Source organism: Dipodomys spectabilis, unplaced genomic scaffold, assembly GCF_019054845.1.
Source record: "Dipodomys spectabilis isolate Male_0828 unplaced genomic scaffold, ASM1905484v1 ptg000095l, whole genome shotgun sequence".
Lineage (NCBI taxonomy): Eukaryota > Metazoa > Chordata > Mammalia > Rodentia > Heteromyidae > Dipodomys > Dipodomys spectabilis.
The window spans coordinates 24178911-24323089 of NW_024870772.1; the positions used below are offsets into that span (position 1 = coordinate 24178911).

General features: G+C 39.9%; 1 protein-coding gene and 1 pseudogene across 1 annotated transcript; both read right to left on the reverse strand.

Annotated features, from left to right (window-relative positions):
* Positions 1 to 1098: 1098 nt before the first annotated feature.
* Tpte2 (transmembrane phosphoinositide 3-phosphatase and tensin homolog 2) lies at positions 1099 to 84756 on the reverse strand. The gene is made up of 29 exons (XM_042685490.1): positions 84583 to 84756; positions 79269 to 79333; positions 76285 to 76341; positions 75172 to 75207; positions 73847 to 73897; positions 71125 to 71181; positions 70085 to 70135; positions 67552 to 67608; positions 61063 to 61113; positions 58571 to 58627; positions 54961 to 55017; positions 51125 to 51181; positions 50001 to 50051; positions 42905 to 42958; positions 35099 to 35239; positions 33565 to 33684; positions 32747 to 32846; positions 32563 to 32626; positions 31391 to 31455; positions 31089 to 31149; positions 30059 to 30140; positions 29851 to 29939; positions 23078 to 23139; positions 20112 to 20192; positions 15352 to 15457; positions 8899 to 8975; positions 5570 to 5662; positions 1458 to 1528; positions 1099 to 1204 (listed from the first exon to the last, which is right to left on the reverse strand). The coding sequence occupies exons 1-29, from the start codon at positions 84754 to 84756 to the stop codon at positions 1099 to 1101; spliced, it is 2193 nt and encodes a 730-aa protein (XP_042541424.1).
* An 18396-nt stretch (positions 84757 to 103152) lies between these two features.
* LOC122112628 lies at positions 103153 to 103727 on the reverse strand (annotated as a pseudogene).
* Between the last annotated feature and the right edge of the window lie 40452 nt (positions 103728 to 144179).

Genomic DNA, 144179 nt, shown 5'->3' on the forward strand with positions numbered 1-144179 from the left:
AGTTGAAGACATTTTCTGCAATATGATGTGCAGAGAAATTGTATGTGTCCTGTGATATTTCTGCCAGATTTGATTGAACATGCTCAAGCAACTTCAATATTATCAAAGTGAAAGGCACACTTACAAGTAGACTTGGTGATTTGTAGAAGAGAGAGTTTCACTGTCTAATCTATTCATCATTCACTTGTCTGTGAAAAAAGTTTCAGCTCTCTCTCTTAAAACAAAACGACTGACAACACTTTGTGAGAATAACGCAGATTAGGTTCTAGGCCTTGGCTGACTGCTACTTTCACTGTGTCAGTGTACATTTTCCCATTTCTTAGTTGTAAGGTGGCAGGTATATTTTGGTCTTGCTCTATGGAATGAAGCTGGTGATTCAGCTTATGTAACATGCTTGAATGTAGGAACTCTCAAATTACCATTGAGCAGATTTTTCTATTTTAAGGTCTAGAGAATGATTTCCATTAAACCAATGGAGAAAAACCTAAATAAAGAGGTGAACAGAGGTAAGCCGTGCAAGCCTGTGCATTGAACAGAGTGGTGGTACGTCATATCTCATTTCCCTAACTGTAAAGGAGGCAGCCACTGCAGGACATGGAGATTACGGAACCAGAACCAGTTATTTAAAACAATCTGAAGGCAATTTTGTAGAATCTTCTACCTCAAAAACCTGCTCTACCTATATGTCCAGAGGGCAGAGTAACAAGAAGAAAAGATTCTCCCACTACCATTTCGATTTTCACCACAATTACAAAAACACAAAATTTTAATGCCACCAAACTATACTCTTCAAAAAGTGGTTAAAATGAAAACTAACATATTCTATACTAAAATTAAGAGGAGGAGTGTGTTGGGAGGGGTGGATAGGAATGTTGAAATGGGTGGCACTGATCAGGATGCACCATATTAATTGCTTCAGTGAATGGCAACTCCTTTGTACAATTATGTAAAGATAATGAAAATATTCCCCCCCAAAAGAAGTCACAATTGAGTACATATATATATGTATATATATTTATATAGTTTATAAAAATAAGTATTAAATATAAATCTGGATGAAGGGTTTAGCCACTCAGAGTGCTCTGCACTGTATGTCCCTCAAGATACTTCTTTGAAGTACAGTTCTGTGCCAAAATCAGGGCGATAAATATCCCAAGTCTTTTCTTTGTGCGGATTATCCAAACGGTCTCGTGAGAGATACAGTCTAAGGGTAGGGAGGAAAAAAATAAATTATATTTAATTTTAGGGCTAACAGACAAGTCATGCAATACAACACCCTTGTTTTAGAAAGAGACTTGTTAGCTGCAACCAGAACCTACGTCCCATTTGTTTTCCTTACTTGGCTCATTCCATCACTTTGTGTTTGTGTAAACAGTGGGCAAAAAAACTTCCCACTGTAGTTTATACACAGACATGGAAGATGAAGCTCTTTCTGTTGGATTACATTATATCCTTACCGATTCTTCTTTATTAAAGCAGTATTGAACCAGAAGAAGAAGGCGCAGTCATCATAGTAGTTGGGTATGATCTAAAAACATATGGTTAAAGGTTATTTTCATAGTAAAATAGATACCAAAAACTAGTGATTCCAAAGAGATTAAAATTCCTCCCTTATTCCTTTGTGTATGCCATCAGTTGCAGCCTTCTATAGCAAAGTACTCAGAGGCTTAGGAGAGCACTGTTTCAATTAAAATGTAAAGGGCCAAAATTAGTTCAGGGAAATAGAAGAAAGAGGATTTCATAAAATGTCACTAGGAACAGAGTAACAAAAATAAGATACACAATGGAGGGACATATATACAAATCATGTGTCTGATGAGGGTGTTGTATTCAGAAGAACTCTTCAATTCAAAGACAAAAGGCAGATAAAAACAGATCAACTCCAAGGCCTTAAACACACATTTCTCCAGAGTCTGTATCCAAAAGGCCTACAAGCACACACAAAGACTGAGACCACATGCCACACTACTAGGATCACCAAAAAAAAAAAAAAATCGAAGGCCCTCAGGCTTTGCTGACACAAATGTAAAACGGTGAAGCCACATGGTGACTACTCAGTAAATTAAACATAGAATTACCAAAGCCACTTGAGGAATAGTTTTTTCCATAATAGATATATACTGATTTTTTAAATCTTAATTCTATTAAAATTTTTTTGTCAGTTGTGGGCCTTGAACTCAGGACCTGGGTGCTATCCCTGAGCCCTTCAAGTCAAGGCCAGTGCTCTATCACTTGAGCCACAGCACCATTTCTGGTTTTCTGGTGGTTAACTGGAGATAAGTGTCTCACAGACTTTGCTGCCTGGGCTGTCTTTGAACTGCAATCCTCAGAGATCAGCCTCCTGGATAGTTAGGATTCCTGGCATGGCCCAGCTTGATCTTATTTCTATAATGCTAAATAATCAACTAAAGACCTATGACTTTTGCACCCAATCACACTGTGGTGAATTCTAACTCATTGCTGTTGCCTGTGCTTCCATTTTGAGTGTACATTAGACTGGAAACTGTCAAGGGTGGCTGTGCCCTGCTCCAACTTGTAGCCCAGGCTATCCTCAAACTCAAGATCCTCCTGCCTTCACCTCCCTCCCGAGGACTAGTATTATACATGCCACTGTTCCTGGTGCTAGTCTTACTTTATAATAAAGCCTACTCAATAGACAGACACTCTTGAAAATGAACTATACCACTTATAGGTGGAGACAGTGAAGGAAGGGCACCTATAAGTGGTATAGTTCATTTTCAAGAGTGTCTGTCTATTGAGTAGGCTTTATTATAAAGTAAGACTAGCACCAGGAACAGTGGCATGTATAATAATAGTCCTCGGGAGGGAGGTGAAGGCAGGAGGATCTTGAGTTTGAGGATAGCCTGGGCTACAAGTTGGAGCAAGGCACAGCCACCCTTGACAGTTTCCAGTCTCTGTCCCCTCCCAGTTCCTCAGTGGGCCTGATCTGGATATTTGTCCCATGCATCCCTCCTCTTATGTGACAGAAGATACAATCCCTTTGCTTCACTCAACCCATTCTCCAGGGGACCTGTGCAGGTATGTGTAGTGAATATTCTGGAATACTGACATAGTGTATTACCAAATACTGACATAGTGTATTATTGAATATAGGAAGGTATTGAGTATATATGTGCTGTGAAATAGTATGGAATATTAAGATGTAAAATTAGGAATTACAAGTTATGAGATACAACTATGGAAGATAGAGATAAGGACACACATATGGAGCCTACAGAGACATCACCAAAGCAACCAGCCCACCACAAGGAACAGACTTGGCCAGAAGTAGGGCAACCTTACCCTCAATGATAACCAGTCGTGGCCAGAAATGAAGCTGTCAGCAAGGCAACCCTGCCTGCTATAATAATCAGACATAGGCAGAAGTGACAAAGCCCACCTAAAACATATAAAAACCCAGGGCAGCGCAGACCCCGTGAGATGGCCTCTCCAAGCAAGGCGACTCCCATCAGACAGGCCCTCCAGTGCAGCACCTGGCAAAGCGGCCGCTACTCCAGAGGACACCTCGATGGACTCCCCTCAACCTAGGATCACATCAAGTAGTGTGCCATGTGAGCACCCATGGGTGTGGGACACGCTTGGTAGAATTAGGTGTAAGAGTTAGATATTGGTGTGGATTGTATTTGAAGTGTTAGAATAAATGGAGCGAAACTTCTTGATCTAAGCATGATGCTATTCACCTGCTCAGCACAGTATGTCTCTGTGACCACTTGGGTTACAGCATGACTCTTGAGACCACAATGGAACTCCCCATGGGAAACCTTCAGGTAACACTCTGGGCCCAGTTCAAAGGCTACTTGCTCCTCAGGTCTCCCTGTGTCGGTGGCTCCCTACCACTGGTTGGGCATCAGCTTCTCCTCTTTCCACTAACCCAGACTGCTGCTGCCCTTGCCTCTCCTATTGCTGACCTGCTTCTCCTATTCTCTGTGTTCGTTGTGCTGCCTGCTTGGTGCCTTATCTGAGCAGCGTGCACAAGCCTGTGTCTGTTCTCAGGGCTTTTCTGCCCTATCTACTTGGATAGGAAGAAACTAAAAACAGAGCCTCAGGGCATCTGCCAGTAAAACAGGTTTCCTCTGAGAAGGACACCTGTCACCAGTGGCACTGAGACATTAGGCTACCCACCAGGGTAAACAATCATCCTGTGAAAGACACACTGTACGGCATCCACAGCCACCTCACCTGGAGCCCCATGAGAGCAAAGCTAGAATTTATAGTTGCTCTCAAGAGATGGTCCTTGAGACCAAGCTAGAAGAAATATATATCTATTGTTACCATCAACAGCTACTTTTCAAGATTAACATCCCTATTGGTGATGATTAGAGCTACTCAGGAGGCTAAGATCTAGAGGATCTTAGAAAAGTCAGGTTCCATTTCCAAAATGACCAGCAAGAATCGGGACTGGAGGCATGGCTCAGGTGGTAGAAATCCAGCCAAGCAAGGAAACAAAGCATGAAGCCCTGAGTTCAAACCCTGGTACTACAAAAAAAGGCCCACAAATACACGCACACAAAACTGGTGAGCTAAGAAATTTCTAATTTTTTAAAATGTGCCTTCACATTTTGACCCTTGATAATCATCACTGAAATTTCTATTGCCAAGGTTCCCTGAGCCAGTGAAGAAACCACAATTTCTGTTTATAGACCACTAGTTGAGCAAGGATTCAGAGTTGTTCCATCATCTGAGGGATAACCTTCCAATACAATGACTACCCAGGTCATTTGATTCCACACATTCACCATCGCAATAGCTAATAGATACACCTTCAGCAGTGAGTAAGCAGGTGATGAAGGAAGGCACAGAGAATGAAATTTAACTTCCTTGTTGATAGTGGAGATGGATGATTTAACAGAAAAATACAGCTACTGAGCTGCTGAAATTCATTATAAACAAAACCACTCAGACATAACAGTGTACAACTAATTAACAGAAATTATACACTCATGACTCTTATAGTAATGATGCTAAGTTAATGATAAAATCTCCCTCAGTTATTGATAGTGTAAAAGCATTGATGGCAATATGTTTAAAAGATACAAAACTGTCAATACTACCTTCTTTTTAGCATCCTGGTTTTCTTATTTGAAAACTAACAGATAGCAAATTGCATCGAATTTAGATAAAAGTAGGTGGGTGCTGGTGGCTCACACGTGTAATCCTACTTAGGAGGCTGAGATCTGAGGATCTGCAGTTCACAGCCAACCAGGGTAGGAAAATCCGTGAGACTCTTATGTGCACTACAATACTCAGCAAAAGCCAGAAGTGGTGCTGTGGCTCAAGTGGTAGAGTGCTAGCCTTGAGCAAAAGCAGCTCAAGGACAGTGCTCCAGGCCCTGAGATCAAGCCCAAGAACTGGTTAAAAAAAAATTTAGAAAAAAAAACACACTTTAAATATCTTTTTAAAAATCCTGATAGTTTTGAATTGTGCTTTTCTCCTCTTCTCTGGACATGGATTGCTCTCTATCCTTTCTCTTGCTGAGAACTGCAGCAAAGGACATCCCCAAACAAAAATATTCACAAATCCAGGTTATACAGGGATTTTTCATACTCACCGGTGATGAAAACTTCACTTTTATGTCAGCAAGCAAGTTCGGACAGTCTAATATAACAATTATTGCTCTATTGGCCTCTACATCATGTTGTAACTATGAATAAACACACAGAATTAGGAACTATAAATGTAGTTGGTTGTAAGTATTCATTTTCACCAATCCAAACATGCAAAGTTCATTATATATTCTCAGTTTCATAGCCTCGTTATTTCATACAGAAATTAACAGTAATCTTTTTTTCTTTACATTAACTCTACATGTTTGAGGGTTCTAATAGGGAACTGTTGAGAAGCAATGTATTCCTGTGTTTCTGGAATTTAACCAAATAAACATTACAGTTCAATGAGAATCATCTGAATTTCATATTGTTTTAAAATAATGGACTATAAAGCTTAATTTTAAAGCTCACGTTGATATTCGAAAAGCAATGCTTACCTAATCATGTTCTTATAGAAAAAAATCTTCTTGACTCAGACATATACTAGATAGTCTGAGTCAAGCAGAAAAGGTCAGATAAGGTGATGTTAGGGAAATGAGCCCTAAGATATGTATTCAAATGATTTTTTTTCTTTCATGCGATTGTTTCTAACACATTTATAAGATTATTGCTTTGTTGCTTTGTATGTCCCTCCCCCACAGTATAACTCCTGCTTTCACTGTATTTGATGTAGGTATAATTTGTGGAGGGAAATGGGAAAAACAAATCGTTTAAATAGGGATACAGGTGGACCCATTGCAACAATGAGATGTACACGTTGTTATGTCGAAAAATGAACTTTACAACTTTCGTGGGGGGCGGGGGGGAAGGGCCCCGTGGGGAGGGGAGGGTGGGGGTGGCGGGGGGGGGGGGGCGGATGGGAAGGGATGGGTAGGGGAAACAAAGGAGGAGGCTACAATGCTTGGTAAGAAATGTACTCATTATCTTGCCCATGTAATTGTAACTCCTCTGTACAGTATTTTCACAATAAAAAAATAAAAAATAAAAACAAAACCTTACTTTGCTAGTGGGATCAATGCTAGATTCCAGTGAATGGAGTGACCAAAGATAGGTCATGTTTTGGGAATTAGCAATTTTGAAATCAGTCTAAGTATTTCTTTGGCATTGATTCACCGTCATACTATACAGGGGCTATGATAGGCCCTGTGGGACAAAAAACAAACCAACCAAAACCAAAACCCTCACATTTTTTCAAACCCTTCAGTAGTTTTTATACATAAAGAACAATAGTACAATAATATGCAGAAAAGTTGCACAAAGAAATTTGTGTGCAATTATATAGTGTGTGTGTGGAGTGGGAGTTTATAGTATATAGGTTGAATAGGAAAACTTCCCCAAGGAAGTAAAACTTGAGTTGGTCATTGGATAAATGAGGAGTAGTACAGGCACAAGTTACCTGCAGAAACATGAATTAGACTTGTATTAGACTTGTATTTCTAGAGCCAGAGGGGTGACCCGTCCTCCTTTACTGGGAGTCTATAGGTCAAGTTATTGATGGGAATAGCTCGGCTTTGCTAGCGCTGTTGTGTCTTGAGAGCTTAAGAGCCAGGAAAACAAGAGTGAAAAGTTGTTAGGAATTGCTGGGGACATGTCCTATGTAACAACATGGCTGGATAATTATCACCTGTAACATTGACTTAGTAACTTATGGTTTATAAAGTTACTTCAAATGCATTACGTAAATCTTACGACACTTAAGATGTGGCCTGTTTTATAGTAAGAATTTGAGCCAAAGGCAGTCGCTTGTCTTTGTCCATGGTACACTGTGTCTTCTGCTCACAATGAGAACGATATTTAAGGATGCATTCTGCACACATCCACATGCTAACTTTTATAGGGAGAAAGACAAAGAACGTGGACTACTGTATAAATCTAGAAATGAGCAAATGAAGCCCTGGACTAGGTTGCGGGAACATGAAAAAGTGAAAGAAATTTCAAAGCATCCTCCATAGGAGCTGGTGATCAATGTGATTAAGAGACTAAAGCAAAAAAAAAAAAAAAAAAAAAGAATTCCAAATTGTAAAGCCTCTGTTGGAGAATACTGGTTGCATTTAAGAAGCATAGGAAAAACTTGTTTGATAAATCAGGATTGCTGAAATGTGTGTAGACAGAAGGGGCTCCTTAATATCTGTTGAGTGACTGAAAGAACCCATGCTACTTTATGGAAGGGCCGTGGTGAACGTGACCAAAAATAGAGTCTTCTCATAGACAAGAACAGAAAGCCAAGGACGGGGTCTGGGTGAATGCTCTCAGCAACGTGAAGCCAAACAAAAATGAATAAACGTTTTGAAAAGTGTTTATCGGGCTGGGAGCCAGTGGCCCATGACTGTAATCCCAGTTACTCAGGAAGCTTTGATCTAAAGATCATGATTCAAAGCCAACCCAGGCAGGAAAGTCCATGAGACTCTCTGATTAAGAAGCTGTGGCTCAAGTGGTAGAGTGTGAGCCTTAGCACAAAAGCTCAGAGACTCTCAAGTTCAGAGGCTCTGAGTTCAAGCTCCAGGACCAGCATACACACAGGTGTGTGTGTGTGTGTGTGTGTGTGTGTGTGTGTGTGTGTGTGTGTGTGTGTGTGTGTGTGTAGGAGAGAGAGACAGAGACAGAGACAGAAACAGAGAGAGAGAGAGAGAGAGAGTGTGTGTGTGTGTTTGTGTAACTAAGAGTGTGTGTGTGTGTGTGTGTGTGTGTGTAACTTCTAAGAAGAACCTGAGAAGGAAATTTAACTTTACTTTTGATCACAAAGGCAAGTTGCCTATTTTTTTTTCCAGAAAAGGTCTACAGTCTTGAGCATTTCTTCAGCATTACAGTTCAATATCTTCTCCTCTTACAGCTGCGTGTAAAGAGGTTTCTCCTCAGTCGACACACTCTTCCCCACAGAACATTGGAGTTAGTGTCACTGAGGGCATTGTGGAGTGGACAGTTTCTGCACCCATTCCACATTTCCTGACTCCAACTTCACAAGTGTCAGGGTGATTGTCAAGAACACTAAATTGCAGGATCAGAGCTATACGATAAATGACCCCAAAAAATGACCAAAAGGAAGATAATATAGCTAATACTGACATGGGAATTTGAAACCTCCATTGATTCCTGGGGACATTCTTAGCATGTGTGGGTAAGTGAAGACAAAGGAACAATGAACTGTAGCCTATTTTGGGAAATGTTTTGCAAGGACTGTTTGGAACAAGGCTTTGATTTGCATCAGAACTAAGCAGCACCAAGCTGGCCACCAGAGGGCAGCATGAGTCTGTGTGGTGAGTGATGGTTGGGGAGGACAACAAGCCGGCTGGAAACAAACACCAGAATTCTCACTTCAAATGCTTTTGCTTACCACGCAGTTTTCGGGTGTGCTACTAAATATGGTCTCTCGACGCATTATGATGTCTATTTTTAGATCAGTTCCATCTCCTTGTCCGACTCCTTAATAAAAGTAAAATGACACATTCGTTAGAGCACAGAGCAAAATGTCTTGCCAGTTATCATGAGAGACTGATACTGTAATCCTAGAAACTCAGGAGGCTCAGATCTGAGGATCGCAGTTCAAATACAGTGAGGCAGAAAAGTCTGTGAGACACTGATCTTCAATAAACCACAAGAAAACCAGATGTGGAGCTGTGTCTCAAGTGGTAAAGCACTAGCCATGAGCTGAAGAACTGAGGGATAGTGTACAGGCCCAGACTTCAAGCTCCATGGCCAACAACAACAAAATAAAAGCTTTTTTTTCACTGAAGACAAAAACAGCAACATCTAGACAGAAGTATTGGCAGTGTTACAATTAAAATACTACATTTCCTTCATGCTCAATTCAAAATGAGACATAAAGCAAGCTATACTAAGCAATTCCAAGGCTCATTAGTAGGTTTATAATATACTATTAAAATATTAGGAAGAATGTTTCTACTAAATATATGCATCCCTCTGGTACAACCAGAACCATATACATTAATAGCTCTAATAAAGTATAAATCTGAGCACACATCTCTCCCTGCAGGCTTCTTCCTCCTACCCTCTGCTGCCAGCCTCTAAGTTAAGTCCTGACTTCATTGCCCAGAGGTGGCAAAATCCATCCAAGATGGATCTGCTAATTGTAACAAATATTTACAAGTTAGCTAATTCACTACTTCTACTTTTTACCATACACTGTCACCTCAGGACATCTATAAAGATTAGATGTTCTGAAATAGGGAACTTGGTGTATGATATCAGTACTTTACTAAAAATGTGCATCTTCTAGATGTGGTGATGCTAGCAGAGCCCTTCCCAACCTTCCTTTTCTCCTTCTCCATCACTCTAGACACTAACTCTGAGATAAGCACAACTTCACTCCCAGAAGACAGTTTTCCCTAAACACTACCAAAAGGACATTTATATAGGGATTATTCTCTGCTTCTTACTTTTGGCATTAAGACTTAACCCTTAATACCTAGTAATATGAACTAAAATACAAACGTGGAGCCAAGTCTAGACAACCTGAACCAACAGAAGAGGCCCAAGATAGCCTGCTCTCTGCACATGTCCTCCCCCAACCCCACCCCTGCTGCCACCCACTGAACAGCACAGTCTCTAAGACATTACAATTCACTCCCAAATTCAACTACGAAAATACTTCAAGGGAAATATGCTAGCCCTCTACTTTTACAAGATTAAACATGTTGAGATGTCGAGAAAAACTAGATGCTGCTAATAGTTTTGAGTTTCCCACCAAACAAATATACAAGTAATGACACACAAAGCACACACACTAACAAAAGCTCTCATTTGAAAATTCTAGCCTAGAACCCTTCCCATCTCCAGCATCCCAATGTCAGGGTTATTTACACAAATGTAATATTTCAAGGGGACTTTCAGTCATTCAACTTCAATGTTTAAAATCTAACTTTTGACACAAATGTACTCGATGTGTTAGTTTACTAATTCTACTTTTGTCACTGGTAACCTCTTTAATATCTAGTAATACTAGAAACTGTAAATTAGGACCCATCTGTCTTTTACAAAACTATATGCAGAACAAAATTAAAATGCACAGACACCAGAGACAATGAGCAATCTTGCTTCACCATAAACCCATGGGTAGAAAGCCCTCAGCACTTTCCTTCCTCCCTCCCTGAACCAGAACACACACCTTGCATACTGCTCAGAAACCATTTCATCATTCCATTTCCAAAAGACAAAATGTCATTTATGAATTTTAGCAAAACAATAGCTACAAAATGATTTACTGCCTCTACTTTTATCATGCTTTCTGTACTTCTAAACACCTAGAGAGAGCAGATGTCTCAAAAAGGACTTAATTGTCCATTGTATACATAGCAGTATTGAATAAACTACAGGCATGTAACCATGGTTCTATCTGAAAGTGTCTTCCAGGTGGGAGCATTCTATTCTAACCTAGAACCTTTTATTTCTTCCAATTCCTCTCCAGTATTACACTTGATACAGGTACAAAGTCACTTACAGATATTACAATTTTGCTTCTCATCTTTTTCAGAGATAGCCTTTCTATTAATTTTAGCACAATAAATAAAACACATGCTAGTTTACTCACTACACTGGCAACATCTTTAATAGCTAGGGACTAGATAGTATAAAATTAGGACTCATTTGTCCAGTCTATACACAATATATGCTAAACACAAGAGTCAAACAAAATGTATGTAACATACAGGGTAAGGGATGATGAGCTGAAATTTTTTTCACACACACTGAGAAAGTTTTTCCTTTCTACCACTTTCCTCAACCCAGTAACAAATACAGACAGTACATTGTTCACAGAGGTGGTTTAAAAACTTCAGTTCGGAACACAGTTTTTCCCAAAGTTTGCAAAGCTCCTACAGGTATTCTAATTCTTTTTTAAATACACCAAGCACTTCCAAATACCTAAGGCTGGCTATTTCAAATGCAAACTTGCTTGCTGTACCCACAGCACTGGTGAGTACAATTGTACATGCAGCAGTGGTTATAACCCCACGTATCTTCTAAATAGGGCCGTTTTGGCCCCGAGCCATTCCCTTCTTAATTCCTTCTTTCTGCCTTCAATCCAGGGGACAAATACAGGCATATGTAGTGCTTACAGATAGTTAAACAAATGCATATCTAATTGTCATTTATAGAAAAAAGTTTCCTATGACATTTCAACACAAAGCACACAAAATGTGCTGATTTTACTACTTTGTCATACACTGGTAACCTCTTTAACATGTAGAGACTAGATGTTGCAAAAGTTGGGACTTATTGTATAGACACTATATACACAGCAAAACAAGATGCACCATACAGTAAAATGGTATCTGAGGATGTCCAGGTATGAATACATTAGCACATTACTTTTTGCAATTGCTCACTTCCACTTCTCCTCCAAACCAATGAATGAGTATAGGCAGTACCTGCCATTCTGCTCACAGAGGTGATTCCCCACTTCCATTTTGTAAAGACAGTGTTTCATGTGAATGTTAGCAAAAATATCTCTTAAAGGTGGTATTTTACTGTCTCTACATTGAACATATGTTGGGCACTTCTAAACATCTAGAGAGACTAGATGTTTTCAAGTAAGGGCTCACTTCATCCCTTATGTACATAGCAGTCTTCACTGACTGAACACATGTAACTAACTGTAATCTGAAAAGTGTCTTCAAAATATGAGCATTCTAGGACATTTGTCCACCTACCCAGTGGGCTAGAATGCTGAGATTTTCAGAAGACCTTTTCTAGGGATTTTAACACAAAAACTACAAAGTCTACTAATTCTATTTTTGTCATATGCTAGGAACCTCTTGAACTTCTAGAAAGACTAGAAGTAAGTTAGGCCCAGAACTATAAATCAATGTGCTGTTTCTTTTTCTTGGTGGTGTTGTGGGTTCTTTTTAATTCCATTTCTGGGGCTTGAACATAGGGCCTGAGCACTGATCCTGAGCTGTTATTGCTCAAGGTTAGTGCTCTACCACTTTAGCCACTTTCGGCCTTTTTCTGTGTATGTAGTACTGAGGAATGGAATGTAGGACTTCATGCATGCTAGACAAGCACTCTACCACTAAGCCTCATTCCCAGAAAAAACAAATTCTTCTTGCATGACAGGAATGTTGGCTTAAGCCCTTGACTTTCCTCACATCTCAACCACTTTAAGTCACATAAATGTATTTCATCATTTACAAAGAAGGAAAAATGAGGTGAACATTTATTGTGTCACCCTTTTCCTTCTACCCATGTAGATCCTCAGCCCCCAAAGAAATAACCTCTCTCACTAGTTTTCTAGGCCAGACTGGCAAAAAATGGGACTCTATCCCAAAAACAACTAGAGCAGCTAGGTATTGGTGGCTTATGCCTCTAGTACTAGCTGGTTGGGAGGTTGAGATTGAGAGGATCACAGTTGGAGCTAGCCCAGAGGGAGAACTGTGGATATGGTCTTGGGTGCCTATCATCCCAGCAAGGATGAGAAGCCAAACACAGGCAGTCTTATTTCTTGGGAAGTAGGCAGCATCTTGGTAGTAGCTAAGGGATCTGATAAAACACCAGTTTCTCCCACATGGAGGTTCAGGTGTATATGGGGAGTATGGGGGTCTAAGCTGCCCTTTAGGAAGCTTCTCTGTAGTTCCTACTTCTGTGTTCCCAAATGGTGTTCAGCTTTTTCTTTCCTGGCACCAGAGTTTGAACTCAGAGCCTTGAGCTTGCTTAGCTGGCTTCACTGGCACTCATCACTTGAGTCATCCCTCCAACCCTATGGTCTCTGGTTATGTTGCACACGGAGACTCAGATTTTTCTGCCTGGGCTGGCTTCAAACTGATTCTCCAGAGCTCAGCCTCCTGACTAGCTAGGATTTTAGATGTGAGCCTTGCCAACACCCAGCTTGGAGTTGGCTTTTTAAAAACCTATGCACTGATTTCTCTTTTCTGCTGACCACCCATGCTGAATGCTAGCGTAAGGCCTATCCTGGTCAGGGGACTCAGTGGTGTGGCAACAAATGAAGCCTTTGCTGATCAGGTATTTCAGGCAGGTGCTGGGGTTGTGATGCTTAGAGGAGGAGGGAAGAGGGAAAAGAAAGATTGGTGGGATGAGAAAAAAGGACTAGACAGAAAGTGATAGAGGGACACTGCTGCTGAGGAGCCATGAAGGTGGGTCTGGGAAAGAAGCAGTGTCAAGGTTCATGGGTCTCCTCACCTCTAAAGCTCCAACCCTGAAAGGCCTACCCTGAGCTGAGACAGAGAGCCATGAGAACAGAAGGCAAGGGCATGGAGCCTTCCCCTCAAGTGGAAATGGGCAAAGGAAGAAGAGACACCTAAGAGTAGCTGACATGGCTATGCATTGCCTGCCCAGTGGAAAGCTCCAGAGCGGAGTTTGTGTGTAGGGAAACTTAGATGGCTAGGAGTTATGATCATCTATGTACATAACTGTGAGCAAAACCCTCTCAAAGAACACTTGTCCAAATGGGATTGCATAAAGTTGCAGAGCTTCTGCAGGGCAAATGACAGAGCTAGCAAGATCAATAGAAAGCCCACGGATTGGGAGAAGATCTTTACTAGCCATACAACGGACAAGGGTCTCATATCTAAAATATACTTGGAACTCAAAAAATTAAACCCCCCAACAACAAATCCTCAAAGAAACAACTGCCCAATAAATAAGTGGGCGAAAGACTTACAGAGAAACTTCTCTGAAGAAGAAAGAAGGATGGCCAATAGACACATGAAGAAATGTTCAACATCCCTAGCCATAAAAGAAATGCAAATCAAAACAACATTGAGATATCACCTCACCCCACTTAGAACGGCAAAAATCAAGAACTCTAACAACAACAGATGCTGGAGGGGATGTGGACAGAAAGGAACCTTACTTCATTGTTGGTGGGAATGTAAACTTGTTCAACCACTTTGGAAAGCAGTATGGAGGTTCCTCAAAAGACTTCACATAGAACTCCCCTATGACCCAGCAATCCCACTTTTGGGCATTTACCCAAATGTTTACAAACAAGACCACACTAAAGCTACCAGCACAACAATGTTTATTGCAGCATTATTTACCATAGCTAAGATATGGAACCAACCCAGATGCCCCTCAGTAGATGAATGGATCAAGAAAATGTGGTATATATACACAATGGAATTCTATGCCTCCATCAGAAAGAATGACATTGTCCCATTTGTTAGGAAAGGGAAAAACTTGGAAAAAATTATATTAAGTGAAGTAAGCCAGGCCCAAAGAAACATAGGTCCCATGGTTTCCCTTATTTGCAATATCTAGTATATGTATGAGTTAAGCGGAAAAGGTCAGATAATGTGATGTCAGGAAAATGAACCCTTAGATATGTATTTTAATGTTTTTTTCTTTCATGCATGTGTTTCTAACGCATTTATAAGATTATCTCTTTGTTGCTTTGTATGTCCCTCCCCCACAGTATAACCCCTGCTTTCACTATATTTGATGTCAGTATAACTTGTGGAGGAGATGGGGAAAAACCAGTTGTTTAAGGATACAGGTGGACCTGTTGCAACAATGAGAAGTACAAGTTGTCATGTCCAAAACGAGCTTTACAACGTCGGTGCAGGGGGGGGGGGGCGGGGAGGGGGGGGGAAGGAGAAGGATTGGGATTGGGGGGGAGGGGGGAGGCTGGGAAGGGATGTGAAGGGTAAACCAAAGGAGGAGGCTGCAATGCTTGGTAAGAAATGTACGCATTATCCTGCCCATGTAATTGTAACCCCTCTGTACAGTATGTTCACAAATAAAATAAAATAAAATTAAAAAAAAAAAAGAACATTTGTCCAAAGGTCCCATCCCTAAAGTCTAAAGCACTTACCATGAATTGAGTAGATTATAATCTTGGTAATTTTCACTGTTCTCTGAGGAGGTAAACTCCAATTAAATATTTTTTTAACGATCTCAAAGTACTCAACGTACCGACTCTGGAAAGCAACAGAAGCCTCGATTTTAGTAGGTCTAAAGTTTAAAGTCAGCATACAAATCTTTTTAAACTTGATATTAGTAGCAAAAAAATTAAGCAAACAATGTTCCATTACATAATTAACATTCTTATGCATTTGCCTCATGACTAGTTATCTACCATGGGAAAAAGCACTGACCTCAGACCTGCCGGGAGGAACATGGAAGGAGCAAGCCCTTGCCTATGGCTTGCTAAAACTGCTATGGCAGAAGCTGCTGTAATGGGTTAGAGGAAGGACTGTGGTTTGGTGGATGGTTCTTCATCAGGGCAGAAAGAGACCTACTAGCAGCAGTAGACAATTATGTCATTTTTGACATAAGAAACTCTAAGAGCTAGAGTTTCTTCATCTGCTCTTTTCCCAAATTTGTCTTTGTTAAGGAAACCCTGGAATTCTCTAAGCCTCACATTCCTCCTCTACAGAAAGTTGCTCACAAGGTCTTTCCTGGAACCTCTTTTTGAGGAACTGAAGAGTTCTGGCGCTGAGCCAAGTGGGAAGGGCTGATAACATTAGTGATCACATCTCCAATTAGCACAAGCAGTGTGATGGGTGCCTGTGGCCCATGCCTGAAATCCTAGCTACTCAGGAGGCTGAGGCTGAGCAATTCAGGACTGAAAAGTCTGGGAGAATCCATCTCCAATTAATTAACAAAAAATTGGGCTAGAGGTGTGGCTCAACTGGTAGAGTGCCAGTTATGAGCAGGGAAAGCCTACTGAGCACAAGGTCATTGAGTTCAAGCCCCAGTACTGGCACAAAAGGAAAGGGCAGTGGTGAGAAAGGCCTGAAAGTTCTTAAGTCTCAGGTGTCAAGGGGAATGGCCACAAGGAAGGGCAGAATGTGGCAGTGTGTAAGAAGGACCTCCCAGCGGAGCGGACTCGGCCCTGTAGCCTCTCTCCCCTGCCTTGCTCTCCCAGGGAATCAGCGGAGCTGTCATCACCCATGGTGAGCCACGTCTGGACTGAAGTCAGGGAAACTGCAGGCCTGCAGAAGTAGGAAGGAGAGCTGTCTGCAGACCTGCGCAGGAGACACAGGGAACATCCCCATTGGATCCTGCCACCAGATTCTCCACTTCTGCGCAGAAGGGCTCTTGAGCTGCTTCCACCCTCACACTTCCTTCCCCTGATGCAGTTTAAAGAAGGAGGGGTTTCCCTACAAATTAACTGATGCACAGCTAGCACTCATCCAAACAAGGAAGGTACTATGCCAGTGGCAAAGCACATTGGGATGCCAAGGGTGGCAAGATTGACAGGACATGGCCTTGCCTTTAAGGAGATACATACATCGCACTTGAAATAGCCACAGAATAAATGCCATAGTTCCTATCAAACCCTCAAAGGGCTGTAAGGCCTGATATGGTGGGACATTCCTTCGGGCCAGGGAGGGAAAGAAAAAGGGCCCATGTGAACAAAGACTTGGGGGGTATGAAGTGTTGGCATGCTGGGAAAAAGCAAACCTCCTAAGGCAGTGGAGTGCAGGATTTATAAATGCACAGCGTGAGAGAAAGGACTGGACACATACATTGTAGAAGACCTCGGGTTCAGCTCAGAACATTTAGTTGGTTGCAGCAGGAAGCCCTTATGAATATGAGCATGGAAATGGCATGATTAGGAATGGACTTGGCTAAGTTCATGTGTTAGGTTCAGCCTTCTGTGGGTACCTTGTGGAGAGGGTGATTTGGACAAAGGGAAAACCTATCTATAGATAAGGCTGCGATTTTGTTGCCCAAACTGGAGACCAGTAATTATACAGTCTTCTGCTACAAGTACAAGCTGCTGTTCAACTCCAGCACTTCTCTGAAAGAAAACTTGGCATTCGCAGCCACATCCACAGCTAGGAATCCCCCACTCGCTGCCACACGGCCTGAAGGGAAATACAGACAAGGCACTGCACACAGCATGGGAAATGATGGGCTGGAATGCCCACACATCTGGATTTGAGTGCATGTTTCAAAACATTAATTTCTCTACACTCACCTTCCCAATTTACATCAAAGTGACCACTCTGATTTAACAAGATTAACTGAGATAATGAATAGTAAAGCTTTAGAAAATTTAATACAGTTTGGGATGTGAAATCTATGAGATAAATACCTTGGTTTCTTCAGGAAATAAGTTATGAAAAATACAAAAAAAGTGAGAAACCAATAAACTTTAACTGAAGTGTTATATTAATCAATGAAATGTAGTCTTGTTTAGTACTTGATTGAAATGAAGTAAACTAAAAGGGGACTTTAGGCTGTTATGGAGAGTTACATATGAATTAGAAAATGGTAGTTTAGGGATATTAAAATATAATGTGTTTGGATATAATCAATATTGCCACTGGTGTGTGTGTGTGTGCTGGTCTTGGGCCTTGAATTCTGGGCCAGTGCACTGTCCCTGAGCTTTTGTGCTCAAGGCAAGTGCTCTAACACTTGATCCACAGCTTCATGTCTGGCTTTTTGAAGGTTAGTTGGAGATGAGTGTCACGGGCTTTGAACTGTGATTCTCAGGTCTCACCCACCTAAGTAGCTAGGATGACAGTATGAGACACTGGCAACCCGCAGTTGTTTTGAGTTTGCTCAAGGCTAGTGCTCTACCACTGGAGTCACAATTTCAATCCTGCATGTTTTGGTGATTAATTGGAGATAAGAGTCTCACAGACTTTCTTGCCCTGGCTGGCTTTGAACCCCATTCTCAGGTCTCAGCCTCCTGACAAGCTATGGTTACAGATGTGAGCCACCAGGGCCTGTTGTTTTTCTCTGTGTGTGTATGTGTGTACGGGGTTATTTTGTTTTTGTTTTTGTTGGTAAGAATGCCTATGTTGGGTGTCATCCCAAACTACTTGTGAGATAAAAGAATCTGATGACTGGAATTTCCTTCAAAGAAATCTTGGTTTAGGACAGAATAAGAAGGGACATCCAGTGTTTGATGAGAGATGGGAGGAAAGGAATGAAGCATGATTGGTTGTGGGTTGAGATGAAGACTCATATACTGTATGATTCCATCTTTGTGTGCTTGGGTTTGGATATGGAATGTGCTCTTAAAAGGTTCATGTAGGAAAGGCTGGATCCCAAATATACCAGTGTTCAAAGGCAAGGCTTTGGGAAGTAATTGTCTCATGAAGCTTCTGAGTTCATCCATAGAGCAATCCACTCAGAGCTTCATAAATTTATAGCATTAGTAGGAGGTGGGGCCTTGTGAAAGAAAGGAAGTCATTGGCAAGGATGTATCTTGTTCCTGCCACTTCCTGCTTCCTGACCACCTTGAGGTGAGCAGCCCTGCTCCACTACATCCTTCTTGACATGAGTTTTTAATCTCACCTCAGGCCCAAAGCAATGTAATCAAGTGTGAGCCAAAATAATTCTTTCCCCTTTAAGTTCTTTTGTTAGGTATTTGTCACAGAGACCAACAGTCTAATCCAATATATTTGCAATTTTTACGTTTCGTAATGAAACATTTCCAAGAAAAATGGGGTCATAGTATACACTTCACATGAATGTTACAAATTTATAATGGGAAATACAAAAATGTATGATTGTGCTGGCTGTAATAGGAGTTAAAATATTTATTTTCCCTTTTTATTCTCTATTATTCTGTTTTTGTTTTTGTTTTTTTGTCGGTCCTGGAGCTTGAACTCTGAGCCTGGGCACTGTCCCTCAGCTTTTCAGCTCTGGGCTAGAACTCTACCACTTGAACCACTGTGCACTTCTGGTTTTCTGGTGGTTTATTGGAGATAAGAGTCTCACTGACTTTCCTGCTCAGATAGGCTTTCAACTGCAATCCCCAGAACTCAGTCTCCTGAGTAGCCTGGATTAGAAGCCTGAGCCACTTGCAACCGGCTCTTTTATTCTTTCATATTCTCCTTCTCTCTCTTTCTCTACCTTTATTTCTTATCCTCTGTCTCCTCCCATTCTCCCCCCTCTCTGTCTTCCTCTTTTCTACAAGGGGAGGGAATTTGGGGGTGTGGGGAGGATTCTTCAGGAAACAGTTCTTTAAGCAACTCAAAAGCAGCCATGGGAGGGAGAGAATGAGCAGAGGAGAGAGAGAATAAGCAAAAGGAAAGAAATGTAAATATCACCTGATGTGGAAGAAATAGTTGTATTGTCAAAGCTCATAGAATTCACAAACTTTATAGAGCATGATAATGACAATTTGCCTTATGAAGGTTAAAATGTGCTTGTAACTTTAACAAAGTATCACTAATCCACAATACGGTGAAATATGTGAAATTCATGTAATCTCAATAAATTAAGAAAAGAAACAGTTCTTTTGATGATCTACAGAGTTGAATTGCTCCTTGTCTTAGCAGGGGTTTGTGAAAGATCAATCCCTCTTTCCAGAGAAATCAAATGCCTGTAGATTTGAGAGAATCTTCAGAAGCCAGGAAAGCCTTAGGCATTGGACCTTCCTTCTGGGGAGGGGAAATTTGGATTCTCTGGGGAGATGCCTACCCAGGCAGCCCCAGAGGCATGGCTTTGGGATTTGGAAGGGATTAGTCAATTGTTACAAGGCACAAAAGTGCTGCCACCTGATGTTAGAGAAGGGTTTCAAATGTAACCAAATTAATGGTGTCACTAAGCCACTCTCCATAAAAACCAAACCAAACAAAGAACTCCCTTTCAAAAGAGAAAACTTACTTGTGAGGGGGTTTCTACCCCTTGAAATTTGGGACCTCGACTAAAATCGGTTCTGCGACAGCCGAACCATTTCAGACTTTCCTGCAGAAAAGGAGACAATACAGTTATCAGCAAGTTATGCGCAGAGCTACTAAAAAATACAAAACAAACCTATGTCAAGAATTTGTCTAGTTAAAGACTCATAAAGACTTGGAACTAAATTTAGAGCTGGAACATTAGAAATCATCCGGTCCAGCTCTTCTTTCTACCTTCCATTTTACAAACGAGCAGGTGGAACTCAAAAGACAACCAAGCGACCTGCAGTACAGCAGGCATGGGGGCACAGCCTGCAGCAGTTTTTGGATCTATGACCCACAGTACTAAATCTAGGACACACAGACACACAGACACACACAGACATAGATACACACACACACACAAACACACACACAAAACAAGCTAAAGAATCCCAATACTTTTCATATTTTCTATCCTGCTCTCTTCCTTTCCATTAAAAATGCTGGTGACAATCAAGTAAGTTGATTTTTATAACTCACTGGTTATAATTTGAAAATCACTTTCTTAGAACACTCATTTTCTTTTTTCCTCTTTATCCCAGGCCCTTGGGCTCTAGATATTGGCCCAACCAGTCCATCCTGAGGGTAGAGAAGGTGTTGGCCATAGGGGCCATGGGAAACAAACTTGTGTGACTCAAGTTAGGATAACAGAAGGGTGGCACTACAAAGTTGGACATGGTGCAAAACTCAAGCCAAGCCTTCTCTTCTCTAGACTGTAGGCCAAGAGTTCAGTGGAGCTGTTGGGGGTACGGCCTGCAGATGGGAATTTCCCTTAAAACCATGTGAATAGGACTGGGCCCTACTTTACAGGGGGTAGCAGCCCACTGTGTCTCTGCAGAAATTTCCAAAGGCCATACATCCCTGAGATATAGGCTCTCAAGGATAATAAAGTAGAGGACAGACTTTGTTCTGAGTTGAAAAGTGGCAACTTTGATGAACTTAGCAATTCAGAGGATGGTCAAAGTCCTTTGGAAAACTGGTGTAGTTAATCTTGATCTTTTTTTCTGAGAAAGAAAGAAGTCACACTATTGGGGAGGTTACTGAAGCATCTAATTACTGAGGGTTTTGTTCTGTGTAGATCAGACTGTACTGTAATTGTGATTCTTTCCTGCCTCTGCCTCCTCACTATTGGAATGCAGCCTGCACCACTACACCCAGCCAGAGTTTATTTTGCATTTGCATAACTTGGTTTACTAGTTTACCTTCATTTTGCCCCTATGGGATCCTTAATTTAAAATGGTGACAGATGCTAGTGCCTACACCTACAATCCTCGCCACTTGGAAGATTGAAGAGTGGAGGATCATGGCGTGAGGCCAGCTTTGGAAAATGTCTTTTATACTCCTATCTCAAGAGAGCCAGGCCTGGAGGCAGGACATAATGGCACACACCTGTCATCTCAGCTAGGACAGAAAACCTAAAATTAGTATGGCCAAGAGCATGGCTGATGGTTAGAGAGACTATGTCAAAAATAGCCAGTGTAGAAAAGGGCTGGAGGAATAAGGCAGTGAGAGAGCATGAGGTCTTGAATTAAAATTCCAGTACAATTTATAAGATTATTTCTTTGTTGCTTTGTATGTCCTTCCCCCACAGTGTAACCCCCGCTTTCACTATATTTGATGTCAGTATAACATGTGGAGGAGATGGGGACAAACAAGTCGTTTAAGGATTCAGGTGGACCTGTTGCAACAATGAGAAGTACAAAATGTCATGTCAAAACCAGCTTTACAATGTCGGTGGGGGGGGGTGGGGGGGTATGATTGGGTGGGAGGGAGGGGGGAGGCTGGGAAGGGAGGTGAAGGGTAAACAAAGGAGGAGGCTGCAATGCTTGGTAAGAAATGTATGCATTATCCTGCCCATGTAATTGTAACCCCTCTGTACAGTATGTTCTCAAATAAAATAAAATAAAATTTAAAAAAAAAAATTCCAGTACAATACACACACACACACACACACACACACACAAGCTGACATTGGACTTTTGAACTGCATTTATTTAGGAAGTGCTGGGTTTTGAACTCTTGAGTCTCATGCTTGCTAGGCTTCTATGATTCTGCTAAATAATGCTCTCAACCTTTTTTTGCTAGTTAACGTTAGGATCAGCGCTTGCTTTCCATTCAGGCATGCACCTGAGCCATCATCTGCCCACTGCAGGTTTTTCCATCGTTGCTGGGATGACCGGTCCTCACCGTCATGTCAGGTTTCCCTTTGTGGAGCTGGAGTTTTGTGGCCTCCTTTTCTGCCCAGGCTGTCCTGGATATGTGATCCTCTCATTCTCAACTTCTCACAAAGCATGCGATGACAGGTGCTCACCACTCTACCCAGCCGTGACTTGAGAAGGGTGTCTCATGAGCTACTCTGTCCAGACTGTCCTTACACCACAATCCTCCTCTTCTCAAACACCCAAGTAGCTAAGATCACAGGTGTGAGTCACCAATGACCATCTTTTCCTTGATTGCTAGTTTTTAAAATATTGCATTACACAGTCATAAGAGATAATGCATGTCCTACAAAATTAAATAAAGTGTGAGAATGGGTGGGTTGGGAAGGGATGTAGGAGCAACATTGGTGAAAGGTCAGCATTGATCAAGATGTACTGTCTTCATAGAGTGCTTGGTTGAATGGAAACTCCTTTGTGCAGCTACTTCAAGATAATAAAAACGTACTTTAAAAAGGCTGTTCATATCTTAGATATTCTGAAGTTGCCATTCCCTTTGATTGTTCTTACCATAGTCTTGGCTCAGAACAAGGACACTAAGCCAGTTACTAATTGCACATTAAACAAGGCAGCACAAATCCAGTTTTTCACTTAGGCATCATGATCTAACAATTTACTTAACATTTTACCAGGAATGTTTCAGAACCAAAAAATTCAATAAATATAAGACAGAGAACAGTAACATCTTTCCTACCTTAGCAGTTGGAAATATTCCAGTTGCAATAAGACAAGCACAAATCATTGTTCCCGTTCGCCCTAGAAAAGAAACTAGTTCAAGAAACCTTTGCTCCAGTATAAAAATACACTTGGAAGTACTCAAAGTGTGCATTCATCTTGAATGTGCCTCTGACAACATTTTCAATTGAGAAATAGAAAGACCTTATTTTAATGAACACAACAAAGATAAACCAGGTCTAGGCAGGGTGGTTCACCAGTTACTCTGGTGGCAGAGATCAGGCAAACTGTGTGGTTCCAGGCCAGCTCAGGTCAAGTTGGCAAAATCTCATTCTCAACCAACAAGCTAGGCATGGGGGTTCATATCCATGAGTGCCATTATGTGGGAGACATAGAACAGGATTAAAGTTGGAGGCCAGCACAGGAAAAAGTAAGTATGAGACCTTATCTGAAAAAAATCATTGAAGCAAAACAAGAAAGGCCACATTGCTTAAGTGGCAGAGTGCTGGCTAAGCAGTTGTAAGGTACTGAATTCAAACCCAAATAGAAACTCAAAACATTAGGATTTATCATCTCTACTTAACTGTACTAGTTATTGCAATTGCATTAGAAAATCTTAAAAAAATAAAGAATGTAGAGAGAACGGCAGTATCATCAATATTTATGCACCTATTCCACAGGTTCTATAATTCTGAATCTTTTTCTGTGCTTGCTTAATTTATGTCTTGGCTTGCCTGCCTGTATTCTATCTCTGTCTGTCTCTGACATAGTGTTTTAAAGTGCACCGTTGACTTCTCACTTCAAATAACTTCACCCGCCAAGTCTCTTATATTGCATTCCAATTTATATTTTAGTTCTGACATAAAAATTTAGATTTGAAAAATATTGCCCTTTCTTCAATCCTCTGTAGATTTTGGATTAGCTGCCTATATTAATTTATGTCTTGGCTTGCCTGCCTATATTCTATCTCTGTCTGTCTCTGACATAGTGTTTTAAAGTGCACCGTTGACTTCTCACTTCAAATAACTTCACCCTCCAAGTCTCTTATATTGCATTCCAATTTATATTTTAGTTCTGACATAAAAATTTAGATTTGAAAAATATTGCCCTTTCTTCAATCCTCTGTAGATTTTGGATTAGCTGCTTTTATATAATTCTAAATGTACCCATTTTCCTAAGTATTACAACATTTTCTGATCTATCCTCTAAAAACTTTTAAATGAATCACTCATTGACCTTTGCCACTCCTGTCTGAAAGTGCTATTCTAACCAAGTACTTCCACAAAGGAAAGTGACTGGCACCATTAGCTTTGATGAACACAAGCTTCCTGCTAGATGAGGCGACTGGCTATTGCTTCTCTCAGTTTCACTGACTGCAAACGTGTCAATTCTGCAGGACATATCTGGGTTTCTGCAAGTATGATATTTTCCCATTGGAAGGAAAGTTGTGAAAAGTTCTTTTAGCAATTATAGATACACTAACATGGGACACCTTCCCATGCCAATGCTGTGAATAAGTACAGCTTCAGGATCAGTAAGTGTCCTCTCCTCTCAGCCAGGTGAAACAGGAAACCATGAAGCACACAGTAATCATTGTGTAATCATTTGGCAAGCATTCATCACTAAACCTCTTAAATTAGACGATGATGAGTTCTCCCAGCCGGAAACGTCAGGGCTGTCGTATCATCAACAATCTGTCATTTCCAATTGGTCAGAAAAATCAAGACATGGAATTCTAGATATTTTTTTAATTAGAAGCTTTCCCCTAATATTTTACTAGTGGTCTTGCTTGTATTGAATTTAACTGTAATAATAGATATCATCACTCAACTTCATAGAATCTTCCTGAAACACACAACTTAGTTTTCATGAAATTAAAACTTATTCTGTTCAGTTTGATATTTTCAGATTTATATAATATTCAATTTTTGATGTAATTCTAATATCAAATAGCAGACACTTGACGTGCTAACCTTTATCCACTGACTCACAGATCTCACATAATCTTTAAATCTGTTAGGATGATATCTTGCCATCAGGAAGAAAAACCTGAGGTCTATGAGTTTAAGAGACTCTGTGGGGCTGTGTGTGAATGTGTGTGCCTGTGTGTGTCTCTGTGTGTGCTGGTACTGGGACACTTGAACTCAGGATCTCCCTTGGCTGCTTCTCCTCAAGCAGGATGCTCTACCACTTGAGTCACACCTTCATTTCCAGGTCTCTGCTGGGTAGAGACAAGAGTCTCATGAATTTTTCTGCCTGGGTTGTCTTTGAACCATGATCCTCAATTCTCAACCTTCTGGGGAGCTTCAGTTATAAGCATTAACCACCCACGCTTGGCTGAGCCTTTCACATAGCCAAATACAAACCATCTTAATGTCAAGTGAGAAGTCTGTCATGTTGACAGTCTTGGACAGTTCTCAGAAGAAGAAATACAAATGGCTGAATATATACATGAAGAAACATTCAACTTCCTTAGCCATCAAGAAAAGACAAATAAAATAGGCACTAAGTTTGTATCACACCCAAGTCAGATTAGCAATCATAAGTAGAGTGAAAAGGATACAGGAGAGAGGTGGGAAGGAGCCCTCATATACTGTTGGTGAGGATGTAAGTAAGTAGTACATCCACTATGGAAATTAGTATGGAGGTTTTGTAATTCTTTTAGGGTCTTAAGAGTTACTTCACTGGTGATTCTCTCTTCTAGTTTAGAAAAAGAATCATACTAATTCACACAGATTCACCCAGAATATAAAGAGCAACTAATTACACTAATATGATGAAAGAGAAAAATCTTATTACCATCTCAAAAACTCAGGAAAAAGCTTATGATAGAATTCAATATCCATTCATGATTTAAAAATATCTCCTTAGCTCACTAAAGGAATTTTTTTATTCTGATAAAGCAGATCTAAAAGTCAAAAATATCACCCCACAGTCCTAAAACAGCAGGTGACATGATAAAAACGTTTCCTTTAAGATCAGAAACAAATTTTAAAAAGTAACTATTTGTATTTCTAATTCAATCCTGTGCAGAACAGTCTACCCAATGTTGGGGAGTAAGAAGGACTAAAAAGAAAAAAAACACAACTTATTATTTTCACATGATATAGTCAGGAACCACATAACCAAAAAGAATTAACAGATAAATTAGAATGAAGTAGGCTTAGTAAAGTTGCTAACTGCAAAGTTGAAAATAAAAATCCACTGTATTGAGACAATCAATCACAGAAATCTCAGCCTTCTTAATAGCTATCATTACAGATTTGAGCAAGCAACACCCATGGTCAATTTCTTAAGTAAATAAAAGATATGAACCACACACTGCACACCCACACCCACACGCACGTGTGCATACACACACATACACACACACATACACACACACCCATACACTTGTACTAAGAATGAAAAATTTCACTATAATCAAAATTACAACCTGAATATTCTATATGAAAAACGCACAATAACCTCATTATGAAAAAAATATGCCAATCAAGTTTAAAGGACTACACAGTGGGAAAAGATAGTTGCATTCCATACTATTACCAAATATTAGCATTCAAATTCCTTAAATAAGAGCAATAATAAAATACCTTGGCTATCACGCCATGAGTGGCAATATCAAGGTGGCAGGTCATAGGAAGAAAGCAAGATCAATATGAATGAATACTAAAAAAAAGAAACAGGTACAAACAAGGTAAAAACTAATCCTACGAACAATCCAAAAGACAGATCACTGAAATATATACAAACACAAGATCATGCAAATACCTTCTGATCAAAAATATAAAGATAAAATGATGTTTGGCTTCAAGAAGAGAATTAGCATTAATTCAAGGAAACTGAAACCAACTTCTGGGATCATATTATTTTAGGCTGGGCCATATAAAATATCCTAGACAAACAAAAAATTTTAAAGTATCTGGCAGTTTCCTGTGGCTCAACACCCATAGTTATGTCAGCTTTCTGCCACTGAGATAAAATACCAAAGATAATCCAAAACAGGGAAGGTTTATCTTGGCTCATGATTTCAGGGCCTGCTTGCAGGATGAGATCAGCTAGCCTGTTGCTCTGGGGCCTGTGGCACACAGGATATCAGAGTGGGAACACATGATGGAAGGAGCTGCTCACCTCCTGATGACCAGGAAGCAAAGGAAGGTCCCCATATCCCTTTCATAGCCATGCCTCCAAGAGCCTAGCATCCTTCTTTGAAGCTCCATCTTTCAAAGATTCCATCAGTGACATGAGCTGAGGTCCCAACTTTTAATGCATGGATGGGCCTTTTAGGGATATTAAGATCCAAGCCATGGCAATAGTTTCATTTTTCCATGGGCTTGTAAATTGCAAAGTTCAGACTATTTCTACCTTGTTAACCAGTGGGATATAACTTGACTCTATTGAAGTATATAACACAGTTTTGCTGTGTTAACAGCTGCTTTATAGCCCATAAAACAACTCTTTTTTGGTTAAACACTGTGAACTATGCAGAAATTATTATTTCAAACCCAAAGATAAGTGAAAGAAAACCTACAAACACTTAAATTAGCTTTATTTAAAATATTACCAATCAAACAATAATAAATATCTTTATTTACTCCCTACCAAACCAACTTCATTTCATCACACACTAAAAATTCCAGTGGAATTTTAATAAGTCCTATCTTTGTAGGCTTACATAACCTTAATAGTTTCTCACAAAGTTTAACAATCATTTTAAATTCTACTGGAACAAAATGGAATTTAGACCAGTGGAACAGAATAGAGAACCAAGAAATAGATTTACGGACTTCTGATCAACTGATCTTGGACAAAGTTGCCAAGAACACAATCATGATATGGGAACAAGTGAACATACATGAGCAAAATGATGAAATTGGACCATATCTCACTCACTCCAATACACAACATCTCCTAATGATTAGAGACAAACATTAGACCTACAATTCCAAAAGTAGTAGCAGAAAATAATGGGGAATTACTTTGTAACACTCATCTGGGATAAATAATTTTTGGATATAAATTGAAAAGCAGAGACAATAAAAGCAAAAATTAAACACATGAGAGAAAACACAAAATGCACAGGAAAGTCAATAAAAATAACTGAGCAAAACATGACCCATGGAATATCCAAAAAGATTTAAGGAACTCAACAAAACAGCAAGAAAATAAACTCCCCCCCCCAAAAAAAGATGAAGAGATATGTATGTTGGTTATCCCCATCATCACAGTACTCAAGGAGCTGAGGCAAGAGGATCACAAGTTTGACACTAGCTTGTGCTCCATAAGGAAAGCCTGTCTCCAACAAAACAAACAAAACAAAAGAGAAAGCTAGACATGGTAGGTCACACTGTAATCCTAGCTATTCAGGTAGTGGCAATGGGGAAGATTATTGTTTATGACCAGGCAAAAGGTTTGCAAGACTTCAACTCAAGTAAAAAGTTGAGCACCGGTATGTGTGCCCATTATGTCAGATATGTGAAAAATGTGAAGCAGAGGCTCACAGCCTACAACTGTGTTGAACCTCTCTCTGAGTAGTAACTAAAGCAAAAAGGGATGAGGGTAGGTGTGTGAGCTTTGGGCTCAAACAACAGTAATGCCAACAAAACAAAATCACCTCAAACTCCCGCAATAAAAATGGGATTTGGTGGGACAAAGGACTTGGAAAGACAGTTCTCAAAAAGAAACATGCAAATGGCCAAAAGAGATATAAATAATGTTCAATGTCACTATGTAAGACAAGACATTAGAAAACTAGCTTCATTTAGCCATTCCACAATGCATACAAATATAAAAATTTTATATGGCACATCACACATAAACACAATTTTGTCAGTTAAAAAGGAAAAAATACTGTTACACATTGAGTGGGAAGGAAAATAGGAGAAAAATGAGGGTGTGGGTAACATTTGACAAGAAATGTACTCACTACCTTATATGTTAAACTGTAACCCTTCTGTATATCACCTTGATAAAATAAAAATTTTAAAAACCACTCTAACATTCTGAAGTCAAGCATCCTTTATATTTTGACACATAAACTGAAGAATCAGAAATGAAGAAACCCAAATCATCACCAATTAAAAGAAAAATACCTTCTTTACCTTTTTTCTTTTGTTCTTTTCCTTCATTACACTTTACCTGTCTTCTTCCCTCCCTTTTCTATTTCCTTTCTATCCTTCTTTTTTTCTTCAACCTTAAAATCAATATTCAAAAACCAACATAAAAATATTAATACTAGGGCTAGGAAGGTGGCTCAGTGATACAGTGCTTGCCTTGCATGCTTGAAGCCCTGGGTTCGATTCCTTAGCACCACATAATCAGAAAAAGCCAGAAGTGGCGCTGTGGCTCAAGTTGTAGAACACTGGTCTTGAGCTAAAGAGCTGAGAGACAGCGCCCAGGCCCAGAGTTTAGGTCCCAGGACTGACAAAAAAAAAATAAATAACACTAGCTGGGTGCTGTGTTTAATGCCTGTAATCCTAGCTGCTCAGGAGGCTGAGATCTGAGGATCCCAGTTAAAAGCTTGCCTGGGCAGGAATGTCTGAGAGTCTCTTATTTCTGATTAACCACCAGAAAACTGGAAATGGTGCTGTGGCTCAAGTGGTAGACCACTAGCCTTGAGCTGAAGAGCTCAAGGACAGTGTTCAGGCCCAGACTTCAAGCCCCACGACTGACAAAAAATAAAAATTAAAAATATTAACACTGCTTTACAGCAGTACAAATCCTCTGCTAACCCTTCAATATTTATTTTCAGTCATCTTTAGAAAAGGGGAACAGAAAGAAAAGCATTCTTACCTTTGCCTCCTTTACAGTGAAGCGCAGCAACATTTTGAGGATCCAAGTCCAACCAACCAACAATGTCTTTGGAGAGCTGAATCATCTCCCTGATTTCACACAGAAGATTTGTATGTGATTAAAAATAGCTCCAAAATTCAAGCCTAGTGAAATTAGCACTCTCCCGACAGTCATACTCTCCTGACAGTCTGTGTGGCACAAAACTTACTCAAGGCTGGGAACATTATGGTCATCAATCATTATCCTATGCATTCGGTCGTGGAAATGTAGCGGGTTATAAGATTTCTCACCTACAAGAAACAATATACACATCACATCTTTATGGCTAATAATGCAGAAGTTAGGAATAAAGTTCAAATTTTCTTTTGGTAATTGCTATTTTGTTGCCAAAGGGGTTTTCTGGGAAGCAAGCGCCTGTTGCTCTAAAACGATTCTTAAAACCAACAGCACAAAATTCCCTAAGAGGGAGGCAGGCAGGCCCCCCGTGGACCTAAGAGGCAAAGGAGAGAGTGAAGGATTTTAGGGAAGGATACTTGGTTTGTTCACTTCTGGTAATCTAGAATCAAGCTGTTGTTTCATATACTTCACTTTTAGCCTTCTAGCAGACTACTCATTCTGTCATCACACATTGTACCATGCTCAGTCCCTGGGAAATAAATGGTCATTTAATGTGTAGACAGGAGAAAACAAAATCAAGACAGACACAATGGGAGTCTTTTCTACAGGTTTCTTTTTGTTGTTGTTTTCTATCAGGGGCCTTGTTCTTATCATCACCAGCTTCCGGGGAGTCAGAGAACACACCTGCTGAATTGTCTTCAGTACAATCTGGCATGGAAGACAGAGAGACTTCTCTAAGCCTAAGAGCACCAGTAGACCTTCCCTGAACCCTTCCTCACTATTTGCCTCTCTGGTCTCATTGGCCTATCTCCCTCAAAGGGAACTTTGTGCTACCAAGCTAACTTTTCCCACCACACAGGACCAGCACAAACTAAGGATTTCTTTCTTTCTTTTTTTTTTTGTCAATTTTGGAGCTTAAACTCAGGGCTTGGGTGCAGTCCTTGAGTTCTTTTGCTCAAGGCCAGTGCTCTGCCACTTTGAGCCACAGCTCCACTTCCCCAAGTAGGGATTTCTGATGTAAATCCCCACACTAAATATTTACGACTAAATGAAGCAGAAAAGAGTGATCATTTTCTTATAGGTTTTCTATCTACAGTAGCAAAATTAAGTTATATACATACTACAGAGGTTGTATACGAAATAATGGCCAAAGTGTTTGGTGTCGAGGAATCGGACGACCTCCTAAAAAAGAGAAGATATATTCATAAGCTGCTTAGTTGAATGGCAATTCCTTTGTACAACTAAAGATACGAGGGGGGAAAATGCTGTCTACTACTCTTGGAAAACCCTTTTTGTCACAGCTTTAACCTATTTTTCACCTGAAAGAATAAACTTGTAGAACACTGCCCTCCCTGGGTCAATCTCAAGCCTGAGTCCACAGTGTATAGTGAGAAATACCCACTGGTTATATAAATATGCTTACCTCTATCGGGTTCCTATACAATGCCAGTCGTCCAGAGGCAGGAAATGACATGGCAATCATGCGCTCTGAAAGTTAAAATGATCACTATTATGAATGTCTTTATAGATGGGAAACATAGAAAAACTATTCCACATATATAACAAAACGTTTTCTTTCAAAATCAAAAAGAACTTTAAAGATAGGAATTGAGAGGAACATGTAATACATTTCCAGGATAACTAAGATGATTAAACTATGCAACAGAATAATAGTTAAACTGCCATGGTATTCTTTAGGCACAGTTTGTACTTGGTGCTTTCCAGCCCTCTTGGCTCAGAAAGTCTGAGACCTACAGAGTAGTGACCTTATTCTCTAGATTTTAGGAAGAGAAAAAGTCTCTCTTGGATCCTTGATGTATCTACCAAAACTAAATAAATGAAAAATCCATCCCAGTCACCAAGTCTTGATTTGAAATGACATGAGATTTTTCTGTGCCCAAAGGTAACCTATCAATATGTTACCCTAACTTAGTAGCATGTCATCACAGATAGAGTACGTTGCCAGAATATGCTGAGAAAGCAAACAAGCAAGCGAGCAAGCTAGGAAGGAAGGAAGACAGGTTGAAAAAAAAGGAAGGAAAGGAGAAAAAAAAGAAAAAGGAAGAAAGAAACCAAAAAAAGAAAGAAAGGAGAAAGAAAGGGAGAAAAAAGCTGGGCATGGTAGCAGGAACTTGGAAACCTAGCTACTTGGGAGGCAAATATCAGGGGATCATGGCAAGACTTCATCTCAATTAATGGCTTGGTATGGTCGCATACCTATGTCATCCTCAGTGACACGGGTAAGAATAAGTAGAAGAATTGTAGCCCAGGACAGCTGGGGCATAAAGTAAGACCCTACCTTGAAAACAAACAATACATAAAGAGACTAGTGTTGTGGCTCAAGTGGTAGAGCACCTCTCTAGCAAGCATGAGGCTCTGAGTTCATTCCTAGTAGCACAAAGAATCAAAAGCAGCAACAAAATAAAAATAAAATGAGCACAAACCAACATGGTTTAGATACAAATATTTTGGTTTGGAGAAACAAAAAAGAATATTACGAGAAAAATGTGAAATTAAGATAAGTGAACCAAGACTTAAACTCAAAACCCAGTACTGTAATTAGAATAAATAAATCAACAGCTAAGTTTCACAAACCTGTGATATAGGTCAAATCTATATCAAATCCATCCTTGATGTATCTCCTCTTGTTTCCAGACACCTGGGTGTTAAAAAAATCATTGGCTTGAAAAATATTAATCAATCACAAAGAATTTTATATTGTTATCTACATCTCCTGCAAGTATTTCATGGTAGGAAAAAACATGTTTTGCCCACTCACCATCCTTCTGGTTGATTGTTCAAGATGTCTTATTTGATTTGCCAGGTGAAATAGTCTCAATAGAGTGATAAGCCGCATAGGTCGAAATACAACAGTCAGTCTAAATAAATTTATAGATGAATTTGAAAGGATTTCTTTTTGGTTCAGAAATAGAAGAGTTTATCAGTGTGGATATTAAGCTGTGTGTGTGTGTGTGTGCCCGGGCATGCATGTACTAATTCTTCAACCCCAGTGCCTTGTGCATGCTGCACTACTGTTCTATCTGTCAGCTATGCCCCTGGCCCCAGAGGATTTACAGTAGCATGTGTATATATTTTTAGTTGTTACAACAGACCTAGGGATGGAGGCTAGAAATGCTGCTAGACACCTACAATGAGTGGAAATTTAGGGGGAATTTTAGAATGTTTCTGCCTTCCATCCAATCCACCTGAATAAATAATCATCCAATCTAAAATGTCAATAATGCTAAGGTTGGGAAATTAGATTGTAGAGAAATAACAAGTTGATTAGAATCTGTAGATCAAATACTTTGGTTTAAGATCAGTACTTTTCATTCTCCCCACAAATGAACTGAGTTTTGTCAACTGGTATTACTCTTTTTTGGTAACAGAGGTTCACTATAATTACTTGTTAAGTGGGTACTTTATTACTCAACCCTTTATTACCCATTCCTAAATATTTTATTTTCTAAAAATTTATTTGGTACTGAACCTAAACAGAAATCAACCTTAAATATGCACAATTAAAGCATGGAAATTTTAAAAAGTAAAAGAACAAATTAAAAAGACTTTAATGAGTAAGTCATATATGTTTCATACCTTGGAATGCTTGTAAGAATATTAAATTCAAAACCTACGGAGGTGATATTAATACATAGCGTGATGCTAATGATGACTATATCAAAGATGTTAAGTAAATCAGAAAAATAATACTTTCTCCTGTAAGAGATAATAAAGAGGGTTATTTTCTCCAAGAGGATATAGGAATATCTTAGCAGCACAAGTTACTTGATTCATCTTCATTAGAAATATGTACATTAAGAGAGAACTTAAAATGCATTGTCTAGACTAGATTAAGGGATATATAATATTAAGGAAAGTTCAGAAGTAGTAAATTTATACTTATTATATTATATATTTGCATCTATGATGGCAATTTAAACTGAGTAAATAAGAGACATAACCAAACCACTTAACTAGAGGCATGCACTGCATTCTCCCAAATATGAGGGGAAGAAACATGTGATTGTACAGTTCTGTTGGACAAGAAGATCAGTACATCACATCCTTAAAGCAATGGGCTAAGAAAGAATGCAGGAGGAGCTTTTGAGAGGGGAAGGAAGTGCTATTTTGAACTCATGATCTTGTCTTGCTGGAATCCCAACAGGCTGTTGATTCCTTCCTAGGACAAAGACAGACTTCTATCCACCACAAGCTCCTTTCCAACACTGGCTCCTGCAGAGCTGAGCAGTAGGCCTCCAGGAAAAGCATCTTCTACCTCTGAGGAAGCCTTTTTCAGGCTCTTACTAACCTGGTAGTGAACTCTCCTTAGCTCAAAAGCAGGAGGATAAAAAGTCATCAGGAAAGAACACAAACTGCCTTCTGAAGTACTCTGGAGAAAGGGAGGCCGGGAGACCCAGTCCCTGACTCTCACAGCAGCCCAGCTGCAAGGCTTGTCTGATTTACCCACCTTCTTAGAAAACCAGCAATCCGAAAAGGAAAAACATCTATCACTTTCTTCCTACCACATTTCACTAATGAGATAAGCATTCCTCACATCACCTCCAGATCTCATCTAATCCAGATCACCTCCAGATCTCATCTCATCATTGTTTGAATGAAATAACCACTTTCATGAATGACTATTTATGACCTAAGTACCTAGTATTTCAAATCTTAGTTGAGATTCAAGTTGTAACCAAAGCACTAATATTTAGACATCACATACATATTCCCCTCTTCTTAACATGCATGTCAACATATTAATTGCCTAGCCCTTTTTTGAATGGTGCTTTCTAGAATACATTGTGGGAGTGTCGGGTGCAATATAAAACTAATTAAAGCCAGTCAGTGAAAACCGGGGGTTTGGACTGACCTTTATTTGTGGCCCATGACTTCAAGAATTATTATTTTGTAGAAGAAGGACACATATAGTTGGGTTGACTTGCTAATTATCTTAGGCTTCTTTTATATGTAGTGTTAAAGCAATGAGTTTTTAATAGAGAGTTTAAGAGGAGCTTAATGCACATGATTAAAGGAAAACAGTGGGCCTGAGCTGGTTGGCTCAGGAGCCTAGGGTTCTTCTTAAAACTGCACAATGTCAATTTAGACTTAAAGAAAGAACAAAACTTACCCTTCTATGTAAACTTGAAGGAGCACATTAATAAAGAAAAATATAGCAATTGCCAATGAAAAAATTTGAAGTTGCATAGGAATATGAGGTTCACTCACAACAAGCACCACATCAATAAAAAGCAGCAAGATTCCAAATAATCTGAAATAAATAAAGATAATGTGGTTTTTCTCCACAGTTAACAATTACTAAAGCCATTCATCAGAAACCAAAAGGCAACTGGCAGGAAGAATTATAGTATATTAGAATCTAAAAAACATTGCTCTGTCTTTTTTTTTTTGTTTGTAAGTCATCGGCACTATCAGCTCTTCAGCTCTAGGCGAGTGCACTACCACTTGAGCCACAGTGCCACTTCTGGTTTCCCAAGTAGCTTACTGGAGATAAGAGTCTAACGGAGTTTCCTGGGCGGGCTGGCTTTGAACCATGATCCTCAGATCTCAGCCTCCTGAGTAGCTAGGATTACAGGTGTGAGCCACCCATGCCTGGCAATTACTCCATCTTTATTCAACAGAAGCAGTCATTAGTGAATAACATTTCCACCAAACCAATGACTTGGATGTAATGTAGATACATCAGATAGAACAAAACTAAAATAAAGTGACAAATACCTGTGTAAACTCTTTAAATTTGAGAATTTCATAAGGAGCATCTCTCAGTTTCTTATAGTAAATGTCATTAATCTTAGTAATTTTTAAGAATTCAATTGTCAAATCTCAGTGAAGTCCTTCCTGATCTAAGCCCTGGAAAGACGACTTTGGCTGGGTGCAGTGGTTCACAGCTTTAATATTAGCTACTCGGAAGGCTTAGGAGGATCAGGCCAAGGCTAGCACCAGCAAAACATTCTCAAGACCCATTTCAACCAAACAAGCTGGGTGTGCCTGTTCTCCCAGTTACGTCAGGAAACCTCATTCGGAAGACTGAAGCCCAGGCCAGTCAAAGAAAAAAGTCAAAATCCCACAACAACCATGAACAAAAAAGCAGAAGAGGGACTTGGTAGAGTACTTGCCTAGCATGCATGAATTGCTGGGTGCAATGCTCAGTACCACATAAATAGAAAAAGCTGGAGGTGGTGCTGTGGCTCAAGAGGTAGACTGCTAGCCTTGAGCAAAAGAAGCTTGGTGACAGTGCCCAGGACCAGAGAGTTTCATCCATAAAAGTGACCAAAAAATACAGCAGAATAGATACAAGTCTCTAAATTTATCAATGACAACAACAACAACACACACACAATATTCACACACACACACACACACACACACACACACACACACACACACACACATACAGACAAACGTTAATCATTGTGATTTGGAAGATACTTTGCTTAATCTTACTACAGTCAATCATAACATATACCACTCATTCTCACAGGATCTCATACAAAGGCTGATAGCTTTCTATGGTTTTTCTTCTGACTTTTTTGTGACTTTTTGCTGTGTTAACTCTCTTTTCTTCTTTTTTAAAAAAATATGTTGTTTTATTGTAAACTAGAAGTGGCATTGTGGCTCAAAGTGGTAGAGCACTGGACTTGAGCTGAAGAGCTGAGGGACAGCCCCTAGGGCCAGAGTTCAAGCCCCAAGACTGACATAAAAAACAAAAACAACAAAAACCCAAAGCAAGAAGTGCTGGGAATGTGGTTCAGATAGTAGAATGCCTGCCCAGCAAGCATGAGGCCCTAATACCAAAGAACAATACCAATTACTGGGGATCGAACCCAGTATATAGGACGTTGCACTTGCTAGGCAAGTAATTTGCCACTGAGCTACATCCCAACCCTCCAGTGCCACTTGGACCAGAATGATTTTTCTTTTAGCAATGAGGTTTTTCAAAAGTACACACATATGTATTCCTGGGTACTTTTAGTACAGCAATGGGCACAAGAAAAAGAATTCATTTTTTTGTTTTCTTTTTTTAAATATTTTTTCCTGTAAAGATACTGTACAGAGGGGTTACAGTTACATAAGTAAGATAATGAGTCCATTTCCTATCAAGAATTGCTATCCTTTCCTTTTTTTTCCCCCTACCATCCCTTTCCTTCCCACCTTCCCAACTCCTCCCTCCCTCTGAAAGTTGTAAAGTTCATTTTCCACATACTGTCTTGTATATCTGGTTGTTACAATGAGTCATCCTATATCCTTATTTCAGCATTTTGCTATTTCCCCTCACCTCCCCAAATTAGAAAATTGTATGTACAAGATGCAGGGCAACAGAATCAAATACGGTGAAAACAGGTTATACTATGGGGGAAGAACATACAAAAGAAACCAAACAATCACATAGTACATTATAGGTACATTAAAAACAATAGTAAGAAAAATAAAACCAAAGAATTCAATTGAATAAGTATGTATATGATTAAACTTTAAGTGCTCCTAAGACTTTCTTTCATATATTTGAAACATACTCCCCATTAATTGATTGTATTATTTGTATGTTTATGAAGATATATTAAATAGACTGCAAAGAATTTATTTTTTTTGGGTCTGGGCACTGTCTCTGAGCTCTTCAGCTCAAGGCTAGTGCTCTATCATTGGAGCCACAACTCCACTTCCAGCTTTTTCTGCTTATGTGGTGCTGAAGAATCAAACCCAGGGCCTGATGGATACAAGGCAAGCACTCCCAATGAGCCACCTTCCCAGCCCAAAGAATTTTTTTTTGTAATTGCAACTCAAATTAAATTATTATTATTTTTACAGAACCCCAAGTCACAGTATAAAATCATTCTTTCATGTAGAGATGTAGCCTAAGTAACATGTTTCCAGAACTGAGTAATTACATGTTTAAGGTACTTAATAAAATGTAATCTACACTTATAAAACTTTAAGGTTTTCTTTGGTGTCAGTTGTGGGCTTGAATTAAGGGCCTGGGTGCCATCCTTGAGCCTGTGTGCTCAAGGCTAGTGTTCTACCACTTTGAACCACAGAGCCACTTCCTATACTTAGAAAACTTTATGATGCAGGCTTTATTACTTTTACTTTTATAAGTAGAAAATCAGTATAGCATTATGTAGATTGAGACAAATGTAATTTCTTTGCAACTTTGAAATGTCTGGCTTAGGGCAATTTTCCAAGATAGATTGTAAGTAGGTATTTTGCTAAATCTTGTCAGTGAAAATTATTTTTGTTCTGCTTTGACCTTTTCAGATCCTTTGCAAGTACAAATCTGGATACTAACTGTCGTACACATAGTTCATTGCTTTTGTTTCTAGAGTCTCACATACCTAAAAGCTATAGATGTCACAATTGATGTCACAGTTTTCTTCATGTTGCTGTAAAATGAATAAAAATCAAATCAATCACATATTGTTTCTCCAACACATCCTATAAGATTAACCAAAAAGCAAAGGCCTCTATTAGTATCGATTTAAGCATAAATATCAATTTACAAGGAAATTCTTCAATGGTTTTATAACAAAATATTTTTTTACTAATAGCTGAAATGTTTACATTTCTCTTTCATGTGTTTTTCAGTTTCACATCCTGAATATATGTGGAGAACAAACAAACACCAAATTGTGGATAATTAGTAATATTTCCTTTGGGCATACTATCCTAATCTGACTATGGTAGAATTAATCTTGAAGTCATCAACTAGTGTACATATGGTAGAAGGGAGCTGCTTTCTGATGTCAGTTCCTCCGTGAACAGATTGCAGAATCCTGGGCAAGTCATTACACTTTGATCAGACCTGTACCCACAATAATGAAATGGGAGTCATCAGGGATGAACATGGGCAGTAAATGGGTCTCTTGTCTTTTAATCCTCATCTCTTGAGTCAGACATCCAGCACATACTTAGAGTGAGTAAGGTAAGGCATTTTAGTAAAACCTATTTCAAAGAAAAAACACCCTAAAGATTGGGCTTTTCCCATTAATCAAAAGGAGAGCCTGTATAAAGTATTGTCTTCTTTTATCTTACAGCTGAATATAATGCAGCCTCTGGAGAGCAATTTCTTATGCTGCTGAGGCTTACAAGAAGGGACCAAACTTCCCCTCTAAGTGGAACGAACTCCAAGACAAGGCCCATAGCCTGTGCCCAAAACTGTGAAATGGACACTGAGAACAGAGGCAGTGCCAAAGCTGCCCATGGATGACTGCAGTTAACTTGAGATACAGGAAATTCCCAATTGTAATCTTCCCTTCATCTCCTCACCTATGCCTACTGCCTACTGCCTACTACTTTATCCTGGCTTAGCATACTTAGGTGGTGTGCATGAGGGATCAAGCTGGCCCAAGAGGTGAATTCTCTCCCCCAGGAATTCTAGTCCCTCACTACAAGGCCCTTCTAATCTCCCACACCAATTGAGTCTGTGAAGTGAAGAAGTGTTATAATAAATGTGAACTTGCCTAACTGGGTGACTATACAGAGCCATGTGTGACAGGTTCATGGAGGCACACAGGAAAGACTTGGAGGTAGCTCTGGCCCCTCCAATCTCTCTTCTAGTTATTGTTAAAGAGTGCACTATGTAGCTACAACCAGTCTGTGCAGAGTGTTTACAGGAAAAAGACTGTGAGTGGATAAGCCTGTATGCAGAAAAAGTTCTGTTTATATTTGGAAGCAAAAGATAGCTACTCCAACATGCAGCAACTCAAACTGTAATAGGCATGCACATATGCTCTTCAAAGCCATTAATCCAAAGGTGTACTCAATCCAACAGGAAGGAATCAAAATGAAGTGGCAGGCATCAGGAAAGGGTCTTAAAAGAAAGGTGTCCAATAAGAACAATTCAAAACTACAAAATACATAAGGATATTTAATGAAGCATCAAATGCACCAGGTGGAAATTCAAATAAATCACTCCAAGAGCAAAAGTAAAAAACATAAAACTCTCAATAATAAAAGGAAGAAAAAGCAGGAGCTGGGGAGATGTGGTGTAATTAGCCAAAACACCTAAATCAGTTAAACAGACCTATCATAAGCAATGAAATTGAAACTGTAATAAGGTCTGCCAAGAAAGACAGTCCAGGACCATATGAATTCATTGTGGAATTTTTTCTTAGCATTAAAGAATTAATCTTAATGTTTCTCAAAATTCCATACAGTAGAAAGGGCAGGAATGCTACCAAACTCATTCCACAGAGCCAGTACCAACAGACACCAAAAACAAGTAAGAACCAAGAAAAAAAATTCAGCCAATGTCCTTGATGAATGTAGGCGCATATGTTCTAAATATAATAGAAACTAAATTCAACAACATAAAAATATCTTACACTGCAGTATAATGTATTGGGTTTAGTTCGAAGGATGTGAAGATGGCTCAACTTATGCAAATTAATTAACATAATATAGGGCATAATAGAGCAAAGCACAAAACACATGATCATCTCAATAGATGCAGAAAATAAGTTGTTTTTTTGTTTGGTTGTTTGCCAGTCCTGGGTCTTGAACTTAGGGTTTGGGCTCTGTTCCTTAGCCTCTCTCTTAAAGCTAGTGTTCTACCACTGAGCCACTGCATCACTTTGGGCTTTTTCTGAGTAGTTTATTGGAGATAAGAATCACAACCCCTCTATATGGTATTTTCACAATAAAAAAATGTCCACATTAATCAAGTGAAAAAAAGAACCCTTAGATATTTATATCAGTATATGACATAATGAATTTCTTTGTCTTAAAAAAAAATCTCATGACTTTCTTCTGATGGAGGCTTCTTGAGTAGCTAGGATTATAGGCATGAGCCAAGAGCACCTGGCTCAGAAAATACTTTTGAAAAAAATTAAATCAATCATACTTCATGGTAGAAGCCTAAAAGAACTAGGAATAGAAAGAATGTATCTCAACACAAGAAAGGCTATCAGTGTAAAGCCTGTAGCCAACATTGTATAAAATAGGAAAAAATGAAACCATTTTCTCTACAGTCAGGAATGTGGCAGAGGTGTCTCTATTTCCACCCTCATTTTCTGTAATGTTCCTTATCTTATCCAGAGAAGTAAGGGAAGAGAAAGAAATGAAAGGGATGCCAAGAAGAAATCTAATTATTCTTATGCAGATAGTGAGAAGTTATCTAAAAGACCTCAAAGATTCTACCAAGAAAACTCTCTTAGATGTGATAAAGACTTTCAGTGAAGTGGCAGGATTCAAAAACAACACATATAATTAACAGCCTTTTCTATACTCCAATATTGTATAAACCTTCTCTACAACACTGACACAGTTGTGGGTGATTAAAACAACCTCGATACATTTAGTATCTTTCTACAGTTTTTCTCCCCACCCCCTGCCCACCCCAGTAATATATGCCTTTTCCTAGGGTACAGGATCCATCAATAGCTTCTTCTCTCCAACAGCAGACTGTTTTACTCATATTTTTTCTGGAAGCAACATATTCATCACCATCATCCACCCTGAACTATTGGTTTATATATCATTCATCAACAAAAGTCAAACTATATCATTAGAGACTTGTTACATGTAGAAATTATCTGAACAATAAAACTCTTTAAGTCTAAAGTATAAACATTTTTTTGTTGGTCATGGGGCTTGAATTTGGCCTGGGTGCTGTCCCTCAGCTCTTCAGCTCAAAGCTAGGGCTCTACCACTTGAGCCACAGTGCCATTTGCAGTTTTCTGGTGGGCTGGCTTTGAACCACAATCCTCAGATCTCAGCCTCCTGAGTAGCTAGGATTACAAGCATGAGCCACCAGCACCTGGCTAAGTATAAACATTTTAAAGAAATAATTTTAGACTCATTATATTGAACTCTAATTTACCATGACTATTTCCAAGATTTAATTGTGATAATCTCTCTCACTCTGTCTCTTCCTCTCTCTCTATGCACATATAGGTAAACTTTGTATGTTCTAAGTATCAATTTACATGCTATACATACATGTGTACATGTGTCAGTCAGTAGTCTTTGATTATACAATCTTTGTAAGATGAAAGGCATCAAAGATCTCTTAGACGAGTCAGAGATTACTGAGGTCATTTTGTTCATATCAGTGTGAAGGATTAAAAATAAGATTTAGAGATTACAAATGATTTCTCAGACTTAATTTCTTTTTGGCCAGAACATGTACAATTACTCTACATTCTCTAAGGAGATTGAGTGGTTATTTACAATAGATTGAGTAGTTATTTACGAAGTAGTATACCAATTTTACCTATAATTATTAAATCTCCTATGGTGCACAGATAATCAATATAAAGCCTCCTCTGAAGTATTACTGTAAAAGCTTCGAGAATCAAAGTTGAAGTTGAAATTTTATTACTGCAACTGGCTAATATGTGCATCAACATTTTGCATTAAATTTATTTTGAAATTCAACTTGAGTGTGTAGGTATGCATCATCCTTTCCCTCTCTAATTTCCTCGTTCACAAGTTCCTCCTCCACCCTGTACTTTTCACTTCTCATAGGTATCTTTTCCATGCCTTGGATGTGGGGAGGGAGGGGAAGACTGAGACTGGGACTGGGACCATGATACTGGCTTTGGATTTTGGGTACCAGCCTCATATGGTGGCAGAGCTCTGGAGGCTGAAGACAGGTGCCAGGTCTCTTAACCCCATTATTTCTGCTGAGGGCACTACTTTTCCTGCCCGCTGATGTCATGCACAATTCTCTCCTCTCTTGCCTACTTTAGTTGCATCATACTCTCTTATTTTTGGCTACTACAACAGAATAGGAATAAGTAGCAGTCTTATGGCATTTCTTCTTTCAGGCATCTAAGCTAGAACGGTAGCTCTGGATATTAAAACAAAAATACTTGTCTGTGACTTCACTTCCATAGATGTGTTTACATTCATATATATGTGTGTATCTATTTATCTATCTATACACAGAGGTGAAAATATTTGCATATTTAGATCTCACCTTTCTTGGACATCTTCTTGGTCAACTTGTATTGTGTAGTCAGATAAAATTTCACTAGAAGAAGAAAACAAAACATATGATCAGACATTGCTTGATTTCCTAGACTTGATATTTAGTTCTAATTAGATGTAGTTTAACTTAGAATTTTGTACACATTTTTAAAAAAATGTATTGTCAACATGATGTACAGAGGAGTTACAGTAAGTAAGGCTGTGAGTTCAACTTGCTGTACCCTTCCTCATTTTTTCCCACTTTCCCTCCCCCAATTGTACAGATCACTTCCAACAGACTGCCTTGTGAGTGTTGCTGCTGCATTAGTTCCCCCTTTGTCCTTTGTCTCACCATTTTGTTGTTCCCTTTCTTTACCTAATTCAGATAAACATATATACAATATCCAGGGTATCAAAAATCAAATATGTGAAAATAAGGGATAAACCATAGGGAGGAAAAAAAACACAAAAGAAACAAGAAATGATTAAAAACAACAACAAAGAAAACCCTCTGTGTCCATGTCTTGGGAGTTTATTTCACTTAGCACCATCTTATATGTTCACATGTAAACAGCTTTTGAGCTACTCTGCTTATCTGCTAGGATTATCCTAGACATATACTAATTATTACAAATGAGAGAAACCCTAAGACCTATGTTTTTTTGGACCTGGCTTACTTAATATGATTTTTTCCAAGACTTTCCACTTCCTTACAAATGGGGCAGTGTCATTCTTTCTGATGGAAGCATAGAATTCCATTGTATGTATGTGTGTGTTTATATATAAACACATACATATATAAATATACATATACACATATGTATATTTATCTCACATTTAATCAATCCCTTCATCTACTGAGGAGGATGTGGGTTGGTTCCAAATCTTAGCTATGGCAAATAATGCTGTGATAACATAGTTGTGCTGGTAGCTTTAGAATGGCCTTGTTTGTGGTCATCTGGGTAAATGCCCAGAAATGGGATTGCTGGGTCATAGAGGAGCTCTATGTTTAGTCTTTTTTTTATGTTTAGTCTTTTCTGGAACCTCCATACTGCTTTTTAGAGTGACTGAACAAGTTTATACTCCCACCAACAGTATAGTAGCATTCCTTTTTTTTTTTGGCTACATCCCCTCCAGCACCTGTTGTTATTGGATTTCTTGATTATAGCCATTCTAACTGGGGTGAGGTGGAATCTCGATGTTGTCTTGATTTGCATTTCATTTATGGCCAGAAATAAGCATTTCTCCATGTTGTCTATTGGTCATTCTTATTTCCTCTTCAGAGAAGCCTCTCTTTAAGTCTTTAGCACACTTATTAATAGGGCAGTTGTTTCTTTGAGCATTTGTCTTGGGGGATTTAAAATGTTGAGTTCTAACTATATTAGATATGAGGCCCTTGTCTGTAGTGTGGCTAGTGAAGATCTTCTATTGAAGATCTATTGTAGGCTTTCTATTGATCTTGCTAGCTATGTCATTTGACATTCAGAAGTGCTGCAGTTTAATGCAATCCCATTTGTCCATCCATTCTTCAATTTATTGTGTTTCTGGGGCTTTATTAAGAAAATATAAGCCTGTACCAAGGACCCCTAAAGTTTCTCCTAATCCTTCCTGTATTTTTTTCAGGGTGTCTGCTCTTACCTTGAGGTCTTCTGATCTTTAAAAATTTAATTTAAAATACAAATTCAAACATGTCAGCAAAGTGAATGACTTGAGTTCTGGTCTTTATTACTGAACCTAATTCCAATGTGTAACAGTATTTTATAACTGAATTGATTTCAAGTCAATCCATTATATATATATATGCATATATATAATATATATATATATATATGTATTCCTCTCTTATTTCTTCAATAACCCCAAATCAGTCTAAACCATTTTGTTCTATTACTATGTAGCTCAACATTTTCTGCAGTTAATTTTGATGCCTATATCTAGTTTAATTTCATGGTGGTATGATAAAATTCAGGAGTATAATATGTTCTTATATTTGTTAAGTCTACATTTGTATAATTACTATAGAGTAATGGGGAGAGAGAGAGACTGAGAGAGAGAGCAGAAACAAAAAGAAGTAAAAAGAAAATAATACTGCATTTATGCCCTAGAATATTATTTACTTTGGAAAAAGTTTCATGGGTTGCTGGGATCATGTAAATGTACATTTACATTTGCTAAATTTCCATTTCTTAGAAAATCTTTTCCATTCTTCCATTTTAACTGTGTTTGTCATTGCTAGTGAGGTATATTTACTTCCTTTGATCTTTCTTTTCTTCCTTCTTTCCTTTGTTCTGTCACTTCTTTCTTTTTGTGTTTATATGATGGGCACTCTCAGTCTTTTCACTCAAGACTGATGCTCCACCACTTGAGTAACACATTTGGCTTTTGGAAGCTAACTAGAGATGTAACAATCTCATAGACTTTCCTTTCTAGGCTGTGTTTCAATCACAATCATCAGATCTCAGCCCCTTGATTAGTTAAAATTACAGGTGTGAGACACTAGTGTCCAGCTTCTTTGTTTGCAAAAATAAGTAATAGACTCATTGAGATGCTTGGTATGTATAAGCCTATAGATTGAATAATCAGTACCCCAATATATAAGTACAAAAAGAAACAAAAAGTGTCTTGGGTGGATCTTCTGACTTCTGGAATTTATCACTTTATTGAATATGAATCTCCCCTAGGGAGACACTGGAAGTTCCTTGAAAAAGAGAAGCAAGCTAAACTATAATCTAGTAGATGGAAACAAATAATTAAAATTAAATCAGAATTAAATGAATTAGAATACAAAATGACCATAGAAAGAATCAACAAAACAAAAACATTAACAAAATTTACAAACCCTTAGCAAATCTTATCAGCAAAAGAATAGAACACACCCAAATAAACAAACTCAGACATGAGAATCGAAGCATCACCAAAGAAACAACCAAAATTCAGAACATTATAAGGGAATACTTCTCAAACCTTTATGCTAGTAAGTTTGAGACTGTGGAAGAAATGGATAATTTTCTAGCAAATATCAACATGCCGAAATGAAACCAAGATAATTTAAATAAATTTAACAGACCCATATCCAGCATTGAAATAGAAACAGCAATAAGACACCTCCCACCCAAGAAAAGCCCAGGATTTACAGTTGAATTCTACAAGGCCTTCAAAACGGAACTCACACCAATACTCCTCCAACTCTTCAATGAAATTGAAAGTGAAAGTTCACTACCAAACTCTTTCTATGAAGCCATTCTAAACCTCTGCCCACCAGGCAGAGACTCATCAAAGAAAGAGAACTATAGACTCATTTCTTTAATGAACATATGCAGGCGTAGGATATATCTAGCAAAATCATAGAAATCCCGGATCGGGAGAAGATCTTCACTAGCCATACAACAGACAAGGGTTTCATATCTAAAATATACTTAGAACCCAAAAAATTAAATCCTCCAACAACAAATCCTCAAAGAAACAACTGCCCAATAAATAAGTGGGGTAAAGACTTAAAGAGAAACTTCTCTGAAGAGGAAAAAAGAATGGCCAATAGACACATGAAGAAATGCTTAACTTCTGTAGTCATAAAAGAAGTGAAAATCAAAATAACATTGAGATTCCATCTCACCCAAGTTAGAATGGCTATAACAAAGAAATCCAATAACAACATATGCTGGAGGGGATGTTGTCAAAAGCGAACCCTACTGCATTGTTGGTGGGAGTGTAAACTTGTTCAACCACTTTTGAAAGCATACAGAGGTTCCTCAAAAGACTCCACATAGAGCTCCCCTATGACCCAGCAATCCCACTTTTGGGCATTTACCCAAATAATAACAAACAAAGCTATAGTAAGGCGACCAGCACAACTATGTTTATCACAGCATTATTTACCATAGCTAAGATATGGAACCAACCCAGATGCCCCTCAGTAGATGAGTGGATCAAGAAAATGTAATATGTATACATATATACATATAATATATATATATATATATATTTGAATTCTATGCCTCCATCAGAAAGAATGACATCACCCCATTTGTTAGGAAATGGAAAGACTTGCAAAAAGTTATATTAAGTGAAGTAAGTCAAGACCAAAGATACATAGGTCCCATGATTTCCCTTATTTGTAATAACTAGTACATGTTTAGGACAAGAACAAAAGTTCAAAAGCTATGTACATATGACCATATAAGATGATGTTAAGCGACCACAAGACACTATATTGGAAATGAACTTTACAACTTGTGTGGGGGGGTGAGAAGTGAGGGAGATGGAGGAGGGAAGGGATAATGGGAGAATCACAAGGGAGGCGGTAACAATGCTGGACAAGAAATGTACTCATTGCCTTACTCATGTAACTGTAACCCCTCTGTACAGCATCTTCACAATAAAATAAAATTTAAAGAAAAAAAAAAGATGATGTTAAGCGAAATGAATACCAAAATAATAATACAAGTGGTTTTATTCTTTCTTGATATTATTTTTTAATGTACTTTAAATATACTATGTGATTTTTAAATTTCTTTTGTATGTTCTTTCCCCAAGGTATAACCCCTGTTTTCACTGTATTTGATTCTTTTCTGGTGCCCTACATCTTGCATATACAATTTTATAATTTGGAGAGGAAAAGGGAAATAAGAAAATGCTTAAATAAGGATTCAGGTTGACCCATTCAAACAATGAGATGTACAAGACTCTATGTTGAAAATGAACTTTACAGTTTCTGAGGGGGTAGGGAGAGGGAGGAGTTGGGGTAGTGGCCAGGAAAGTGATGGTAGGGAAAAAACAAAGCAGGAGCTAAACAAGACTCCATAGGAAATATACTTATCATCTTACTCATGTAACTGTAAACCCTCTGTACAGTATATTTTATAATAAAAATATATTAAAAAAAGAAGAAAAAAGAGTTAACACAGCAACCATGAAAAAAAAAGCAGAAGAGGGACTTGGTAGAATGCTTGCCTAGCATGCATGAATCCCTGGGTACATTGCTTAGTACCGCATAAATAGAAAACATTGGAGTTGGTACTGTGGATCAAGAGGTAGACTGCTAGCCTTGAGCAAAAGAAGCTTGGGGACAGTGCCCAGGACCAGAGAGTTGCATCCATAGAAATGTCCCCCAAAATACAGCAGAATAGATACAAGTCTCCAAATTTATCCATGACCAAAACAACACACAAACACAATATTCAAACACACACAGACATACACACACAGAGAGACAAATGTTAATCATTGCCATTTGGAAGGTACTTTGCTTATAATAATCTTACTACAGTCAATCAAAACATCTACTACTCATTCCAATAGGATCTCATACAAAGGCTGATAGCTTTCTAAGGGTTTTCTTATGAGCTCACTAAATAAGCAAGGAGTTTGTCTTCTGACTGGGTTCTCATTCCTTCACCTAACTTGAAAAAGAGAGGAATATTACAGATATAAGATAGACTACCCACATTTTTTATATACTTCGCAGAAATTCTTGCTTAATACATATTTATATTTGTATTCACATATGTATTATATATATATATAAACACAAAAACATATATATGTATATATATATATGGATGCATGCATCTGATCTTTTGATGACATATTCAGTGTGAATTCTATTGGTTCATTTATATCCACATTAATCACATACATTATGCAAATCAAATATGAGGTAAATTCATACTGTTACTTCTTCACTCAAGTTGGCTATGGTTCTCCTAAAATTAACAAACTGGTAGAACTTGAAAGTTTTATATACCTAGTAATAAGAAAAGGGGTATTCCCAGTTATCTTGAGAAACAAGGTGTCTAGGGCAAAGTAAATGTACACACCTGTAAAAGAAATGCTTCATGGCAGATTAAAGACTATTTCCTTTCTAGGCCAGGTGCATGTAGCTCACACATACAATCATAGCTGGTCAGGTGGCTGAGAAATTAGGGTCTCAGTTTGCAGTCAGCCCAGAGAGGAAAGTCCTTGAGACTCTGTGTGTCTGTTTGCGTGTACGTGTATATGCGTGTCCATGCCTGTGTGTTAGTGTATATATGTGTGTGCGCACACAAAAAATATACACCAACATATACACACACACATAAATGCATACACACACTGGTCCTGGAGTTAGAATTAAGGACCTGGACATTGTCCCTGAGCTTCTTTTGCTCCAGGCTAGACCTCTACCTCTTGAGCCACAAAGCCACTTCTGGCTTGTTCGGAATAGTTTATTGGAAATAAGAGTCTCATGTACTTTTCTGACTGGGCTGGCTGAAAACCATGATCCTCAGAGCTCAGCCTCCTGAGTAGCTAGGATTACAGGCATAAGCTACTAGCAGCCAGCTCCTAAGACATTTATCTGCTATAAAGTATTCAGAAAACAACAGAAGTGGACCTGTATCTCAGGGGGTAGGGCACTAGCCTTAGCAAAATACTCTCAAAGTCTGCACCCTGGCTCTGAGTTCAAGCCCAAAGACTGAAACAAAATCATCATCATCATCATCATCATCATCATCATCAACATAACTGTAAGCTCAGGTCTGCACCCCGGCTTTGAGTTCCTGCACAAAGAGTGGAACAAATTAATAAAAACAATAATAATGATAGTAATGATGATGATGATGATGATGATGAAAGCGACAATAATGCAGAGAATTAGAGGATGAGTCCCCATGTTATAAAATTGTGGATAAACCGCAAAATAGGAAAAAGTGGTTCGAAAAGATTATTTTTTACAGGCCAGAAAAAGAGCCATAACAAAAGCATTTTGACATGAGACTTCAATCCCCTAGGACTGTGGAATGACTTGTGAGTGCATAAGCTATTTTGTTTGTGATAATTTAGTAAAGTCATAAAACATATATATTGTCCATTCAAGTAGGGTCTCATACACAGGCTATCTGATAGCTTGCTAGGAGTTTTACTCACTGCTCACTAAAATAGCACTGAGGCTGTCTTCTGACTGGTTTCTCATTTGTTCACCTAACTTGGAAAACTGGGAATATTATGGACAAAGCTGTAATGCCCAATCTTTTGATACACCTCCCAGAAATTCTGGCTTAATACCTGTATATTTTTAGGTACATATATATGCATATATATATGTGTGTGTACATATAAATGAACCTCACCTTTTACTGGCATCTTCAAATATAAAACCTTCTGATTTATTATCCTCCAGGCTAAAGGATTAAATTATACACAGTCAAATATCAGGCAAATATATTTACATTTTCATCCAAATTAGCCACAATTTACTAATAAAGTGGTAGAACTTGAAAGTTTTACATTTTTAGTTATATAAAAAGGAGTATTTGTCTTTCCCTCAAAATGAGGGTGTGAGGGGAAATCACATGTTTAGACCTGCTAAACAAAGGTTTCAGGAAAGATTTGAGAATAGTTCCTTACTAGGCCAAGTGTCTGTGCTCAGAGATAAAATCCTAGCCTCTAAAGAGATTTGGATGTGAGGATCATGGTTTGTAGCCATACTGGACAGAAAAGTCCATGAGACTCATGTCTCCAACTAGCTACCAAACACACTGGAAACGGAATTGTGGATCAGGGACTAGAGTGCTAGACTTGAGCAAAACACACTCAGGAACATGGCTCAGACCCGAATCTCAAGCCCAATGACTAGCACATTGAAATACAGAATAATTCTATTCTTATAAACATAACAAAAGTTTAATGTCCTACTGTTGTTGAAACAATTTTAAATCCAGCTTAATTTACAATAACTCAACCCTCAATCTAATTTTCCATCTAATTTTCTGCTTCCTTTTTCTTCTCTATTCCCTCCTTCATAAAGCAATCATGTCAGTCTTTCGTGCCAGATAGGAACAATGAACAGCAGGCTAGAAGCAAGACTCCCATCCAATGTGATGGTGGTTCTTTCAGGGTAATTGAGTTTTGGAGAATGAAGAATTGGTCTAAGGTAAATGATTCTCCTATCTACTGAGATCTACAGAACACTGGGACTGCCTCCGTGTTTCTGAGAGGAATTCTTACATCCCTGGGCTCTTTATGAGTCGCATATATGCATGTTGATACTCTGACTAAGGATTGTGCCTGCCAGTCTTTGAATTCACAGCAGACCATGACCAAGTCTCTTTTGACCTGCTCTAGCATTTTCTATTTAGTTGCAAAACTGACTATTATTACAGACAGTTTTTGATAGGTTATCATGTGTTCTGTTGATTGTCATCATACCCCTCAAAATGGTTTACCATGCAGAAGACAAAAGAAAACAACTCACTCAGTAGTCACATTGCTACTAGAATCGATGAAAACATCCGGTATGGCATTTGTGTCACTGTGAACAAATGAAAAACAAACATAAGATTATGTTGGACTGCGTATAAGAAACAGTACTTTTTTTTTTTTTTTTTTTTTTTTGGGTCTGGTCCTGGGGCCTGAACTCTGGGCCTGGGCGCTGTCCCTCAGCTCTTCAGCTCAAGGCTAGCGCTCTACCACTTGAGCTATAGCACCACTTCCAGCTTTTTTCTTTTTGCTTATGTGGTGCTGAGGAATGGAACCCAGGGCCTCAGGCGTGCAAGGCAAGCGCTCTACCACTGAGCCACCTTCGCAGCCCCAAGAAATGGTACTTTTTTTTTTTTTTTTTTTTTTACTACATACAGTGCTGACTAATGAAACCATGGCGTTGTGCACACTAGGCAAGTGATTAGCCACTTGAGCTAAATCTCCAGCTCTTCTGCCCTCACCATGACCTCTCTCAAACACTGAGGTTTGAACTCAGATCACCATACTTGAGCTAAGTGCTCAATTTAGAGTCATGCTTTTGTCTGTACTGGCTTACTCAGTGATCTCCCTGTTTGGGTTCAGGATAATCTGCGAATTTTGTTCCTGCTAGTTAACTGCTCAATATAGACTCACACTTTTGCCTCTACTTGCTTATTCAATGATCTCTCTGTCTGTGCTTTCATCGCAATCTGGGATGGATGGGCATGCGACTGTCTCACACCTATACTCCTGTCTACTCAGAGGCTTTGACTGAGGATATAATTTGAAACCACCTAGAGTGGGAATGCCTATGAGTCCATCTCCAGTTAACCAGGAAAATTTTGTTTGCGAAGAGTACTTCAAGAGTTCCATTAACCATAAGCAAGAAAGCAAAATAGGCACAAGGCTCTGAATTTTAGCCATAACACACACACACACACACAGGTTAATCATTGTCATTTGGAAGGCACTTTGCTTATAATAATCTTATTACAGTCCATCAATACATATACTACTCATTCTCATAGGATCTCATACAAAGGCGATAGCTTTCTAAGGGTTTTCTTATGAGCTCACTAAAATAGCAAGGAGTTTGTCTTCTGACTGGCTTCTCATTCCTTCACCTAACTTGGAAAAGAGAAGAATATTACAGATATACGACACACTGCCCACCTTTTTTATATAGTGCCCCGAAATTCGGGTTTAATATCTGTGTATCTTTGTATTCATGTATGTATGTATAGGTACATGCACACACATACACACATACATATATGAGTGCATGCATCTGATCTTTTGCTGATATCTTCCAGTGTGAGCTCTATTAGTTTGTTTATATACACATTAAACAATTATATTATGCAAAGTCAAATATAAGGTAAATTCATACCCTTACTTCTTCACTCAAGTTATCTACAATTCTCCTAAAATTAATAAACTGGTAGAACTTTTATATACCTAGTAATAAGAAAAGGGATATTTCCAGTTATCTTGAGAAACAAAGTGTCTTGGGGAATGTAAATGTACACATCTGCAAAAGAAATGCTTCACAGCAGATTTAAGACTATTTCTTTCTTAGGCCAGGTGCACATAGCTCACACATATAATCATAGCTGACCAGGAGGCTGAGAAATGAGGGTCTCAGTTTGAAGCGAGCCCAGGGAAGAAAGTTCCTGATGCTGTGTGTGTGTGTGTGTGTGTGTGTGTGTGTGTGTGTGTTTCTGTTGGTGTGTATATGTGTGCTGAGGTTATAACCCAAGGCCTGGACACTGTCCCTGAGCTTCTTTTGCTCCTGGCTAGACCTCTACCTCTTGAGCCACAAAGCCACTTCCAGCTTTTTCTGAATAGTTTATTAGAAATAAAAGTCTCATGTACTTTTCTGCCTGGGCTGGCTTAAAACCATGATCCTCAGAGCTCAGCCTTCTGAGTAGCTAGGATTACAGGCATGAGCCACTAGCAGCCAGCTCCTAAGACTTTTATCTGCTATAAACAACTCAGAAAAGAACAGAACTGGACCTATGTCTCAAGGGGTAAGGCACTAGACTTGAGCAAAATATGCTCAAGGTCTATGCCCTGGCTCTGAGTTCATGCCTGAAGACTGAAAAAAAATCATAATCATAACTGTAAGCTCAAGGTCTGTACACCAGCTCTGAGTTCAAGCCTGAAGACTGGAACAATATATAATGATGATGATGATGATCATGATGATGATCATGATGATAATAATGATAGTGATAATGATGATGATGATGAAGATGATGTCGACGACAATGATGTAGAGAATTAGAGAATGAGTTACCATGTTATACAATTGTGGATAAACCGCAAAATAGGAAAAAGTAGTTCGAAAAGATTATTTTTTACAGGCCAGAAAAAGCTACTTTGACATAAGACTTCTATCCCCAAGGACTGTGGAATAATTTGTAAGCGCATGAGCAATTTTGTTTGTGATAATTTGTTAGTAAAGTAATAAAACACATGTACTGTCAGTTCAAATAGGGGCTCATCCACAGGCTATCTGATAGCTTGCTAGGAGTTTTACTCACTGCTCACTAAAATAGCACTGAGACTGTCTTCTGACTGGTTTCTCATTCACTCACCTAACTTGGAAAACTGAGAACATTACAGACAAAGCTGTAATGCCCAATCTTTTGATACATCTCCCAGAAATTCTGGCTTAATACCTGTGTATCTTTATGTGTATATACATATAGGAACGAATCTCACCTTTTATTGGCATCTCCAAGTATAACACCTCCTGCTTTATCCTCCAGGCTGAAGGATTAAATTATATATAGTCAAATATCAGGCAAATATATTTATATTTTCATCCAAATTAGCCACAATTTACTAATAAAGTGGTAGAACTTGAAAGTTTTATATTTTTAGTTATATAAAAAGAAGTATTTGTCTTTCCCTCAAAATGAGGGTGTGAGGGGAAATCACATGTTTAGACCTGCTAAACAAAGGTTTCAGGAAAGATTTGAGAATAGTTCCTTACTAGGCCAAGTGTCTGTGCTCAGAGATAAAATCCTAGCCTCTCAAGAGATTTGGATGTGAGGATCATGGTTTGTAGCCATACTGGACAGAAAAGTCCATGAGACTCATGTCTCCAACTAGCTACCAAACACACTGGAAACGGAATTGTGGATCAGGGACTAGAGTGCTAGACTTGAGCAAAACACACTCAGGAACATGGCTCAGACCCTAATCTCAAGCCCAATGACTGGCACATTGAAATAAAGAATAATTCTATTCTAATAAACATAACAAAAGTTTAATGTCCAATGGTTTTTGAACTATTTTAAATCCAGCTTAATTTACAATAACTCAACCCTCAATCTAATTTTCCATCTAATTTTCTGCTTCCTTTGTCTTCTCTATTCCCTCCTTCATAAAGCAATCATGTCAGTCTTTCATGCCTGTCAGATAGGAACAAAGAACAGCAGGCTAGAAGCAGGACTCCCATCCAATGTGATGGTGGGCCTTTCAGGGTAATTGAGATCTAGAGAATAAAGAATTGGTCTAGGGTAGATGGTTCTCCTACCTACTGAGATCTACAGAACACTGGGACTGCCTCCGTGTTTCTGAGAGGAATTCTTACATCCCTGGGCTCTTTATGAGTTGCCTACATGCATGTTGATACTCTGACTAAGGATTGTGCCTTCAAGTCTTTGAATTCACAGCAGACCATGACCAAGTCTCTTTTGACCTGCTCTAGCATTTTCTATTTAGTTGCAAAACTGAAGATTATTATAGACACTTTTTGATAGGTCATCATGTATTCTGTTGATTGTCATCATACTCCAAAAAAATAGTTTACCATGCAGAAGACAAAAGAAAATAACTCACTCAGTAGTTACGTTGTTACCAGAATGGATGACAACATCTGGTATGGAATCTGTGTCACTGTGAACAAATGAAAAACAAACATAAGATTATGTTGGACTGTGTATAAGAAATGGTACTTTTTTTTTTTTTTTTTACTACATACAGTGCTGACTAATGAAACCATGGCGTTGTGCACACTAGGCAAGTGATTAGCCACTTGAGCTACATCTCCAGCTCTTCTGCTCTCACCAGGACCTCTCCCAAACACTGAGGTTTGAACTCAGATCACCATACTTGAGCTAAGTGCTCAATTTAGAGTCATGCTTTTGTCTGTACTGGCTTACTCAGTGATCTCCCTGTTTGGGTTCAGTATAATCTGGGAACCTGGTTCCTGCATGTTAAGTGCTCAATTTAGACTCACACTTTTGTCTCTACTTGCTTATTCAATGATCTCCCTGCTTGTGCTTTCATCATAATCTGGGATGGATGGGCATGCGACTGTCTCACATTTATAAACCTATCTACTCAGAGGCTGAGTCTGGGAATGCCTACGAGAGTCTATCTCCAATTAACCTAGAAAATGCTGGGCTCAAAGAATAGTTCAAGAGTTCCATCAACCATAAGCAAAAAAGCAAACTAGGCACAAGGCTCTGAGTTTTAGCCATAACAGACAGACAGACACACACACACACACACACACACACAAACACACACAAACATGCAGACACACATTAATCTTTGTCATTTGGAAGGTACTTTGCTTATAATAATCTTATTACAGTCCATCAAAACATATACTACTTATTCCTATCAGATCTCAAATAAAGGCTCATAGCTTTCTAAGGGTCTTCTTATGAGCTCACTAAAATAGCAAGGAGTTTGTCTTCTGACTGGCTTCTCATTCCTTCACCTAACTTGGAAAAGAGAGGAATATTACAGATATACGACACACTGCCCACCTTTTTTATATAGTGCCCCGAAATTCTGGCTTAATATCTGTGTATCTTTGTATTCATGTATGTATGTATAGGTACATGCACACACATACACACATACATATATGAGTGCATGCATCTGATCTTTTGCCGACATCTTCCAGTGTGAGCTCTATTGATTTGTTTATATACACATTAAACAATTATATTATGCAAAGTCAAATATGAGGTAAATTCATACCCTTACTTCTTCACTCAAGTTATCTACAATTCTCCTAAAATTAATAAACTGGTAGAACTTTTATATACCTAGTAATAAGAAAAGGGTTATTTCCAGTTATCTTGAGAAACAAAGTGTCTTGGGGAATGTAAATGTACACATCTGCAAAAGAAATGCTTCACAGCAGATTTAAGACTATTTCTTTCTTAGGCCAGGTGCACATAGCTCACTCATATAATCATAGCTGACCAGGAGGCTGAGAAATGAGGGTCTCAGTTTGAAGTCAGCTCAGGGGGGAAAGTCCCTGATGCTCTTGTGTGTGTGTGTGTGTGTGTGTGTGTGTGTGTGTGTGTGTGTGTGTGTGGTGTGTGGTTTGTGTGTTTGTATCCTAGGGTTACAACCCAGGGCCTGGACACTGTCCCTGAGCTCCTTGCTCCTGGCTAGACCTCTACCTCTTGAGCCACAAAGCCACTTCCAGCTTTTACTGAATAGTTTATTGGAAATAAGAGTCTCATGTACTTTTCTGCCTGGGCTGGCTTAAAACCATGATCCTCAGAGCTCAGCCTCCTGAGCAGCTAGGATTACAGGCATGAGCTACTAGCATCCAGCTCTTAAGAATTTAATCTACTATAAACAACTCAGAAAACAACAGAAGTGGACCTGTGTCTCAAGGGATAAGGTACTTGCCTTGAGCAAAATACGCTCAAGCTCTGCACCTTGATTCTTAATTCAAATCCGAAGACTGAAACAAAATACTAATAATAATCCTCATAATCATCATAACTGTAAGCTCAAGTTATGCACCTCTGCTCTGAGTTCAAGCCCATGACTGGAACAAATTAATAATAATAATAAGAGTAATAATGATGATGCTGATTATGATAATGACGACAATGATGCAGAGGATTAGAGGATGAGTTCACATGTTAGACAACTGTGGACAACCACAAAACAGGAGAAACTGTTATGAGAGTTCTACTGGGCAGGAAAAGAGCCAACATCAACGGCACTTTGACGTAAAACTTCAATCCCCAAGGACTGTGGAATAAGTTGCAAGTGCATGAGCTATTTTGTTTGTGATAATATGTTAGTAAAGTCATAAAACACATGTACTGTCCATTCAAATAGGGTCTCATACACAGGCAATCTGATAGCTTGCTAGGAGTTTTACTCACTGCTCACTAAAAATAGAACTGAGGCTGTCTTCTGACTGGTTTCTCATTTGTTCACCTAACTTGGAAAACTGGGAACATTACAGACAATGCTGTAATGCCCAATCTTTTGATACATCTCCCAGAAATTCTGGCTTAATACCTGTGTATTTTTATGTATATATACATATAGGAACGAATCTCACCTTTTATCTTCAAATATAACACCTCCTGCTTTAACCTCCAGGCTGAAGGATTAAATTATATATAGTCAAATATCAGGCAAATATATTTACATTTTCATCCAAATTAGCCACAATTTACTAATAAAGTGGTAGAACTTGAAAGTTTTATATTTTTAGTTATATAAAAAGGAGTATTTGTCTTTCCCTCAAAATGAGGGTGTGAGGGGAAATCACATGTTTAGACCTGCTAAACAAAGGTTTCAGGAAAGATTTGAGAATAGTTCCTTACTAGGCCAAGTGTCTGTGCTCAGAGATAAAATCCTAGCCTCTCAAGAGATTTGGATGTGAGGATCATGGTTTGTAGCCATACTGGACAGAAAAGTCCATGAGACTCATGTCTCCAACTAGCTACCAAACACACTGGAAACGGAATTGTGGATCAGGGACTAGAGTGCTAGACTTGAACAAAACACACTCAGGAACATGGCTCAGACCCTAATCTCAAGCCCAATGACTGGCACATTGAAATAAAGAATAATTCTATTCTAATAAACATAACAAAAGTTTAATGTCCAATGGTTTTTGAACTATTTTAAATCCAGCTTAATTTACAATAACTCAACCCTCAATCTAATTTTCCATCTAATTTTCTGCTTCCTTTGTCTTCTCTATTCCCTCCTTCATAAAGCAATCATGTCAGTCTTTCATGCCTGTCAGATAGGAACAAAGAACAGCAGGCTAGAAGCAGGACTCCCATCCAATGTGATGGTGGGCCTTTCAGGGTAATTGAGATCTAGAGAATAAAGAATTGGTCTAGGGTAGATGATTCTCCTACCTACTGAGATCTACAGAACACTGGGACTGCCTCCGTGTTTCTGAGAGGAATTCTTACATCCCTGGGCTCTTTATGAGTCGCATATATGCATGTTGATACTCTGACTAAGGATTGTGCCTGCCAGTCTTTGAATTCACAGCAGACCATGACCAAGTCTCTTTTGACCTGCTCTAGCATTTTCTATTTAGTTGCAAAACTGAAGATTATTATAGACACTTTTTGATAGGTCATCATGTATTCTGTTGATTGTCATCATACTCCAAAAAAATAGTTTACCATGCAGAAGACAAAAGAAAATAACTCACTCAGTAGTTACGTTGTTACCAGAATGGATGACAACATCTGGTATGGAATCTGTGTCACTGTGAACAAATGAAAAACAAACAGAAAATTAAGTTGCACTATGTATAAGAAAACGCACTTTTGTTAATCAAAGTGCTGACTATTGACATCAAGGTCTGTGCAGACTAAGCAAGTGCTCAGTTACTTGAGCTACATCACCAGATCTTCTGCCCATACCACAACATCTCTCAAATACTGAGGTTTGAACTCAGATCACTGTACTTGCTCAATGTAGAGTCATGCCTTTGTCTGAACTGGCTTACTCAATGATCTCCCTGTTTGGGTTCAGTATAATCTGGGAACCCTGTTCCTGCCAGTTAAGTGCTCAGTTTAGACTCACCCTTTTGTCTCTACTTGCTTATTGTGCTTTCATCATAATCTGGGATGAATGGGCAAGCTACTGTCTCACATTTATAATATTATCTACTAAGAGGCTGATTCTGAGGATAGTAATTTGAAACCACCTAGAGTGAGAATGCCTATGAGTGTTCATCTCCAGTTAACCAGCAAAATGCTGGACTCAAAGAGTAGTTCAAGAGTTCCACCAACCATAAGCAAGAAAGCAAAATAGGCACAAGGCTCTGAGTTTTAGCCATAACAGACAGACACACACACACAACCACATATACCCATGCAGACACACATTAGTCTTTGTCATTTGGAAAGTACTTTGCTCATGATAATCTTACTAGAGTCTTTCAATACATATACTACTCATTCCAACAGGATCTCATACAAAGGCTGATAGCTTTGTCAGGGTTTTCTTCTTTGCTCACTAAAATAGCAAGGAGTTTGTCTTCTGACTGGATTCTCATTCCTTCACCTAACTTGGAAAGGAGAGGAATATTACAGATATAAGATACACTGACCACCTTTTTGATATAGTTCCCAATAATTTTGGCTTTATATCTCTGTATCTTTGTATTCAAGTATGTATGTATGTATGTATGCATGTATGCATGTATATATACACACAAATATATATATGCATGCATCTGATCTTCCAGTGTGAATTCTATTGGTTCCTTTATATCCACATTAAACAATTAAACAATTATATTATGCAAAGTCAAATATGGGGTAAATTCCTACCCTTACTTCTTCACTCATTAGCTACAATTCTCCTAAAGTTAATAAACTGGTAGAAATTGCAAGTTTTATATACCTAGTAATAAAGAGTATTTCCAATTATCTTGACAAACAAGGTGTGTCAGGCAAAGTAAATGTACATACCTGCAAAAGAAATGCTTCATGGCAGATTTAAGACTATTTCTTTCCTAGGCCAAGTGCATGTAGCTCACACATATAATCATAGCTGGTCAGGAGGTTGAGAAACAAGGGTCTCAGCTTGAAGTCAGCCCAGTGAGGTACCTGAGACTCTGTGTTTGCATGTATGTGTGTGTGTGTGTATGTCTCAACAATCCCGCAAACACACATGCATACACACGCACATATACATGCCGGTCCTAGGGTTACAACTCAGGGCCTGGACACTATCCCTGAGCTTCTTTTGCTCCTAGCTAGACCTCTACCTTTTGAGCCACAAAGCCACTTCCGGCTTTTTCTGAATAGTTTATTAGAAATAAGAGTCTCATTTACTTTTCTGCCTGGGCTGGCTTAAAACCATGATCCTCAGAGCTCAGCCTCCTGAGTGGCTAGGATTACAGGCATGAGCTACTAGCAGCCAGCTCCTAAGACTTTTATCTGCTATAAACAACTCAGAAAACAACAGAAGTAGACCTGTGTCGCAAGGGGTAGGGCACTAGCCCCTTGAGCAAAATACGCTCAAGGTCTGCACCCTGGCTCTGAGTTCAAGCCTGAAGATTGAACAAAATAATAACAGTAAACTTAAGGACTGTACCCCGGCTCTGAGTACAACCAAAAGATTAGAAACAACAATAATAATGAGAGTAATAGTGATGATGATGATGATGATGATGATGATGATGATGATAATGATGATGATGATGATGAAGACGATGATGCAGTGAATTAGAGGATGAGTCCCCATGCTATACAATTGTGGACAAACAGAAAAATAGGAAAAAAGGGTATGAAGAGATTATTTTTTACAGGCAAGAAAAGAGCCAACACCAATGGCACTTTGACATAAGAATTCTATCCCCCAGGACTGTGGAATAAGTTGAAAGTGCATGAGCTATTTTGTTTGTAATAATTTGTTAGTAAAGTAATAAAACACATGTACTGTCCATTCAAATAAGGACGCAGACACAGGCTACCTGATAGCTTGCTAGGAGTTTTACTCACTGCTCACTAAAATAGCACTGAGACTGTCTTCTGACTGGCTTCTCACTCATTCACCTAACTTGGAAAACTGGGAACATTACAGACAAAGCTGTAATACCCAATCTTTTGATACATCTCCCAGAAATTCTGGCTTAATACCTGTGTATCTTTACGTACATGTATATATTCATATAGGAATGCATCTCACCTTACACTAACATCTTCAAGTATAAGATCTCCTACTTTATTCATTTTCATGCTAAAAGAATTAAATTATACACAGTCAAATATCAAGCAAATACATTTACATTTTCATCCAACTTAGCTACAATTTACTTAAAACTAATAAATTGGTAGAACTTGAAAGTTTTACATATTAGTTATATAAAAAGAAGTATTTGTCTTTCCCTCAAAATGAGGGTGTGAGGGGAAATCACATGTTTATACCTGCTAAACAAAGGTTTCAGGAAAGATTTGAGAATAGTTCCTTACTAGCTCAAGTGTTTGTATAATCCTACCCTTTCAAAAGATTGAGATCTGAGGATCATAGTTTTAACCATACTGGACAGAAAAGTCCATGATACTCAAACACACTGGAAGTGGAGTTGTGGATTGGGGACTACAGTGCTAGACTTGAGCAAAACACACTCAGGAACACGGCTCAGACCCTAATCTCAAGCCCAATGACTGGCACACTGAAAATAATTCTATTCTTTTTTTTTTTTAATTGTAAAGATACTATACAGAGGGTTACAGTTACATGAGTGAGGTTATGAGTACACTTCCTCTTGAACATTGTTACCCCCTCCATTGTTTTCCCCCTACCATCCCCTCCCTCCCTCCCTTCCCCGAGGTTCTTTTTTTTTTTTTGATTGTGATTAAGTGATTACATAATTTCAAAGTCACAAGTTCATTCTAACTTTCCTGGAGCAAATTGTCTATCACAGTCTGTAATATATAACAGTGTTCACATGTTATATACCATGTTTGTGATCAGCAGCATGGGGATATTTAGTAGTGGTTCAACCAGATGAGCGGGAGTTCTTTGTTTCTTAAGTCCTGTTAGTTTTGTCGTATCACCTAACATTTTGAATTTAGCATCCACTTATCAGGGAGACCATTTACTGTTTGTCTCTTCGTTCTTGGCTTACCTCGCTCAACATGATTCCTTCTAGCTCCATCCATTTCCCTGCAAATGCCATTATTTTGTCATTTCTAATGGCTGCATAATATTCCATTGTGTATAGATACCACAATTTTTGGATCCATTCATCTGTGGTGGGGCATCTAGGTTGTTTCCATATCCTAGCTATTGCGAACAGTGCTGCAATAAACATGGAGGTGCACGTGTCCTTGTATATTGGTTCCTGTTGTTCAGGGTAGATGCCTAGAAGTGGTATGACTGGGTCGTAAAAGAGGTCAATCTTTAGCTTTCTAAGGACCCTCCAGACTGCTTTCCAAAGTGGTTGTATAAGTGTACATTCCCACCAGCAGTGTAATAGGGTTCCTCTTTCTCCACATCCCCTCCAGCATTTGTCGTTGGCTGATTTGTGGATGTGGGACATTCTGACTGGGGTAAGGTGGTATCTCAGGGTTGTCTTTATTTGCATTTCCTTCACCACCAAGGATGATGAACATTTCCTCATGTGTTTCTTTGCCATTTTTATTTCTTCATTTGAGAAGTCCCTCTTTAGTTCCCTTGCCCATTTAGTAATTGGTTTATTAGGTTTGGGAGGGATTAGTTTCTTGAGTTCCCTGTATATACAGGATGTTAACCCCTTGTCTGATATATTGCTGGTAAATATTTTTTCCCAATTAGTTGGTTGTCTTTCTAGCTTAGTTGCGATAGATTTAGCTGTGCAGAAGCTTTTTATTTTAAGGTAGTCCCATTTGTCGAGTCTCTCTCCAACTTGTTGTGACCCTGGGACTCTGTTCAGGAAGTTCCTTCCTGTGCCTATTAGTTTTAAGTGTCTCTCCTACTCTGTCCTGCAGTAGTTTCAGAGATTCAGGTTTAATGTTAAGGTCTTTAATCCATTTTGAGTTGATGTTGGTGCATGGTGATAGGCTGGGGTCCACTTTTAGTTTTCTGCATGTGGCTGCCCAGTTTTCCCAGCACCAGCGGTTGAAGAGGCTGTGTTTCTTCCATTGTATGTCTTTGGCTCCTTTGTCGAATATCAGCTGGCTGTAGGCCTGTGGATTTATATCTGGATCTTCTATTCTGTTCCATTGGTCTTCGGGTCTGTTTTTGTGCCAGTACTATGCTGTCTTTGTGATTATAGCTCTGTAGTAGAGTTTGAAGTTTGGCATGGATAGCCCTCCCATATTGTCTTTATCCCCTAGAATTGTTTTGGCTATTCTAGGTCTTTTGTTGTTCCATATAAATTTTTGGACTGTTTTCTGTATTTCAGTGATGTACGTCATTGGGATTTTAATAGGAATTGCATTGAATTTGTATATTAGTTTTGGAAGTATTACCATCTTTACTATATTAAGTCTGCCTATCAGGAGCATGGGAGGTTTTTCCATTTCCTAGTGTCTTCTGCAATTTCTTTCTTTAACTTTTTATAGTTCTCATTAAATACTTCTTTTACACCTTTGGTTAGGTTAATTCCTAAATATTTTCTTTTTTGGGAGGTTATTGTGAATGGAGTTGCTCCCTTTATTTCCCTCTCTTCCTGTACATTATCAGTGTATAGGAAGGCAACTGATTTTTGTGGGTTTATTTTGTATCCTGCTATTTTGCCGAAGTGACTTATGATTTCTAAAAGTTTGGGGATGGAGTTTTTGGGATCGTGGAGATATAGTATCATGTCGTCTGCAAAAAGGGATTGTTTAACTTCTTCTTTCCCTATGCGGATCCCTTTAATGTCTTTTTCTTGCCTTATTGCCCTGGCTAAGGGTTCTAGGACTATGTTGAAGAGGAGTGGAGACAGTGGGCATACTTGCCTTGTTCCTGATTTTAGGAGGATTGGTTGTAGCTTTTCCCCATTAAGTATAATATTGGCTATTGGTCTGTCATAAATGGCTTTTATTGTTTTTAGAAATGTTCCTTCTATTCCTATTTTCTCCAGAGCTTTTAGCATGAATGAATGTTGAATTTTATCAAAGGCCTTTTCTGCATCTGTGGCGATAATCATGTGATTCTTGACCTTGGCTCTGTTGATATGTTGGATTACATTTATTGACTTAGGTATGTTAAACCATCCCTGTGTCTCTGGAATGAAGCCTACCTGATCATAGTGTATTTTTTTTTTATGTGTTTCTGGATTCTGTTAGCTAGAATCTTGTTAAGGATCTTTGCATCTGTGTTCATCAAGGAAATTGGCCTGTAATTCTCCTTTTTGGTTGGGTCTTTGCCTGGTTTGGGGATGAGTGTGATATTGGCTTCGTAGAATGAGTTTGGGATAGCTCCCTCCTTCTCTGTTTCTCTGAAGAGCTTGAGGAGTATGGGTATTAATTCTTGTTTAAAGGTCTTATAGAATTCTGCTGTGAATCCATCTGGTCCTAGGCTTTTTTTGTTGGAAGACTTTTGATAGCTTCCTGTATCTCATTATAGGATATTGGCTTATTTAATTGGTTAACTTCTTCTTTGCTCAGTTTGGGTAACTTGTATTTCTCTAAAAATGCATCCATTTCTGCCAGATTTTCTTCCTTTAGAGAGTATAGCTTTTGAAAGTAGTCTGTTAGAATTGTTTGGATATCTTGGGTACGTGTTGTGATGTTTCCCGTGGCATCCCTAATCCTATTAATATGGGTTTCCTCTCTTCTTTTTTTAATTAATCTTGCCAACGGGCCATCAATTTTGTTTATTTTTTCAAAGAACCAGCTTTTTGTTTGGTTTATTTTGGTTATGGTTTTCTGATTTTCTAATTGGTTAATCTCTGCTCTCAATTTGGTTATCTGGCTTCGTCTAGTAGCTTTAGGTCCCATTTTTTCTTGTTTTTCTAGCTGTTTTAGTTGCAACATGAGATTATTTACTTGGTCTGTCTCCATTCTCTTGATGTGGGCACTGAGGGCAATAAATTTGCCCCTCAGGACTGCTTTTGCTGTGTCCCACAAGTTTCTTTGTGAGGTGTTTTCATTTTCATTGAGTTGTAGGAAATGCTTTATTTCTTCTCTGATCTCTTCTGTTACTCAGGCCTTGTTAAGGAGTGTGCTGTTCAATTTCCATGTATTAGAGAAATTTCTGCGGTATGCTTTGTTATTGAGAGCTAGCTTGATTCCACTGTGGTCAGATAGGATACAGGGGATTATGTCGATCCCTTTGTATTTGCTTAAGTTCCTTGCATGAACTATGATATGGTCTATTTTGGAGAAAGTTCCATGAGCTGCTGAGAAGAACGTGTACTGTGTTGTTTTAGGGTGAAATACTCGGTAGATGTCAGTTAATTCCACTTGAAGTATGGCCTCACTTAATTCGGTAGCTTCTTTGCCAATCCTCTGGTTGGTAGACCTGTCCTTTGGTGAGAGTGGCGTGTTAAAGTCTCCTAGGATTATCGTATTGGGATCTATTTTATTCTGTAAGTTTGAGAGAATTTGTTTGACATATCTGGGTGCACCAATATTTGGGGCATATAAGTTGATGATGGTTATATCCTCCTCTTGGATTGTTCCCTTTATTAATATGTAGTGTCCGTCCTTGTCTTTCTGTACTGATTTTAATGAAAAGTTTATTTTGTCAGATATCAGGATAGCTACACCTGCTTTCTTATTGGGGGAATTTGATTGGTAGATCCTTTTCCACCCCTTCACTCTGAGTTTGTTTGTATGTTTGGCTGAGAGGTGGGTCTCCTGAAGGCAACAGATGGATGGGTCTTGTTTTCTGATCCAGTCCTCAGTTCGTTTTCTTTTAATTGGCGAATTCAGCCCATTTATATTAAGAGAAAGTATAGAGAGATGCATTGTTGTCCCTGCCATTCCGTTTTCCTAAGTTTTTCTTCTTTCCTTTCCTCCTGTGCTTGCTCAGTTAGACTTTGAGTAATGCCTGTTTGGGGCAGGTCCCAGTTCCTGGTTGCTTTCTTCAGGTTGTGTCCCCCCTCTTAGAATTCTTTGTAATGCTGGCTTAATGTTTATGTATTCATTTAGTTTTTCTTTGCTATTAAAAGTTTTCAGTTCTCCATCGAATGTGAATGCTAGCTTTGCCGGGTATATCAGTCTGGGTTAGCAGTTATTGGCTCTCAGGGCTCGTATGGTGCTTTCCCAGGCTTTTCTTGCATTCATTGTTTGTGTGGAGAGATCTGCAGTGATTCTAATTTTTTTTTCCCATTGTAGTATAGCTCCTTCTTCATTTTTGCTGCATGCAGGATTGTTTCCTTATTATTCAGATCCATCATTTTTACTATAATGTGTCTAGAAGTGTTTCTCCTGGGATCTTGCTTGTTGGGTGTTCGATAAGCTTTTGTGATGTAGTTAAGATGGTCATTTTTGAGGTGGGGAAAATTTTCATTGATTATCTTGTTAAATAGGTGTTGCATTCCCTTGCTCTGGAATTCCTCCCCTTCGTCCACTCCGATTATGCGAAGGTTAAATTTTTTAGCATTATCTGCTTGCTCTTGAATTTCCCTTTGGTTTAATTTGAGTGATTTTTCCAATTCTATTCTTATAAAAATAACAAAAGTTTAATGTCCTATTGTTGCTAACTTATTTTAAATTCAGCTTATTTCACAATAACGCAACCCTCACAATCTAATTTTCCATCTAATATTCTGCTTCCTATGCCTTCTCTATTCCCTCCTTAATAATCATGTGTGTGTGGGGGGGGGGTATGGGAAGGGATTGAAAGGGGAAACAAAAGAGGAGGCAACAATGTTTGATAAGAAATGTAGTCACTGGGGGCGGGGAGGATTGGGTGGGGGAGGGGGAGTGGGGAGGGTGGGAAGGATAGGAAGGAGAAACAAAGGAGGAGGCTACAATGCTTGATAAGTGTACCCATTATCTTGCCCATGTAATTGTAACCCCTCTGTATGGTATTTTCAAATTAAAAAAATCATTAACAGACAAAAAAAGAAATAAAGTAATCATGCCAGTCTTTCATGACTGCCAGATAGGAACAAAGAACAGCAGGCTAAAAGCAGATCTCCCATCCAATGTGATGGTGGGCCTTTCAGGGTAATTGAGTTTTGAGAATGAAGAATTGGTCTAAGGTAAATGATTCTCCTATCTACTGAGATCTACAGAACACTGGGACTGCCTCCGTGTTTCTGAGAGGAATTCTTACATCCCTGGGCTCTTTATGAGTCGCATATATGCATGTTGATACTCTAAGGATTGTGCCTGCCAGTCTTTGAATTCACAGCAGACCATGACCAAGTGACTTTTGACCTGCTCTATCATTTTTTTTTTCTTTTCTTTTTTTTTTTTTGGGTCCAGTTGTGGGGCCTGAACTCTGGGCCTGAGTGCTGTCCCTCAGCTCTTCAGCTCAAGGCTACCATTCTACCACTTGAGCCACAGTGCCACTTCCGAGTTTTTTCTTTTTGCTTATGTGGTGCTGAGGAATCGAACCCAGGGCCTCAGGCATGCAAGGCAAGCGCACTACCACTGAGCCAACTTCCCAGTCCCTGCTCTATCATTTTCTATTTAGTTGCAAAACTGAATATTATTACAGACACTTTTTGATAGGTCATGATGTATTCTGTCGATTGTCATCATACTCCAAAAAAATAGTTTAACATGCAGAAGACAAAAGAAAATAACTCACTCAGTAGTTACGTTGTTACCAGAATGGATGACAACATCTGGTATGGAATCTGTGTCACTGTGAACAAATGAAAAACAAACAGAAAATTAAGTTGCACTATATATAAGAAAACATACTTTTTTTAAATCAAAGTGCTGACTACTGACACCAAGGTCTATGCAGATTAAGCAGGTGCTCAGTTACTTGAGCTACATCACCAGATCTTCTGCCCATACCATGACATCTCTCAAACACTGAGGTGTGTACACAGATCACCATACTTGCACTAAGTGCTCAATTTAGAGTCATGCTTTTGTCTGTACTAGCTTACTCAATGATCTCACTGTTTGGGTTCAGGATAATTTGGGAACCTTGTTCCTGCTAGTTAAGTACTCAATTTAGACTCACACTTTTGCCTCTACTTGCTTATTCAATGATCTCCCTGTTTGTGCTTTCATCATAATCTGGGATGGATGGGTATGCGACTGTCTTACATCTATACTCCTGTCTACTCAGAGGCTGAGACTGAGGATAGTAATTTGAAAACACCTGAGATTCCATCTCCAATTAACCAGGAAATGCTGGACTCAAAGAGTAGTTCAAGAGTTCTATCAACCACAAGCAAGAAAGCAAAATAGGCACAAGGCTCTGAGTTTTAGCCATAAAAGAAAGACACACACACAAGCACACACAGACGCAGACACACATTACTCTTTGTCATTTGGAAGGTACTTTGCTCATAATAATCTTGCTACAGTCAATCAAAACATATACTACTCATTCCAATAGAATCTTATATAAAGGCTGATAGCTTTCTAAGGGTTTTCTTCTGAGCTCACTAAAATAGCAAAGAGTTTGTCTTCTGATTGGATTCTCATTCCTTCACCTAACTTGGAAAGGAGAGGAATATTACAGATATAAGATAAACGACCACCTTTTTGATATAGTTCCCAGAAATTCTGGCTTAATATCTCTGTATCTTTGTATTCATGTATGTATGTATGTATGTTTGTATGTGTGTATGTATGTATACAAACAAATATATATATATATATATTTATATATATGCGTGCATCTGATCTTTTGCTGACATCTTCCAGTGTGAGCTCGATTGGTTCATTTATATCCACATTAAACAATTAAACAATTCTATTATGCAAAGTCAAATATGGGATAAATTCCTACCCTTATTTCTTCACTCATTAGCTACAATTCTCTTAAAATTAATAAACTGGTAGAACTTGAAATTTTATATACCTAGTTATAAGAAAAGGGGTATTTCTAGTTATCTTGAGAAACAAAGTGTCTAGGGCAAAGTAAATGTGCACATCTGCAAAAGAAATGCTTCATGGCAGATTTAAGACTATTTATTTCCTAGGCCAGGTGCATGTAGCTCACATAAATAATCATATCTGGTCAGGAAGCTGAGAAACAAGGGTCTCAGTTTGAAGTCAGCCAGGGAGACAAGTCCCTGAGACGATGTGTGTGTTTGCATGCGTGAATGTGTGTGTGTGTGTGTGTGTGTGTGTGTGTGTGTGTGTGTGTGCATGCATCTCATCTGTGTGCATGTGTGCATGTGGTCCTGTGGACACACACACACACACACACACACACACACACACACACACACACACACACACACACACGGCGGTTCTAAGGTTACAACCCAGGGCCTAGGCAGTCCCTGAGCTTCTTTTGTTCCTGGCTAGACCTCTACCTCTTTAACCACAAAGCCACTTCCAGCTTTTTCTGAATAGTTTGTTGGAAATAAGAGTCTCATGTACTTTTCTGCCTGGGCTGGCTTAAAACCATGATTCTCAGAGCTCAGCCTCCTGAGTACCTAGAATTATAGGCATGAGCCACTAGCAGCCAGCTCCTAAAACTTTTATCGGCTATAAACAACTCAGAACAACAGAAGTAGACTTGTGTCTCAAGGGGTAGGCACTAGCTTTGAACAAAAATATGTTCAAGGTCTACACCCTGGCTCTGAGTTCAAGCCCGAAGACTGGAACAAAAGGACAATAATAATATTAATATTGATACTAATAGTGATGAGGAGCAGGAGGAGGATTACGACGATGATGCAGAGAATTAGAGGATGAGTCCCCATGTTATACAATTGCGAACAAACAGCAAAATAGGAAAAAGGGGTATGAAAAGATTATTTTTTACAGACCAGAAAAGAGCCAACACCAATGGCACTTTAACATAAGACTTCTATCCCCTAGGACTGTGGAATAATTTTTAAGTACATGAGCAATTTTGTTTGTGATAATTAGTTAGTAAAGTCATAAAACATATATACTGTCCACTCAAATAGGGTCTCATATATAGGTTATCTGATAGCTTGCTAGGAGTTTTACTCACTGCTCACTAAAATAGCACTGAGGCTGTCTTCTGACTGGTTTCTCATTCACTCACCTAACTTGGAAAACTGACAACATTACAGACAAAGCTGTAATGCCCAATCTTTTGATACCTCTCCCAAAAATTCTGGCTTAATACCTGTGTATCTTTATGTACATATATACATACATATAGGAATGCATCTCACCTTTCACTGAAATCTTCGAGTACAAGATCTCCTGTTTTAATCTCTTCCAACCTAAAGGATTAAATTATACACAGTCAAATATCAGGCAAATTCATTTACATTTTCATCCAACTTAGCTACAATTTACTTAAAACTAATAAATTGGTAGAACTTGAAAGTTTTATATATTTAGTTATATAAGAAAGGAGTATTTGTCTTTCCTGACTAGGACAAGTATCTGTGCTCACAGATATAACCCTAGCCTCTCAGGAGATTGAGATCTGAGAATCATGATTTTTTAACCACACAGGACAGAAAAGTCCATGAGACTCATCTCTCTAACTAGCTACCAAACACACTGGAAGTGGAATTGTGGGTTGGGGACTAGAGTGCTAGACTTGAGCAAAACACACTTAGGAACATGGCTCAGACCCTAATCTCAAGCCCAATGACTGGCTCATTGAAATAAAGAATAATTCTATTCTTATAAACATAACAAAAGATTAATGCCCTATGGTTGTGGAACTATTTTAAATCCAGATTAATTCACAATAACTCAACCCTCAATTAATCTAATTTTCTGCTTCCTTTTTCTTCTCTATTCCCTCCTTCATAAAGCAATCATGTCAGTCTTTCGTGCCAGATATGAACAAAGAACAGCAGGCTAGAAGCAGGACTCCCATCCAATGTGATGGTGGTTCTTTCAGGGTAATTGAGTTTTGGAGAATGAAGAATTGGTCTAAGGTAAATGATTCTCCTACCTACTGAGATCTACAGAACACTGGGACTGCCTCCGTGTTTCTGAGAGGAATTCTTACATCCCTGGGCTCTTTATGAGTTGCCTACATGCATGTTGATACTCTGACTAAGGATTGTGCCTGCCAGTCTTTGAATTTACAGCAGACCATGACCAGGTCTCTTTTGACCTGCTCTAGCATTTTCTATTAGTTACAAAACTGAAATTATTATAGAGTATTTGATAGGTCATCATGTATTCTGTCGATTGTCATCATACCCCCCAAAAATAGTTTACCCTGGGGTGATAAAAGAAAACAACTCACCTAGTATTCAAGTTGTTATTAGAAATATTGACAACATGTAGTCTGGTATCTGTGTCACTGTGAACAAATGAAAAATGAACAGAAAATTATTAAGTGAAGTAAGCCAGGCCCAAAGAAACATAGGTCCCATGGTTAGCCGGAACTAAAGCTTTATCTCACAGTCCTAGGAATAGAAGTTTCATAACAGGGTATAAAAAAATCTCTCTATGCCCCTAAATGCTATTTGTTGACAATTTTATGACATATATACTCATCCTCTAGGGCTCTGCTTTATTTACTTACTTGTTTGTTTGTTTGTTTAGCTCAGGTCCTGTGGCTTGAATTCAGGTCTTGGGCACCGACTCGTGAGTTGTTGTGCTCAAGGCCAGTATGCTACCCCTTGAGCCATAGGTCAATTTCTGAATTGACCTATGTGAGATAAGTTTTAGTTGCAATATCTAGTATATGTCTGAGTCAAGCAGAAAAGGTCAGATAAGGTGATGCTAGGGAAATGAAACCTAAGAGACGTATTCAAATGATTTATTTTTCTTTCATAAGATTGTTTCTAACACATTTATAAGATTATTTCTTTGTTGCTTTGTATGTCCCTCCACCACAGTATAACCCATGCTTTTACTGTATTTGATGTCAGCATAATTTGTGGAGGGGAAAAGGAAAAACAAATCATTTAAATGGGGATGCAGGTGGACCCATTGCAACAATGAGATGTACTTTACAACTTTGGTGGGGGGTGGGGAGGATTGGGTGGGAGGGCAGGGGGAGGATGGGAAGAGATGGGAAGGGGAAACAACGCAGGAGGCTACAATGCTTGATAAGATATGTACTCATTATCTTGCCCATGTAATTGTAACTCCTCTATACAGTATTTTTACAATAAAAAAAGAAAAAGAAACAAAATTAAGTTGCACTATGTATACTCATTACCTTGCCCATGTAATTGCAACCACTCTGTATGGTATTTTCACAATAAAAAAAAGAAAAAAAAGAATTTTAATTCTCACAATTAAAAAAAACATACTTTTTTTTATATATACCAAAGTGCTGACCTTTAAACTAAGGTCTGTGTAGACTAAGCAGGTGCTCAGTTACTTGAGCTAAATCGCCTGCTGTTTTGCCTCTTTCTCAAATACTGAGGTTTGAACTCAGAACCCTGTCCCTGATATTTAAGTGCTCAATTTACAGTCACACTTTTGTCTATGCTGGCTTTTTCAATTATCTTCTTGTTTGTTCTGTCATCATAATCTGGCATGGATAGGTATGCCACTTTCCCACAATTATAATCCTATCTACTCAAGAGGCTGAGACCAGAGGATAACAATTTGAAGCCACCAAGATTAGGAATGTCTTGGGTAGAACATTTCCAATTAACCAGTAAAATGCTGAGCTGAAAGTATAGTACTCAAGTTAACAAATCAGCCATGAATATGAAAGCAGAATAGGTATAATTTTCTAAGCTTTATAAGTAACAACACACACACACACACACACACACACCCCACACACACATGTACACACACCCTAATCTTTGTCGTGTGGCACAAGATTTTATAAGGAATTAAGTAATAACACACTAAAGTAGTCACAAACCTGTCATAGTGCCAGCAATTTCACCCTTTATCCAGTGTAAATCATGTCCTTACACTACTCATATCATAATGTCAGAAACCTTAAATTCACACTTTAAAAAATTAGAATTCAGGGCTGGGAAGGTGGCTCAGTGGCAGAGCGCTTGTCTTGCCTGCCTGAGGTCCTGGGTACGATTCTTCAGCACCACATAAGCAAAAAGAAAAAGCCCTGAAGTGGTGCTGTGGCTCAAATGGTAGAGTGCTAGCCTTGAGCTGAAGAGCTGAGGGACAGAGCCCAGGCCGAGAGTTCATGTCCCACGACCTGACCCCCCACCCAAAAAAATAAAATTAGAATTCAAAGAACTTCACATTCAAAATAAGGCAGAACTGGGCTCTGGTGACCCACACATGTAATCCTACCTACTCAGCAAATTAGATCTGAGGAGCATGGTTTGAAGCCAGCCCAAGAAGGAAAGTTCCTGAGATTCTGATCTCCAACAAACTACTCAGAAATTCAGAAATTGACCTCTGGCTCAAGGGGTAGCATACTGGCCTTGAGCACAACAAATCACGAGTCGGTGCCCAAGACCTGAATTCAAGCCACAGGACCTGAGCTAAACAAACAAACAACAAACAAGTAAGTAAATAAGGCAGAGCCCTAGAGGATGAGTATATATGTCATAAAATTGTCAACAAATAGCACTTAGGGGTGTAGAGAGATTTTTTATACCCTGTTATGAAACTTCTATTCCTAGAACTGTGAGATAAATTGTGAATGTATGGCATATTTAGTTTGTAGAAACTGATTACTACAGTCACAGAAAATGTATACTACCTTATATAGACTATCTACTAGCATTGTAAGGGTTTTCTTCAGAGCTCACTGAAAAAGCACAATGTTTCTCTTCTGGCTGGGTTCTTATTTTTTCGAATAACTGAGAAATGGGAGAAATGTAACAGACATAGCATTGTAAGGGTTTTCTTCAGAGCTCACTGAAAAAGCACAATGATTCTCTTCTGGCTGGGTTCTTATTTTTTCGAATAACTGAGAAATGGGAGAAATGTAACAGACATAACTTGAATGCCCAACCATTTCATATAGTTTCCACAATACCTAGCTTAATATCTCTGTATCTTAAGTTACATATAGATCTCACCTTTTGTTAACATGTTGTAAGATTATCTCTGGTGGTTCAGGCTTCTCCAGGCTAAAGGGTTAAGTTACACACAGTCAAACACCAAGTGAATTCATAAATTTACTTTTTCATTCAAGTTAACTACAATTAAGTCAGAATGAATAAATTGGTACAATATCAAATTTTACATATTCAGTTACATGAAAAGCAGTATTTCTATCTTTCCCTACAAATGAGGCTTCTGGGGAAAATTACAAGTGTACACCTGGCTAAAAAAGGTTGCATTCATGATTTTAAAATAATTTTGTCCTAGGCAAGTGCCTGTGCTTCAGGGCTATAATTTTAGCTGCTCAAGCAGCAGAATTCTGAAGATCACTTATAACCACTATGGACCAAAAAGTCCATGAGACTCCTATCTCCAATTATCTACCAAAAAAGCTGAATTTGGGCCTGTGGATCAAGTGGTAGTCTTGAGCACATAAAGCTCAGGGTCAGGGCTGAGGCCCTGACCCAGCTTAAATAAATATGGGAACAAAAATAGACAAGATACAAATGATGATGATGATTTTGAGGGTGGGGTCCGGTCACGGGCCCTGAACTCTGGGCCTGGGCACTGTTCCTCAGCTCTTCAGCTCAAGGCTAGCACTCTACCACTTGAGCCACAGTGCCACTTCTGGCTTTTTTTTTTTTTTTTTTTTTTTTGCTTATGTGGTGCTGAGGAATCGAACCCAGGGCCTCAGACAAGCAAGGCAAGCACTCTACCACTCAGCCACCTTCCCAGCCCCAAATGAATATTTCTATCAGAGTACACATAACAAAACTGAATTCTCTTTTATTGTGGACTAATTTAAAATATTCTGCTTCCCATGTTCTCTCTATTTCCTCTTTAATTACATGAATTGAGACTGACTTTGCTGCCTTGAATCAGATAGGGACACCAGGCTAGAAGCAGGACACCCATCCAATGTGATGGGGGGGGGGGGTGGGCCTTCAAGGTTACTGAGTCCTAGAGAATGAAGCATTGGTCCAGGGTTGATGAGCTCCATTCTCCTGGGTTCTGCAGAAAACTGGGACTACCTGCTTGATTCTGAGAGGGATTTTCACCTCCTTTGGCTCTTTATGAGCTGTATGCATGCAGCCACTGATACTCTAAAGATTGTGGCTGTCAGTCCTTGAATTTACAGCAGACCATGACCAAGTCTCTTTTGACCTGATTTATCATTTTCTATTTAATTTAGAAACTGAAAACTATTTCATACATTTTTGATAGGTCTTCATGTATTCTGTCCATTGTTATCATATTCCAAAATGGTTTACCATGCAGATCACCAAAGAAAACAACTCACCCAGAAGTTACACCTTCATTGGTATTGTTGTCATTGCTGTGAACAAATGAGAAACAAACAGGAAATTAAGTTGGACAGTATAGTTGAAATCACACTGTTTTCTACAGTGCTGACTACTGAAAACATGGCCTGGGCATGCTAGGCAGTTTTAGGCAGCAGGCTCAGTCTCTTGAGCCAAACCTCCAGCTCTTCTATTCCTAAACCACTTCTCTCAAGTACTTAGTCTGAACTCAGAGCCCTGTGCTTGCTAGCTAGGTGCTCAATTTCGAGTCACACTTTTTCTCTGCTAGCTTATTCAGTGATCTCCCTTTTTGTGCTTTCAACATAATCTGGGATGGCTGGGCATGTCTCTGTCTCACATCTATAAGCCTACCTACTCAGAGGCTGAGAACAAAGGATAACAATTTGAAGCTACCCAAATTGGGATATCTTAGAGAGTTCATCTGCAACTAACTAGCAAAATGGTGGATTGAAAAAGGGTTAAAGAATTAACACATCATCCATTAATAAAAAAGCAGAATAGGTACAAGGCTCTGAATTTTAGCCATAACAACAAAAACACACAGGCACCCTAATCTGCAACAAGATTTTACTAGGAAATCCAGTTACCACAGATTCAAGCAGATACAATCTTGTCACAGAGCAAGGGATTAAGCCCTTTATCCAAGGTAAGTTATGTCTTTACATTGTTCTTGTTGACTGGAAACCTTGGAATCAGATTTATGAGAAATTATCTTTCTAGGTCTAGGAAAAAATGTCTTCTACAAAATAAGGCAGACTTATAGGATGAATATACACATCATAGAATTGTGGACAAACTGCAAAATAGGGGGAAAGGGTCGAGAAAATTCTTTAAAGACCTGATAAAGAGCCAACCCTGCAGGCTCTTTGACCTGACACTTTGATCCTCTAGAGCTGTGAAATAGGTTGTATGCTACTTTATTTGTTTTTGTTAATGGTCCAGGCTTGAACTCTGGGTCCGGGGGCTGTTCTTGAGCTTTTTTGCTGGAGGCTAATGCTCTACCACTTACCCACAGAAACCAGTGGTTTTTAAGGAAATCTGTCATCAAGTCCCAATGCCTTTTACAACTCATATTAGTAAAGTCAACTTACGTTTGTTCATTCTCTGGATAGTTTATTCTAGTATCTGTTGTAACATGTATAACTCTGCTACAAAGTAGAAAACACAAAAAAAGCAGTCAGGCATTTTGGAAGGCAATGAGACTCTTGGTACTTTAGGATTTCAGGATAGAAAAGTAAAAAAGCAAAAGAAAAAAAAAACCAAAACAAATACAAACAAGAAATTTTGACAGAGCTAAAGAAACAACTTCAGAGCACAGAACTGAGACCTGAAATAAGCTGATAGGTGCACATATCAGGTGTGTGTGTGTGTGTGTGTGTGAAGGAAAGAGAAAGAAGGAAAGAAGGTAAGTTTAGAATTCATGAGTTTCCTCCTCTTCTTCCCTATTTTGTGTACCATTCAGGCTAGCCTGGAATCCATTGGTAAATGAAACACTGGGTAAGTCAGATATTAAAGGATGGTTTCAGGTAATAGTTTATGAAGAAAAACAGAAGTAAAAACACTAGAACAAATATTCTAATACCATGGACTAATTGCTATTGAGTCTTCTGTAAGAAAGAGACAGTAAACAGGTCAAGAGTGGTCTAAATTATGGTACAGTATGGTATAGAGCTCAATTATACAGCATTTTATGAAGTACTTATGAAGTAATCTCCTGGGCTCAAGCCCTCAAAAATTAGTTTATTAGAATGATTTTTTCTTTCCTATGAATTCATTTTTAAAGGATATTTTGTTAGACTATAAACAATTAAGATTTAGCTCAGTGGAAAAACATGAGAAGGGCCCCGAGTTTGATCCTCAGCACTGGGAAAAAGAAAAAAGTAAAAAGCGAAAAAGACAGATACACATACACATACAAAATAATAATAATAATAATAATGGTACTAGTCGTCATAGTAGTAGTGGTAGTAGTAACAGAAAAGACTGAATTTAACCAAAACAGTCATCTCTACATAGCTACTGCTTTCCACCAGGAGTCCAACACAGAACTATAACACCAAAAAGTATGCAAAGGTATGGAAAGGTAAGAATGTACACTTCAGTTGGTTTCTGTCAAGGAAGAAAACTGGAAGATACTGAACAAACCCCTTATATATAGACTACTTAGTGAACTATTTGGGGCTCCAAAGCATCAGACATTTATGAATGCTATAAGAACTCCTTTAACTGAGTATACAATGATCAACCCCTACGATAGATGAAAGTAGCAGTGAAGTAGCAGCATTATATATTATTATTATTATGTGTGTGTGTGTGTGTGTGTGTGTGTGTGTGTGTGTGTGTGTAGATATATGCTTATAGTTTAAGGCTTTGTAAACTTTTCCCACTCTCTTATTAATCTTTACCACACTCTATACTTATAAACACCTCCCATGCTCTTAAACACTTTCTACACTATTTATTTATTTATTTAGCCAGTCCTGGGCTTGAACTCAGGGGATGGGTATTGTTACTGGGCTTCTTTTGCTCAAGGCTAGCACTCTGCCACTTAAGCCACAGTGCCCCTTTTGGCTTTTTCTGTCCTGAGGATTCAAACCCAGAGCTTCATGTGTGCTAGACAAGCGCTCTACCACTAAGCCACATGCCCAGCCCCACTTTCTATATTCTTAAACCTACATAATTTTATCAGCAAAATCCCATGATATAGCAAAAACTCTGCAATACAGATTTGAATTTTTTTTGCTGGGGGTGGGGAGGTCTGTAGTGGGGCCTGAACTCTGGGCCTGGGCACTATCCCAGAGCTCTTCAGCTTAAGGCTAGCTCTCTACCACAGCACCACTTCTGGCTTTTTTCTGCTTATGTGGTGCTGAGGAATTGAACCCAGGGACTCATGCATGCAAGGCAAGCGCTCTACCACTGAGCCACATTCCCAGCCCCCTGGATTTATTTTTTAACCCGTGATACAGTGAAGCTGCAAAAAGGGAACTGTAATATAGTGAGGAAAACTGAACTTTATGAAGCCTGAAAAACTACCTTAGTAAGCTGCTTGCACAGATACTGTCTTCTCCATGGGACATGAATAAACCAGCAGCTGAAGACAGGATCTGATAGGAATCAACCTTCTTCCAATGGTATACACCACAGGCCTTATTCAGACTGTTACATCCTATTTATACAATGTGAGCTATCTTTAAAATTTTTTGCCTGAGTCACATCTTTCTTCCCTTTGGATTTTTTCTGGTGCCAGTTACTGGGGCTTCAATTCAATGTTTGGGCACTCAAGGCCAGCACTCCATCACTTGGTATATGCATAACATCTAGGTTTTTGGTGGTTAATTGGAGACAAAAATCTGATGGACTTACCTACATGGACTGGCTTAGAACCACAATCCTGAGATCTCAGCCTCCTGAGTAGTTAGGATTGCAGCCATCCATGCCCAAATATGTTTTCAGAGTCTGTCATACATAATGCTGAATTGTAAGGCACTAATATCACTAATAAAAACTAATTTTATCTTCACCATGGTAATGAAGTATGTTTCTAGTGTTAATTAAATACCTGAAGCCCTTGTGGCCATCCTTGTGGAACACAGCTAGGCTGAATACCAGTTTCCCATCCCTAACACACTATCCACTATTATTAGAACAACCAGCCACCCCCAGAGTGAAACTTAAAGGGACCAGTCCCTTTAAGTTATCACAGTGCCTAAACTTCAGTATTTTAACCAACAGTAAAGGCATAGAACATGTTAAATAGCATTTAATCTGTGAACATGTTAAATAACATTTTCCATATACTTTACATTATTAAGAAAAAAGGTATAGCTGTGTTCCTGATTTCACTAAACAAGCCTAGGATTTTTGCTCAAAATTTAGCACATTTGAATGCTATGACTTACTTGTTACGTCTGATGCGTACCAACCAGTGGTACACGGATCTGCAAATGGACCTGAACATACAAATCTCTCAAATTCAAATAATCCTAAGAAAAGGAAAGCAGATAAGAATTTTATATTCATTGTTTCTAAAACAGACTTATAGTATCACTAAAAATAAGGTGAAAGCCACACATACCAGGCTTTTAGGTAGTGTTCAGCATCTCCAAATTTTTGGCCCACAAAGTTATCAGATCTATAATTCTGTAGATTTTATCAATTCCGTGAGACATACATTCTGCAATTGCCTTTCATATTTTAGTTCCAGATATAGAAAAACTTTTTGAATCTTCAAAATATATTAAGTTTAGCTAAAGTACAAGATACTTTACAGATTAATCCAATTGCTACATAGGAGGACTTAGAAAGTTAAATAAAACCAGTTTCACTACATCATGATAACTTATAATTTTCTATCTAGAGACATTGTACAGTATAACTCAAAAGCATTAGAGAGAAAGTGATATGCTCCTCAATATTTCATAGAGTGGATATATGTTATACAAGAAAATTCGAAGTCAACAGGAAATTAAACCTAGCTACTTAGGCATTCTGAGGATCTTGGTTCAAAGCAAGCCAAGATAGGACAAATCCATGAGACTCCAATTAACCAGGAAAAAAAGCTGAAAGTGGAGATGTGGCTCAAAAGGTAAAGCATCAGCCTTGAGTGGAAAAGTTTTACAAGAGTTTGAGGACCTCAGAGAAAGCCCTAGTATTACTCCCCCCTAAACAAAAAATTGCCAAATAAATGGCCAAGTTAATATAGTAATAATATGGTGTCTACACTGAGGCTACCAGAAATGTGCTGTAACTTTGTAAACCCTTGACAAGAAAGAGAAAAATAGAAACAAACAGGAAAATATTCTTTGTAAAATATAAATGGTTTCAGGCTAAAATACTGATTCTGACTTTTGAACCTAGAGCAGACACTTGTAAATTCCATCCCATTCAGCCATACAGGTCATACACAAAGGTAGAATGCTCAAAGCTCTAAGTCTAGCATCTGGTGCCCCACCGATGTGAACCAGAAGAGGCAAGGCAAAGCAGAAGACCTGTAGCCAGCCCAGCTTCTGCTGTGGTTGATGTGGTTCAAAAGAGGGTGAGGGGCAGCAGGAAATGATTGGACAAAATGATTGGACTCAGACCATCTCACATCTTTCAATTTATATACAACTGGACATAAAGGAGGATCTAACCCTATTCCAGATCTAGATGGCAGTTGATTCTCCCGCTACCTTTCAGGGTAAGAACTTTGCTGGATTTTTGTTTTGTTTTCAGTATTTTTAATTCCTAATTCCCCCTATTCAAGCTTGCTTGTTAAGACAAATCACCCATTTCCTGGCCAGCAACACAGTATCACAACTAGATTTCACGCTCAGGGTAAGTGGGCCCTGGGAGGTCCCAGGTAAATCTTCCACTCAACTTCAGCAGAAATCCCAACAACTCAGGAGCTCATATCTGAAGAGTGAAGTTCAAAGCTAGGCCAGGCAGGCAAATCTACTAGGACTTAGAGTCCATTAGGATTCTAATCTCCTATGGTAGGGCATCAAAAAGCCAAAAGTGAAGTTGTGGCTCAAGTGGAAGAGCACTATCCTCGAGCAAAAATAGCTAAGGGAGAGTGCCCAGGTGCTGAGTCCAAACCCCAGTACTAGCAAACACATACACACAAACACTTCACTCAGCTGACCCCCAAAAACCCCAGCCAGCCTTCTCTCTCCCACATCCCCTCCCACCAGCCCTCTGTCCTCCACATACCATCCCACAAGCCCTCCCTCAAAAAACTCATTCATTTTATTTTTATTCTTTTGGTAAAGATGAGAAGTCATGCCCAACTGACATATTGGGAAGTCAGTAAGGCTACCCTTGCTCAGACCCTCACCCCATGGTCTTTACCTGTTGGGCATTCAACAACAAATATGAGAATAAGAATTTTGTTCCCATGGTAACCCCAAACAGAAGACTCTGGTCAGCTTGCTGTCACTGAAGGAGGAACAGAATGTAGTTCATTCCTAACTACAGAAAATTAAAGACACAGGCACCTTAAAGACTGGGGGCCCAAGGAGGGGAGCATGTACCAAGGCCAAAGAGCCTAGGATAATAATTTCAGAACATCAACTATCTTGCCCATTTTTTTCTCCTGTATCTAATGGAGGGAATTCTTCTGTTAACCCAAACTGATGAAACTAAGAGATCTCTGAAACAAAAGGCTTTACTAAGCTGAGACATATGTTAGCTAAAAATAAAGAGTTGGTACTGGAACAAACTCCCAGAGGGAACATGACAAGTAACAGGAAAATTGTCACCAGATCAACAGAACCAGGGTATTTAAAAGAGAAAATTCAGGAAGAATGATAACACAAAGCCTACATTAGCTACAAATAAAAGGGAAGGACAATGCAAAGTGGAGAAGTCCTGGATGGGGATCTCCTCTCCATTTTTCATCCTATGCCCAGTAACAGGTTAGGGTATCAGAATTATCATGTATTATGTATTCTGATTATCTTTTGCCTTTCCCTATAGGTTAGACAGAATGAGCAAGGGCCTGGATATTTTCTGAACAGTACCTAATTTGGTTCAAATAGGCAAAAGGGACAGAGAGGACTTGGGAATTTTTTAATGACTATTCTGTTGGTGCTGGGCTTGAACTCAGGGCCTGAGTGCCATCCCTGAGCTCTACCACATGAGCCATGGCTCCACTTCCTGTGGGAAATGTTTTAATTACTCAAGCTATCATTTCACAGAATTGGGAGGAAACAGGGCTGAGTGGTGCCTGAAGCTTCCAATCCTATCTACTTGGGATGCAGAGAGGGGAGACTGTGAATCAAGGTCATCCCAGGAATAAAAAGCTCATGAAACTACATCTCAACCAATCACTGAGTAAAATGTTACACACTTGTTATCCTAGCGTCAAGGGAAGCCTGTTGGAATGAGTAGTGCACATCTATCATACCCAGCAATGTAAGAAAGTAGAAGTAGAAGGAGTACACAAAGCAATGTTGGGCCAGATTAAAAGCAAGTCCTGCTCCCATACACATAAAGAATTGAGAAATAAATACAAATTGTAAATTAACATTGTACCCCTTATTTATGATTGAATGAGCCTGAAAGAGGAAAATAAATGCCAGACAAATAAAACTTTTTAGATGCAGTAGGAATAACTCTGTGGTGATTTTCATATACAACTTACCATAAAAAATCAGCAACACAATGAATGGGCAAATAAACCAGAAAGACAAATGTATTTTGAAAGAAGTACAAACGTGAAGAGATCCTCAAATCCCTTGCCATTAAGGAAATACAAATAAAAACACGGAAGAGTTTTCCTGTCTTCAGTCAAAATGGCCATCACCAAGAACACAAACAGCAGCAAATACTAGAAAGAATGCACTGTTGATGGGAATATAAATCAGTATAAGCTCTAAGGAAATCAGTATGGAGATCCCTCAAAAAACAAACAGGTCTACCACACAATCCAGTGAAAATACTCTTCAGCATGTATCTGAAGGAAGGTAAATCAGAATATAAGAGAGGCACCTATAAATATATTTTCTTTGTAGCATTATTTACAATAGCCAAGCTATGGAAACAGATGCCTTAGAAACTGTCAAGTGGATTGAAAAATGTGATATGCACAATGAGAAATATAAGATGCACAATAGAATAACATTCAGCCATAAAGATGAGTAAAGTTATATTGTTTTCAGTCCAGCTTCAGAAAAGCAAGTCATATGTTTTCTCTCATGTGTGGAAAAACACATATGTAAACAGATACAGGAGATCATACACCCAAGCATACAACATTTTGTCATTGCGGGGCTGTTGTACGTTAAGAGGAAGAAGAAAGGAAAATAATGTTGAAAATTATTGGAAAACAGTGCATCTGTGACTGAAAATGGCATAATGAAGCTCATTATAAAAGATAAAAGCTGTTGAATAATAAGGGGTAGAGAGAATGGGGAAGGGGGGAGTAAGCAAAGGTAGTCAATCTGATTAAAGGACACCATGTGCATGTGTGAAATACCCTGAAGCCTCTAAAAAACTAAAAATAGTATACATCAGAACCCTGCCATACTGCCCTTGGGCATATATATCTGAAGGAGTCTAATCAATATACAAGGAAGACACCCACACACCCATGTTTATTGCAGGTTTGTTTGTAATAGACAAATGGCAGAATCAGCTTAGGTGCCTGACACCTGATAGGTAATTACAGTGCATATATATATATATATATATATATATATATATATATATATATATATATACACACATATATATATATACACATATATATACATATATATGTGCATATATATCATGTAATATTACTCAAGTCATAAAGAAATACTTAACTCATGTTAATTATGAGGGGACTGGAGAGCATCATTTTGAGTGAGACAAGCCAAGCTTAAAAAGACAAATATCATGTTTTCTCTCACTTGTAGAATTGAGACTTTAAAGGCATATATATATATATGTATATATATACATATATACATATGTATATACACACATAGAACTTATGGGACAGTCTGGGGAAGTAAAAAGGAGAGGAGAATGGAAGGTAAATGACATCAAATTACAGTGAAGCTATGTATGAGGTGGAAATCTCACTAAAGGCTGCTAACAATAGAGGGGTGGGAGATGGGAAAGAGGCAGAAGAGGGGATTCTTATTAAAATGGAAAGCATGTGCATGAGAAATATGGCTATACCACTTGTTGTAGTTACTAGGCAATACCAAGTTTAAATAGGAACTGCAATTCACAATAGCCTCAAATAAAAATTACCTAGCATAACCCTAAATAAGGACTAAATAGTCTCCCTTACAACTACAACATCTCAAAAGAAACATGGATTAAGGCATTAGAAGATGGAAAGGTAGTTTAGAAGAGTTCATACTAATATTAATTAGTCATTGATACTAAGGGGATACCTATACAACAGAATATTATTTGACAATGAAAAGCAATGAAGTATAGATAGATAGATATGTACTTTAAGGTGGGTGAACTCTGAAAATATGCTACATAAACAAGCCATGCCATAGCTACATGAAATGTCTTGAATAAAAACACAGGGCAGAAAAAAATACTTCAGTGTTTGTCCTAAGATTCTGGTGGGAAGTCAGTAAGAGAATAAGACAGTGACTAGTCTTGAGTACAGAGTTTCTTTCTGGAGTGAAGAAAGATATCTAAAATTATAGAATGGTAATATTAAGTGATAGCTTCCCAACCCTGTAAATGCAAATAAAGTGTATTGAATTGTATACCTCAAAAAGAGTGAATTGTAGGATCTCAATACATAGGTTGAAAACCCCAGATGTCCCTCTACCTCTAGGAGAGGCAAATATAAACTACATTGCCATCTGAAGGTGCATGGGATGCATGATAGGCCCTCCACGAATGCAGAATTGTTCAATTCCTGAGGCTTTGAAGACACTGGCCTCAGATACTCTGTGCTGGAACACAGCCAGCCTACAGCTGGAGTTGTCACGATGGCTCCGGAAATGAGGTCCTGAAGTCTGTGGAAGGTGATCCTGGCCCCGGCCTCCTGAGTTGGCTTGTCCTTTCACCTGCGTTCTACACACCTTTCCTGCTTGCTTCATTGAGGACATTAGGAACTTCATGGTCAAGCCCAAATCTTATGGAAGCCAGTCCTGGCAGAAATGTGGGTCATCTCCACATTCTGGATACAGGTCCTGCAGTGAGAGAACTTGGTTGGTTTCTTGCTCTTCAACAGCAAAAGAGCTGGCACACCTGGAATCACTTGACCAGGCCCGATGTTTCTAGAACACTGCGGCTCTTGGGGCTGGATAAGGCTGTGCACCAAAGCTATGGAAAAACTTCAGCAGGGTGACCAGGAAAATCCTCCCTCTGGCACTAGCACCTAAAATGCCTTTTTTTTCACTGCATGGTTTGTACAGCTGGGTGAGGTGGGCACCTTCATGCAGCAAGTTGGGACCCTCAGCTCCACCACTCGGCCAAGCCCCACAGATCACAGGACTCAAGGGGTAGATAAACAGCAGTAGAGATGACCCAAGGTGTAGTGCTCCACCAAGCTCCAATGGAGAGTGATCTGGGCCTGGCAGCTGAGATTCCCAGGCAGCGGCCTCTGGTCCTGAGGCTTCCCAGGCTCATCTGTGGAGGCCAGTGGGCTCCACAGATGAGCAGAGCTGCAGAGCAACCCGGCAGGCCAGGAGGTCTCCCAGGCTTTTGGGAAGCTCTTTGCAAGGGACCCCACATCTTGTCCCAGGAAAGCGCTGAAGACAGAACTGAGTTTCCTCGAGGGAAGTTGGAGGTAATGGCTATCAAAGCTCTGTCCGAATACAAGATGACCCATTGTAACAAGATGTACAAGACACTGAGGAAAACAAACTTCAAAACTTTGTGGGGGGAGGAGGGGAGGGAGATGCATGCACACGATGGAGGGAAGCCATGAGTAGGACACAGCATAAGGGGGAAAATGAACAACATACAACAAAGGAGCCCATCAGCTGCACTGGACAGAAGCAACCCCAAGGCACTTATGGGAAGGGAGGAATGAGAGGGAAAGAGGGAACAGCCTACACTAAGCAAAAGGAAAGAAATGTAAACATCACCTGATGTCCAAGAAATAATTTGTATTGTCAAAACTCATAAAATTCACAAACTGTATAGACCATGATAATGACAATGTGCCTTGTGAAGTTTAAAATGTGTCTGTGCCTTAACTAAGTATCACTATTCCACAATACTGTGAAATATGTGAAATTTATGTAATCACCTAATCTCAATTAAAAAAAAGTGAGAGAAGGGATGGGTTAGGAGATATGGGTGACAATGTTGTCAGACACCTTGTATTCATAGACTGAATGGGAACTTCTTTGTACAACTACTTAAATATAATAATAAAAATATATATTTAAAAAAAGACTGTAGAAAAGGACTTTATAACTTTGTGGGGGGAGGAGGGAGGAGTTGGGGAGGTGGAGAGGGAAGGGATGGCAGGAGGAAAGCAGAGGAGGGGTAACAATGCTCTATATGAAATGGACTCATTACCTTGCTCATGTAACTGTAACCTCTCTGTACAGTATCTTTACAATAAAAAAAAAATTTTGTTTAAAGGTCTGTCCTTCAGGCCACTCACCAGCATAAGCTCCGCCCCGGCATAGCACCTGCCCCTTTCTTGGGCCAATCCTGGCATTGGTCCTGCCCCCAGCACAAGCCTGCCTTGAGTATAGGTTGGTTGTGGCATAGGGCCCGCCCCCTTACCACCCTCAGCATAGGCCTGCCCCCAGCATAGGCCTGCCCCCAGCATAGGCCTACTCCCAGTATAAGGCCTTCCCCAGCTTGCTCGCAGGTAGGCCCACCCTCAATGTTGCCCCAAGCCCAGCATTGGGACAGGCCCAGCATATGTGCTGCCCTCAGCATAGAGTCCACCCTCAGCCCACCCTCAACATAGGCATTGATATATACATTCACCCTTGCCTTAGTTCCACCCATGATACTGGCCCTGCCCCAGAGTGAGCTCCCAGAATTCCTCCCAGAATTCATTCACACAAATCCCAGGCAAAGCAGGGGGCACACCAGATCTGGAAGACCACAAAGACCAAGGGTACCAGTGTGAAACTGTTGGGATGAAGAAAAAGACCGTCAATCTCCAGAGAGATCATCTCTTCAAAATAAAAGAAAGGAAAAATAAACTTTAGTACAAGTCTCAGGGAAGGCCTGCTGATGGAAAGCTCTCATCTGATGGCTTTGGGTCTTCTCTCAAGTGGGCCTCCACTCTTTGGCTAGGGGATCACAATTAGTCCTATGTAGTATGAGACACTGGGTAGTTTACATAGAACATGATGTAAGCTACACAGCCACAAAACTTGCTGTGGTTTTGTACAAATTATATATCTAGTAGATGGCAATTGGGTACTTATTGCATATGGAATGAATGAAGTGGCTGAATAAATGATTTCCATATGGCCATGGAGCTAGTAGCACTGGTGTTTTCACTTGTATGATTTTTATTACTACCCATCATTTTAACATGTCCTAAAAGATAAGTCTGGAAGGAGGCAGAGTTTGTATTGTGTGGAAGGGATGATGAAAAGAATAGGGTGAATATATTTAAATTATTAATATTTTTGTGGAGAATGAATGTGTATATCTCTGTGTGTGTGTGTGTGTGTGTGTGTGTGTGTGTGTGTCTTTTGCTGGAACTGGGCCTCTTGCTCTTGCAATCAATGGTGTTCTACTACTAGTACCACTAGCTCTTTGCACTTAATTGGAAGTAAGAGTCTTACTGGAAAAGAAGGGGTGACATTCATCAAGATGAATTGCACTCATAACCTGACTTTTAGAGTTGAAACCCCTTTGTACAACTACTTAATAATAACTAAATAAATACTTTTACAAGTCAGTTCAGTGACAGGTCATTAAATCGTCCACAGGCAGAAAGAAAATGTAGAAGAGATGGCCAATGGGTAGGAGTTAGTAGGGATATCAACAGGTTGAAGATCCTGAAAAATGTTGAAGAATTGATATCCTGAAGACATAGGCTGGAAAGATGAGACAAAGATCAAAGGGATGGAATATTACTGTGAGATATTAGATTCTGTGTGTGTGCGTGGGTGCGCCTGTGCTGGTGCATGAAATCAGATCTGGGTGCTATCCTTGAGCTATTTTGCTGAAGGCTAGTCCTCTACTTCCTGTTCCCTTACAGCCTTTTTATTTGGGTGGCTACTTGGAGATATAAGAGTCTTATGGACTTTCCTGTCTGGGCTGGCTTTGAACCATGATCCTCAGATCTCAGCCACATAAGTAGCAAGTATGACAGTCATGAGCCACCCACACCAGGCTCTAGACCTTTTCTTTTTCATTTTAGAAGACAGAGCTCTTCTAGATTATAAGATCTAGAAGTAGCTATAGTTGAGTTCAAGTATAGCTAAAGATCTAAGCTTAAAAGGTCTACTAATTGAGATTCAACCTTATTGAACCAAACAATGTCATAGGTATTGGGATTTCTGAGAAATTTTATTTCTCTTCAAGATCTTTACACTGGTACTCATCCCTCCCCCTCCCTCTTTCCCAAGATCTCCACAGAATGTGCATTTCGCACTTAAATATGGGCTTAAAAGCCTGAGAGAGCCATGGAATGGCTCTGCACTCAGAAGACAAGCAGTAAAGAAAGGATGCAGTGATCTAGGCTTGGCTTTTATTTTGACACCCAGCATTCATTTTCCATTTTGAAAACAGTATCTCTAATGTCCTCTGAGAATAAGGACACTGAGGGCTGGGAAGGTGGCTCAGTGGTAGAGTGCTTGCCTTGCCTACATGAGGCCCTGGGTTCAATTCCTCAGCACCACATAAGCAGGAAAAGCTGGAAGTGGCGCTGTGGCTCAAGTGGTAGAGCGCTAGCCTTGAGCTGAAGGGCTGAGGGACAGCGCCCAGGCCCAGAGTTCAGGCTCATGACTAAAAAAAGAAAAGAATAAGGATACTGAGAATAACTCCCATTCTTCACTCTCAGTTAATGTATAAATATTATATAGTCTTTCTCACTCTACTACACGCCAGACACAGGCCTGTGTTTCAAAGCTGGGAAAAGGAGACTTCTATTCCTCCAGCCTCAGTGACCCATGAACAGATGGACTCATGTGATTAAACTGGAGCTAGCCAGACTCTATGAAACTTTTGCATGAACTCTGGTACATGAAGCTCCATATTTTCAGATGCATTTCAAGCTGAGAAGATAATATACTGACGTTGCCAGTAGCCATCATATGAAGCTTCAGAATGAAGCTGGCACAGGAGATAAAACTGACAGGAAACAGGAAGATACCACATGTTGTCTGGCATGGAGCCCTAGAAGAATGCCATTTTCCAAAGCCAGATCACATCTCAACTTCTCAGTGACACGAGTCTTCAGTAGCCTTTTGTGTTTAGTTGGATTGTACTTTATATTGCTCACGTGGAGATCTTTCCTTACAATACCAAGAGCTCCCTATTTCTGGTTCCTGGTTTGAGCTAGCCCACCAAAAATCAGTTAATTTCCCTGTATCTTAGCTTCTCTAACTGTCATAGGGAAAGAACAACGCATAGAGGTGTAAGACTAAATAGCAATACATTTTAATTGTGGGTTTTTTCTCTCATAAGACTGGAGTACAGGAAATATCACATCAGTGTTTCTAAATTAGAATTCTCTCTGTGCCTCTGTTGGTGAGAGTGGGAAGACAGCCTGTATCAGGAGTTACTGGAGAATTTCTTTCCCTTTTTAGCATATTATGTATACATGATAAGAAGGAAAGAGTCAGCTGGGCACTGGTGACTCACACTTGTAATCTAGCTACTCAGGAGGCTGAGATTACAGTTCAAAGCCAGATAGAAAAGGTCAAGAGACAGTATCTCCAACTAATAAGTAGAATGCCAGACTGGTAGTGTGGCTCATGTGGTAGAGCACCATATGTGAGTGGAAAAGCCAAGCGAGAGTGTGAAACACTGAGTTGAAGCCCCAGGGACAACACAGATACAAAAAGGAGTCTCTTGTGTTCCATTTATTATACTTCTCCAGAGTTTTCAGCAACCTTGTCTGTTGCTATAAGGGGGGGGGGGGGAGAAAGGGAGGGAGGGAGGGAAGGAAGGAAGGAAGGAAGGAAGGAAGGAAGGAAGGAAGGAAGGAAGGAAGGAAGGAAGGAAAGAAGGAAGGAAGGAAGGAAGGAAGGTTGAAAGAAAAAGAAGGAAGGGAAGGAGGGAGGGAGAAAGAATAAGAAAGTGAAAGGAAAAAATCTTGAAATTCTTATTGGCAATGTGTTGAGTTCATGAATTAATTTTGGGAGATATCCCAGAAGACTAATTGACCTCTTTATAATTCCACTTAAATTATGTTGCTATTTTATATAGTGTTTCTTGTGAAATTACATTGTCTAAATGGTTATTGCAGTCAAAATGAGATCTGGGACTACATTTGAGAATTCTTTCACATTCATACAGCTTTTATTAAAAGAGCACAGGGTGCAGAGTCAAGCTAAGAGACAACTGAATGTAAAGGCTATATTTGTTCTTACTCAAGGATGACACTCTACCACCTGAGCCACAACTCCACTTCTGGCTTTGTGCTGGTTAATTCTAAGACAGCTCCTACCTGAACTATCTTAGAACCAGCATAGCTCAGCCTCCTGAAAGGATTACAGGAATGAGCCACTGACACCTGACAAGCCAGATTTCCTGAGGCCTGGGACTAAAACAACTTAAATGGCATTACTTGTTTTGAAAAGCAAACATATTGAGTGGTATGACTAGGTTTATTACATTAATAAAAAAGTAGGTCAGGTACTGGTAAGGATGCTCTTCATAGGCACATAAGTGCTGCACTAAAATTGTAGAACATTTTAGGCTCCCATGCACCATTAAAATTCAGAGTGTTAGAAGAAGTTTCCTGGGCCAAGTGGATTTGAGGAGAAAACATGAAACATTATATATCCCAGATCCAAAGAGACTACAAGACACCCAGTTAAAGGAGCTAGGAATTTGATTACTAGCATGCACAGGGACTGCTTCCTACCACCGGGAGTATAGGAGAATGGCCTTGAGCTCAGGGTAGGATGCATTTTGTTAGGGGTACATTACATAGAGTTACCTAGACGAGCCATGCAAGACAGACTTGGCATATTTTTCATTGGTTATAGTTAGATGACCTTTAAATTCATTTGTTCTTTATGGTAAATATCATACGTAGTAATTTGCAATAGGCCACTCATAGTGGGACCACTCGGTGGTGCTCTTCAATTGGTGGGCTTAAGGCCCTGCTACTAAGGCAAGCAAGCAAGCAAGGTTACAGAAGCAAAACATTGCAAAAACATAGTCTTGAGTCACAGGAGCATAGGCAAAACATAATCTTGACTTGGTCAGCATGACTAATACTATCAATGCTATTGACACTGTTACAGTGTCAATATTATAAGCTCCTGACTAATACAGTAACTCACTGCAGCTGGTGATGAGCCTCAAGGTTGTCAGTAGCCTTCTGCAAAGCTGCCAGCTTGGTAAACTTGACTGAGGGAGAGATGTTCTTTTGCTTTTTTAGCAAGGATGGAGAAGGGACAAAGGCTGTCAGCCTTTGCTGGGGTTTGTCTATACCAAGAGATTTTTCCCTTTGTCAATAATTTTGTTCTGATTTCTGATTTCACATTTTTGTTCCCATGGATGTTCTTTTCCCAGGGAAAAGGGGGTTGAAGGAAGAGAGTAAATTTCCAACAGCAGGAGGGACTGAAGCCAGATAACAGAAGGAACTTTCTGCCATGAACAGCAACTCAGATATTACACTCTCCCTTCTGTTATGTACATTTCAAACCTTTGAAATAATTCATCTTTTTCTCTGGCCAGGGGTGTATGACAAGCCTGAGTATGTAGCACTATGAATTTAGAAACCTCAGGCAAGGATTGGTGAGATCAGGCAAAAGAGTGATAGTTAAACGGGTAGATGAGCAATGTTTGAGGTCTCATCCGCCTGGGCATTAGTCAGAGACATGGGCATCAGATGTGGCCTTGGTCTCCTCGGTCTCTCACTAGGTCTTTTACAAAGATAAGCTCTATTTTAAAACTCAACCCACACGCACACCAACTTGTACTTATACTCACCATATGCAACTTACTTGAACATTCTGGGTTTGTCTTAATTTTCTTTCTTTAGTAAACATTTAAGACACCACTTACTTTCCAAATCCTTTCTAATCTAACGGAGACCATTTTTATGTTTCCTCAGTTCTCTTTCCAAAGTCTTCCTTTATACTGTCTTATAAGCTCTGTCTTATAAAATGCAGCACATCCACCCCTTTTACTCCCTGCTTCCCTATCTCATTAACAACTTGGTTTCCCCACCGCTCCCCACAGCCCCCCTTTATACATTTTCTTGAGCTTCTTTGCAGCTTGAGTTTCCACTTTTTTCTTTGGCTCGTGGAACCAGGTTCGCCCACAGGCTAATGATGAGAATGGCCAGTCTAGTGGGATTGCTGCTCCTACTCACACACAGAAGGAAACAGATGACTGTAATACCAGAGCCAACCATAACATGACTACCTAAGGCTGGCCAGTGATGTTGTCCTTGCCCTCAGTATCCACTGTGGGAGTAGAGAGGATTGCTGGATATCATGGAAAGAATGTACCACAAAATCTTACTTTTGGCAGATCTGAAGCAGTCTTCCCCTGAGACGCAGTCATGGGTGATGGAGTTAGGCAGGAGTCCAGTCCACTTTTACCATCCTGAAGGTGGTCAGGATGACAATGTAGATTTCCCTCCAGGTGACTGTCAGACTGTTGTTGAACTTTAGCCATTAGGGTGTGCAGTAGCAGCAGCAGCAGAGTCAGTGGCCCCACAAGACTGTCACACCTTTTGCTAGGCTGCAAATTTCGACAAACATACTGGTTAAGGATACATTAATAGGCTTGGCAGGCTGTGGCCCCACTGGTTTTTAAGACAGTTTAGATAATAGCCAGGCCAATTTACCAAGATGACAACTCTATACTATCCAGATATTTTTGTAAAGACATAGGCTTAGTCTTGTAAGCATCTCCAACAGGTGCAGTTTCCACACTGCACACTTGTTATCACTATTTCTCATGCCTCTTTTTCTTTTTTTTGGGTCCAGTCATGGGGCTTGAACTCTGGGCCTGGGCGCTATCCCTCAGCTCTTCAGCTCAAGGCTAGCACTCTACCACTTGAGCCATAGCGCCACTTCTGGCTTTTTTCTTTTTGCTTATGTGATGCTAAGGAATCGAACCCAGGGCCTCATGCATGCAAGACAAGCGTTCTACCACTGAGCCACCTTCCCAGCCCATGCCTCTTTCTTTTATCTATCAGTTTTTTCCAAAACTGACTCTGGACCCTTGATCTTAAAAGGGGGTTGATGGGTGAAGGTCCATCTTCTGTAACTTCAAGCTGACTCAGGGGTGTTGATCCTACATAGCCAGGAACCTATAACCTTAGCCTATTTTACCAGGGTGGTTACCAGGGTTAGATGCATTAAGAACAATATTTTAACTTTTCACAACTGCACAGACCTTTTGGGGTGCTATAACAGTGTAACTTGCTTAGCACTTGGTTTGCAAAAGCATTTTTCTGGCTGGCTGAAGAAACTAATCTATGCAGGCCTTCAGACAGATATCAATAGGGACACATTCTCAGGTTTACAAACTTTCTTTCCTGAACAGATGAATTTTATGTAGCTGGTGTCAGCTCAAAAGTTACTGTCACTTAGGGCTTTTGGCACATACAGAGGGTTGGAATTTTAAATTATCTCTTCTTTTATTACCCACTATCACAGATGACTGCTAAGTTCTTATGCAGTTGTGAAGTAGACAGACATGGATATGCTTACAAACTATTTTCCTATGATCTCCTGGCTCTGATAAATTTTTGAAGGACCAAGCACAAACTCTAGGATCTGACATTATTTCTGGCATCCAAGCAGTGGCTTACTGCCTCTCCCTCACTGCTTTAGTTCCAGGAGTGTCTTCTCCATGCTGGGATAAATGCCTCATTGGCATTTTCCTTGGTTGGTCACTGGACTTGAACTCTGGGCCTGAATGCTGTCCCTCAGCTCTCTGGCTCAAGGCTAGCACTCTAACACTTTGAGCCTCAACTCTGCTGACTGATTACAAGTGACAGTCTCATAGGGACCTTTCTCTGCCCGGGCAGGCTTCGGACCATAATTTCCAGATCAATGAGTCTTATAAAAGGCCACTTTACTCCAATTAAAAGAAATAAAGATGGTCATTAGAAATAGTTTTTTTAAGCATGGTCTTACCTGGAATTGATTAGGGGCTGAAAGTTATAGCTAACAAATTTTTAAAAATCCTCACTCCTTTTTGTGGGCCTGCTGGGCACTGTTACATAAAACCTAAAAGCAAATTGAAATAGCAATAAAACAATCATTTTGGTAATTCTAATTTTTCCTTTTTGCACTTTGAGACAAATGTTAAGAACAATTTTACTTCCAAACTTTATATCCAGGAATCCATTCCTATGTATTTTTCCAGTCCTGGGGCTTGAACTCAGGGCAGAGGCATTGTCCTTGAGCTTCTTTTGCTCAAGGCTAGCACTCTCTTGAGCTCTAGCACCGCTTCTGGCCTTTTCTGTATACGTGGTACTGAGTAATGCAGCTCACCCCTCACCTCTAAAGATAGGTCTTCTGTTGGCTTCTAAGATTTTCCCTTTTCTTTTCTCTTGGTTCATGAAAGAAACACACAGTTTTAGACAGACAGAACAGGTGAAGCCTTTGACAGTGTTAAACAAACTTTTTCATTTAAATTTATAATATTTATCCCCAAATTTTAGTAGAGGGAACTAAATCCCCAAAAGCCAATATCTTTTTGTTAAGTCAGATAACTTGATTACAGTGTAAACAGCTTTTTCATTTTAAAAATACCAAATTTTAAAATACAGATTTTTTAATTTTCAAATTAAAGACTTCTTAGAAAGTCTTTTAACTAAAGTTCCTCTTTAAACGATAAAATAATCCTTTAACCCATTTGACATCCAAACCTGAACTCACTCATTTTTTTTTACAACATGCTGACGATTTTCATCTTCAACACGTTCACACACACACATTCAATCACATAAATCTTAAAGTGCACAAAAATGAAAATCAGTCTTACATTTTCCATAATTTTTAGGTAACAAAGATTTAAGACAAGATTTCTTTTAAACAAAGTATCTTTGTTGAGGTTCATTTTCCCAGGGCTTGCCTGGTTAGTAAGGCATTTGACCAATTTGCCTGTGAATACCTTCAGTTGGAGGAAGGCTGGGTGGGGATCACCTGAAACTGAACTGTCTTTCATTCAATTTTGTATACAAGAACACTTTACTATTTATTTATTTATACTGTTCAGACCAGCCAAATGTCCAAGCAATGCTCACAGCTGTCTATGCCCTCACCTCTGGCTGCCTCTGCAGGGAGATGCAGCCTGAGGCTTGAAGGGAACCATGTAAATCATGCAACCTTCCATGCCCCACCCCTTTACTGCTGCAACACAGGGACAAAACAGCAGGTCTACGGGTTGGGAGAAGGTCTTCACTAACTATACAATAGACAAGGGTCTCATATCTAAAATATACCTGGAACTCAAAAAATTAAATCTCCCAACAACAAATCCTCAAAGAAACAACTGCCCAATAAATAAGTGGGCGAAAGACTTACAAAGAAACTTCTCTGAAGAGGAAAGAAGGAGGGCCAATAGACACATGAAGAAATGCTCAATCTCTCTAATCATAAAAGAAATGCAAATCAAAACAACATTGAGATACCACATCACCCCAGTTAGAATGGCTAGAATCAAATCTAGTAACAACAGATGCTGGAGGGGATGTGGACAGAAGGGAACCCTACTGCATAGTTGGTGGGAATGTGAACTTGTTCATCCACTTTGGAAAGCAGTATGGAGGTTCCTCAAAAGACCTCCCCACACCCATTTTTCTCCTCTAGGCCCTGTGCCTTTGATGCTAAGTGTCAGAATTGGTGGAATTTGCTTATGGCTTGCTGTCTACCCAGTAGATTGTATCAAATATAGAATTCAAGTCCTTTCCATGTCTGGAAAGCAGGTAGGGTTTGTTGAAATCTTTCTTAGTGTTTTGAAAACTGAAGGTGAGTGTGTTGAGTACAGAAACAGATTAGGTGCACCCAAACAATTGGTTCTTTTGTTGTTGGTCCTATCAACTACCCCCTAATACCTGGGCAGGGGTTTGGCATTTTTTGTTCTAAATAGCCTAAATGGATTGTCGAAGATGTGGACTTCCTATGGTTTGAAGTTAACATCACTTGTTCTTAGAAAGTACAGATCTATGCAAACATAATGTGTAAGAGGACCAATAAGGGTTTACAGAAAGTACAACATCCTTAGTGATGACATTTCTGAAGTCAGAAATAAGCAAGCAGCTTCTGAAGTGCTTTTGGGCAACTTTTAGAGTTAGGCAGGAGAATAATGACTTTAAGTGTTAACTTGTATAGTAACCAACTCCATGGAATCTGTGAAAACCTGTTCTAGCAACCATTATATATTTTAAAACTTTGGTTAGGCTGGGCACTGGTGGCTCACAACTGTAATCCTTACTACTTGAGAGGCTGACATCTGAGGAGTATAATTCAAAGCCAGCCTGGGCAGGAAAGCTCAAGAGACTTTTTATTTCCAATTAACCAGCAAAGGGCTGAAAGTGGAACTGTAGCTCAATTGGTAGAATGCCAACTTTGAGCACAAAAGTTCAGGAATAGCAACGAGATCCTGGGTTCAAGACTTAGTATTAGCACACACACACACACACACACACACACACACACACACACACACACATGAATTGTTTAATTCATGGCCCAATAGCACACAAACTCTATTTAATACTAGTAACCTCCAACTTCCTTAAGTTTGCACGACACTATAGTTTTACAAAGTACACATGCTTCCCTTATCGAATTCATCCTCAAAGCCTTCACTGTTGGTGCTCTTGCCTTCACCTATGGCTCCAGTTACCTCTTTCTGGCCACGGTAGACCTTGGTGCTGCGCCATCCATTTCCAGGAGTTAGCCAGGCATGGAAATGAACTGTTCTGCCCCTACCATGAATCACCTTTGTGAGAAGGCCTGATCCTTGTCTTGTTTTGACTATTTTCCTTAGGGATACCTGGAAATAAATTCTTTCTTCACTTGATGGGTTTTATAGCACATGACTATCCCTAAGGGGATTCTCACAGTCTTTCATCACCATTTTGTCTCCTAGGAATAACAGTTTTATATTCTGGATTGAAACCTACTATGATTTGAGCATTCCCTGTCAATGACTCACTATTTTTGGCCTATGGATACAGCAGGAAGTTGATGATGAGCCAGCTGGAAACATACTGAAGTGTCCTAGTGGATCTGGATCCAAGCACAGGCATTTAAGAACTACTGTTCATCTCAGGGTTTCATGGAGTATGGTAGCAATGTGGAATTACTTTCATTTATGGAAGATTTTGCTCATCACCTCCCTTCTTGTACCCTACATCCTAAAACTTTATGGCAGAGCCTCTATTTTACATAATATAACTTGTGCCCATGATTGTACTACAAGAGAAAACTTGCTGCTTTTGTTGTCCTTGATGAAATAAACATCTGGCTGGTAGCTTTATGCACTTAATTTGAAAGGTCAAATATACTTCTGCCAGGGCGTGATTTCTGCATAAAGCTACATATTATACACATGCAGTTTGTATGGTTATATACTGACAGAAGCACCATTTGCTTAGTGTTTCATTGCAAATAGAAATAGCAGAAACAAAATGAACAAAACAAACAAAAAATGTTATGATACACGGAGGGATTTTAAGACTGAGACTTTAATCACATCAAAGTCTGGAACTTCACAGTTGCAGTTCTTACAGCACCAGTGACTAGGCCCCCATATGCAGCTTCAGTGTGAGCAGAACTTGATATGTGCGTGAACAGCGTGGACTAGTCACAGGTGCTAAGAGTTTGAATTTCCTGACTCTTACTTGGTTAAGCTTGGTGCTGGCATCTGCTGTGTTTAAAGCTGGTCCCCAAAGAGGGGAGCACATTCAGGTCACCTGAACAACCACAGTGGAGCACCTCATCTACATGCTAACCCCAGCTTTTCCATTATATAGTCATCCATAGGACTAAAAGATAATTCTCATTAGATTTAAATAGCTCCTTTTTCTTAAAAACCCATGAAGAGCTTTAACAGGCAGAAGAAAAAGTAAATCCCTCTTCAAAGAGCAAAAAAAAAAAAAAAGGAGTTTAAAGACAAAACACAACAACTAGCATCTAATCTAGCATTTTGGCAGTTACCTTTTCTCTACATAGTAAGTTTCCAAAGGTATTTCCCGTCAGTCCTCATTTCTGCTTTCAGTGGCCTTTCTGAAGAAATAAAAACAGAGTTCAATATGTGGACAACTATCCCAAAAGTCCCAAGGAACTAAAATGGTACTACTGGCTCTGTGCAAGTCCACATTTTACTTGAAAAGCCAAATTCTTCACTGTGTGCTTAGTCTACTATCCCCAACTCCATCCAGTGCCTGGAATTTTGAAGTTAGATAATCACCAGGATATGGTTTGATGGGAAGGCAGGGATTGGGATGCCCACTTACGCCTCATTTCAAAGCAAAATCCCACAACATCATAACCCCAAATTTAATCACTTGAAAATACTATCCAGAGAGTAGTACACAACAAGGTCCCTGGAATTATAACTGGCAAGAAAATGTAATCAGCGCCTAACTCAGTGTTGTTGTCTCTTAGAAACAGTGAAGAGCCGAGCACCTGTCTTCATGTAGGTTTTGTTTTCAGAAAATACCAAAAGTTTCTTAGTGCTGCACAGTCAGAGCCAGGCTCTGTGCCTCACAGAGAAGCACAGCTCAGCAATACCTGTCCTAGCTGGTGAGCAACCTTCAACCACCTCTTCCATTAAAGAAACCAAAGTCAAGACTGGGAGCAAGGAAAGCAGCACCAGAGAGCACAGGCCCCCTCTCAACTCCTTGTTAAGTTTGAACTATATGTGAAATAAGGCCAGTTATTTAACATACTTTTCCTGGGATGCTTGGCCTCTCCTGCCTTGAAATCCATGAGCACTCCCAGTGTGAAGGTGTCTCCTATACTCCAGAGACATGTGTAGCTGGAAAGTTAAAAAAAAAAGCTGATGTTTTAGTGACCTTCCTCCATCCTCCATCACCCCAGTCAGACCAAGAGACTCACAGTGAACACAGGTGCAGGTAAAGTACATTCAGGGAACTACAATTCCTGAGGTCCTATTCTGCCCTGAGTTAACTAAATGAACAGAAGATGTTTGTCTTTGTGAAGACAAATGGCAATCAACAAAACAAAAAAAAATGAAGCAGAGAAGAAGATAGTACAGGCATACACTGAAGAGGAGGCAGTACAGTGTATAACCAACAGTGACCAGGGAAGACGGTACTGAAGGTGACATCTGAGTAAGGGAGGCGAGGTAAAGGAAGTCAGGCAAGCCATGTTCCAAACGGAAGTAAAGGATGTTGTCAAATCCTGAGGCAGGAAGATGCTTGACCTGAAAGGAGATGAATGTGACAGGAAAGACACCTGTAGGCCAATAGAAGGGCTCTTAGTTATGTTTGTAATCCAGGTACCAGGAACAGGTCTAAAGCAGGGAATCTCTCTGGCCCTACTGAAGAAAGCCTGTAGGAAAGCCTATCAAGAGATGCACCAATCACCAAGTTAGCAATTACAGAGGCATGGAGCAAGGGCAGCTAGAGAAAAGATAAGACATGGAATCTGGACATACAGTCTGTGCCACATAATACTGCGTGGGTGAATGACACAAGGGTGGTCTCCTCTAAGGTTATATGACCCAGTGACATCACTGTAGTATTAGCTTATGTTAAGTACATTCTGATGTTCCCACAATTATGAAACTGTCTAAAGATACCATATTGCAGAACACCACTTATTGCTGTATTGAAAATGTAAGATGACTAAGAGTTTGTTGATCAATCAGATGTGGGAAAGAGAAAGAAAAACGAAATAATGAGAAATATTTCTAGTAATTTGGAATACTGACAAAATATTACTGACAAGCAAATTTCTTAAGATGAGACAAGAATACTGTACAAGCTCGTACAACAAAAAAATAAAATAAAAGCAGCCTGCAGGAGAGCTAAAAGAAGTCTAAAAGAGAAAGAAAAAACAATAGAAAAATAGAGCTAGGAGTATAGCTCAGTAGTAGAGTACAAGTACTTGCCTAGCATGCAAGCAACAAAAGGAAATAAAAAGTAAAGAACCAGGTACCTCTAGAAATTCTGTAGAGGAATATGAGTGTTAAAGATGAGATCATGAATCTACTAGAAGGGTGGAAAAGGACTTCACATGAAGAGGTGAAGCCATTGGCAAAACACACATTGGGAAGAATAAGATGTCTACCAGCGAACTTACAGAAAAGAATAACAGAGAAGGTAGGATGTGAGGGCATGACAAGCAACTGTAAATCTGAGATATGGAGTAGCCTAGCTCTCATATACTCTTCTGGGTAGCCTCCCTCCTTCACCAGTAAAACAGAAATCCACATGCAACATGCCTGCCAAAATGACAAATCTGCTGTCCTAGATATCCCTTCCACATCAGTTCAAGATTTATAAGCACTGACTGTATATATAGAATACCAATTCAGAATAAATATCCACTCACATACTTCTTTCCAGATGCCAAAGACTATGTTTCATGTTGTATTAAGTGGGATTTAAGTGTATTAAGTGGTATTTGGTCCCCAGCTTCAAGAACAAAGAACAAACCCCTACTGGCATTTATTCACCTTTTCTCTAATAAGTCTTCTTATAGTTAATAGTTTTATTTCTTTTGGTTTGTTTGGGTGTTGTTGGGTTTTTTTTGTGCTATTACTGTGGCCTGAACTCAGGGCCTGGACACTGTCTCTTCCCTTTTTGGCTTAAGGCTGATGCTTAAAGACATCCAAGGACAAGGCCCAGGCACAGAGTTCAGGCACCAGAATGACACCAAACAATAAAAATTAAATTCTTAAAAAAGAAACTACAGGGACTGGGAAGGTGGCTCAGTGGTAGAGTGCTTGCCTCACATGCATGAAGAACTGCATTGGATTCCTCAGCACCACATAAACAGAAAAGCCAGATGTGGCACTGTGTGTCAAGTGGTAGACCCAGGGCCCAGAGTTCAAGCCCTACAACTGGCAAAAACTACAAGGGCATGGCTCAGGTGGTAGAGCTCCTACATAACAAATATAAGGCCTTGAATTCATCCCCAGTGTGCCTCCCTCCAAAAACAAGTAAGCTATAAAAGGAAAGAGGAAAAATGGAAGTAAATCCTTTTTTTCCTGAAAAATATTAGCCATTAGATTGAGATGCATTTCTTCCATAAAAATAGGCAGGCATTGTGATGCACATGTATAATCACTAGTATGAGTCAGTGACAGCAGGAACTCAAGTTTGAGGCCAGCCTGAGGCTACATAATGAGACCCTCTCTCAAAAACTCAAAGGGGCAGGAGTAAACAATGACACAGACGTAACAGTTTATATATTTATTCATTGGTAGGCTATTCTATAAACAAAAAATAATTTGCTCAAATGTGATCAAGGGGGCCATGTGGGATATTAGCTATTATGGTTGCTGGCTATTATATACCATTCATTCCTGGGAACATACAGAGATACTGTGCTACAGGAACTTCATTTTTAATAAACATTACTACAACACCCCAAAATGATTTACGACATCTCAAAATTGTGCCAAAGAACAACACCTGTCGGGTTTTCAGTGGCTCACGCCTGTAATCCTAGCTACTCAGGACACTGAGAGCTGAGGATCACAGTTCCAAGCCAGACCCAGGCAGAAAAGTCACCATGAAACTCATCTCCAATTAACCACCAGAAAACCAGAACTAGAGTTGTGGTGCAAAATGGTAGAGAGCCAGCTTTGAGTGAAAAAGCTCATGAACCAGTGTGCAGGTCCTGAGTTCAAGCTCCACCACCCACCAAACAAAACAAAACAACACAAAACACCAAATATCAATTGCTAGGTATTTCAAGTCTATCACTTGTAATAGTTCTGATTCATATCATACTATGAGAATGGGACTAATGGGGACAAGAGAAAATCCTACAGCCCAGGTACCCATCTTATCATAAATTAAATGATAATTAGCAACTCTGTAATGGAATTAATACACAGGAGTTTTGCTGTTTTTTTAAAACTTAAAAACTTTTTTCAATATAAACCTATAGGAAGTTCCAAAAACATTACAGAACTTTATATACCCTTAACCAAAATAGTAACAATATAGTACTAAGTAGATTACAGACTTATAAAGACCTATACAGTCATAGCACTATAATCAATATACCAGACAATCCCATCTGCACAAATGAACTCCTTGGGTCAACTCACCTTCTTACAAATGCTGCACTCTACCCAGTCACTGTCCCCAGCAACCACTAATTTTATTCATTTAACTTTGACATTTTAGTTATACAAATGTGATCACACAGTATGTAACCTTTTGAGACTTTTATTAAACGCACCAAAATACCCCCCAAGGTTCCTCTAAGCTGTATTTATTGAGTCTGTTCCTTTTTGACACAGAGGAGTCATCCATGAGAATGCTGATTTGTTTAGCCATTTACCCATTACAAGACATCTGGTTTGTTTCCAGTTTAGGACTTTTACAAATAAAGATGCAATGAAGCTGTACAGGTTTTAGTGCCAAAACAGGTTTTCATTTGTCTGGTATAATGTCTAGAAGTGCAAGTGTTGGGTTGCAGAGTAAATTAACTTCATAGAGAAATTTCCAAACTCTTCTCCAGTGTAGATATACTATTTTACATTCCTATCATCAATCGATGAGAAACCATTTTGAATCCTCAACATTCTATATGTTCATTATTTTCCCATTAGCCATTCTGATAAATGTGTGAAGTCATATTTCCTTGTGGTTTTAATTTGAATTCCCTATCACTTACAAAGTGCAGCATCTTTTCAGTCCTCACTTGCTATTCGTATTTTCTTTTCAGTGACACGTCTATTAAATTCTTGCACATTTTCTAATTAAAATGTAATCAGAAAGTTTTCAGTATGCTGTTTTCCACGCTGATGAAGACACTACAGTTTGCAACTAATTTCTAAATATGTAGCTTGTCTTTAAAATTGAAGTCAAATACCAAGTTTTTCTTCTTATACACTGTGCTTTTGAAATCCAAAAAACATTGAAAATGATTTCCCCATGACTTTTTTCTAATTTTTTTTATTACAGTTTTACATCTTGCATTTAAATCCATGATAAATTCGGAGAAATTTTGTAGAGATGTAAAATTTAGGTTGAAGATTTGGGGCTCTTGTTTTTGTTTGACCTGTGGATACCAATTGCTTCAGCCTCCTTGGGTGCATCTTTCTCCTTCCAGTTCCACGTTACTGCTAATACAATACAATTCCCATGACTTCTGGCTTTTGTAGGAAGTCTTTGAAAATGCATCCTCCAAATGTTTTAAGTAATTGCATACTGGGTACCAACTTTTTTATTTTAGAGAAGAAAGTTTTTCCATAAGCTCTTTCTTCTCTTGGGTCAACTCCTGCAAAAACTCTTGGTTTTGCTCCACTCTGATCGCTGACAACCGACACCTGACCGCACACATGATCCACATAGACAGAGATTGCAGATGCGGGTTACTGAGACCTGATCGGGACGACGGCACTTCCTCCTAGACGAGGCCGGTTCTTCCTCCCGCAGGATCCTGGGCAGCTCCACCAGCGATTCGAGGCACGAGGTTCCATATGAGTCAGAACATGGACTCTCTCATACTCTGCGCTCCTCGGGGCGCGGGCGGATTGGAAGCAGGTGTAAGCTATGGCCAGTAGTCGTGTGTTTATCCTCCACGAAACAGGAGACAATAATCCCAACGAAGCCTGGAGCCGGCACCTGGTGGGCGGCCTGGGCGCGCACGTCCACGTGGGACGGTGGGAAGGTGGGACGGCGGGACGGCAAGGGGAGGGTGGGAGGGCACCAGCCCACCACTCGCGTGGGGCACCGCAGAGCACCGCCAAGGCCGCGGACAGCGGTTCGGGGAGGTCTCCACCCGGGCCTTCCTCCCATCCCACCCCACAAGATGACGATGGGGAGAGTGCAGACGGCTCGGCCGACTGGGCCTTCACAGCCACTGCGCCCATCTCCTCTCCAGTACTTGCAACACTGGAGTTACTCCCCTCCTCCTCCTCCGACACCCCAAAACACAGGCCCACCACCTCCTCCTTATCGGTGCTCAGCGCACGGCTGAGACAAGCCAGGAAAACGCCGGAACCTCCATCTTGCCCTCACCGCTCCGCCTGACCAGCCCCGAGCCGACCAGTCCCATGTCCCGACCTTCCCGTGCGCATGCGCACTTACGCAGGTACGCGTGCGTGCAGGCGCGCGCTCAGCTTCTGGGGCGCGGCTCCAGGCCCCCACCCCCACGCATAACTCTTTCCTGGTTGAACAGGAAAGATTTATACTTTACAGCTCTTGTCCAATCAATTACAAAAGTTTCAAATACTGCCTGAAAATAAAGTCCAGGTGAAGAGCGACATGGGGTACATGCCCATAATCCCAGGAGGCCTATCACTGGCTTCCAGGCTAGCCTGAGCACATATAAGACTATTTCAAAAAACAGGACAGATAGGGCCTGCGGTGGTGATTCCCACCTGCAATTCTAGCTACCCAGAAAGCTGAGATCCATAGAGCATGGTGCAAAGCCAGACCAGCTCGACAAGTCCCCGTGAGATTCTTATCCCCAATAAATTACTCAAAAACTGGAGTTGATGCTGTGCCTCAAGTGGTAGAGAGCTAGCCTTGAGCACAAAGATGCTCAGGGACAATGCTCACGCCTTGAATTCAAGCACACAACCGCCCAAAAAACAACAAAAAAGACAGTGAGAGGAGGTGTGTACATACAGTTTAGTACTTGTTTTGTTTTGTCATTAACAAGGAAAGGAATACTTAATTATCTTTAAGTAGTCGTACAAAGGGGTTTCAATTCAACAAATCTGTTTATAAATACAATTCATCCTGATCAATGTCACCTCTTCCATTGTTCTTCATCTTTCATAACCCCACTCATATCTTCAAGTTGTATGGTTCCATTATTTTCATGAATGTATCATTGAATGTAATGAAGGTATCTACCCATTCAAGTACAGAGTTTTGACTGGCCCATTTCAGTGTGTAGTATCATGAATTTGGGATATTGATATTTATTACAAACTAGAACTAATATTCTCTCTTACATTTTAATACAATAACCATTAGTATATTGTTGTATCACCCCCTAAAAAATAATTCAAGGAATCTCTTTCTCTTCTTTAATATAGTATCCACAACTTATACTGCATGCATGCAGTTTCCAATGCCAACAGAGTGCTTTCCTAGCAAATTCTAAATACTTTAGTAATTATCCCAATTTTTTTGCCATTGACACTGAAGATAGCAAGAGCAAAAGACATGTATATGTAGCTTGGTAGGGGATAAACAGGTACAAAACTGCTTTTTGTAAGTTTCAAGTCTTAACCAGAGTAAATGCAATTAAAGAGTCTAACTTATATAAAGGGAAGTGGCTATATGATTGTATGGAAATTTTACATAAAGCAACAGTCACTTCAACATATTTTAATGTAAGAAAGTTAAAGACCTCTATAATGAAAATTAAAAGGTTGAAGGAATTAAAGAAAGCATCAGAAGATGAAAAATACATCCCAGACTGGAAGATTATCGTAAAAATACCTAAACTACCAAAAGCAATATACAAATTCAATGTAAATCCCACCAAAATCTTAATGTAGAAATAAAAATCCCTTGAAGAAACAAAAAGAAGTCCTAAGGTTCATATGGAAACATCAAAGATCCCAAATAACAAAGTAATCCTGAGCAGAAAGAGCAATGCTGGAGGAATCACAGTACTGAACTTCAAATTATATTACAGGAGCCATAAGTATCAAAAACAGCATGGTACTCAAAGACCAATGAACAAATCAAAGACAGAAATAAATGCCCACACCTACTGCCTTGTAATTTTTGGGCAAATGAGGGGGAAAAAGTACTTCAGGAACATACAACCTTTAAACATATAGTGTCAGAAAACTATTACAAGAAAACACAGGGAAAAACCTGGAAGATATAGGTCTAGGGAACTATTTTCTGAGCAGGACTCCAATGCCCAAGAACCTAAAAGCAAAAACTATGGGCCTGACTCCAATTAAAATTTTTTTCATAACAAAGGAAACATTTACCAGAACCAAGAGACAACAACCCTTGGAATGCGAGAGGTCTTTACAGATACTTTTCAACAAATATCTTTAGCAGATATTTAGCAGAGAACATCTTTAGCAGATGCTCTCTACTGAATATATTCAACACATGAAAGATTAATATCCAAAATATACAAAGAGCTAAAAAGTAAACACTTGTAGTAGACATTTGAAAATTACTAAGATAGGAGAATCTTAATATGTTTTCACCACAAAACTATTAGTATAGGGGGTGATATATATATTCACTAGTTCAATCTAGCCCTTGTATATATACACATGTACACATATTTCAAAACATCATGTTGTACTTGATAAATACATACAGATTATATTTGTCAAATTAGATAAATACTTTTAAGAGAAAGAAATAAAAAGTAAACACTAAACAAGCAATCCAATTAATAAATGGACAAATGAATTGAAGGAACAATTCTCAAAGGAAGAAACACAAGCAGCCAATAAATAAATACATGAAGGGATGCTTGACATCCTTAGCTATAAAATAATACGAAAACTATACTGAGATTCCATCTCACTCCAGTCATAAGGGCAATCATCAAGGAAACAATCAATGTTGGTGATGACAAGGGAGGTAGGAAGTACAGAGCGCTGTTGATAGGAATGTAAACTAGTGTAACAACTATAGAAATCAGTATGGAGGCTCCTCAAAATACTAACAGAAGACACTGTACAAAAGGAAATGTAGTCATTACCTGACTCATGTAATTGTAATCCCTCTGTACATCACCTCTATAATAACAATAAAGTAAATTTTTTTAAATACTAAAAATTAGACCGAAATTTTGACCTTGCTGTACTTGGGCAATCCAAAATATTGTAAATCAACACACAGGAGAGATATCTGCACACCCAAGTACATTGTGCCACTGTTCACAATAATAGCTGAGCTATACAATCAGCCTAGGTGATCCAAAAATCAATGAATGCATGAAGAAACTGTGGTAAATATTGGGCTGGGAAGGTGGCTCAGTGGTAGAGTGCTTGCCTTGCATGCATGAGGCCCTGGGTTTGATTCCTTAGCAACATATAAGCAGGAAAAAAAAAAGCCGGAAGTGGCGCTGTGGCTCAAGTGGTAGAGCGCTAGCCTTGAGCTGAAGAGCTGAGGGACAGCGCCCAGGCCCAGAGTTCAGGCCCATGACCGGACCCCCACCCCTCAAAAAAAAAGAAACTGTGGTAAATATAGACCATGTAGTATTATTCAGCCACAAAGAATAAAATTATGTCATTTGCAGAAAAATGGGTGGAACTGTAGACCATGTTCAAATAAACCAAACTCAGCTAAATATAACTATGTAAAACATAAACTATGTAACTATGGATGGGTCTGGAAATAGGGGAGGGATAACATTGGAAGGGGTAACATGGTCAAGAAGCTTTGTATTCATAACCTGACTTATGGAACTGTAACCTCTTTATACAACTACTTAATAATAGCAAAATTTTTTAAATAAAACATTTTAAAGCTACATATAGCATGTGTTCATTCATATGTAGAATCTAGACCTAAAATAATGATGATGATGATAATGCTGATGATTACCACATCAGTATAAAAGGGGTATTTGTCTGGGAAGGGGTCAGCAGGAGGGGGTAAGAAGATAAAAAGTATTTAGAGATAAAGAGAATCACAGTACATAATACAATGAAACCCAGTGAACAAGTGAACACACTTTAAACCTAGAGAGAAGGAGGACAGTAGAGAGGATAAATTTGTCCAAGTACCCAGTACATACCTATGCAATTATCAGATTGAAACCCTCTAATACTATGTATGTAGTCTAATAATACTAAAACATATCAAGGAAATAATTAAAGAAATATGTTTAAAATTTTTTTTAATTAAAGGAAAAAGTAGCTGTGATTTAATTTAGTTACCAGCTTTCCCATTACCATTTGTAGACCTTAGGTACATACCTTACATACATACATTGTCAAAAGCAAGAATATGTGCTAGTCCCTATTTTGCAGATGTTAAAAATGACATAGGGAACTTTACACGAAATATGTGTCCAAGGACCATGGAAGAAAGCCTTTTTAAACTTTTGTTACCTTAAAAATGTTTTTTTAAAGAAAAAATTTCTGTAAGAAAAATGCCTGCTATGTGGCACATTCTATTAAGACAGAGTAAGATGAGAACAAATCTTAGCCAACTGACATTTTAGGAAATGAACTATATTTCTGACTAATCCCATTTCTCAAAACACAGCAAAAAAAAGTCTTTGAAGAATGTGATAGTCCCAAATCTCCTGACAAAGAAACCAAATAAGAGTACTGGTCTCAAGCACAAGACAACAATTACTAATGAACAGTTTACAAAACTGAAAACTTAATACCACCTAACTCCATTCTATCTATGAAAGAGCTTGTGTCCCACACCTTGACATGTAAATGTTCTCTGTTCATTCTTAGCAAAAGAAAGTGTAAAGACACTGCAGAACAGAATTCTATGCCAATGGAAATCCCTACATTTTCTTGCTCCTACAATCCTGTGTGAAAGTATTCAGAAGTAACCCTTTGCAGTTAGTGAACTATTAAATACACAGAAACGTCTAGACTACAAAACAAAGATGAAAAACTCCTCCAATACCTCTCTTCAGAGCTTGTTCTCCAGTGAAGGTTGCACCTACCCAGGAACTTTCCTAAACTTCATCCATCAGACTCTACCCTAGGATACTATCTTCAACTTTTCCAAACAACAGGCAAAAACTTTCCTTCATTTAAGGCTAGTAAAATGTGATGCAGGGCGACTCCACAGGCACCTGCCTTCCATGTGAGAAATTTCAACCTGGCCACAAGATCCACAACAGAAATTCCCTCTTCTTATCTAAACATAGCACCAGAGCTGCCATACATAATATTCCTAGACATGAAAGGGCTTTCTCGCTTTTCTCTATATATCCTGCCCCTTTCTTCCTTCATTCCCTAGATCATGATCACCAGAGCCCTGCAATCACTATGGCTTCTGCAACTCAGCCACAGCCAAGCTATTTCAGCCAATGCCTCCTCCCATACAGCTTCCACCGACCTAGGGCCTGGGCCTCTCAGGATCAAAGCACAAGGCCACTCCAAAGATTCTCCTCCCCACTGCTCAGATCTATTTCATTCAAACCAGTTCCTCCCCAAATCTAGGTGGGTCATGTTGACAAGAGAGCCCACCTGAATTCTTCCAAGTTGTCTTTGGCATGAAGAAATGATAGGAAAGCTAACAACTGGTTCAAATCAAAGGCAATTCAAGAAAGGTAATGCTTAAATGTACTGTGTGATCCTCAGCTGGATTCGGTGCCAGGAGAACAAAGCTGCTTTTAATTAAGAACATTACTGAGAAGCCAATGAAGTTGAAACATGCATAACAATCCTGTATTCACAATCAATTTCTTGAACATGACAGCAATTCTCTGGGTCCTGCTCCTGTTCTTTGGAAATATGCATCTCAGGAATGCAAGAGCACCTGCTTATTATGTAACCTACTCTTGAACAGGTTGGAGAAAATGTAAGTATGTACATATCCATACACACACACAAAAACACACAAATGTGGGTATATGCTTCATAAAAATGCAAGCAAATGGGGCAAAAAGTTAAAAATTGGTGAAAGGTGAAAGGGATATTATTATTACTATTTTACAAGTCTTTAAACTTGTTTTTACTTTACTATTTATTATTAATATAATTACTATAATCATTGTTATTTAAACATATCTTTTTAAATGATTGCAAAATGAAAAGGCTTTAAAGAGCCCTTTGATGCAAAAGTACAAGAAAGCCTCAGCATGAAATGTTCATTCAGAATATATAGCCAGGCACCAGTAGATCATGCCTATAATCCTACCTACTCAGGAGGCAGACATTTGAGGATCATTGTCTGAAGCCATTTCTGGGCAAGAAAAGTCCATGAGACTCTTATCTCCAATAAAACCCAAAAGGCCAGAAGTGGAGCTGTGGCTCAAGTGGTAGAGGGCTATCCTTGAGCAAAATACTCAACTTCATAATCTTCTCAAACACTACTGAAAATTTTCCAATTTATAATCTTTCATTACTCTAAGGCAATAATCAAAATTTTCACCAACGCTTTGTCAGAGCCATTTTAACAAAAGTTTAGAAGATGTCCTGTCTGAGAAATCTCTTAAACTAAATTTCTCCCCCCTCTCCGGTAGCCTGTTCCCCTGGGCTGGCTGTGTTCCAGAAGACATGCCTTCTCAGGATGGCACCCAATCTTTGGCTCTCCATCCTGCTCACTCTCAGAGAGCAGACCATACTCTCCACCGTCCCCATCAGAATGAGCTACACTGTCATTACTGTTCCCTACCCAACACTCATGCATGCACCACACAGACCACAGTAGCATATGTCCACAGAAACAGTAGTGAGGTCAGCTAACCTCTGACATAAATGGCAACGCAACCTCAGCCACACTGGGGCTCCCTTTTCCAGCCATGTGAAATGAGGATGGTAACACCTCCTTGCTGTTAGGTTGCTTCAAGAATGAAACATCTGGGCATCTGGGCTGGGTGTGGCTCAGTGGCAAAGCACTTACCTAGTGCAACATCCTGGGTTCCCCAGTACCAAAAAAATAAAAGACAAAATACACACACACACACACACACACACACATGTGTGCACATGCGTGCACACACATGTTTTAAATAAAGAATGAGACATCTAAAAAATCTAGTGCATTGCAGAGCCCCATTGTACATGCTGCATGGTGCACTATATAAAGGACACTTTGTTATAAGCAAGGACACTGCCTGAACACTAAGTGCCAGACACTGTTCCTGAGGTGCCTTATGTGTATCCATACACTTCTTATAGCAACCCTCCACCATCAGCCCATGACACTGCTGCATAAGACACTGCTGCATAAGAATAATGACACTGCTGCATACAACGTGAGAGCTTGAGCTGGGAATGTAGCATAGTGGTAGAGTGCTTGCCTAGCATGCATGAAGCCCTAGGTTCGATTCCTCAGTACCACATAAACAGAAAAGGCCAGAAGCGGGGCAAAAGCTCAAGTAGCACAGTGCTAACTCTGAGCAAAAGAAACTCAGGGACAGTGCCCAGGCCCTGAGTTCAAGCCTCAGGTCTGGCAAAAAAAAAAAAAAAAGTGAGAACTTAAGCCAGGTGTTGGTGGCTCACATTTGTAATTCTAGCTACTCAGGAGGCTGAGATCTGAGGATTGAGGTTCAAAGCCAGTCTGGGCAGAAAAATCCTCAGACTATCTTCCATTACAGGCAAGAAGCCAGAAGGGGAACTGTGGCTCAAGCCATAGAGCACCAGCCTAAGCAAGAGCACCAGACTCTGAGGTCAAGCACTAGTACTGGAGGAAAGAACAAAAAAGGTCAGAAACGTAAGTACAGGATGTATAAATTCAAAATCAGACCAAAATAGTCACCAGCTCTGTGCAGTTGGTAGTAAACAGCAACTATTACTGATCCTAGTGAAAAGACTGCAAGTCCCCACTGGAGTGTAACTGTGCACCTTAGCCTTCCCCTGAAATCTTAACCAACTCAAAGCATCCAGTCTATTTTCTGCCTGCTATATACTCTATACTATACTCTGTTCTATGCTAAGTTAATGATAATAATAGCTACTATTTATAAAACACTTCTTATGTGCTGAAAGCTGCTCTAGAACACATTACATTTTACTCAGTTCTTGCAGCCTATGAGTTATTTACATTTTTCAGGAGAGAAAAATGTGATTTAGTGAGGTCAATTCCCTGAGAAATATCTACTAAAGGCAGACTGTAGCCAGGATGATATGACTCACACAGCCAAGTCTGGGGACCAGGCTAGTATACAGACTTCCTCAACAACTACTAGTTTCATGGGAAAAACTGCCAAAATGGTCCACACGACCAACGACAGAATCCCAGACAAAAAGAAAGAAAGAAAACATGCATTCATCTGTAAGACATTGCAGAAGGGACTAAAATTTTGGAATCCTTAGGATCATTTATATACAAGTCGCAGAACACATTTTTTTACAACAAGTACTCCACTATATAGTTAATAATTTTGTCTGCCCACTTTAATACTTAACAGCATTTCAAAAGAATTCTTGAAAGCCAGATATCGTGGTACATACCTGCAATCCCAGCACTGGGGAAGAGAAGGCAGGAGTCTTTAGGAGTTCAAGGTTAGCTAGGGCTACAAAGTGAGATCCTATCTCAAGAGTCCTCAAACAAGATCTTGAAATTGTTCTGCCAGCAGAGTTCAGTAAAGATTAGAAACCGGAGAACAAACTCACAGGAAGTTAGGATGCTTAGGGTTAGTTTAGTACAGTGACAGCAGTGAACCCGAGAATTTATGGACCTGGCAGTCTGAAAGGCTGCACTAGAAAAACATGTCAAACTAGACAAGAACCTCTAGTATCATCATGATCATGAGATAACTTTGAGAAGAATATTAATGTAAAGTGAGGTAAGAAAGACTAATACAAAATAATACATTATTGTTACTTCCCCACCCCTAAAATTTACTGCTTCTTATATTTTCAGTGTCTGCTTCGTGCCTGTTAGGGCTAGAACTAGACTCGGTGCTTCGGGAGGAAGAAGGAAGTCCTCAAGAAGGGCAGGAGCAAAGTGAGCCTAGGTGAGGACTTGGCCATCCTGCAACAAAAGACCTCTGCTTTCCAGGAGGCAGCAACAGGGTTACTAGGAGACACAGCCTCTCTTAGGACAGGGCTGAGAAGTAAAACAAACTAAACTTGTGGCAGGCTAGGGACACAAAAACCGTAAGATACTTGAAAGTAAATATAGCTATGGAAATAAGCAGTATAAGGTCCTGAGAGTAAATCTAAGAGCTAGGTGGGTAAGTATAGGCAGGAGAGGAGAGGAAGCCATTGTAGGGCCTCCAGACTCCACCCAGGCCAGCAGCTCAGACTAACCTAAGCTCAACATGGAAAAGCAGCCTGAGAAGGAAAGCAGATTGTGAGCTCTTTTAAAACTCACGTGGAAGCCGGGCACCGGTGGCTCACACCTGTAATCCTAGCCATTCAGGAGGCTGAGATCTGAGGATCACGGCTCAAAGCCAGCCCAGGCAGGAAAGTCCATGAGATTTTTTTTTTTTTTTGCTGGTCGTGTGACCTGAATTCAGGGCCTGGGTGCTGTCCCTCAGCTCTTCAGCTCAAGGCTAGCACTCTACCACTTGAGCCATAGCACCACTTCTGGCTTTTTCGGCTTATGAGGTGGTGAGGAATCGAACCCAGGGCCTTATGCATGCAAGACAAGCACTCTACCACTGAGCCACCTTCCCAGCCCTTCCAATCAGAAAACTGGAAGTGGCGCTGTGGCTCAAGTGGTAGAGTGCTAGCCTTGAGCTAAAGAGCTGAGGGACAGTGCCCAGGCCCAGAGTTCAAGCCCCATGACCGACAAAATATAAATATAAATAAACAAACTGAAGGGTTAAAAATTAGGAACCTCACTTCACCATTACCATTACTAACTTGCTAACTGCTGACTTTGCTTCTGTAAATATGGCCTGGGAGATAAAATTGGCAGTAACTCAAGTATTGGCCGGCCCAGATGTCCGGATATCAGCCCACCCAGGACAAGGACAGCAGTTATAGATAGTACATGTTCTTCAGTTCCAGATTAATTAAGCCATCCCTGGGACAAACCTTGACAATGACCACCTGGCCAGACCACAAACTGGGCCAAATGTCAACCAATCACAAGTCTGTAACTATGTGAACTCCCCTAACCCTTATTGTCCAAAGTAACCACCCCCCTTGAGTCCCCCGCGCCAATCATTTTACAAAGAGTGTTACAAAATTTCCCGCGTGGCAAAGTGATTGTTGGTGTATATGATGACCTTTAAATGGACCAATCATGGGATGCTTTGTGTTATGCGTTAATCTTGTGGTTTTTGCCTTTAAAAAGGCTTGTAACCGCTGCTCGGGGCTCTCTGTCTGCTCGGGACAGAGAGTCCGTTTGCACAAACGTCAAATAAACTCCTCTTGCTTATTGCATCTCCCGGCCTGGAGTCTGAGTTTTCTGGGGCGCCCTCCCGTTGACGAAAGTATCTGGGGGGCTAGGGTCTTTCACAAACAAATAAACAAATAAACAATAAATAAAAATGTCTATGGAATTATTCACCCCAAACACAGAGGCAGCATTGTCCCATTCTCATTCAAGCACAAAAATTAAACCACCTTGAGAATTTTTACTGCTTTTAATTAACATAAAAGACATCTCTGAGCTAAGGTCTCCTATTCTCTGGGCCAGAAATCAAAATAATTTCAGAATATGAAGGCAGAAACACTTAGCACTTATACAGCTACTGGCAGAGAGAGTACAAGATTTGTCCCCGAAAAAGCCAAACCTCTTAGCCCAACGGGAACAGATGGTGACCACACACGCCCACAAAAATACTGAAATGGCTGTGATCATTTACCTTGTACCTTCTGACTATCTAAGAAAATTTGTGATTCCCTCCTTCCAAAAGCCAAGTTTTATGTCATGGACAAGATGGGTTGAGTAGGTGCAGATTTGGTAGAAATTTACATCTGTACACCTTGATTACCAGATGCAAACGGCAGTTTTTGTTTTGCTTTGCTTTATTGTTGGTTCTGGGGCTTGAACTTGAGGCCTGGGTACTGTCCCTGAGCGTTTGCTTAAGGCTAGCACTCCACCACTTCAGCCATATCACCATTCCCAGCTTTTTCTGTTTATGTGTACTAAGGAATCGAACCCAGGGGTCCATGCATGCTAGGCAAGCACTCTACCACTAAGCCACATTCCCAGCCCCAGCAATTATCTTAAAAGGCCTTATTTACACAGATTTGCTTCAGTGTAGCTCACTTTCCTAAGCTATTTATTCTCTTTATAGGACTTTCTTATGGTGGTTCTGAGTTTTTCATGTCCAGTGATGCTATCATCCTCTAAACACTGTCAGAATAAAATTAAAGTCCAATATTCTTTTACCTTTCTGTGTAACACTAAGGTGTCATACAGAAACCAAAAGCTGGTACAGGCTCTCACAAGCCACCTTACCAAAAGCCTGGTATCGCTGGACAAGGAACTAGCAACCCCATTACCTTCTTTGTAAGTCACTCTGCTAAGGGAAGTCTTAGCTTGGGGGCCCTACATTTTGACAATGACAAGTATAGAAACCAAGGTCCCATTGAATGCCATTTCATGCCTGTAATCCTAGCTATTCAGGAGTCTAAAATCTGAGGATTATAGTTTGAAGCCGGCACTGGCAGGAAAGTCTGAGAGACTCTTATCTCCAATTAACCACCAGAAAACTGAAAGTAGAGAGCTGTGGTTCACATGGAAGAACTAGCTTTTGGGTGGGGAGGGGTGAGAGGTGGGCATGAAGGGTGGGAGGGCTCAGAGATGGCTCCCATGCCATGAGTTCAAGCTGAGGATGGCACAAAAAAGAAGTAACGTGAAGAGAAGAGAAGCAAAGAGGAGTCCTTAAAAATCAAAGTCCTTCAGCTGAGAAAACTTAGGAGACTGGCCTCATGTATGTAAAGGGGAAATAAAGTAGCTAATTCAATACAGATCCCTAGTCCAGAAAAAGAGACATGGTACGAGAAGGGGCATTTAAGGAGAAATCCCAGTCTCAGTGTAGTAATAAACTTTTTAACTATGTGAATGGAAGTAGTTGAGTCTCAACAGTTGCCAAATGACCAGCCAAAAAGAGCTTCAACATCGGGTGAAGTTTTAAAAACTTGTTTAAATTTTATATCTGTTATTTTACAGTTCAATAAACCTGAAAGGCCTTGGGCCCAAACCCAAGAAACAGGACAATAGCAATGCCAACACTTTGAAAGAACTTCTGAGATCACTTGTCAAACATTAAATTTCCTACCTGCAAATAAATCTCTCTGAAGGGGATCAATTCTATTAATGACTTTAATAACCATTGCCACAAAGGCAGCAGCAAATCCAATGGGATATTGCAAACAGCAAATGCACACAGCAACCAACAATGACCCTGAAAGAAACTTTTGCCTTATTTACATTAATCTGTAAGAGAAAAGTACTCAATTAAATACTGGAAAAGAATAAGAGGAGATAAAATGTCTAATGGAAAAAAAGGGAGAGCTACTCTTTTAATATAAACCTTTTAGTTTTGTACCTTCCAAATTGCAAATAAAAGAGATGCTTCCTATGACCTACATTTTCAACTTCTTTACCCTGGATATCAGCTTTAGGTGAGAAAAGAATAAAAGTAATATTAAATCCGTACTCCAATGGCTCATACCTGTAATCCTAGCTACTCAGAAGGCTGTAATCTGAAGATCATGGTTCAAAGCCAGACTGGGCAGTAAAGTCTGACTCTCATCTCCAATTAATGACAGAAAAAGCCAGAAGTGGCGCTGTGGCTCAAGTGGTAAAGTGCTAGCCTTGAGCAAAAGGAGCCCAGGGATAGTGCCCAGGCCCAGAGTTCAAGCCCCACAACCAACAACAACAACAAAAAATAGCACTGGTAGCCTACACCTATAATTCTTGCTAGTCAGGAAGCTGAGATCTGCAGAATCAGGGTTTGGAGCCAGTCTAAGTGGTGAGGCTTGGTCTCCAAAATAATAAGCTAGACTTTGGGTGGAAGTATGGCTCAAATTACCAGTCTAGCAAGCAAGATGAGTGACAATGAGGCCCTGAGTTCAAACTTCCTTAATGAGGTGGAAAAAAAATTTTTTTTAAGTGGGGGGGGGACAGGAAAAAATATTGGAAAACTTTTAGATATCTGAATCCTACAATTCAAAAGGAGAAATGATTGAATATGGTTATGATTGCATTTAGCTAACAGTATCTCAGACATGAGCTTTTAGTAACAGTACAACTTCCTTCTTTTCAGCTGTCTGTTATGTGAGACTAGCAAAAGTAACAAAGACAGTTCAGTTTCTTACCTCCATGTGCACCTAAATGCAGAGCAGTTCCATGACCCCAAAACGCCTTAACTTGTCAAGAAAAAAAATTAATCCAAATCAAAAGTAATACAAATGAAATAGGATTACAGCATTTTCTTAGTATTTTGCACTAATGAAATATTTTGTCTCAGATTTCTTTTTTTATTGTGAAAAAATCATACAGAGGGGTTATAATTACATGGGCAAGGTAATGAGTTCATTTCTTATCAAGCATTGTTGCCTCCTCCTTTGTTTCCCCTTCCTATCCCTTCCCATCTCCCCCCTCCCCCACACACACCAAAGTTGTAAAGTTCATTTTTGTTATGCAACTGAACCACACCCAGCATAAATAAAAGTCATTAATACCTTCTTTATGCATTCCAATTTTACTTCTTCCTGTCTTGCTCCACCTCTGGCTGAAAGAGCCAAAATGTGTATTTCACCTCACTATCACAGGAAACAAAACAAGGGAATTCCATCTAAATTGGAGGATATCAAATTCCCAGGAACAGCCAAGCATGATGTCAAAAGTTATACCCCATGACTTCTGTCCAAACCAAAACACTACTAACATGTTTATAGCCAGGAGGAGCAGCTGTAATTCCAAAAGCTTTAACTTGGAGAAAACTGAGTACAAATCAAGTTTTCTAGGTCTACTGAGACTAAGCAGTCCTCAGGATACATAGGTTCATCTGCATCACAAACATGACGGAACACATCATTTTACTTGGATGCAATGGGCCTTGATGAGCCCTGCACCCGTCTGCTGACGGGCAGGTGGCTGCTAGCTTTTTGCAGACCACTACAACATGACATCAATCTTCTTCGTTCTTTAATGAGATCACAAAGCCTAATAACCATTCATTTTGATTGTTTGTTCTTCTTAGAAAATGTAATTTACGCCAGTGGCTCACACCTGTATTCCTAGCTACTCAGGAGGCTGAGATCTGAGCATAATGGTTCAAAGGCAGCCCAGACAGTAAAGTCTATGAGACTTTTATCTCCAATTAACCACCAGAAAACCAGAAAAGTGGTGCTGTGGCTCAAGTGGTGGAGCACAAGCCTTGAACTGAAAATCTCAAGGACAGCGCCCAGGGCCAGAGCCCAAGCCCCACAACAAGAAAGAAAGAAAGAAAGAAAGAAAGAAAGAAAGAAAGAAAGAAAGAAAGAAAGAAAGAAAGAAAGAAAGAAAGAAAGAAAGAAAGAAAGAAAGAAAGAAAGAAAGAAAGAAAGAGAAAATGTCATTTAAGGGCTGGGAATGTGGCTTAGTGGTAGAGTGCTTGCCCAGTGTGCATGACCCCCTTGGTTCTATTCCTCACTACCACATAAACAGAAGGGGCGCTGTAGCTAGCCTTGAGCAAAAGAAATTCAGGGGCAAAAAAAAAAAAAAGGAAAGAAAGAAAGAAAGAGAGAAAGAAAAGAAGGAAGGAAGAAAGAAAGCAAACAAAGAAAAGAAGCATACAATCAAATAGTAATGAATTGAAAACAAACTTCAAACAGTCTGTGGAGAAAAAAAAACTTAAGCAAAAACATAGGCTACATCTATTATCAATATTCTCTCCATTTTATTTTGTGTCTTTTAAATCTACTACTTTTAACTCAAAACACAACAACCTCTCTAGGAAGAATAAACTTTCACATTTTAAAACATCTTACTAAACTCAACTAAGCTGGACAAATCACCTTATATAGAATATTTAATTCTGAGTCAGCTAAAGAGATGCTGGTGGGCTGCCTCTAGTCAGGGACTACAGTCAACAGAAACTACACCCCACCGGGAGAAACAAGGTCCATTCATCCTCTCAACACTCAAGAGCAGACACAGGAATCTAGTTCTATACAGGAGGACTTGTGACAGACAGAACAGTGTAGCCACAGCTGGACTGTATCAATTACAAAGAAAACCAAAAATGCCAATCACAGCAAAACATGCCTACTCACAGGAATTTCAACTCTACCAATTACTTCAGCAGAGGAGGAGAGAGAGGAAGGAAAAAAAAAAGCAATAAACCATTTTATTAACATCCAATATATCAAAGAAGTGCTAAAAGTTAGGGTATACTCAAAGTCTTCATGGCAATACAACTGCATAAAATAAATATCAATGTAAAACCTCTACAATTCATTCCATATCAGTAACCTCATAAATTCAAGGAAATGCACAAAAACACAGGTCACAGACCAGAATATCTAAATCCAATGTGTACAAAACAGCTTAATGATGGGGGAAACAAAGGATGAGGTGACAGTGACCAAGCAGTACTGTACTCATAACGAAATTGTAACCCCTGTGTACAACTACATATAAAACTAATATTAATAACAGGCGGGAGCTGGTAGCTCATACCTGTAATCCTAGCTACTCAGGAAGCTAAGATCTGAGGATCACAGTTTGAAGCCAGGAAACTCTGAGACTCTTCTCTCCAATAAGCTACTAAAAAAAAAAAGGTGGTGCTGTGGCTCACCTAGTAAAACACCTTGAACAAAAACAAAAGCTCAAGGACAGCACCCAGCCCTAGAGTTCAAGCCCCAGAAACGGTTACAAAATAATAAGTACATATAACAACAACAACAGCATAATGGCCACTAAATAGAAAATAAAATTCTAAAAGGTTAAAGAGCAAACAATTCAGACACACAGATTACAGAAACACCGCCCAGCAAAATAGTCCTCAGGAAGCTTCCCCACTGACTGTATGTAAATCTAATGATAGCCTGCATAGCCACCCACCCTAAGAGAACACTTTCCCTTAGGTTTAGAGATGCATCATTTTAGTAATCTACTAATTCTACCAGATCCTCCCCTCACCCTCTTCCCTTCTCTTCCCCCTCCTGCTGCCTCACCAGGGCCAACTGAAGCTGACACTAAAACCCCCACCACTGTATAAACTGATGATCCTGCACACTGCCCCACAGCAAGTCATGAATCCACACCATCTCTGACGCAGAATTATGGCAACAACATATGTATCTTAATGCTGTTTATGCAATCTTACACTTCAGGTCACAAGAGATTAACTTAAATTTCTTTTAATTTAAAATAAAAAACACAACAATGAAAGATACATTTTGACCATTCCTATCTCAGGAATCTGCTAAAATAAGATCTCAATACCATATGCAAACTATTTTCCCTTGACCTTGCCTGGAAGCAACCAGAAGGTCTTAAGTATTTGACACTTACTTGTACAGCCCATTCCCAAATATTTATGTGGTTTTGTTTTCAGGCTTGAAGGACACACAATATTTACAAGCCTGGGAATTAAGTAATTCAATTATCATTTCTCTCTCCAAATTAGAATTGAAGTCTAAATGCATTTCTTATCAGATACAGAATACAGTGTCTTTTCACTCTTACTCACCCTTACCACTCAAGCAAAGACAAAAGACCCTCTGTGTGAGAGGATTTCTCATTTACACAGATCTTGCCTTGGTCACTTGCATGGCAGGCTTCTGGTACTTCCAGGGGAAAGAAACAAAATTTTCCTATAATCAAAAAGGAAAAGGAGAAGGGAAGGGAAGAGAAAAAGAAAAAGAAAAAAACTACCCTTGGAGTTAAAGGAAGAGCTGAGGTGGAGCACCAGCCAATGAGTGAAAGCAGAAGGAAGGAAGGAAGGAAGGAAGGGAGGGAGGGAGGGAGGGAGGGAGGGAAGGAGGGAAGGAGGGAAAGAGGGAGGGAGAGGAGAAGAGAGAAGAGAACAGGAGGGAAGAAGAGGAGAAGAGAGAAGAGAAGAGCAAAAAGAAAGTATTGAGGAGGCAAAGCTCAGGGCCTCCAGGCCTGGGCTAACTCTTCAGAAGAACAGACCCCTGAAGAGATCTTTTTTATCTTCCCACAAAGTTCAAACCAGGTTCCCTCTTCTGTCTGTCCTTTTGCTCCTCTCTACTAAACCAAATAGGACTTACAGGGTTAATTAAAGGTTCCCCCCCCCCCCGCCCCCGCCACAGTTACAAAATATAATCACTGAAGTTTCTTCCCTTTGCCAGTAAAGCCAGGTTCATTTTGCTGCTTTCAAAACTGTAACTGAGCAAACCAGCAAGGAAATTCCTCACAAGCAGAGCCAAGAGAGTTCTGTAACAACTTCAAGATGGGGGAACCATAGTTGTAAACAGAAAAACTTGGAGGTTTTTTTCCTCCTCAAATAGGATGCATATCCAGGCACCAGTGGCTCCCACCTGTAATCCTAGTTACTGAGGAGGCTGAGATCTGAGAATGGTGTTTCAAAACCAGCCCTGGCAGGGCTGGAACGGTGGCTCAGTGGTAGAGTGCTTGTCATGAATGCTTGAGGCCCTGAGTTTGGATTCCTTAGCACCACATAATCAGAAAAAGCTGGAAGTGGCACTGTGGGTCAAGTGGTAGACCGTAAGCCTTGACCTAAAGGGCTGAGGACAGTGCCCAAGTCCAGAGTTCAAGCCCCATGTCTGACAAAACAAAACAACAACAACAAAAAGAAAACCAGCCCAGACAGAAAAGTCCCCATGAGACTCTTTTTTTCCCCCAATATCTTTTTTTATTGTGAAAATACCATACAGAGGGGTTACAAGCATTGTTGCCTCCTCCTTTGTTTCCCCTTCCCATCCCTTCCCAATCCTCCTCCCTCCCCCCATGCCAAAGTTGTAAAGTTCCTTTATCTATGTAATGTCTTGTACATCTCAATGAGTCCACCTGTATCCCTATTTAAACGATTTGTTTTTTTCCCTTCCCCTCCACAAATTATACCAACATAAAATACAATGAAAACAGGGGTTATAACGTGGGGGAGGGACATACAAAGCAACAAAGAAATAATCTTATAAATGTGTTAGAAACAATAGCAAGAAAGAAAAACCATTTGAGTCATTTTGCCTAACATCAACTTATCTGACCTTTTCTGCTTGTCTCAGACATATACTAGATATTGCAAATAAGGGAAACCATGGGACCTATCGTTCTTTGCACCTGGCTTACTTCACTCAATATAATTTCAGAGTCTGTCTATTTCCTAACAAATGGGGCAATGTCATTCTTTCTGATAGAGGCATAGAATTCCATTGTGTAAATATAACATAATTCCTTGATCCATTCATCTACTGAGAGGCATCTGGGTTGGTTCCATATCTCAGCTATGGTAAATAATGCTGCAATAACCATAGTTGTGCTGGTAGCTTTAGTATGGTCTTGTTTGTGTCCATGAGACTCTTATCTCCAATTAACTACTCAAAAACAAGAAGTGGTGCTGTGGCTCAAGTGGCAAAGTACTGGCCTTGAGCACAAAAACACTCAGAGAAGAGTGCTGAGGCCCTGAGTTCAAGCCTCATAACTGACCAAAAAAAAAAAAAGATACTTATCAAATTTCTGGTATAATAAAAGCAGAGATTCACAAAACCATGACCTATTTTCCAGATTGGTGAGGAACAGTAACTGAGAAAATCCTCCTGAGCTCTTATGTCTTTAATCAAAGAAAAAAGAACACAAGGAGAAATGCACTACCTACCCCTCTCCTCCTACCCTCCGCTCAGCTTCACTGTGATCACATAGCAGCTGGGCAATGTCTCCAGCCAAGTGAAGGTGACAGGGTGTGTCACCCTAATAACAGGAACTGTAAGTTAAATCACACCAAGAATGACACTGTAATTAAAACATCAAGGCAGGGCTGGGAAGGTGGCTCAGTGGTAGAGCGCTTGCCTTGCATGCCTGAGGCCCTGGGTTCGATTCCTCAGTACCACATAAGCAAAAAGAAAAAAGCAGGAAGTGGCGCTGTGGCTCAAGTGGTAGAGCACTAGCCTTGAGCTGAAGAGCTGAGGGACAGCGCCCAGCCCAGAGTTCAGGCCCCATGACCGGACCCCCAAAAACAAACAAACAAAAAAAAACATCAAGGCAGAAGAGGAGATTTTCTTTTTGGGTCAGTCAAGGGGCTTAAACTCAGGGCCTGGATACTATCCTGAGAGCTTTTCCACTCAAGGATAGGACTCTACCACTTTCAGCCACAGTACTACTTCTGGCTTTTCTGGTGGTTAATTAGTAAGATTCTCACAGACTTTCCTTCCCAGGTTAGCTCTGAACCACAATCCTCGAGATCTCACCTTCCTGAGTAGCTAGGATTACAGGTAAAAGCCACCAGCACTGGGCTGAGATCTTTTTAGATCGCAAAGATCTATACATGGGCTGCGAATGTGACTTAGTGGTACAGTGCTTGCCTCCCATGCATGAAGCCCCGGATTCTATCTCTCAGAACCACATACACAGAAAAGGCCAGAAGTGGCACTGTGGCTCAAATGGTAGAGCGCTAGCCTTGAACAAAAGAGAAGCTCAGGGACAGTGCCCAGGCCCTGAGTTCAAGTCCCAGGACTGGCAAAAAAAAATCTATACAATCTAGACTGCTGGAGACAATAGCAGTTTACAAATGAAGGGGTCTGCAAGGAGGTCATGAGACCCAACACCAGAGGTAGCACTCTCCTCTGAACCCAGGGAAGAACTTACCTGACAAAGTCAGAAGTGACAGGGATCTTTGAATCCCCAAAGAGCTGCAAATTCACTTCCATCTCTCCTCCCTGAGGAAATACGATCCGATACTTTTCCCTCTCAATCAGAACCAAGATGAAACACAAGGTAAAAGATGATGTATTATATCGTATCTCTCCATTTGCAGAATGGAAAAAACAAAAACAAAACAGATGGGACATAAGTTTGAATTTTACCAGATCTAGTAATACTAGTATCATTAAAAAATTAGATTGGCTAATAATAACCTATTGTTTCTTAGCTGATTTATTAGCCTGGCATCATTAACACTTAAGCTTTTATGATGTCTGGGGTGTTCTGAAAGTTATTTTCTTCATGTGAAGGGTAGCACACACATCTAATAAAACCTCACAGTAGTTGGGCATTTCAGTCTAGTAAGTCTCCCACTCCCCAGCAGGGCATTTTTCAAATCAAATAATATTTGCTACTACAGGTATAGTTATGCTAGTAAAATAGCTTTTAGCACTCGTTTTCACTAGAGCTGAACATCTTTCTTTCTGACAGGACTAGTGGCAGTCTTCCACTGGATTCCGTGGTCTTCCCAATTGAGCCACACTCCCAGACCTCTTATGCTTTATTTTTCAGATAGGGTCTTGCACTTTTGCCAAGGACCAACCTGGTACTACAATCCTTCCACTTGTGGTCTCTCAGTAGCTTATTCTAATTATCCACAACTTATTGACTCTATCTGAATCAAAAAATAATTATCATCTAGAATTAAAATTTTACAGAGCACACCACCACAGCCAGCCTGATGGTTAAGTGTTGGAAGCCAGAGACATGAGCTCTCGGGGCGACAGTCCCGGGCCCTGTCACCCCTGTCCATGGGCTGCCTCTTTGTGCTCTACAGTTAAGACAGGGGTCTTGCTATTAATGTTTTGCCCAGACTGGCCTCAAACATAATCCTCCAGATCTCAGCCTTTCTCGTAGCTAGGATTACAGCCTGTGCTACCATGGCTAGCCAAGCTGGTAAATTTTAATAAATCCCTATATTTGTGCCTTTTGCTATGCCATAAAAAAAGTTCCTACTGCACAAATCCTTTGGTTTATCACAAGCTAGTCAAACTAACTAGGCATTCCAAATACACAGTCTGGCTTGCAAGTATCAATTTATGATTTGTCCTAACTAAATTTAATAGCCTCTGGAACCACTGAAACATCACATTGTAATCTTCATTACTGAACTTGAATGGGTTGGTGGGAAAAGATACAGATAATCAGAAAACCATCAAAGATGCATACCATTTAGTCAATGCAGTGTTAGAACTGAATATTTAAAACTTGAAACATCTTTTTAATCCAACATATCTTCCCCCTAACTAACTTAAGTAATTACTTGATCAATTCAGATTGCTTGCTTTCTTTGACTCACTCTGCTATCAGGCCTTCTGGTAGGAAAGTGTGTTTCAAAGAATTAATCAAGCAAAAAGCTAAGTATTTTTTCCAAGGGCCAATTATTCATATTATCAATCACAGACTCACTCCATGCATTACCAACTTCTGCATGTCACTTTTTAAAAAATCAAATGCACTGTTAGGTGCAAGTGTTTACATCTGGAATCCTAGCTATTCAGGAGGCTGAACGAGATTTGAGGATCAGGGTACCAAGCCAATCCCCATAGGAAAGGCCATAAGACTCATACCTCCAATTAATCACCAAAAAGCTGGAAGTTGGATCTGTGGCTCAAGTGTTAGAGCACCAGCCTTTGAGTGGAAAAAGATAAAGGACAGCACCTAAGCCCAGAATTCAAGTCCACATATTAGCCCCCACCCCCACCCCCAACACACACATACAATCAGCTAGGCACAGAGGCTCACACCTATAATCCTAGCTACTCAGAAGGCTAAAATCTGAGGATTATCAAGGCTCCAAGCCAGCCTGGGCAGGCAAGTTTATGAGACTCTTATCTCCAATTAAGCACCAAAAAAGCCATTCATGGAGCTGTGGCTCAGGTGGGTGAGCCTTAGCCTTGAGTACAAAAGCCCCAGTACTGGCACAAAACAAAAATCAAATAAAGCATACTAACTTACACTGAAGTCCATTCCATGGATCTCTGTATTTACACAGGACCATAAATCTTATGCAGTTAGGTTTAGGGCCAAAGATGTAGCTCAATAGTGGAGTTACTTGCTTAGTTCTGGATTTGGTCCCCAGAGTCACAAATCAAAGGAATAGAGTTTAATTTGAAAAACTGAAATTGCAACCCAATTTCAACCATTTCTCGTATTCTAAAAGCAAAGATATAATCGGATAGAAAAATTTGGTCTAGCCGGGCGCTGGTGGCTCACGCCTGTAATCCTAGCTACTCAGGAGGCTGAGATCTGAGAATCGCGGTTCAAAGCCAGCCGGGGCAGGAGAGACCCTGAGACTCCTATCTCCAACAAACCACCAGAAAACCAGAAGTGGCGCTGTGGCTCAAGTGGTAGAGCGCTCACCTTGAGCTGAAGAGCTGAGGGACAGCGCCCAGGCCCAGAGTTCAAGCCCCACGACCGACCAAAAAAAAAGGTCTATAGCAACATTATACAATGTTCATCGATAGCAATAAGCTACATGTATAGTGTAGTTCACATGGCAACAAAACTCCTTCTGTCGGCCTTGATGTGAATTCTACAGGCCCACCACTCAGAGGAACAGATTTATGTTCCCCATCTTGCATGCCTGCATGCCAAGCTCAGTCCCCACAAGAGGTACACTGATGAGAAGAGGTTCACGTGCACATTCAGACACATGGTAGAACTTACTAAGTACCACTTGGCTGCATCGACTGCACCGCAGGCAGGAGCCGCGGAGCCGGGCAGCACAGAGGAGGCGTCCCTATTGACAGCAACCTGCGGGTGGAAGGACGAACGGACCGTTAGCGCCCGCCATTTGGGGGTTCAGCGGGTGAGAACGTAGCGCAGCTGCCTGTTGAATGTAAGGGGAGGGGTCGGCGGAGGTGGCAGCAACCACTAGGCCGCGGGACTGGTAGGTTCGGCTGCACCCACTCGCTACCCTTCCCCTGGAGCGACAAGCGGGCCTGCCGCCTCGACTGTGAGATTGACCAATAGGTGCTCGGTACCGTTGCCCACGTAGCCAATAAGCAGTGACCTAGGCGGGGTCTGGTTTTACACCTTCCCCATTACATGGTGGCTTCTAAACATCAATGTATTAGATCTATTAGGTTTGGGGAGGGTTAGTATGTACCATTGGAAGTGGGGAGGACTGACAGGGTGAATGAGGGTTAAAACAAAATACTATATTTGCCGGTAAGAGAATAAAACAATAAAAACCATTGCAACTGTTTTAAGAAGAGAAGAGAAGGTAAGGAAGGGAGAGAGAGAGAAGATGAGTTTGATCCAGATACAACGTATGCTTGTATGGAAATATCACAAAGCTCCTTTGCACAACTAATATATGCTAATAAAAATTATAGAAGGCTGGGAATGTGGCTTAGTGGTAGAGCGCTGGCCTAGCATGGATGAAGCCCTGGGTTCTATTCCTCAGTACCACATAAGCAGAAAAAGCCAGAAGTGGTATTGTAGCTCAAGTGGTAGAGTGCTAAACTTGAGCAAAAGAAGCTCAGGGGCAGTGCCCAAGCCCTGAGTTCAAGCCCCAGGACTGGCAAAAAAAAATTATGAAGATAATAATAACTAGCAATATATAACACTTCTGTAAGGAATAACAGTGTAGAACTGTTGTGTCATATGTATGAAAGTACACAGCAAGAATTTGTGGATCTGACACAGCTGGTATGCATTTTTATAAATTTGAAAGACAAAGCCCTTTATTTTTAGTCCTTGAGGAATATTAAAATTTAAAATAGAACTTTATATCTGTATATTACCTTTATAATAATAATTAAAACAGATTTAAAAAATTGAAATTAAACTTAGACATAACCTTTGGCATTCTTTAACTTAGTTGTAGAAAAATAGGGGAGGAGAGAGGGAGAGAGAGAGAGAGAGAGAAATACATTTAACATATTTTGTCACATATAATACACAGTATATAACATATAACTTGTATAATATTAAATGTGTATAATATGCAAGATATATCATGTAATGTATTGCATAATACATCACAGAATATATTGCATGCACACATAAATCATATAACATCTATTATACATAGCATTATATATCTTGTATGATCTATGATATATACTATATATTATATGTCAAACATGCTATATATGATATATGATGTATACTGTTATCAATAATACCAAATAAATGTGTTATATTAATAGTATGCACTATGCTATATAATATATTCTATATGATCTATATATAGCATATTATACATAGTATATATACTATATAATAAAATATGGCATATATCATATATATGATAAGTATATATTGTATATCTGTGTGCTCATGTAATGCTTATTTTCAGTGATTAAGTACAAAATATTTGCAAGTTTAGAAATGCTTTTCATGCATTTTATTATGAGTCAAGTGACTGTTTATTCTATTTCTCAAATAGCATTATCATTTTGAAAATAGTTTTGATTTTACATTGAAGTGAAAATATTGCCAAAGGATGTGCATGTGCCAAGAGCCAGTAGCTCACACCTGTAATCTTAGCTACTCAGGAGGCTGAGATCTGAGGATGATGGTTTAAAGTAAAGTCGGTGAGACTCTTATCTCCAACAACAACAACAACAAACCACCAAAGAAAGAAAGCTGGAAATGGAGCTGTGGCTCAAGTGGTAGAGTACTAGCTTCAAGTGAGGAAAGTTCAGGGACATAGCCCAGGTCAGTTGAAGCCCCAGGACTGGCACATATACACAAAAAAGAAAAGGAAGGAAGGAAGGAAGGAAGGAAGGAAGGAAGGAAGGAAGGAAGGAGGGAGGGAGGGAGGAAGGAATGGAGGGAAGGAATAGAGGGAGGGAGGAAGGGAGGAAGGGAGGGAGGAAGGGACAGACTGAAGTTGGGAGGGAAGGAGGGAAAGGAGAGAGGGAAGGAGGGAAAGAATTTGACCCAGTAATTGAATGCTTCTTTCATTTAAAGTAAAGGAAACTTTAGAAGATTATCCAATGAACATATGTGTTTATGAGTGTGTATGAGTGTGTGTGAGAGAGAGAGACACACACAGAAACGGAAGACAGAGAGACATAGAAATAGAGAAGAAGGGAGAAAGGGAGGTGAGAGAAGGGAAGAGGGAGAACAAAAAAGAGATACAATGCCTTTTTTCACCCTGGGAAACAAAATCTTATTATTATTATTATTATTATTGGTTTGGAGGCTTGAACTCATGGCCTGGGCTCTGTCCCTGAGCAAAGCTGCTAGTGCTCTACCACTTTGAGCTACAGCTCATTTCCAGATTTCCAGTGTTTCATGGACTTTTCCTGCCCAGACTGGCTTTGAACTGCAGTTCTCAGAGCTCAGCCCCCTGAATAGCGAGGATTACAGGGATGAGCCACCAGTCCTTGGTTCTCTTCAATGATGCAATCTGACAGATTTATGGCAATGTTTTATGGAGACAGATTGTGACTCAAAGAAACTAGAACAGGGCCTGGACCTAGCAAGGAGGAAGTTACATCTCTGGAGCCTCGTGAAGGAAAATGGAATGGGACTTAAGTTTAAGTACTGGCTTTTCCAGCCACAAGGAAGTGACATTGAGCAAGTGGCTCGTGCTGCTGTTGTAGCCCAGACTCCCAGGTTCGCTGCAGTGTACGCATGCTGCTATGGTCCCTGGGGACACTGTGGCTTCATGCCTCCCTGCCTTTGCCTGAGCCCTAGGCTTCACCTGATAGGTCCACCAATCTAGAGTTTGCCTATTTTTCTGGCTGTTTTGCAGGAAATTTCCCAACATAGAAGAGGCCCTGCCTACCTGAGACATTTCCCACCTTGCTAGCCTTCTCCACACAGTAGGGAATAGACTTCTTCCAGCTGTGTCTCCCTGAGGTGTCATTTACAAATGAGCAACACGAGGCAGTGGGAATGGTTTGTCATGGTGAGGAAAGTGTCCAGCGTTGGACCAGCACGTTCTGTCAGGGGCTCAGGAGCCTTGTCTGAGGAAGCTGTTCGCAGGGCCCCAGCTCACCTTCAAAAATCATTAAGTCCCTTAATCAGTTATAATCAGCTGCCTAAGTGATGTGCCAATGTTCATCCTCTCAACAAAGGGCCAGTTGCAGTGCAAGCACCACCCTTTCATGAGGTTGTTAATGGGCCTCCTCAGAGAGCTTCCTCCTCATCCTTTACTGATGCCCTTCTGGAATCTACCCATTCACAGTTTGGATCTTCTGCATTCCTCAAAGGCTCATGGGTTGAAGGCTAGGAATCCAACCTGTGTTATCTATTGGGGGCAGGGGGAAATTTTTTATTTATTTATGTTTATAGCATCAAATCACATTTAATAAACTATATTTCTTCCATTCTAAAAATGATCACATTAAATTTAAGCAGGCAGACACTGGTTAAAAAGGATCTATTACATTTGGAAAACACAATTCCTGGGGTAGAAACATTCCTTACCACCTCACCTTTACTACTGAGAAGAAATATGTCCAACATTTGTAATGTGTGAGTACTTTCATAAAGTACTTAATTGAAAAAAAAACTTCCCTCATATCAACATTATGATGCAAGTCTTCTATTGTACAAATTACAAAACAGGCACAAAGGTCAATACTTACTAGTTGGTTCATAACTGCCTTGCCAGAGCTGCTGCTTATGATCTGATTCTACAGTATTCACCAAATGCTGGAATTAAACAAGAGCCATGCCTCATAGGGGTTCTGAGATAGTTCTTTTAATTACAATTTACATTGAACAACTGTTCATAAATTTGTAAGTATAGTAGGAAGACCCCTACTCAGGCAGGCAAGCCCACCTACTCGTCCAGAGTGACAGAGCCCACCACAACAAAATTGTTAACAAAGAAGCAACTTTATTGAGAGAGTTCCTACACTGGCTGGTCAGGGCTGCAGCACAGGCTCAGGAGCTGATACTGCGACCCTGAGAGGCCCACATACTTTGGTATTTATTTATTTATTTATTTTTTGGTCCGGTCGTGGGACCTGAACTCTGGGCCTGGGCGCCGTCCCTCAGCTCTTCAGCTCAAGGCTAGCACTCTACCACTTGAGCCACAGCACCACTTCTGGCTTCTTTCTTTCTGCTTATGTGGTGCTGAGGAATCGAACCCAGGGCCTCATGCATGCAAGGCAAGCGCTCTACCACTGAGCCACTTCCCAGACCCACATACTTTGGTTTTTAAAGGCAAAATTCACAAGGTCGAGTCTGGTCACGCGCAGGTGACCAATGGGATCATGACACACACAAAGGATTGTACAGTCATACCAGATCACATGCAGATGGCCAATGAGGTTACAGTTTGTCAGTAATGGCTGTTTAAACTAGCCTATCACCTTGGTTTAAAATGGCATGCAAATTTAGTGGGTAAGGTGGGGTTTACCTTTTGGTAGGCAAAAGGCGGAGTTTACCTTACGCACATGCAAAAGGTGGGTAAGCAAGTGATGTGGCCAGTTTGAGCTAGATTACAACCTGTTTTATAGGTCAGTCTTTAACTGAACAATCAGGTCAGTCTTTACCTGAACAATCAAGGGTCAGTTAGGTTGTTAAGGGGAGGGGGATCAGATGCATTTTTTTCATTCTGGGAACTAGGCCCATCAAGTCTAAAATCCCCAAAACAAAGGCAAAGCTTAAAATGGAATCATACCAGCTTGGACCCCATCTCAGGGTCCACTTCAGTGGCAGTCTTAGGAGTCCTGCCCACCCTACCGTATCCATCCTGTGTGATCCAGGAGGGGTGAATTCATCCCAGGCTGTGAGCCAATGGTGGATCCATCCTGGGAAAAACTCCCAAGTTTTTGATGAAGAGAATTTATTTATTTATGATTTATTTGTGGGTAGAATGAGCAATAAGGGTGTAGTGTCCCCAGTATTCTGTCTCTTCTATGAGGCTTTCATGCTAAGGGAAGCGGGATTTAAATCTCACCTCCAGTCCCATTCTGAGTGCTGCCAAGATACATATGTGAATTTCCACCTGTCTTCCACATTGCCAAAAGCATCAGAAATGGGGATCCATATGCACATGTGATTGGCGTTAGAAATGATACCTGTGGTCCTCTTTGATGTGTTACTATCCTCAGTCATGTTTCTCTATGGTCATTTGTGTGTGCCAGCACACGAGCAGTTCTGTGCACTAAATTCAGGGCCTGGATATTGTCCTGAGCATGTTCAATCAAGGCTGCTGCTCTCCCACTTGCGCCACAGCTGCTCTTCCTCTTTATTAGTGGGTCTTAGGAGACCTGCTCATGTCCCATCCATTCTGTCTGCTTCAGGATAAGTGAATTCAGTCCAGGCCATGTGCCAGTGACAGATCCATCCTGACTGATGGATGGAGGTTTGTGGGGAGAAGGAGCTGTGATAGTATGGTGTCCCCTGTCCTCCTATGAGACATCCAGGTTCAAGGGAAGTAGGATTTAAATCCCACATCCTGTCCCATTCTGAGTGCTTCTGAGATAAATACCTGAATTTCCACTTACTCCCATATTGTCAAACACATTGGAAATAGGGATCCATATGCACATGTGATTGGTATTGGAGAGGAGACCTGCTGTCCTCTCTGACATGTTTCTGAGCTCAGACTGTTTCTTGATGGTACTTCTTGGGGCAGGGAGGGGCCTAATGAGGGACCATGTGCCACATGTTAGATAAATATGGGGCCTGGGATGTGTCCCTGCACTTTTTCGCTCCAGGCTGCTGACATTCTTGTGCCATACTACCATGTCCACTTTTTTGGTGGTTCATTGCAAATAGGAGTCTCACTGACTTTCCTGACTGGTCTGGCTTGGAACTGGGATCTTCAAATCTCATCCACCTGGGTAGCAAGGGTTACAGGCCACCTGAACCCCCAGCACCATGCCAGATGTCCATTTTCTTTTCAGTTTGTTAAATGATTAATATAAAAGTGACATTCAGCGTGATAGATTAGCAGTTCATAAATCAGTAAACATCCTCTGTGTTCATCAAGGGAATCAGCCTTAGATGGGGTATTTGTCTCGGGCTCTCTTTCAGGATTGTTGGTACATTTGTTAAGGGGTAAGGGAGGGAACATGGTTCAGTGGCGACTGCAACCAGTATAGTTCTAAGATGACTGTCTTAGAGAAAGTGAGTGCTTTAGGTGAAGTCCCTCTCTACCATTCCAAACTCTGGAAAAGCATAAGAAACTAAGGCAAGGGAACACTGTTGTCCTATGTGGCTGCTTCCTGCTGATGTGGGGTGACTAGGAGAGAAAGGGTCTTATGTTCTCAGAGTCAGAACTTAACATTTTGAGGGAAAAAGATGTTTTAGACATGTTCCTGACTTGCTGCTTAAGAGCTAGATGTTACAGAATTGCTCAGGAACTTCTCTGTGGGTCTGACTTGAATGCTGCAGAAGATTAAGTTGCAGTGACAAAAGGTGTAAGAATGTTTATGTTGGGAATTTGAAAGAAAAACTGATTAAACAATTTAGTTATTTCCATTGCACAGTAAACAAGATCGACAGGTTTGTAGATGTTACTAGGTCTTTTGGATAGCATAAGGAACACAGGGATGCAGGCTTGCTTGGTGTTTTACCAGTTTTGTATCCATGGTGGCTACTATATTTGGGGAATGGAGATAGTCACAGTCCTTATATCTCAACACGTTGATTACCTAGGATTATAAGCCTGAGCCACTGGCACCCATCTGAGAAGTCTGTTTTGTGGTGTGTGCGTACGTGTAATCACTGAAAATAATTTTATTGACCATTTTATTGATCATTATCTAGGCAGTGGTGATCCACCACCTCATTTGCATTTCGTTCCCACAGGACCCTGTGTACACCTTTGTTATAATTTAATGTCTGCTTCTCTGTCAGTGAGTGCTTTCATGAACAATGACAGAAACATTGTATCCAAAGCATCTAGAAAGGGGACAGAATGAAATGAGTGAATTAAATTCATGTCTATTCTGAGTGAATTAAACTCACGTATTTAATGAGTAAATAAAATTCATAAGCATTTGATTAATACCATCATACTATTCAATGGACCTGTATGAAAATGGAACCTATTAAACTGAGGAGACGTAAGTAGGGTTGAGTGAGATGGGGAAGAAGAAAAGAAGAGACAAAATTCATCAAGATGTGTTGTACTTATTGATTGAATTGAAACCTTTTTGTACAACTACTGAGAAATAATCAAAGAAGAGGGGGCATCGGCTCCTCTCAATCTTACTCTCACTTATCTTGGGATTTTCCTGAGATGGAAAGGTAATCAGATGCTAGGCATCTCAGAGGGACACAGGGGCATGGCACTTCTTTGTTGCTGACTCTCTGACCTTCCATGCGTGATGTCTTTGCCCTTCTGGCCTCACACAAAGTTACCCTTTCCCCCTCACATGGCCTCTACTCTTCTTACCCTGGCCTAGCCTTTCTCCATATGAACCATTCTCACCCCTGCTATATTAGTTTTCCACATCTGCCATTAAACACTACCACAGGGAGGTCTGCAACAACAGCCATTTAATTCCTCCCACTTCTAGAATCTATGTGGGAAGCTGAGATTGAGAGTATTGTAGTTCCCAGTCAGCACAGGCAAAAAAAGTTCATGAAATTTCATCATGCCAAGAAAACACTGGGCATGATGGCAGGGTCCTATCATCTCTGCTAAGGCAGATAGATCACTGTCCAGCTACACTAGAGGCAAAATTCAAAACCCTACCTCAAAATAAGCAGTGCAGAAAAACGGTTTCCTGTAAGCCTTACCAGAACACATAAAAGCACACTTCAGGCCCTTAGTTCAAACTCTATTGCTCGTTCTCCTCACCCCATAAAAGAGAACGTGTCTGTGACAATGAAAAGTTGTTGGAGAATCTATCTACCTATCTGTCTATCCATGTCTGAGCATCTGTCTGCCTGCCTGCCTTCCTGTCTGTCTGTATGTCTGTCTGCCAGTCTATCTATCTATCTATCTACCTATTGATCAATCTACCGGTCTTTGATGTGAATATATTTCAGATTCGATTAACAACAATTGCTAGGTGCCTGTGGCTCACACCTGTAAACCTAGTATTCAGGAAGCTGGGATCTGGGAATCCTGTTTTGAAGCCATCCCAGGCAGAAAACTCTGTGATACTCTTAGCCCTAATTAAGGAGCAAAATTTCAGAGGTGGCGCTGTGGTTCATAAAAGCACAATACCACGACCGGACCCCCCCAAAAAAAATTAAAAATAAAAAAATAAATCAAAGCACATTACTGATTAAAACAGAAACAGGGGAAAGGCAGAGGGAAAGCGGAAAATTCTACTGAATGTTCAGACAACATTTTTTTCCAACCTTACGATCAAATTTATAGTATGTCATGTTTACCAAAGAAAATATTGGAGCCTTTATAGTTCAAGAACATTGCACCCATGTTTCATGATCAGACAAAAAAAATCTGCAAAGTATAAACATGTTATTAGTAAAACTATCTATACTTAATGACTTTCAGATAATACTGGACACATTTCACTTTAAAAAATACACTGGGAGGGGGGACCAAGATGGCGACGGGGCAGTAGGGAAACGCCACAGCTCTCTCCAACCAAAAAGAGAGTTCGAGTTCCAACGTTTAGTCTCCCCAAGAGACCGACAACAACAAAAAGACGAACACTCAGAGAAAAACCAGAGGTGGAAAATAACAAAAAAAGAAAGAGAGGAAAAGAAGAATTTCAGAACAGAGAAGAGCGAAGACCCCTCCCCCAACCTTTACTGGCCGCGCGGCAGTGCGCCAAGCCGCCGGCCAGCCGGCCCGGCGGGGGCTGCCGGAGCCACAGAGACACAGGGGGCTGCTTGCAGATCACCAGGTACCGGATTGCAGAACAGCGGATCGCCAGGAACAGAGAAACCTACCAGCCGGGAGTCTCCACCAGGATCCCACCCCCACCCCTCACTCTCCACTGGAGCGGAGAGGCTCCATCCCGCCAAAGCCGCCCGGCACCAGCAGCGCAACAAAGGGACCTGTCCGCAGACCACCTGCCCAATCGCGATCGCAACTACCCGGCGGGAGGCCGCCCAACCCAGCCCGCAACCACCCCAACTGAACTCAGATTGCAACAACAACTGACGACCTACAGGGTGAGTACCCAACAGGGGACAGTGAATCCCTCAAGGGAGACCAGAGATGGAGGGAATCCCCAGACCCTGACCTAGACTCCGGACCACAGGACCCACTAAAACTGGGAACTGTTTGAGAGCTCCACCAGCCCGTGGAGCACACTCTGCTGGCCAGGCCAGAGCAAGAGCGCCCCTGGAAGGGAGCTTAAATGCCCAAGCCAGGAACAGCGCCCCTGGGTCAAGACTACCAACAGTAGAAGAAATTTGAACTGTGTCCTCCAGGCTGCATAACCTAGGTGGTATACACATTAGCACAGGCCTAACGAGCGCGCTCCAGGCTGGGGCCGGAACCAGGCCTGGGGACCGGCGCCTGAACAAAGCAAAAAGGGTCAGAAGTGGGGCTGTGGCTCAAATGGTAGGGTGCCAGCCTTGAGCTGAAGAGCTGAGGGACAGCACCCAAACCTAGAGTTCAAGCCCACAACCAGCCCAAAACAAACAAACAAAAACACATCAGGAGCCCATAGCAGACTCCAGTATTTGGGAGAGTGCATCCAGAGCATCTGATCTTCCCAAGAGCACCCGCAGGAGCAAACACAAGCAGTCTAGGCTGCTCAACCCTTCCAAAGGCGGGAATTGCTACAGCAGAGAGCTGAGAATCCTAAGTAAGTCAGAATAGCAGCTGGAAATAGGCTCCCAACAGAATCCAGATCAGGCACAGACTCTCTCTACCAATACAGAATCAGCAACCAAGCAAAGACAGACACACCAAAACAAGATTGAAGAGCAATCTCCTGAACCCCCATGCGAAAATCACAGAGAAAAATCACAAGGTTTACCACTACCCAGGACAGCAAGCTCACCTCAAAAGCCAGCAGCCAGGCAGGGGAGAGCCCCAGTGGGAGCAAAGCAGGAATGGAAGACAAAAACTACATCCAAGGGTTGCTGGAGGCAATGACTCAAGAAATAAAGCGAGAAATGGATCAGAAATTGAAAGAGCACAAGGATGAACTATCAAAAGATATACAGGACATCAAACAAAAGTTGGATGCAAAAATAGAAGCGGCACAAACCTCAGTAAGAAGTGAGATAAACGCCAAATTAGAGGTAATGCATACTGATCTCACCTCATTGAGAGGTGAGATCAGTACTCTGAGAACCAACATTGAATCCATAAAGGGATCCATTTCCACCATGCAAACCACAATAGAAGCCACGGTCAACAGAGTGAATGAAATGGAAGGTAGAGTGTCAGATACAGAAGACAGAATACACCAACTGGACCAAAAAGTGACAGATATGGAAAAATCACTCAAATTAAACCAAAGGGAAATTCAAGAGCAAGCAGATAATGCTAAAAAATTTAACGAGCAAGCAGATAATGCTAAAAAATTTAACCTTCGCATAATCGGAGTGGACGAAGGTGAGGAATTCCAGAGCAAAGGAATGCAACACCTATTTAACAAGATAGTCAATGAAAATTTTCCCCACCTCAAAAATGACCATCTTAACTACATCACAAAAGCATATCGAACACCCAACAAGCAAGATCCCAGGAGAAACACTCCTAGGCACATTATAGTAAAAATGATGGATCTGAATAATAAGGAAACAATCCTGCATGCAGCAAAAATGAAGAAGGAGCTATACTACAACGGGAAAAAAATTAGAATCACTGCAGATCTCTCCACACAAACAATGAATGCAAGAAAAGCCTGGGAAAGCACCATACGAGCCCTGAGAGCCAATAACTGCCAACCCAGACTGATATACCCGGCAAAGCTAGCATTCACATTCGATGGAGAACTGAAAACTTTTAATAGCAAAGAAAAACTAAATGAATACATAAACATTAAGCCAGCATTACAAAGAATTCTAAGAGGGGGGACACAACCTGAAGAAAGCAACCAGGAACTGGGACCTGCCCCAAACAGGCATTACTCAAAGTCTAACTGAGCAAGCACAGGAGGAAAGGAAAGAAGAAAAACTTAGGAAAACGGAATGGCAGGGACAACAATGCATCTCTCTATACTTTCTCTTAATATAAATGGGCTGAATTCGCCAATTAAAAGAAAACGAACTGAGGACTGGATCAGAAAACAAGACCCATCCATCTGTTGCCTTCAGGAGACCCACCTCTCAGCCAAACATACAAACAAACTCAGAGTGAAGGGGTGGAAAAGGATCGACCAATCAAATGCCCCCAGTAAGAAAGCAGGTGTAGCTATCCTGATATCTGACAAAATAAACTTTTCATTAAAATCAGTACAGAAAGACAAGGACGGACACTACATATTAATAAAGGGAACAATCCAAGAGGAGGATATAACCATCATCAACTTATATGCCCCAAATATCGGTGCACCCAGATATGTTAAACAAATACTCTCAAACTTACAGAATAAAATAGAGCCCAATACGATAATACTAGGAGACTTTAACACGCCACTCTCAGCAAAGGACAGGTCTACCAACCAGAGGATTGGCAAAGAAGCTACCGAATTAAGTGAGGCCATACTTCAAGCGGAATTAACTGACATCTACCGAGTATTTCACCCTAAAACAACACAGTACACATTCTTCTCAGCAGCTCATGGAACTTTCTCCAAAATAGACCATATCATAGTTCATGCAAGGAACTTAAGCAAATACAAAGGGATCGACATAATCCCCTGTATCCTATCTGACCACAGTGGAATCAAGCTAGCTCTCAATAACAAAGCATACCGCAGAAATTTCTCTAATACATGGAAATTGAACAGCACACTCCTTAACAAGGCCTGGGTAACAGAAGAGATCAGAGAAGAAATAAAGCATTTCCTACAACTCAATGAAAATGAAAACACCTCACAAAGAAACTTGTGGGACACAGCAAAAGCAGTCCTGAGGGGCAAATTTATTGCCCTCAGTGACCACATCAAGAGAATGGAGACAGACCAAGTAAATAATCTCATGTTGCAACTAAAACAGCTAGAAAAACAAGAAAAAATGGGACCTAAAGCTACTAGACGAAGCCAGATAACCAAATTGAGAGCAGAGATTAACCAATTAGAAAATCAGAAAACCATAACCAAAATAAACCAAACAAAAAGCTGGTTCTTTGAAAAAATAAACAAAATTGATGGCCCGTTGGCAAGATTAATTAAAAAAAGAAGAGAGGAAACCCATATTAATAGGATTAGGGATGCCACGGGAAACATCACAACACGTACCCAAGATATCCAAACAATTCTAACAGACTACTTTCAAAAGCTATACTCTCTAAAGGAAGAAAATCTGGTGGAAATGGATGCATTTTTAGAGAAATACAAGTTACCCAAACTGAGCAAAGAAGAAGTTAACCAATTAAATAAGCCAATATCCTATAATGAGATACAGGAAGCTATCAAAAGTCTTCCAACAAAAAAAAGCCCAGGACCAGATGGATTCACAGCAGAATTCTATAAGACCTTTAAAGAAGAACTAATACCCATACTCCTCAAGCTCTTCAGAGAAACAGAGAAGGAGGGAGCTATCCCAAACTCATTCTACGAAGCCAATATCACACTCATCCCCAAACCAGGCAAAGACCCAACCAAAAAGGAAAATTACAGGCCAATCTCCTTGATGAACACAGATGCAAAGATCCTTAACAAGATTCTAACTAACAGAATCCAGAAACACATTAAAAAAATAATACACTATGATCAGGTAGGCTTCATCCCAGAGACACAGGGATGGTTTAACATACGTAAGTCAATAAATGTAATCCAGCATATCAACAGAGCCAAGGTCAAGAATCACATGATTATCGCCACAGATGCAGAAAAGGCCTTTGATAAAATTCAACATTCATTCATGCTAAAAGCTCTGGAGAAAATAGGAATAGAAGGAACATTTCTAAAAACAATAAAAGCCATTTATGACAGACCAATAGCCAATATTATACTTAATGGGGAAAAGCTACAACCAATCCTCCTAAAAACAGGAACAAGGCAAGGATGTCCACTGTCTCCACTCCTCTTCAACATAGTCCTAGAACCCTTAGCCAGGGCAATAAGGCAAGAAAAAGACATTAAAGGGATCCGCATAGGGAAAGAAGAAGTTAAACTATCCCTTTTTGCAGACGACATGATACTATACCTCCACGATCCCAAAAACTCCATCCCCAAACTTTTAGAAATCATAAGTCACTTCGGCAAAATAGCAGGATACAAAATAAACCCACAAAAATCAGTTGCCTTCCTATACACTGATAACGCACAGGAAGAGAGGGAAATAAAGGGAGCAACCCCATTCACAATAACCTCCAAAAAAAGAAAATATTTAGGAATTAACCTAACCAAAGATGTAAAAGAACTATTTAATGAGAACTATAAAAAGTTAAAGAAAGAAATTGCAGAAGACACTAGGAAATGGAAAGACCTCCCATGCTCCTGGATAGGCCGACTTAATATAGTAAAGATGGTGATACTTCCAAAACTAATATACAAATTCAATGCAATTCCTATTAAAATCCCAATGATGTACATCACTGAAATACAGAAAACAGTCCAAAAATTTATATGGAACAACAAAAGACCTAGAATAGCCAAAACAATTCTAGGGGATAAAGACAATATGGGAGGGCTATCCATGCCGAACTTCAAACTCTACTACAGAGCTATAATCACAAAGACAGCATGGTACTGGCACAAAAACAGACCCGAAGACCAATGAAACAGAATAGAAGATCCAGATATAAATCCACAGGCCTACAGCCAGCTGATATTCGACAAAGGAGCCAAAGACATACAATGGAAGAAACACAGCCTCTTCAACCGCTGGTGCTAGGAAAACTGGGCAGCCACATGCAGAAAACTAAAAGTGGACCCCAGCCTATCACCATGCACCAACATCAACTCAAAATGGATTAAAGACCTTAACATTAAACCTGAATCTCTGAAACTACTGCAGGACAGAGTAGGAGAGACACTTGAACTAATAGGCACAGGAAGGAACTTCCTGAACAGAGTCCCAGGGTCACAACAAGTTGGAGAGAGACTCGACAAATGGGACTACCTTAAAATAAAAAGCTTCTGCACAGCTAAATCTATCGCAACTAAGCTAGAAAGACAACCAACTAATTGGGAAAAAATATTTACCAGCAATATATCAGACAAGGGGTTAACATCCTGTATATACAGGGAACTCAAGAAACTAATCCCTCCCAAACCTAACAAACCAATTACTAAATGGGCAAGGGAACTAAAGAGGGACTTCTCAAATGAAGAAATAAAAATGGCAAAGAAACACATGAGGAAATGTTCATCATCCCTGGTGGTGAAGGAAATGCAAATAAAGACAACCCTGAGATACCACCTTACCCCAGTCAGAATGTCCCACATCCACAAATCAGCCAACGACAAATGCTGGAGGGGATGTGGAGAAAGAGGAACCCTATTACACTGCTGGTGGGAATGTACACTTATACAACCACTTTGGAAAGCAGTCTGGAGGGTCCTTAGAAAGCTAAAGATTGACCTCCCTTACGACCCAGTCATACCACTTCTAGGCATCTACCCTGAACAACAGGAACCAATATACAAGGACACGTGCACCTCCATGTTTATTGCAGCACTGTTCACAATAGCTAGGATATGGAAACAACCTAGGTGCCCCACCACAGATGAATGGATCCAAAAATTGTGGTATCTATACACAATGGAATATTATGCAGCCATTAGAAATGACAAAATAATGGCATTTGCAGGGAAATGGATGGAGCTAGAAGGAATCATGTTGAGCGAGGTAAGCCAAGAACGAAGAGAGAAACGGTACATGGTCTCCCTGATAAGTGGATGCTAAATCCAAAAGGTTAGGTGAAATGACAAAACTAACAGGACTTAAGAAACAAAGAACTTCCGCTCATCTGGTTGAACCACTACTAAATATCCCCATGCTGCTGATCACAAATATGGTATATAACATGTGAACACTGTTATATATTACAGACTGTGGTAGACAATTTGCTCCAGGGAAGTTAGAATGAACTTGTGATTTTGAAATTATGTAATCATTTAATCACAATCAAAAAAAAAAAAAAAAAAAAAGAACCTCGGGGAAGGGAGGGAGGGAAGGGATGGTATGGGGAAAACAATGGAGGGGGTAACAATGTTCAAGAGGAAGTGTACTCATAACCTCACTCATGTAACTGTAACCCTCTGTATAGTAGCTTTACAATAAAAAAAAAAAAAAAAAAAAAAAAAAACAGGGACAGTGTCCTGAAGTTAAGGCCCAGGACTGGCATAAAAATAAGTGAATAAGTAAATAAATTTATTCATAAATAAATAAAACAAAAATGCTAGAAAAAAATATACACTGGCTGACATGGGAATCTCACTGCCACCGTGGTTATAGTCACTAAAAATGATTTAAAATAACAGAGGCAAATGATAAAGTAATTTTTACCATACAACTTCAAAATACAAATTGCATTGTCTTCTGATGATTAATTGTGGAAAAAATTGCAGATAAAAACACTTGCTAAAATTAGAACAAGCAGAATATGCACATTTCAAACTCATTCTGATCAAATATGTAACACTTTTAGCACTTGGGTTAGACCAAGTTTCTGGATATAATATAGTAACTGATGGCCTGTGATTCTCTAATTGAGGTCCACCCACTTGAAAGGAATCGAGGCCCGGAAAAGGGATTCCTCTGAAAGGAGGTCACATACTATTGCTTTCATGGCCATTCACAGTGCAGTAGTTGCAGGAGAGGCTCTTATATGACCTGAATGCCTTTCTAAAAGAACAACCTGCAATCTGTGGACTATGCTAAATTCCACTCTTCCACCCCACCCCCCTTTCTCTGTTTTCAAAAGAGCTTGCTTATAAAAAAGTCATATTCCTTCATGTGATATGTCCATTTTTCCCTGCTCACTTAAGCCCAGAAATCCATTGGTTTTAGGATTCACAGATGTGAATTTTGTTTTTCCACTTGAAAGTAGGATTAGTAAGGGCTGACATGTGGTTTGGAAAGAAACTGATAGGTCTTTCCAAACCCAGAGTAACCACTAGTGATCAGAACCCCAAATCACCAAGAAGCAAGAATATTCAAATCGCTCAATGCAACAATATATTATACAAAGGTATTTGATGACAAGGGTTGAGGGCACAGCTGTGTGGTAAAGACTACCTAGCATGCACAAGCCCTTGTTATATCCACAGCACTGCCAAAAGTTGAACAACAACAAACAAACAGATAAAAGGAAAGAAATCTCACACTAAGTTCATCACTAGCAATATTGGTAAGTATATTTGAGGCCAAATGTAACATATTCATTCATTCAATTATTCATCCCACATAACCATACATCATTCAGCTGTCCATCCATCCCACGCAGTCAATTATTCATCATCCATTTCTCCTTCTATTATCCATCTTTCTCTGTATTCATTTCTTGAAGAAATTTCACAAATACGTAAGAGAGAATGAAGGCTATCCTGACAGATGGGGAAAGTGGGTACAATCTGTATTCATTAACATGATAGCACCAGCCACAGATAGCCGTGTCAAAGTACATTCAAATGAAAATTTCACTTTCACAGTCATGCTAGCCACATTCCCAGAGCCCAATGGCCACATGAGGCTGTGAGAGTGTACAGTGTAGACCATTTCTGCCATCACAGAAGGTTGCTACAGAAATGCACAAAATATGAAATAATTCAAGTGGACTACTGTAAATAATTTAGAAAAAAAACTCTTCGTTGGTAAGCCCCAGATGGAGTGAAGAATCATTCATTGCATTTTTAACTCATTGTATTTTAACCGATGTTTGAGGTCATTTCTTGTATCTATCAGATTGTCATATTCCATATTGTCAGACAATGTTGAAAAACAAATGAATGCTATACTTGCATATGATGTTCAAAATTATTCTCTGCACTTGTTCATGAGGTGAATTGACTGTGATCTAGGAAAAAGTGGAGTGTTAGGGAAAGTGGTGGATGTCTTCATCTTGTGGTGTATAGCAGAAGACCTGAAACTGAAATTTTTATTTGAAAAGTAAAAGTGCATTTTGCTTTATGGTTTTGGAGGCTAGGGAATCCGGGCGGAAAGGGCTGCATCCAATGAGGGCTGGATGCATAGCCCATGTGGGCGGTGGCAGCTTCAGACAGTGAGAGGAAGGGAAAGAACCCAACTTCTATTTTTAGGAGGAACTCATTCTTAAGGCACTTCAGCTGTCGTGTTGGTCTTTGCTCATTCTTTAAGGGACAGACTGATTTGGTTAACTGCAGGTGAGAATTTCACATTCCTGCCCAAGGTGGCTTCAAACAGTGATCCTCAAATCCTAGCCTCTTGAGTAGCTACAAGTACAGGCCTGGCCTATCAGCACCCTTCTTCAAGTTCTACTTTCCAAGTAAATTGTCCATGTTCAAGTAAATTGTCCAGGTTCAAGTGTTCCATGGTAGCAACACAAAATGAAGACATCTACCAATTCTCCTGGTACTCCCACTTTTTCCTAGCTCTGATTAAACTCAAGTCTTTAGAACAAGTGGAGAAACTAACAAGGCTTCAGCTTTCCAAGAGAAGTTAGAAAAATACATGCAAATATAGCATTCATTTTTCAGCATTGTGTGTATGACAATCTGCAATATGACAATCTGATAGATACCTAGAAGAAACTGCCTTACATATCATTTAAAAATACAATGAGTTCATAAATGGTTTTTTTAGCCAATCATTACCAAGACAGACAGTATTTTCATAATTTTTTACAATGGTACAATTGAATTACATCATATGTTGTCCATTTCTGTAGCAACTTTCTGTGAGTGCCAAAAGTTT

What these genes read in the sequence shown, in the direction of transcription:
- Tpte2 (XM_042685490.1), bottom strand. Translation starts at nt 84,756, where the DNA reads ATGAAGTTCCTAATGTCCTCAATGAAGCAAGCAGGAAAGGTGTGTAGA. An exon ending in GGTAACAACGTAACTACTGA is followed by an intron (nt 55,018 to 58,570) that starts GTGAGTTATTTT and finishes ATTTGTTCACAG; the next exon opens with TGACACAGATTCCATACCAG. An exon ending in TTTGAAGATGCCAGTAAAAG is followed by an intron (nt 42,959 to 50,000) that starts GTGAGGTTCATT and finishes TTCTTCTTCTAG; the next exon opens with TGAAATTTTATCTGACTACA.